The 144179-nt window shown below is 48.0% G+C and overlaps 1 protein-coding gene across 1 annotated transcript; it reads right to left on the reverse strand.

Annotated features, from left to right (window-relative positions):
* Positions 1-15324: 15324 nt before the first annotated feature.
* Positions 15325-113210, reverse strand: znf296 (zinc finger protein 296). The gene is made up of 4 exons (XM_063063479.1): positions 112989-113210; positions 93648-93914; positions 44619-45439; positions 15325-20567 (listed from the first exon to the last, which is right to left on the reverse strand). The coding sequence occupies exons 1-4, from the start codon at positions 113038-113040 to the stop codon at positions 19752-19754; spliced, it is 1956 nt and encodes a 651-aa protein (XP_062919549.1). The 5' UTR covers positions 113041-113210; the 3' UTR covers positions 15325-19751.
* Between the last annotated feature and the right edge of the window lie 30969 nt (positions 113211-144179).

The raw sequence follows: 144179 nt of genomic DNA on the forward strand, positions 1-144179 counted from the left end.
GGGTGTGGGACGTGGGTGTGGGACGTGGGTGTGGGTGTGGGTGTGTGGGTGTGGGACGTGGGTGTGGGTGTGGGACGTGGGTGTGGGTGTGGGTGTGGGTGTGGGTGTGGGTGTGGGACGTGGGTGTGGGACGTGGGTGTGGGTGTGGGTGTGGGTGTGGGACGTGGGTGTGGGACGTGGGTGTGTGTGTGGGACGTGGGTGTGGGACGTGGGTGTGGGTGTGGGTGTGGGTGTGGGTGTGGGACGTGGGTGTGGGCAGGGGAGGAGGGACTCTGGTGGAAGATGGAAAGCCCTCCCCATCGCCTGTGCACTGCCTGAGACCAGTGGCTGACGGTCTCTGGGGCTGCATCTTGCCATGTTGATGCTCTTGGCAGCTGTACAGACTGGATCTGGGCACTGTGCCACAGCGACCTGTCAGCTATAATTAGCAAGCTGTTCCATTTCCAAGTAGAAATTACCTTACATCTGTTCCCGACCTGCAGAGCAGGGAGGCTGAGGAGCAGTTGCGTAGAGAGCTGCTCTCCCCTACGCAGCCTGACTGGGGTGGGGCGTGGGGCGCGGAGTGCAGGAAGGAGGGTCACGGCTAATGCCTGGGCAGGCAGGAGACGCGGGGAAGGCTTGGATAGACTGGACGTGCAGAGAATGTTTCCTGAGAGAGAACCTTCTCAGAATGTGACGTCCCTTTAGAACGGAGGTTAGGAGGAATTTCTTCAGCCAGGGGGTGTTGAATCTGAGGAATTCACTGCCACGCACGGCTGTGGAGTCAAGTCACCGAGGTGTTTAAAGTGGAGGCTGACATGTTCTTGATTAATTGAGGCAAGGTTACAGGGAGAAGGCAGGAGAGAGGGATAATAAATCAACCAAGATTGAACTCCAGAGCAGACGTGATGGGCTGAATGGCCTCGTTCTGCTCTTCTGGTCTGATGGGTTGCGAGCATAGGCGGGTGTGTTGTGTTAGTGATGGTATTGGTAGCTCCGAGGCTGGAGGTGGGTTTTGGGGATCGCCACAGCCACGGACCGGCTCAGTCTGTACACCAGAACAAGCTGGGCAGTCACAGCCCCAGGGGATAAACCCAGGTCGTGTCACGGGACCAAGTCATTGTGGTAAGTGCGGGTGGTCAGGGACACCATCTGTCAGTCCTACAGGCGGACAGTGGCACAGTGCATTCACAGTACAGTCAGCCGGCGATACAGCTGGCTAGTGGTACAACCGGTCAGTGAGACAGAAACGTGTATGGTTGGTGTCTGATACAGCTGTTCAGTGAAACGGTCAGACAGTGATAGTCAGCAATACAGTCGGCCAGTGTTAGACTTGGCCGGAGTAACGGGTGATCTGAGCAACATTTGGTCAGTGTTACAGGCCAGCGGCCAGCTCCACCACAGACAAATATAAAGGTTTATTGAGAATGCCTACAAGAAAATGAATCTCAGGGTTGTATATGGTGATAATAAATTTACTTCGAACTTCGAACCCTCTTCACCATTGAGCATATCTTCAGAAAATGTTGCCACAGGAAGGCAGCATCTATCATTACGGACCCCCACCATTGGGGACATGCCCCCTTCTCATTGTTACCATCAGGAAGGAGGTACAGAAGCCTGGAGACAATGATTCAGGAAAAGCTTCTTCCCCTCTGCCATCAGATTTCTGAATGGACATTGAACCCACTTTTTGCACTAATATTTTGAAGTTCTTTTTGTAACTGATAGTATTGTTTATGTCTGACACTTCAAAACAACACACTTCACAGCATACGTCAGTGATAATGAAGCTGGCCCTGCTCAGTGTAACAGTTCGTCAGTCATATGGTCAGCCAGTAATATACAGTACTGTGCAAAAGTCTTAGCCACTTTTACAGATAGTTAGGGAGTCTAACAACTTTGCACAGTACTGCAGTAATTTGGGGTGTTGCACTGTAACCCCCCTCCGCACAAAAAAAAACAAATTTCATGACATGTGAGTGACGATAAACCTGATTCTGATATGGGTCTCTATTGTGGACTGAGAGTGGGAAGAGGGCAGGGAGAGGGGAATCATGGTTGGGAAAAAGAGGAAGGGAGAGGAGAGGGAGCGGGAAGCACCGGAGAGACATTCTGTAATGATCAATAAATTAATTGTTTGGAATCAAACAACCTCACCTGGTATTTACCAGGATGCTGCCTGGTTCAGAGAGTATGCATTATGATCAGAGATTAAGGGAGCTAGGGCTTTACTCTTTGGAGAGAAGGAGGATGAGAGGAGACATGATAGAGGTGTACAAGATAATAAGAGGAATAGATAGAGTGGATAGCCAGCGCCTCTTCCCCAGGGCACCACTGCTCAATACAAGAGGACATGGCTTTAAGGTAAGGGGTGGGAAGTTCAAGGGGGATATTAGAGGAAGGTTTTTTACTCAGAGAGTGGTTGGTGTGTGGAATGCACTGCCTGAGTCAGTGGTGGAGGCAGATACACTCGTGAAGTTTAAGAGACTACTAGACAGGTATATGGAGGAATCTAAGGTGGGGGGTTATATGGGAGGCAGGGTTTGAGGGTCGGCACAACATTGTGGGCCAAAGGGCCTGCACTGTGCTGTACTATTCTATGTCTATATGTATCTCAGGGCCGGGTGTGTCTGCACCCCGGCACCTGGCACTCCTTCTCTGCCACCTGTCCCACACCCCTCCTGTGGCACTCCACCCTCACCAGTCTCAACATCCTTTGTTCCCGGCCTGCTCGCTGCTCATTTTGACAAATACAGTACTGTGCAAATGTCTTAGACACCCTAGATATATATATATGGAAAATACTTTAGTGGAAAAGTATTGTAGAGAGCATTGATTCTGTTGATTACCGATGCCATGGGAGGCGGGAGGGCTTTAGGGTATGGATGTTTCTTTCATTCATTCTAGGGGGTTTCTTGTGAAGAGTAAGAATTTCAGGTTGTATACTATATACGTTCTCTGATATTACATAGAACCACTGGAACCATCGTTACTGATCCAATGAGCCCATGTTGCAGGGGGAGCTGTTTATTTATTTAGCAATACAATAGGTCCTTCGCAACCCACAATTGAATCCTTGGCCTAATCATGGGACAATTTACAATGAACATGAGGTATACAAAATTATGAGGGGTATAGATAGTGTAAATGCAAGCAGGTTTTTGCCACTGAGGTTGGGTGGGACTACAACCAGAGGTCATGAGTTAAGGGTTAAAGGGGAAAAGTTTAAGGGCAACATGAGGGAAAACTTCTTCGCTCAGAGGATCATGAGAGTGTGGAACAAGCTGCCAGCACAAGTGGTGCATGTGAGCTCCATTTTAACGTTTGAGAGAAGTTTGGATAGGTATATGGGTGGTAGGGGTACGGAGGGCTATGGTCCCAGGGCAGGTTGATGGGAGTAGGCAGTTTAAATGGTTCAGCATGGACTAGATGGGCTGAAGGGTCTGTTTCTGTGCTGTACTTTCCTATGACTCTGTGACCAATTAACCTACTAACTGGTACATCTTTGGACTGTTGGAGGAAACTGGAGCACCCTGAGGAAACCCACACATTTTAGGGGAGGACGTACAAACTCCTTACGAAGGACGCTGGAAATGAACTACAAGCTCGGACACTCCCAGCGGCACTAACCGCCAGGCCACCATGGTGCTGTCGGTGATCTGCTTTGATGGTACAGACAGCCAGCACTGTCCGTGAAAGCCGAGGACAGGGACAGTTGGTCAGAGGTACAAAAACATGAGGTAGTGAGGAGGCAGTGAAGCCTCTGATGAGGTTCCTCTAGCCTGTCGAGGGCAGCCAGCCTGACCAGCCGTGTTCTGCATTAGGAAGGTTCTTTCTTCTTCTGACCTGAGTGCTTCCTTCCTCAGTCTGGGGTTGGGGGGGGCGTCAGATGTTCAACAGTGCTTGGGAGGGTGGACGACAGAGGAAGACGAGGTGTGTCTCAGATCCCTCGGTGGGGGGAGGGGGGGTAGACGTTGCTCACTGTACCTGACAGCTTGGTGACCCACATGTTGCCTGGGTTGCTGCCGGTCTGGTCAATGCAGACAGTCTGACCCACTGCTCTCAATCTCTTGACCTGCGTAAAGGAGAGAGGTCAAAGCCCCTCAGGTAAACAGGAACATCTGCTTTTCAGAGAGGTTCCTTTCATAGGAGGGGCAGGGCAGGAGGGGGAAGGGTCTTCTTCTGCATAGGGAGCACAAGTGAAACATCTCTACAGGTATACTCGCTGATGAATCACGTGAGTCTCACTCCCATGAGTATAACCCAGATGGCTCGTCGGCCCGAGATGCCTTACGCTGAAGGAGTAATCATTCTGTAGAGTCATTGAACACGACAGCACAGAAACAGGCTCTTCAGCCCATATAGTCCATGCCAATCTATTATTTTGCCTAGTCCCATAGACCTGCATCCAGACCATAGCCCTTCATACCCCTCACATCCATGTAACTTCTCTTAAATGTTGAAATCAACCCCACATCCACCACAGTTCATCCCACACTCCCACTAGAAGAACCTCCCCCTCATGTTCTGCTTAAACATTTAACCTTTCACCCTTAACCTATGACCTCTGGTTGGAGTCTCACCCAACCTCAGTGGAAAAAAACCTGCTTGTATTTAGCCTACCCCTCATAATTTTGTACGCCTCTATCAAATCTCCCCTCATTCTCCTATGCTCCAGCAAATAAAGTTACTCAACCTTTCCCAATAACTCACGCCCAGCAGACAAGGTGAAGGAGAATTCTAAGGACTTCTACAGCTATGTTAAGAGTGAAAGGTTTGCGAAGGACAATCATGGACCCTATACAGATTACAGAGGAGGAGGTGTTTGCTGTCTTGAGGTAAATTAGGGTGGATACGCCCTCAGATCCTGACGAGGTGCTCCCTTGGACCCTGTGGGAGAGAAGTGTGGAAGTTGCAGGGGCCCTAATGGAGATATTTAGTGACAGATGAGGTACCAGGGAATTGGAGGGTAGCTAATGTTGTTCCACTGTTTAAGAAAGGCTCTAGGAATAAACCAGGAAATTATAGGCCGATGAGCCTGACATCAGTAGTGGCGAAGTTACTGGAAGGTATTCTAAGTGACCGGATGTGAATATTTCGATAGTCAGCAAGTTTCTAACCAATCTTGTGGAGTTTTTTGAGGAAGTTACCAGGAAAGTGGATGAAGGCAAAGCAGTGGACTTTAGTAAGGCATTTGACAAAGTCCTGCGTGGCAGTTTGCTCGAGAAGGTTCAGTGGCTCGGCACTCGGGATGAGGTAGTTAATTGGATTAGACATTGGCTTCATGGGAGAAACCAGAGAGTGGTAGTAGATGGTTGCCTCTTTAACTGGAGGCCTGTGACTAGTGGAGTGCTGCAGGAATTGGTGCTGAGTCTGTTGTTTGTCATCTATAGCAATGATCTGGATGATAACGTGGTTAACTGGATCAGCACATTTGCAGATGACACCACAACTGGGGGTGTAGTGGACAGCAATGAAGACTATCAAATCTTGCAGTGGGATCTGGACCATCTGGAAAAATGGACTGAAAAATGGCAGATAGAACTTAATGCAGACAAGTGCGAGGTGTTGCACTTTGGTAGTTCCAGCCAGGGTAGGTCTTACATAATGAACGGTAGGGCACTGAGGAGTGTTGTAGAACAAAGGGATCTGGGAATACAGGTCCTTAATTCATTGAAAGTGGCGTCACAGGTAGATAGGGTCGTAAAGAAAGCTTTTGGCACACTGGCCTTCATAAATCAAAGCATTAAGTACAGGAGTTGGGATGTTCTGTTGAGGTTGTACAAGATGTTGGTGAGTCTTAATTTTGAGCATTGTGTGTAGTTTTGATCACCAACCTACAGGAAAGATGTAAATAAGTTTGAAAGAGCACAGAGAAAATTTACTAGGATGTTGCCAGGACTGGAAGACCTGAGTTACAAGGAAAGATTGAATAAGTTAGAACTTTATTCCCTAGAACGTAGGGAAGATTTGATAGAGGCATACAAAATTATGAGAGGTATAGATACGGTAAATGTAAGCAGGCTATTTCCCACTGAGGTCTGCTGAGACTACATCTAGAGATCATGAGTTAAGGGTGAAAGGTGAAATGCTTAAGGGGAACATGAGGGAAAACATCTTCACTCAGAGGGTGGTGTGAGTGTGGAACAAGTTTCCAGCACATAGAAACATAGAAACATAGAAAATGGGTGCAGGAGTAGGCCATTCGGCCCTTCAAGCCTGCACCACCATTTATTTTGGTCATGGCTGATCATCCAACTCAGAACCCTGCACCAGCCTTCCCTCCATACCCCCTGATCCCCGTAGCCACAAGGGCCATATCTAACTCCCTCTTAAATATAGCCAATGAACTGGCCTCGACTGTTTCCTGTGGCAGAGAATTCCACAGATTCACCACTCTCTGTGTGAAGAAGTTTTTCCTAATCTCCGTCCTAAAGGGCTTCCCCTTTATCCTCAAACTGTGACCCCTAGTTCTGGACTTCCCCAACATCGGGAACAATCTTCCTGCATCTAGCCTGTCCAATCCCTTTAGGATTTTATACGTTTCAATCAGATCCCCCCTCAATCTTCTAAATTCCAACGAGTACAAGCCCAGTTCATCCAGTCTTTCTTCATATGAAAGTCCTGCCATCCCAGGAATCAATCTGGTGAACCTTCTTTGTACTCCCTCTATGGTAAAGATGTTTTTCCTCAGATTAGGGGACCAAAACTGCACACAATACTCCAGGTGTGGTCTCACTCAGGCCTTGTATAACTGCAGTAGTACCTCCCTGCTCCTGTACTCGAATCCTCTCGCCATAAATGCCAGCATACCATTCGCCTTTTTCACTCCCTGCTGTACCTGCACGCCCACTTTCAATGACTGGTGTATAATGACACCCAGGTCTCGTTGCACCTCCCCTTTTCCTAATCGGCCACCATTCAGATAATAATCTGTTTTCCTATTTTTGCCACCAAAGTGGATAACTTCACATTTATCCACATTAAATTGCATCTGCCATGAACTTGCCCACTCACCCAACCTATCCAAGTCACTCTGCTTCCTCTTGGCATCCTCCTCACAGCTAACACTGCCACCCAGCTTCGTGTCATCCGCAAACTTGGAGATGCTGCATTTAATTCTCTCATCCAAGTCATTAATATATATTGTAAGCAACTGGGGTCCCAGCACTGAGCCTTGCGGTACCCCACTAGTCACTGCCTGCCATTCTGAAAAGGTCTCGTTTATTCCCACTCTTTGCTTCCTGTCTGCTAACCAATTCTCTATCCACACCAATACCTTACCCCCAATACCGTGTGCTTTAAGTTTGCACACTAATCTCCTGTGTGGGACCTTGTCAAAAGCCTTTTGAAAATCCAAATATACCACATCCACTGGTTCTCCCCTATCCACTCCACTAGTTACATCCTCAAAAAATTCTATGAGACTCGTCAGACATGATTTTCCTTTCACAAATCCATGCTGACTTTGTCCAATGATTTCACCGCTTTCCAAATGTGCTGTTATCACATTTTTGATAACTGACTCCAGCAGTTTCCCCACCACCGACGTTAGGCTAACCGGTCTATAATTCCCCGGTATCTATCCTTTTTTAAAAAGTGGGGTTACATTAGCCACCCTCCAATCCTCAGGAACTAGTCCAGAATCTAACATGGGGTGGATATGATTTTAATTTCAACACTTAATATAAGTTTGGATAGATTTGAGTTTATTAGAAGGATTACAGGGATTTCTGGAATGAAGGGCTTGTTTGATGCAGGTTGGTTACCAGTGATACAGTCAGAAACATGTGAATTGATTATGGGGAACAAGGACATGGCAGACTAATTGAATAACTACTTTGGTTCTGTCTTCACTAAGGACAAAAATAATCTTCCGGAAATAGTAGGGGACAGAGGGTCTAGTGAGATGGAGGAACTGAGGGAAATACATGTTAGTAGGGAAGTGGTGTTAGGTAAATTGAAGGGATTAAAGGCAGATAAATCCCCAGGGCCAGATGGTCTGCATCCTAGAGTGCTTAAGGAAGTAGCCCAAGAAATAGTGGATGCATTAGTGATAATTTTTCGAAACTTTAGATTCTGGATTAGTTCCTGAGGATTGGAGGGTGGTTAATGTAATCCTGCTTTTTAAAAAAGGAGGGAGAGAGAAACCAGGGAATTATAGACCAGTTAGCCTAACATCGGTGGTGGGGAAAATGCTAGAGTCAGTTATCAAAGATTATCAAAGGTGCTGAGGAAGAGGATTTCTTGGAATGTATGCGGGATGGTTTTTTGAACCAACATAGAAATATAGAAACATAGAAAATAGGTGCAGGAGTAGGCCATTCGGGCCTTCGAGCCTGCACCGCCATTTATTATGATCATGGCTGATCATCCAACTCAGAACCCCGCCCCAGCCTTCCCTCCATACCCCCTGACCCCCGTAGCCACAAGGGCCATATCTAACTCCCTCTTAAATATAGCCAATGAACTGGCCTCAACTGTTTCCTGTGGCAGAGAATTCCACAGATTCACCACTCTCTGTGTGAAGAAGTTTTTCCTAATCTCTGTCCTAAAAGGCTTCCCCTCTATCCTCAAACTGTGGCCCCTCGTTCTGGACTTCCCCAACATCGGGAACAATCTTCCTGCATCTAGCCTGTCCAATCCCTTTAGGATCTTATACGTTTCAATCAGATCCCCCCTCGATCTTCTAAATTCCAGAGAGTACAAGCCCAGTTCATCCAGTCTTTCTTCATATGAAAGTCCTGCCATCCCAGGAATCAATCTGGTGAACCTTCTTTGTACTCCCTCTAAGGCAAGGATGTCTTTCCTCAGATTAGGGGACCAAAACTGCACACAATACTCCAGGTGTGGTCTCACCAAGGCCTTGTACAACTGCAGTAGTACCTCCCTGCTCCTGTACTCGAATCCTCTCACTATAAATGCCAGCATACCATTCGCCTTTTTCACCGCCTGCTGTACCTGCATGCCCACTTTCAATGACTGGTGTATAATGACACCCAGGTCACGTTGCACCTCCCCTTTTCCTAATCGGCCACCATTCAGATAATAATCTGTTTTCCTATTTTTGCCACCAAAGTGGATAACTTCACATTTATGGTCTGCATCCTAGAGTGCTTAAGGAAGTAGCCCAAAAAATAGTGGATGCATTAGTGATAATTTTTCAAAACTCGTTAGATTCTGGACTAGTTCCTGAGGATTGGAGGGTGGCTAATGTAACTCCACTTTTTAAAAAAGGAGGGAGAGAGAAACCGGGGAATTATAGACCGGTTAGCCTAACGTCGGTGGTGGGGAAACTGCTGGAGTCAGTTATCAAGGATGTGATAACAGCACATTTGGAAAGCGGTGAAATCATCGGACAAAGTCAGCATGGATTTGTGAAAGGAAAATCATGTCTGACGAATCTCATAGAATTTTTTGAGGATGTAACTAGTAGAGTGGATAGGGGAGAACCAGTGGATGTGGTATATTTGGATTTTCAAAAGGCTTTTGACAAGGTCCCACACAGGAGATTAGTGTGCAAACTTAAAGCACACGGTATTGGGGGTAAGGTATTGGTGTGGGTGGAGAATTGGTTAGCAGACAGGAAGCAAAGAGTGGGAATAAACGGGACCTTTTCAGAATGGCAGGCGGTGACTAGTGGGGTACCGCAAGGCTCAGTGCTGGGACCCCAGTTGTTTACAATATATATTAATGACTTGGATGAGGGAACTAAATGCAGCATCTCCAAGTTTGCGGATGACACGAAGCTGGGTGGCAGTGTTAGCTGTGAGGAGGATGCTAAGAGGATGCAGGGTGACTTGGATAGGTTGGGTGAGTGGGCAAATTCATGGCAGATGCAATTAAATGTGGATAAATGTGAAGTTATCCACTTTGGTGGCAAAAATAGGAAAACAGATTATTATCTGAATGGTGGCCAATTAGGAAAAGGGGAGGTGCAACGAGACCTGGGTGTCATTATACACCAGTCATTGAAAGTGGGCATGCAGGTACAGCAGGAGGTGAAAAAGGCGAATGGTATGCTGGCATTTATAGCGAGAGGATTCGAGTACAGGAGCAGGGAGGTACTACTGCAGTTGTACAAGGCCTTGGTGAGACTACACCTGGAGTATTGTGTGCAGTTTTGGTCCCCTAATCTGAGGAAAGACATCCTTGCCTTAGAGGGATTACAAAGAAGGTTCACCAGATTGATTCATATGAAGAAAGACTGGATGAACTGGGCTTGTACTCGTTGGAATTTAGAAGATTGAGGGGGGATCTGATTGAAACGTATAAGATCCTAAAGGGATTGGACAGGCTAGATGCAGGAAGATTGTTCCCGATGTTGGGGAAGTCCAGAACGAGGGGCCAGAGTTTGAGGATAGAGGGGAAGCCTTTTAGGACCGAGATTCGGAAAAACTTCTTCACACAGAGAGTGGTGAATCTGTGGAATTCTCTGCCACAGGAAACAGTTGAGGCCAGTTCGTTGGCTATATTTAAGAGGGAGTTAGATATGGCCCTTGTGGCTACGGGGGTCAGGGGGTATGGAGGGAAGGCTGGGGCGGGGTTCTGAGTTGGATGATCAGCCATGATCATAATAAATGGCGGTGCAGGCTCGAAGGGCCGAATGGCCTACTCCTGCACCTATTTTTTTTCTATGTAAGATGTGATAACAGCACATTTGGAAAGCGGTGAAATCATCGGACAAAGTCAGCATGGATTTGTGAAAGGAAAATCATGTCTGATGAATCTCAGAATTTTTTGAGGATGTAACTAGTAGAGTGGATAGGGGAGAACTAGTGGATGTGGTATATTTCGATTTTCAAAAGGCTTTTGACAAGGTCCCACACAGGAGATTAGTGTGCAAACTTAAAGCACACGGTATTGGGGGTAAGGTATTGATGTGGATAGAGAATTGGTTGGTAGACAGGAAACAAAGAGTGGGAATAAACGGGACCTTTTCAAAATGGCAGGCAGTGACTAGTGGGGTACCACAAGGCTCAGTGCTGGGACCCTAGTTGTTTACAATATATATTAATGACTTGGATGAGAGAATTAAATGCAGCATCTCCAAGTTTGCAGATGACACGAAGCTGGGCGGCAGTGTTAGCTGTGAGGAGGATGCTAAGAGGATGCAGAGTGATTTGGATAGGTTGGGTGAGTGGGCAAGTTCATGGCAGATGCAATTTAATGTGGATAAATGTGAAGTTATCCACTTTGGTGGCAAAACTAGGAAAACAGATTATTATCTGAATGGTGGCCGATTAGGAAAAGGGGAGGTGCAACGAGACCTGGTGTCATTATACACCAGTCACTGAAAGTGGGCATGCAGGTACAGCAGGCGGTGAAAAAGGCGAATGGTATGCTGGCATTTATAGCAAGAGGATTCGAGTACAGGAGCAGGGAGGTACTACTGCAGTTGTACACGGCCTTGGTGAGACCACACCTGGAGTATTGTGTGCAGTTTTGGTCCCCTAATCTGAGGAAAGACATCCTTGCCATAGAGGGAGTACAAAGGAGGTTCACCAGATTGATTCCTGGGATGGCAGGACTTTCATATGATGAAAGACTGGATCGACTAGGCTTATACTCGTTGGAATTTAGAAGATTGAGGGAGGATCTCATTGAAACGTATAAGATCCTAAAGTGATTGGACAGGTTAGATGCAGGAAGATTGTTCCCGATGTTGGGGAAGTCCAGAACGAGGGGTCACAGTTTGAGGATAAAGGGGAAGCCCTTTAGGACCGAGATTAGGAAAAACTTCTTCACACAGAGAGTGGTGAATCTGTGGAATTCTCTGCCACAGGAAACAGTTGAGGCCAGTTCATTGGCTATATTTAAGAGGGAGTTAGATATGGCCCTTGTGGCTAAAGGGATCAGGGGGTATGAAGGGAAGGCTGGTGCAGGGTTCTGAGTTGGATGATCAGCCATGATCGTGCTGAATGGCGGTGCAGGCTCGAAGGGCCGAATGGCCTACTCCTGCACCTATTTTCTATGTTTCTGTGATAGAGTAAATTTACTGACTAAAACATTGAAGTAGTGATGATTCACAAAGGGCTCCTTCTGCCCCCTTCCTTTCTCATCCTGAAGAAGGATCTCGATCTGAAACATCGGCTGTTTGTTCCCTCCCCCGCCCCATAGATGCTGCCTGATCTGCTGAGTTTCTCCAGCATTGTTCGTGTGTGTGTGTGTGTTGGTTGCTCTGGATTTCCAGCATATAACTTTCTTCATACTTGCTTCTATAATCACCCGCTTGTCTGTAAGTGTCCAGCCGATTTTCAGTGACCTGTAGTATAGCTGGTTCTTTATTTCGTTAGTTTCTGAGGCTGTGTTATGGCAGCATACATCAAGACTACCCTTGTTGTCTCATAGACTGCTCTTATCATAGACAATTGGCTTATGTCCAGGTTTCAGTATAACAGGTGTCCATGAGGCAGGGTTTGTGTTGGAGTGGGTTACTTATAGTTAGAGTCCTGCAGAAGGGTCTCGACCAAAACGTTGACTGTTCACTTGTTTCTATAGATGCCCCCTGACCTCTAGATACGTAATTCACAAAGGTTGATATGCAGGCACAGCATATTACCTTTCTCGTCCCCCAATAGTCCACTGTTCAATCCTATCATATTCCTCCTTCTTCAGCCCTTTACCTCTTCCACCAATCATTCCCCAGCTTCTTACTTCCCCCTCCCCCACCCATCTGGCCTCACCTATCAACTGCCAGCTTGTACTCCTTCACCCAGCACCCCCCCCAACCCACCTTCTTAGCCTGGCTTCTCCTCCCTTACTCTCCAGTCCTGAAGACGGGTCTTGGACCAAAACATCAACTGTTTATTCCTCTCCTCACTCTCTGCAGACATACACAAAGCAGAAGAAAAACCCCGACAAATGAACGACAGGGAAAAGGTTTGAACCCCAAAGTCCAAACCAAGACAGATAAGGAAATGGTCTAAGAATTTAATGCAGACAAGTGTGAGGTGTTGTACTTTGGGATGACAAACCAGGGTCAGACTTGCATGGTGCACGGTCAGGCATTGAGGACTGTGGCAGGATGGCAAGATTTGAGAATAAGTTGAAAGTGGCGTCACAGGTAAATAGGGTCATAAAGAAAGCTTTTGGCACATTGGCCATAAATAAAAGTATCAGGTACAGGAGTTGGGATGTTATGTTCAAGTTGTATAAGATGTTGGTGAGTGGGAATCTGGAGTATTTTGTGCAGTTCTGGTCACCTAGCTACAGGAAAGATTGAAAGAGTACAGAGAAAATTTACAAGGATGTTGCTGGGACTTGAGGGCCTGAGTTGTAGGGAAAGGTTAAATAGGTTACATTGTCCATTTAGAACCGAGATGAGGAGGCATTTCTTCAGCCAGAGCGTGGTGAATCTGTGGAATTTGTTGCCACAGGCGGCTGTGGAGGCCAAGGCATGGAGTGTATTTAAGGAAGAGATTGATATGTTCTTGAATAGTAAGGGGATAAAGAATTATGATAAGTAGGCAGAAGAATGGGGTTATAAAAATCAGCCATGGTTGAATAGTGGAGAAGACTTGTTGGGCCATTCTTCTCCTACATCTATGGCCTCATGGAATCTGATCCCAGACTAGTTTCACAGTTTCCCTGTGGGTAACTGGTTGATGCAGGTCAACAGAACATCGTGAGGTGGGGCTAATCTTAACGCTCCATCCCCTGGCTGATCTGCTTTTGAGAAACAGGCCCTGCCCTCATTGTCAGAGACATCATTGACCAGGAAGGGGCTTCCCAATCCAGCAGAAGACCTCCCATCCAAGGCAACTTCCAACATTTCCTTAGTGGCTGCAGAACTGGTCAACTAAGTAATCACTGTTCTCCATGCTGAAATGCCGCAGTGTTTTGGCCATAAAGGAGTAGCTCCGTGGTATGACGATAAACAGATCACTCTGCTTTAGGCCCCTCAGAATGGGAATGGGCCTAGTCCTGTGCTTCTCCGTTCTCAGTGAGTGATGGAATCCGTATACAAAATCCACAAAGTAGGCATCAACCCCACCCCCATGCTTTAATAAAGATTGGTGTATGTTATGGAGAGTGCAGCAGTTTGTTATATGCTACAACGGGATTTGCAGAGCTGGACTGAGAAGTGGCAGATTGAGTTCAATCCAAATAAGTGTGAAGTGCTTCACTTCGGAAGATCAAACTTCCAAGCCTCTTAGCAGTGTGGAGGAGCAGAGAAATCTTGGGCCCATGTCTATAAATCTGTCAAAATTGTCACAGAAGTGGATAGGCTGGTTAAGAAGTTGTATGATGTAATGGCCTTCATTAATTAGGGGACTGAGTTCAAGAGCTGCTCTATAAAACCACACTTCATTTCTGGTCACCTCATTACAGGAAGGACACAGAAACTTTAGATGGGGTGCACGGGGATTTACCAGAATGCTACCTGGATTAGAGAGGATAGTTCAAAATTCAAAGTAAATTTATTATCGAAGTAGCAATACGTCACCATATACAACCCTGAGATTCATTTTCTTGTGGGCATACTCAATAAATCTATAGAATAATAACCTTAACAGAATCAACGAAAGATCACACCAACGTGGGCTTTTAGCCAGAGTGTTGAAAACAACTAACTGTGTAAATACAAAAAGAAACAATAATAATAATAAATAAATAAGCAATAAATATCAAGAACACGAGAAGAAGAAATGAATGGGAGATTGGGTGAGCTGGGGCTTTTCTCTTCGGGGCGAAGGGGGATAGGAAGTGACTTGATAGAGCTGTGTAAGATGATAAGAGGCATAGATTGATTGACTGATCAGCCAGATACTTTTCCCCATGGCAGAAACGGCTGATATGAGAGGATATTAAGGTGATTGGATGGAATCATGTCAGAGGTAGAGTGGTTGCTGTGTGGACCTCTACCAGGTGTCATGGTCGAGGCAGATACAGTAGGGACATTTAACAGACTCATAGACAGGCACATGGATGATTGAAAAATGGAGTTATGTGGGAGGGAAGGGTTAGATTGACCTTGGAGTAGGTTAAAAGACCAGCACAACGTTGTGAGCTGTACTGTGCTTTAAATTTGTGGCTAACAGAATTGTAAGTGTTCAACAAATCAACAATCTTTATGATTCTTCTCAGCCCCTTTGTTAAGTAATTCAACATAGGTACTGTATATTCCCATCACATATGGGAGGGGTGGCTGTGACAAATCCCTTCTGAACTACCAAATCCACGAGCCTTTTGACTAACATTTTAGTAAATAACTTTAATAATATTGAGCCGCACCAAGTCCAGCTCCTTCAGTTTTTCTGCCGATGAGGAACTCGCTGACGGGGGTAGGCCTGCAGTTCGTTAAGTTCTTCATGTCCAGCAGGATCTTGTGATCGTAAAATAAAAATATGTTTAATAGTAATCAGCTGCCAATCATCCAGCAATCTTGCTTTCTCCACCTCGTCAAATTTTGGAATAAGGGTTGTCTAGCTATTTTACATTGGGGTGGGCATTTAACCCAAGAAGCAAACACATTGGTCGTTAGGAAAAGGATCACAAGGCAATCACACTCTCCAAAGCATCCATTTTTAATTCAGGTACAGGAAATTCAGCTTTATAAAATCCATTAAAAACATTACTTTTATTTTCAAAACTTGGGTTAGAGTATTTTTACAAAATACCTTCCCTGTAAATCAAAACCTCTTTTCAGTGTTGTCATAGGATTGTTTTTCTTTCTTGGCAAGGCGTCAACCACTTAATCCATCTTTTTGGACAGTACTTCACCCAAAGAATTTCCCTAGTGCCGACCACCACCTCAGGATGCCCTAACGCACTTAACGTGCAGTGAAGAGCTTCTGCGATGCAGCCAATGTGTGCACAGCAAGATCCCACTGCATCTGGTCTCTTTGAACGAACCCTCCCTCCTCCTTGATCGAAATAACATTTGAGGGGTCTTTTACGTCCGCCGAGGAGGGCAGACGGGGCCTTGGTTTAATGTCCCGTCCCAAAGACAGCTCCTTCTGAGACTGCGGAGCTCCCTCGTGATGGAAGCAGGGTGCGTTGGCCTGGATGGTGCAGTCTTCAAGAAAGGGGAAGGAGCGGTGGGGTGAGGGAGGGGCGGGGCAGTGACTTCCAGCTTCTCAGAACCGGAGGTTGTCCGATAAATGGATATGAGGACTTTGGGATACATCCTGAGTTCCAGATAGGTAGGCAGTGGTGTGTGTGTGTGTGTGTGTGTGTGTGTGTGTGTGTGAGTGAGAGAGTGAGTGTGTGTGAGTGAGAGAGTGTGTGTGTGTGTGTGTGTGTGTGTGTGTGTGTGTGTGTGTGTGTCTGTGTTTCCTCTGCAACGCACCCCTTCCAGTTCATCCGGTGACAACACTGTTATGTCCTACCCAGCCCTTTGGACCCTCACCCTCTCCTAGCCTCCTCACCCAGAAAGAATCCCCTACCAAACATTAACTCAAGATAAACCCTGTTACCCAGAACAAATACCCCACATAGCGATACAATAAAATAGGTCAGTGCTACCTGGCAAGAGATTGTACAGTTTAACTGCTATTTTAGATGCCCTGAAACATGCCAGTTTTTTAAAAAAGTTCACAAGATCAGACAATACCACATTCAATGCATTCTCCAACTCTTATCCCCTGATTTGCCTCCTCCTTTCCATTGCAAACTGTGTTTGACACAGATTTAAATCCACCCTGGTTATCACAGAGACATTGAAAATAGAAAAGGGCAAAGGTCATATAAAACTCTCACCCTACCCCTGGCTGAAGATCCCGGGCACTACGCGGCTTTGCTGCCATGTACAAAACACACATGTTCTAAAAATATTAATAAAACGAGGGGGAGGAGTGAGATCTGATCTCTGAATGCCACCAACAACCCCTGTACGGAACTGGAGCCTCATCTGTCATCTTCAACCCAGCTCCATGGCTCTCACAGGTTCACGTCACCATATTTCCAAGGCGAAGCCAAGAGCATCTCACTTCACCCATAAAGGGCCCTGGCCATAAGGAGTTAGTGGGGGGGGGGGTTGGTGGGAGCGACTCCACAGACTGAGAGAATGAGGCCTACAGGCTCAAGGCTCGCTTGTCCCTTCCCTTGCAGACGCAGGGCCTGTTTCTTCCCTCCCTCTCCCCCAGGTCCTACATCAGCCTTTTGACCCAACAGGCCTGAGGCCTGGCCCCTTCCCACAGCCTCTCACACTGCTCATTCCCACCACCCCTCTCCCCAGTCCTAATGATACCTCAGGCTCGGTGCATCCCCACAGGCTCAAGGTTTGTGTTTCCATTCCCCCAGCAGAACCAAGGCCTGTTCACCACTCCTTCATGCCCAAGGCCAAATGATCACCCTCTCGGGCCTAGTGCTGGGGTTGGAGGGGGCTGGGTATTGAAGCTGAAATGATCGAGGCTTCGCACGTCTGGAAAACGGCAGGCTGTTCCTCTCTGTTGGGTATTTTACACCCATGTTACTTTCCTTCCTTCGAGCCAAGGAATCCTTCTCCAGACCCTCATCCTCAATCAGTACGTGAACATCCAGCAGCAACCACGGAAAGCTTCAGGAAGTCCTGAGGTTATGGAAGTGCAGGCCTCCATTCACAAGCCCAGTGAAGGCCAAACGACCCACAACTTCTGGGGAAGTGGGTTGGAAGGGTCCCAAAAATCCCCTACCCATATCTGAAGGAGGTGCTTCCTGAGTATTGCTCCCTGAGCAGCCTGGTTATAATCTTGCATCACTCTGCAATTCAGCAGACTGTCCGTCACAGATAAGGAGAGATTCCACAAATAAAAACTGAGGCACAAGACCGGCAGTTCAGTCCAACAGTTCAAAGTAACAGGTGCCACTCTAAGCAGAATTAACAGTGGCGTAATTTCCGCCTCTGCAGACTTGCCAACAACACCTCTCACTGTGATAGTGTGCCCTCAGCCTCCGCCGTCCTCACCTCCTTTACTTGGAGTGTTTCAAACCAATTTTTGGAAACTTTAGAACTGTCATTTGGTTTCAGGAGTGTCTTGGGGAGGGAGGCAAAGGATTAAGGGCAGAATTCCCGAGTTCAAGGCCTACCATCGTAGGCCTTCGCAGTGGCATTAGGAATACCTGAATTGTCCCAACCCCCCAGCAGATGTTTAAAGTCACCACCTCCTCCCTAAATTACTGTGGAGTCCTTCGGAATAGAAAATTTATCTCTAGTGCTGGTCTATGAACATAATGATCATAACGTACAAAAATGTCCTTTCAAACGTAGCATTGCTATTCGGAATGATAATTGAGTTCAGGTCATCCATTGGCTGTGGAGAGAAGGGGACAGGGTCACCCTGATGTGGGGTAGGAAGAAGGGGTGAGAACTCTAGGCATTTGGGGTAATATCACGGAGTCAGTCCACTTCAAACCTGACAAAAGTGCTGCCACTAGGGAGGGGTGGGGAAAGAGTACTATCCACCTATTGCCAAAAAGGGTAAACTAAGGGAATGCCTATAAAATCATATGACATAGGAGGAGAATTAGTCTGCATTCAGCCCATCCGGCCCGCTGAGCATGGCTTATTTATTGTCCCTCTCAACCCCATTCCTGGCATGCTTTCCAAAGTCCATAAAACCCAGAGCTCGGTAAAGCCGACAGGGCTCACCCACGTCCACTTTTGTCTATCTTTCAATCCTCTTAAGGCACTTCCTTTGAGTTTCTTTGCCCCTCTTCTTCTTGCCCTGCCCTGAGTTATTGGGAAATGAAGGGTCGTTAATTTCAGGACAAGCTTCCCTTCCCCGCCCCCGCCGCTACCACCCTGCCAAACCCGTCGACTGTGCAGGAGAATGCACACTGTTGGCTGGCTGACATGGACAATGTGCCCCCCTCTGGCCACTTAGTTGGTCATCTAGCTCTTTCTCCAAAAGTTTTCTGCACCACTTCAGCACCAAGTGGCAAACCCTGTCTCCGGTGTCTGTTTCTAAAATGCAAAGTTATTTCTGGCCCATGAGTCACGTCGTGCATCTTTCACCTTGGACATGAGAGGTCAATTACCCCTGAGCTGCTCATCAACTTTGGCAGAGGGAAAAGAACTTGGGAACTGCATTTCACAGTTGGCCAACTCAACTGAAGCCTCAGTTTTTGGCAGATGCTTCCCAAATGGGAATAGAGGGGGAAACACTTTTCTCCAGAGAGGGTAGAGCCCTCTCCCACAGGGGTGGGATTGAAGACGACAGCGGGGAGGTATAAATCCTAAGAGATAAGGAAAGAAAGATACAGGCTAAAGAGAATTTTGGTCTGCTGGGCTGAAGGGCCTACTTCTATACTGTACAACTCAATGAGTAGGATTTGGGGATTGAGTTGAGATACACTGAGTAGGAATGGTCTTTTTCTCTGCCTCTCTCTCACACTCTGAAGTTTGGGAAAATAAACCCGGAGTGTTCTGAGAGGTGTGGACAGTAGCAAAGAGAGCTTCAACCGGGGGGGCACAACCTCAGGAATGTAAACCTAGAACCTTTTTGGTCTGTGATGAAAGGGGTATTTCTTCAGGGTCCAAAGACCCTTTGGAATTCTCTCCCTCTTGGGGGGCCATGGATGCCTCAAGCAGAGGTCAGTGGTTACTCAGGTGAGGTGGGGTGTTGGTTGGAATCCTGAGACACTGGGCGGGAAAGGCACAAATCCGCTATGACTTCCTTGGGGGAAGAGAAGGTGGGCTGGGAGGATGGGCAAGGGGGAGGGGAGAGGATGTCTATATGGGGAGGGAGTGTGGACGTGACAAAGGAAAGCTGCACTTGCTGTGGGATTCCTGTGCTCTGCCCCCTCCCCGGGGCACGGCGGGTCGCTCTCCCTGCTGCCCTGCTCTAGTGGAAGGGCTGGGCGTCCTGTAACTGTTCGCCATGCCGTTTCTTGACGTGCTTTTCCAGGGTGCTGTAGATGCTGAAGGGGATGTGGCACGTACGGCAGCGGTAGACCTCCTTTCCCGGCTGGACGTGCGTTTTCATGTGGCGTGTCAGCTTGCTGCTCTGGGTGCAAGCGTAGGGGCAGAGCTCGCAGCGGTACGGCCGCTCACCGGTGTGGCTACGCCGATGCACTGTCAGGTTGCTGGCGTTGCGGAAAACCTTGCCACAGAACTCGCAGGCATTGCGCCGGCGGCCTTCATCCCCGCCTCCGCCACCCAGCCGCTTGGGCGTGCCAGGCCCGCTGTCTGCCGACACGTCCCGGGGCGGGCTGGACGAGCAGGAGCCACCGTTGTTGTCGCCGCCGGAGTTCTCAGAGGCCGGTGAGGCCCGGGGGGCAGGGGACGGGGAGGGAGTGGTGGCGGAAGAGGAGGCGGGAGGAGGGGGAGGGGGAGGCAGGGCGGCCGGCTGCCGGGATGCAGCGCAGTCAGCCAGCCAGCGGGAGTAGAAGTTGAAGCCGGCCTCCTCCGGGCCCGAGCCCGGTTCGGACTTCACGGCGGTACGCAACAGGCTGGATCCCAACGGCGACACTAGTAGACTCTTGGTGTGGTAGCTGAAACCATTGGCCAGGCCTGGGACTGCGGGCTGCTCAGCCTCACCATTGGCCAGCAGCCGCTCCGAGTCCGAGGCCGGCCCGTTGCCCTCGCTGTCCGATGGCTCGGTCGCGTCTTCCGGCCGTGTCTCCTCACCCTGGTCCGGGTCCACCATCATCTCTTTAATCTGTTGGCAGAAACAGAGGTTTCCGTGAGATAATAAGAAATAGGAGTATAATTAGGCCAACATGAGGAAATCTGCAGATGCTGGAATTTCAAGCAACACACACAAAAAATGCTGGTGAACGCAGCAGGCCAGGCAGCATCTCTAGGAAGAGGTGCAGTCGACATTTCATGCCGAGACCCTGACGAAGGGTCTCGGCCCGAAACGTCGACTGTACCTCTTCCTATAGATGCTGCCTGACCTGCTGTGTTCATCGGCATTTTTTGTGAGTATAATTAGGCCATTTGGCCTGTTGACTCTGCTCCACCATTTCATCATGGAAAATCCATTTTCACTCTCAGCCCCAATCTCCTATCTTCTCCCAATATCCTTCATGCCCTGACTAATCAGGAATCATCAGCCTCTGCCTTAAAAAGTACCCAATGACTAGGCTTTCACAGCCCCTGCGGCAACAAATTCCACTAATTCACTTCTCTTTGGCTAAAGAAATTACTCCTCATTTCTTTTCTAAAAGGATACCCCTCTAAGCTGAGGCTGTGTCCTCTGGTTTTAGACTCCCCTCAATGCAGGAGACATTCTCTCCACATCCAAAGGCCTTTCGCCATTCGACAGTTTTCAATGAGATCTCAACTCATTCTTCTGAACTCCAGTGAATAGAGGCCCAGAGACACCAAATGCTCCTCATAATGACAAGCCTTTCAATACTCTCCAACTCGAAATGTTAAAATGTTAAAATCTGAAAGGTTGCTGGAAACCTTTCAGGCCATTGGAGCCTGGCCAACAGCAGCTCCCAGTGATGATAGCCTTTATCTGGCTACCCGAACTGCACCTGCTCCGTAACTGCCGCACTCTTTTGTCAGAGTTTCACAGAACAGAATCAGGTCAATCGGCCTGACACACCCGTGTTGACCAAGGCATCTTTGTAAGTTAAGACTACAAGACACAGGGACAGAATTAGGCCACTCAGCCCATTGAGATGGCTCTGCCACTTCATCACAGCTGATTTGTTATCGTTCTTGACCCTATTCTCTCGACTTCCTGTAACCTTTGACATCCTAACTAATCAAGAACCTATCAAGCTCTTCTTTAAATAGAACCATGTGGTCTGCACAGCCATCTTGTGGTCATAGAAACATAGAAACATAGAAAATAGGTGCAGGAGTAGGCCATTCGGCCCTTCCAGCCTGCACCGCCATTCAGTATGATCATGGCTGATCATCCAACTCAGAACCCTGCCTCAGCCTTCCCTCCATACCCCCGATCCCCGTAGCCACAAGGGCCATATCTAACTCCCTCTTAAATATAGCCAATGAACTGGCCTCAACTGTTTCCTGTGGCAGAGAATTCCACAGATTCACCACTCTCTGTGTGAAGAAGTTTTTCCTAATCTCAGTCCTAAAAGGCTTCCCCTTTATCCTCAAACTGTGACCCCTCGTTCTGGACTTCCCCAACATCGGGAACAATCTTCCTGCATCTAGCCTGTCCAATCCCTTTAGGATTTTATACGTTTCAATCAGATCCCCCCTCAATCTTCTAAATTCCAACGAGTACAAGCCCAGTTCATCCAGTCTTTCTTCATATGAAAGTCCTGCCATCCCAGGAGTCAATCTGGTGAACCTTCTTTGCACTCCCTCTATGGCAAGGATGTCTTTCCTCAGATTAGGGGACCAAAACTGCACACAATACTCCAGGTGTGGTCTCACCAAGGCCTTGTACAACTGCAGTAGTACCTCCCTGCTCCTGTACTCGAATCCTCTCGCTATAAGTGCCAGCATACCATTCGCCTTTTTCACCGCCTGCTGTACCTGCATGCCCACTTTCAACGACTGGTGTATAATGACACCCAGGTCTCGTTGCACCTCCCCTTTTCCTAATCGGCCACCATTCAGATAATAATCTGTTTTCCTATTTTTGCCACCAAAGTGGATAACTTCACATTTATCCACATTAAATTGCATCTGCCATGAATTTGCCCACTCACCCAACCTATCCAAGTCACCCTGCATCCTCTTAGCATCCTCCTCACAGCTAACACTGCCGCCCAGCTTCGTGTCATCTGCAAACTTGGAGATGCTGTATTTAATTCCCTCATCCAAGTCATTAATATATATTGTAAACAACTGGGGTCCCAGCACTGAGCCTTGCGGTACCCCACTAGTCACTGCCTGCCATTCTGAAAAGGTCCCCTAAAGGAAGTCCTGTGCCCCACTTGCTCGTATTTGGCTCATACCCTCTAAGTCTTCCCTGTCCATGTATCTGTCCAAGTGTCTTTTTGTCACGTCAGCCTAAAATTGACTCACAAGAGTCAAACAGGCCATTCAGCCGAACGGTTGCACGCAAACCACAATGCCTTTCTGATGGCTTTGCGGACGAAACGAAGGTAGGTGGAGGGGTAGGTAGTACTGAGGAAGCAATGCGATTGCAGTGGAAGAATGGGCAAAAAGTGGCAAATGGAATACAGCGCTGGGAGATGTATCATAATGCATTTTGGTAAAAGGAACAATAGTGCATACTATCTACTAGTTCCACTAGCCTGCATTTTTTCCGGTATCCCTCTAAACCTCCCCGCTGAACACCAGTGGACAGCAGGCAGAATATTCTCCATCTACTATCACTCTCTGTCTTCTGTAGACGAGTTCAATTCTGAATGCACACAGCCGAGTTTTCATGGATCCACATGGGAACCTCATCAAATGCCTGTCTGAAATCTGTGTACTGTGCAACACATCCACTGCCTTACATTTAGTCATTTCCTTCGTCACCTCCTTGGGAAAAAATCAATCAGTCTCATAAGGCACAGCCCATCCCTCACATAACCATGCTATCTATCTCTAACTACAGTACTCTGCAATAGTCTGAGACACATGCAGTATGTATCACTAGGGGGCCTGAGACTTTTGCACGGTACTGTAGTAATTTTATGTTTTGCACTGTACTACTGCCACACAAAGAACAACATTCATGACACACGTGAGTGATGATAAACCTGATTCTGATATAGGTCTCTACTGTGGACTGAGAGTGGGAAGGGGTCAGGGAGAGGGGAATCATGGTTAGGAAAAGGGGAAGGGAGAGGGGAGGGAGCAGGAAGCACCAGAGAGACATTCTGTAATGATCAATAAACCAATTGTATGGAAACAAATGACCTTGCCTGGTGTCTCAGGACCGGGTGTACCTGCCCCTTACTTGGCACTCTTCCTCTGCCACCTTTCCCACAGTGCTCCACACTCGCCATTCCCAACATCCTTTGCTCCCACCAGATTTAAAAATTGGTTTCTGCTCCACGTTGAATGTTGAAAGGACGAGATAAAGTGGATGCGGAGAGGATGTTTCCTCTGGTGGGGGTATCCAGAACTAGACGGCACAGCCTCAAAATTGAGAGGCAACCCTTTAGAACAGGGGTAAGGAGGAATTTCTTTAGTCAGAGAGTAGTGAACCTGTGGAATGTTCTGCCACAGACTGCGGTGGAGGCCAAGCCCATGGGTATATTTAAGGTGGAAGTTGATAGTTTCCTGATCGGTCAGGGTATCAAAGGATGTGGTGAGAAGGCAGATGTATAAGGTTGAGTGGGATCCGGGATCAGCCATGATGGAATGGTGGAGCACACTCGATGGGCTGAATGGCCTGATTCTGCTCCTATGTCTTATGGCATTGACAAATACAGTACTGTGCAAAAGTCTTCAGGGCCCTAGCTATATATATATGTACCTGAGACCTTTGCACAGTACTGTATCACCAAATGCTTGTAAATCAGGTCCCTCCGAATCCTCTCATTAATTTTCCCACCTCTGATGTAAGCCTCACAGGCCTATAATTTCCAGGATTATCCCTATTCCCTTTCTTGAACAGCATTTACCATCCTCCAATTGCCCCGGTCCCAGACCAGGGAGGAAGCAAAGGTCACTGTCAACACCCTAGCAATCTCTTCCCTCACTTCCTGTAATAACTGGGGTGTATCCCGTCTAGCCCCAGGGACTGATCTGTCATACTGCTTTTCAGAAACTGCCACACCGCCTCTATCTTAACCTTGACATGCTCCAGCACATTAGACTGTTCTATGCTGACCTCACATTTGTCAAAGTCCTTCTCCTTGGCCAACACTGAACAGACTATTCATTAAAGTCCTCCCCACCCTCCAGGCACACACTTACCCCTTTATCCCTCATTGGTCCTATCAAACAACTGATTGTGGACATCAGAAAGGGTAAGATGAGGGGGGGGGGGAACACAAAGCAGTTCTCATCGAGGGATCAGAAGTGGAAAGGGTGAGCAATTTCAAGTTCCTGGTTATCAACATCTCTATGGATCTATCCTGGACCCAACCTCTCAAGAGGGCTACAAAGAAAACATGACAGCAGCTATACTTCATTAAGAATTTGAAAAGATTTGTTATGTCACCAAAAACATTCAAAAATTTCAACAGAAGTACTAGAAACATAGAAACCCCACAGCACAATACAGGCCCTTCGGCCCACAAAGCTGTGCCGAACATGTCCCTACCTTAGAACTACCCAGGCTTTACCCATAGCCCTCGATTTTTCTAAGCTCCATGCATCCATCCAGGAGTCTCTTAGAAGACCCCATCGTTTCCATCTCCATCGCCATCACCAGCAGCCCATTCCACAGACTCACCACTCACTGTGTAAAAAACAAGGACACAACCCACCCAGCCAACACACTTTTCGTCCCTCTTCCCTCCGGGAGAAGGCTCAGGAGCTTGAAGACTCGTACGGCCAGATTTGGGAACAGCTTCTTTCCAACTGTGATAAGACTTCTGAAGGGATCCTGACCCGGATCTGGGCCGTACCCTCCAAATATCCGGACCTGCCTCTCGGTTTTTTTTTGCACTACCTTACTTTCCCTTTTCCATTTTCTATTTATGATTTATAATTTAATTTAAATTTTTTATATTTGCTATCGATTTGTAATCCAGGGAGCACGAAGCGCAGTATCAAATATCGCTGTGATGATTGTACACTCTATTATCAATTGTTTGGCGACAATAAAGTAAAGTAAAGTAAAAGTAATGCTATATTCTGCCATCATATTTGATCTACCAAAATAAACCACCTCACATTTATCTGGGTTTAACTCCATCTGCCACTTCTCAGCCCAGTTTCGCATCCTATCAATGTCCCACTGTAACCTCTGACAGCCCTCCACACTATCCACAACACCCCCAACCTTTGTGTCATCAGCAAATTTACTAACCCATCCCTCCACTTCCTCATCCAGGTCATTTATAAAAATCACAAAGAGTAGGGGTTCCAGAACAGATCCCTGAGGCACATCACTGGTCACCAACCTCCATGCAGAATATGATCCATCTACAACCACTCTTTGCCTTGTGTGAGCAAGCCAGGTCTGGATCCACAAAGCAATGTGCCCTTGGATCCCATGCCTCCTTACTTTCTCAATAAGCCTTGCATGGGGTACCTTGTCAAATGCCTTGCTGAAATCCATATACACTACATCTACTGCTCTACCTTCATCAATGTGTTTAGTCACATTCTCAAAAAATTTAATCAGGCTCGTAAGGCACGACATGCCTTTGACAAAGCCATGCTGACTATTCCTAATCATATTATGCCTCTCCAAATGTTCACAAGTCCTGCCTCTCAGGATCTTCTCCATCAACTTACCAACCACTGAAGTAAGACTCACTGGTCTATAATTTCCTGGGCTATCCCGACTCCCTTTCTTGAATAAGGGAACAACATCCACAACCCTCCAATCCTCCAGAACCTCTCCCGTCCTCATTGATGATGCAAAGATCATTGCCAGAGGCTCAGCAATCTCCTCCCTCACTTCCCACAGTAGCCTGGGGTACATCCCGTATGGTCCCGGTGCCTTATCCAACTTGTTGCTTCCCAAAAGCTCCAGCACATCCTCTTCTTTTAATATCGACATGCTCAAGTTTTTCAGTCCACTGCAAATCATCCCTACAATCATCAAGATCCTTTTCCGTAATGAATACTGAAGCAAAGTATTGATTAAGTAACTGCTATCTCCCCCGGTTCCATACACACTTTTCCACTGTCATACTTGATGAGTCCCATTCTCTCATGTCTTATCCTGTTGCTCTTAACATACTTGTAGAATGCCTTGGGGTTTTCCTTAATCCTGTCCGCCAAGGCCTTCTCATGACCCCTTCTGGCTCCCCTGATTTCATTCTTAAACTCCTTCCTGCTAGCCTTATAATCTTCTAGATCTTTATCATTACCTAGTTTTTTGAGCCTTTCCATAAGCTCTTCTTTTCTTCTTGACTAGATTTTCAACAGCCTTTGTGCACCACAATTCCAGTACCCTACCATCCTTTCCCTGTCTCATTGGAATGTATCTACACAGAACCCCATGCAAATATCCCCTGAACATATGCCACATTTCTTCTGTACGTTTCCCTGAGAACATCTGTTTCCGATTTCTAGCGCCTCTTCCTCAGGGCACCACTGCTCAATACAAGAGGACATGGCTTTAAGGTAAGGGGTGGGAAGTTCAAGGGGGATATTAGAGGAAGGTTTTTTACTCAGAGAGTGGTTGGTGCGTGGAATGCACTGCCTGAGTCAGTGGTGGAGGCAGATACACTAGTGAAATTTAAGAGACTACTAGACAGGTATATGGAGGAATTTAAGGTGGGGGGTTATATCGGAGGCAGGGTTTAAGGGTCTTCACAGCATTGTGGGCCGAAGGGCCTGTACTGTACTAATCTATGTTCTAATTTATGCTTCCAAGTTACTGCCTGATAGCCTCATTGTTCCCCTTACTCCAATTAAACGTTTCCCTAACTCGTCTGTTCCTATCCCTCTCCAATGCTATGGTAAAGGAGATAGAATTGTGATCACTATCTCCTAAATGCTCTCCCACTGAGAGACCTGACACCTGACCAGGTTAATTTCCCAATACCAGATCAAGTACAGCCTCTCCCCTTGTTGGCTTATGTACATATTGTGTCAAGAAACCTTCCTGAACACACCTTACAAACTCTACCCCATCTAAACCTTCACTCTAGGGAGATGCCAGTCGATATTTGGGAAATTAATATCTCCCACCACGATGACCCTGTTATTATTACACCTTTCCAGAATCTGTCTCCCTATCTGCTCCTCGATGTTCCTGTTACTATTGGGTTGTCTATAAAAAACACCCAGTAGAGTTATTGATCCCTTCCTATTCCTAACTTCCAGCCACAGAGACGTTGTAGACAACCCCTCCATGACTTCCTCCTTTTCTGCAGCCGAGACACTGTCTCTGATCAGCAGTGCTATGCCCCCACCTCTTTGCCTCCCTCCCTGTCCTTTCTGAAACATCTATGGAGAGCATTCTAATTGGCTGTATCATCGTCTGGTACGGGGTGGGGGGGGGGCAACGGCACAGGATCAAAGTAAGCTGCACGGTTGTAAACAGTCGGCTCCACCACGAGCACGAGCACTGGTCTCCACAGTGTGCAGCGTGTCTCCAAGGAGCGATGCCCCCCGCCACCAGATTTCTGAATGGACGTTGAACCCATGAACCACCTCACCACTTCTCTATTTCTATTTTTGCCCTACTTATTTAACTTTTTTATTGAACTAAATTAATACACACACAGACACGCACACACAAACTGTAATTCAGGAGTTTTTCTATTATTATGATTGCACTGTACTGCTGTCACAAAGGTGACGACATGCCGGTGATATAAAAACTGATTGTGATTGACTCTCATCCTCCTCCTGTTCCACACGTATATGCAGAAACCCTTGCAGGTGTGTTTTCCTTAACGCTACTCACCAAGGATTTCTCATTTCTCATGCCTCTTCCACCTCTCTTCTTCAGCACCTTCCTGGCTACTTTATAACTCTCAGGGCCCTTTGCTCCCTAAACCTTCAAACATGTCTTCTTCTTTCGCTTGACCAAATGTTCCACCTTTCTTGTCAATTATAGGTTCTTTACCCTACCGTCCATTCCTGCTTCACTGGGACAATCCTATCCTGAACCCAAGCAATGGCTCCCTAAAACAACTTCCACAATGGAATTTCACTACGGAAATGCATTTCCATAGTGTATTTCACTAAGAACATCCATTCCCAATTTACGATCCCAACTTCCTCCCAAATACCATTTTAATCTCTCAGTGGGAGAGCATTTTGGAGATAGTGATCACAACTCTATCTCCTTCACCATAGCATTGGAGAAGGATAGGAACAGACAAGTTAAGGAAACGTTTAATTGGAGTAACAGAAATATAAGGCTATCAGGCCAGGAACTTGGAAGCATAAATTGGAAACAGATGTTCTCAGGGAAATGTACCGAAGAAATATGGCAAATGTTCAGGGGATATTTGTGTGGAGATCTGCATAGGTACGTTCCAATGAGACAAGGAGAGGATGGTAAGGTACAGGAACCGTGGTGTACAAAGGCTGTTGTAAATCTAGACAAGAAGAAAAGAAGAGCTTATGAAAGGTACAAAAAGCTAGGTAATGGTAGAAAACTAGAAGATTATAAGGCTAGCAGCAAAGAGCTCAGGAAATAAATTAGGAAAGCCAGAAGGGGTCATTGAAAGGCCTTGGCAGACAGGATTAAGGAAAACCCCAAGGCATTCTACAAGGATATTAAGAGCAAGAGTATAATATGTGAGAGAGAAGGACCAATCAAGTGTGACAGTGGAAATGTGTGTATGGAACCGGACGAGATAGCAGAGGTACTTAATGAGTACATTGCTTCAGTATTCACTATGGAAAAGGATCTTGGTGATTGTAGGGATGACTTACAGCGGACTGAAAAGCCGGAGCATGTAGATATTAAGAAAGAGGATGTACAGAAGCTTTTGGAAAGCATCAAGTTGGATAAGTCACCAGGACCGGACGAGATGTTCCCCAGGCTACTGAGGGAGGTGAGGGAGGAGATTGCTGAGCCTCTGGCAATGATCTTTGCATCATCAATGGGGATGGAAGAGGTTCTGGAGGATTAGAGGGTTGCGGATGTTGTTCCTTTATTCAAGAAAGGGAGTAGAGATAGCCCAGGAAATTATAGCCCAGTGAGTCTTACCTCAATGGTTGGTATGTTGATGGAGAAGATCCTGAGAGGCAGGATTTATGAACATTTGGAGAGGTATAATATGTTTAGGTATGGGTTTGTCAAGGGCAGGTTGCGCCTTACGAGCCTAATTGAATTTTTTGAGGATATGACTAAACACATTGATAAAGTTAGAGCAGTAGATGTAGTGTATATGGATTTCACAAGGCATTTGATGAGGTACCCCATGCAAGTTTTTTTGAGAAAGTAAGGAGGCATGGGATCCAAGAGGTCCTTGCTTTGTGGATCCAGAACTGGCTTGCCCACAGAAGGGAAAGAGTGGTTGCAGATGGGTCAGATGGAGGTTGGTGACCAGTGGTGTGCCTCAGGGATCTGTTCCGGGACCCCTACTCTTTGTGAATTTTATAAACAACCTGCATGAAAAAGTGGAGGAATGGGTTAGTAAATTTGCTGATGACACAAAGGTTGGAGGTGTTGTGGATAGTATGGAGGGCTGTCAGAGGTCACATCGGGACATTGATAGGATGCAAAAATGGGCTGAGATGTGGCAGATGGAGTTCAACCCAGATAAGTGTGAGATGATTCATTTTGGTAGGTCAAATATGATGGCGGAATATAGTATTAATGGTAAGACTCTTGGCAGTGTGGAAAAGCAGAGGGATCTTGGGGTCCGAGTCCATAGGACACTCAAGGCTGCTACGCAGGTTGACTCTGTGGTTAAGAAGACATACGGTGTATTGGCCTTCATCAATCGTGGGATTGAGTTTAGGAGCCGAGAGGTAATGTTGCAGCTATATAGGACCCTGGTCAGACCCCACTTGGAGTACTGTGCTCAGTTCTGGTCACCTCACTACAGGAAGGATGTGGAAGCCATAGAAAGGGTGCAGAGGAGATTTACAATGATGTTGCCTGGATTGGGGAGCATGCCTTATGAGAATAGATTGAGTGAACTCGGCCTTTTCTCCTTGGAGCGACGGAGGATGAGAGGTGACCTGATAGAGGTGTATAAGATGATGAGAGGCATTGATCATGTGGATAGTCAGAGGCTTTTTCCCAGAGCTGAAATGGCTAGCACGAGAAGACACAGTTTTAAGGTGCTTGGAAGTAGGTACAGAGGAGCTATCAGGGGTAAGTTTTTTACGCAGAGAGTGGTGAGTGTGTGGAATGGGCTGCCGGCGACGGTCGTGGAGGCGGATACAATAGGGTCTTTTAAGAGACTCCTGGACAGGTACATGGAGCTCAGAGAAACAGAAGGCTATGGGCAACTCTAGGTAACTTCACAGGTAAAGACACGTTCGGCACAGCTTTGTGGGCTGAACGGCCTGTATTGTGCTGTAGGTTTTCTATGTTTCTATGTTTCTAATTAGTCACCTTCCCCAATTAAGTACTTTCTGATACTGCTTGTCACTGTCCGAGACTATGGATGGTATTTGAGTGGTTAGCACAACTAGCGACCCGGGTTTCAATTCTCTCCGTTATTTGCAAGGAGTTTGTATGTTCTCCCCATGACCGCCTGGGTTTCCTCCAGGAGATCCCGTTTCCTCCCATAGTCCAAAGACGCACCAGCTGAGGGGGTTAATTGGTCATTGTAAATTGTCCTGTGATTCGGCTAGGATTAAAACAGACACAGCTTGGAGGGCTGGAAGGGAATATTCTGTTCTGTATTATAAAAATAAATAGATAGATGGCAGATAGAGAGAGAGATGGAGATAGAGAGAATGAGAGGAGAGAAAGAAAGAGAGAAAGAGAAAGAGAGACAGGAAGGAAAGAGGGGAAGTAGGAGGGAAGAAGGGTGTTGGTGTTTGGTGGTCACCATCTCTGAAATGCTCACCCGCCAATAAACCTGCCACCTGACCGGCTTCACTTCCTGGCACTAGATCCAGTGTGGCCTCTCCTCTAGGCAGATTGTCCGTGCATCGTGCCAGGAATCCTTCTGGGACACACCGAACAAATTCTGCCCCATCTAAATGTTTTGCTGTAAGCTGGTGCCAATCAGTATTAAGGAAGTTGAAGAGACTGCTGAGCCTCCTGCAGTATTTTGAGTGTGTCGGTTGAAGGCAACCCTGCTATATTTTCACCTTTCCAAAATTTGCCTACTTATCTGCTCCTCATTGTCCCTGTTGCTATTGGAGGGTCTATTGAAAACTCCCAATTGAGTGATTGCTCCGTTTCCTGTTTCTGACTCAGTAGACTACGCTCTCTATCTGCAGCTGTGATACCTTCTCCCCTCAGGCCGTGAGGCTACCGAGCACTCCGCCACCACCCAAGCCTCATCACGTATGAAGCCCCAGTAGCATTATTCTGTTCACTTTTTAACGTGTCACAAATGGATCTTATTATTTGTGATAATATTACTTTATGTGTTGGGCTCGTCAGTGATATTATCTGTGTTGTGCAGCATGTTCTATGTAGAGGTATACATGAGTACATTTGAAATGACAATAAACAAAATTGAATTTGTGTATGCAACATTCCTAGTAAATCTCTCAGTCGCCTTACAGTACTGGGGAGCTGGGTTCAATTCCCACCGCTGCCTGTAAGGAGTTTGATCGTTCTCCCTGTGATCCGGCCGGTTTCCTCCAGGTGCTCCGGTTTCCTCCCACAATCCATAGAATAATAACCACAACAGAATAACCACACCAACATGGGCGTTCAACCAGAATGCAGAAGACACCAAGCTGATCAATTATAAACAGAAAGAAATAATAAATAACTAAATAAACAAGCAAATAAATTAATAAACAAATAAGCAATAAATATTGAGAACATGAGATGAAGAGTCTTTGAAAGTGAGTCCATTAGTTGTGGGAATGGTTCAGTGTTGTGGTGAGTGAAGTTATCCACACTGGTTCAGGAGCCTGATGGTTGTGGGATAATAACTGTTCCTGAACCTGGTGGTGTGGGACCTGAGGCTCATTGTGGTGAGTGAAGTTATCCACACTGGTTCAGGAGCCTGATGGTTGTGGGGTAATAACTGTTCCTGAACCTGGTGGTGTGGGACCTGAGGCTCATTGTGGTGAGTGAAGTTATCCACACTGGTTCAGGAGCCTGATGGTTGTGGGGTAATAACTGTTCCTGAACCTGGTGGTGTGGGACCTGAGGCTCATTGTGGTGAGTGAAGTTATCCACACTGGTTCAGGAGCCTGATGGTTGTGGGGTAATAACTGTTCCTGAACCTGGTGGTGTGGGACCTGAGGCTCCTGCACTTTTTGACTGTTTCTGTGCCGAATGACGCTATAAGTCCATGGAAAGTCCAATTAGACAACAGTACTGCCCAGTTGGCCTTGTGAGGGTGGGTCAATTTGAGGATGGGCACATGAACTGATCAACAGTGAGACACGCACATATAAAAAGTATTCACCGCCCCCCCCACCCCCCGGAAGTTAATAATACAAAATAATTGATTGCATAAGAATTCACCCCTATAATATGACACACCAATTTATCACTGGTGTAGCAATTGGTTTTAGAAGTCACAAAATTGGTTAAATGGAGATCTGTTTTTGGAGACTTGTGTGCAGTCAAGGTGTTTCGATTGATTGTAGTAAAAATATACATATCTGGAAAGTCCAACTGCTGGTGAGTCAGTATTCTGGAAAAAACTACATCATGAAGACAAAAGAACACGCCAAGCAAATCTGTGAAAAGGTTATTGAAAAGCACAAGTCAGGAGATGGATACAAGAAAATTTCCAAGTCACCGAAAATCCCTTGGAGAACAGTTAAGTCAATCATCAAGCAATGGAAAGAATATGGCACAGCTGTAAATCTGCCTCGAGCAGGCCGGCCTCAAAAACTGAGTGACCATGCAAGTGAGGACTAGTGAGGGAGGACACCGAGAGACCGATGACAACTCTGGAGGGGTTACAAGCTTCAGTGGCTGAGATGGGAGAGACTGCACATACAACAGTCTGCATGGGTGCTTCTTTATGGGAGAGTGACAAAGAGAAAGCCACTGTAGAAAAAAAAACTCACATGAAGTTTGCCAGGAGCCATGTAGGAGACTCTGTGTCAGCTGGAAGATGGTTCTATGGTCTGATGAAACCAAAATTGAACTTTTCGGCCATCAGACTAAACACTAAGTTTGGCATAAACCAAACACCGCGTATTATCAAAAACACACCATCCTTGCTGTGAAGCATGGTGGTGGCTGCATCATGCTGTGGGGATGCTTGTGAAGGTAGAGGGTAAAATGAATGCAGCAAAATACAGGGAAATTCTGGAGGAAAACCTGATGCAATCTGCAAGAGAACAGTGACTTGGGAGATTTGTTTTCCAGCAAGGCAATGACCCCATGCATAATGCCAAAGCTAGACAGGAATCTCTTAAATAAAACCATGTCCTGGAGTGGCCAAGTTGGAGTCCAGACCTCAATCCAATTGTGAATTTGTTGTTGGACTTGGAAAAGGCTGTTGATTCACGATTCCCATGCAGTCTGACAGAGCTTGAGCAGTTTTGTAAAGAAGAATGGGGAAAAATTGTAGTGTCCAGATGTGCAAAGCTGATAGAGACCTATCCACACAGACTCAAGGCTGTAATTGCTACCAAAGGAGCATCTACTAAATACTGACTTGAAGGGGATGAATACTTATACAATTACTTTGTGCTTTATATTTGTAATTAATTTAGATCACTCTGTTTTCACTTTAGCACAGAAGAATCTTTTTCTGTTGATCAGTGTCAAAAAAGCCAAATTAAACCTTTTGGCTGACTGTGCCCTCGCCTCTGTACTTTCCTCCCTCCATCCCTCCCCCGTACCTCCCTCCATCCCTCCCCCCGTCTCTCCCCCCATCCCTTCCCCTGTCTCTCCCCCCATTCCTCCCTCCGTACCTCCCTCCATCCCTCCCCCGTACCTCCCTCCATCCCTCCCCCGTCTCTCCCTCCATCCCTTCCCCTGTCTCTCCCCCCATTCCTCCCTCCGTACCTCCCTCCATCCCTCCCCCGTACCTCCCTCCATCCCTCCCCCGTCTCTCCCCCATCCCTCCCCCCCGTACCTCCCTCCATCCCTTCCCCCATCTCTTCCCCATCCCTCTCCCCGTACCTCCATCCATCCCTCCCCCCGTCTCTTCCCGCATCCCTCCCCTGTCTCTCCCTCCATCCCTCCCCCCGTCTCTCCCTCCATCCCTTCCCCTGTCTCTCCCCCCATTCCTCCCTCCGTACCTCCCTCCATCCCTCCCCCGTACCTCCCTCCATCCCTCCCCGTCTCTTCCCCCATCCCTCCCCCGTACCTCCCTCCATCCCTCCCCGTCTCTTCCCCCATCCCTCCCCCGTACCTCCCTCCATCCCTCCCCCGTACCTCCCTCCATCCCTCCCCCGTCTCTCCCCCCATCCCTCCCCGTACCTCCCTCCATCCCTCCCATCTCTTCCCGCATCCCTCCCCCGTACCTCCCTCCATCCCTCCCCGTCTCTCCCCCGTACCTTCCCCTGTCTCTCCCCCCATTCCTCCCTCCGTACCTCCCTCCATCCCTCCCCGTCTCTCCCCCCATCCCTCCTCCTGTACCTCCCTCCATCCCTCCCCGTCTCTCCCCCGTACCTTCCCCTGTCTCTCCCCCCATTCCTCCCTCCGTACCTCCCTCCATCCCTTCCCCTGTCTCTCCCCCCATTCCTCCCTCCATACCTCCCTCCATCCCTCCCCCGTACCTCCCTCCATCCCTCCCCGTCTCTTCCCCCATCCCTCCCCCCGTACCTCCCTCCATCCCTCCCCCGTCTCTCCCTCCATCCCTCCCCCGTACCTCCCTCCATCCCTCCCCCGTCTCTTCCCCCATCCCTCCCCCCGTACCTCCCTCCATCCCTCCCCTGTCTCTCCCTATAAGATGCCAGTGAAGTCTGCAGCTACCATAATAGCCACATTGTGAAGTAACTGTCTGCTCCCCTGTGCAATATCACAGGACAGGACATTAATCATGCTACACAAACAGAAGGCTCATCAGTCAGGAAGAGAATAACCGTTAATATTAGACTGTGAGATATAGGAGCAGAATTAGCCCATTTGGCCCATTGAGTCTGTGCTGTCATTTCATCATGGCTGATTCATGTTCCCTCTCAGCCTCAGTCTCCTGCCTTCTCCCCATATCCCTTCATGCCCTGACCAATCAAGAATCTATCAACCTCTGCCTTAAATATACATAGAGACTTGGCCTCCACAGCAATGAATTCCACAGATCCACCATCCTCTGGCTAAAGAAATTCCTCCTCACCTCTGTTCTAAAAGGACGCCCCTCTGCTCAGACGCTGTGTCCTCAGGGCCTAGACTACCCCCAACCATAGAAAATCTCTTCTCTCTATCGAGGCCTTTCACTAATCAATAGGTGTCAATTAGGTCACCCTCTCATTCTTCTAAATTCCAGTGAATAGAGGCCAAGAGCCAATACTCTTCAAATGACAAGCCATTCAATCCTGGAATCATTTTTGTGAACCTCCTTTGAACACTCTCCAGTTTCACAAAGCCTTTCTAAGATATAGGGCCCAAGCCCACTCACAGTATTGTAAGTAAGGGCTCACCAGTGCTTTATAAAGTCTCAACATTACATCCTTGCTTTTATATTCTAATCCTCTTGAAAAAAATGAATGCTAACATGGCATATTTTTTGCCTGCTGAAACCTCGTGGATCAGGTTGGGTATTCTGTACCAAGGAGGAATTCAGCACAGTCTGAGGAACAAAAGCTCCCAGCTTCCGTTTACCATCTCCATGATCACCCAAGCTTCTAATGAAGGTGCTTCTATTCCTTGGTAAAACTGCAGGTAATTTCCCTGGGGCAGAGTAGGCTGACCCAAGACATCACTTGGTGATTCCCCTCTTGGCCCAGCCATTGGGTCTCTCTTCCACCCATCCAAGATATCTACCAGGAGTACTGCATGTGCAGGGCCCTTAGCTTTATCAATGACCCCACCCATCTGCCCCACAATTTCCCATCCCCCCCCCAACAGGAGGCACCTTAGCATTAGGACAAAGACTGTTAGAATGGGAAACAGCTTCCTCCCCCAGACTACTGAAATCCCTGCCGTCTCATCATGTATATACTGTATATACAGTAGCAATATACTGTTTACTTGTGTCGTAAATGCACCTTATTAACTTGCGAATTTATTTGTGGTAATATTACTGTATGTGTTATGCCTGTGTGTGTGAGTTATATGTAACATGTTGTACACCTTTGGTCTGGAGGAATATTTGGTGGTATACAATCCCAATGAAGGGGCCCGGCCCGAAACGTTGATTGTTTAATCTTTCCCATAGATGCTGCTCGGCCTGCCGGCTTCCCCCTGCATTCTGTCCGTGTTGCTATGTACATATGGTTCCTTGAGGTTGTTATAGCCGGGGGTGGTAATGGCAACAAGCTCCCACTACCTATTAAATGGTGTATGTCTCAAATAGCCTCTGACAGCCAAGTCCAGCTCCTGGCCTTCACGTGAGGCTTAGCTACTAAGCCCAGCAGAACCATTTCTACTGACAGGAGAAGGGGCAAATGTGGGTTACTGGCACCTTAAAACTGGTCACTTCAGGCAGATGAGGCTCATCAGCTGTGGTTGGCAGCTCAGCTGGAAGGAAAACTCTGACCTCAAACCTCCGCTGCCTTGTGGCTATACCCAACTCATGGGGAAGGTTTTGGGAGTAAACCCCGAGGGAAAGATCCAGAGCCGGACACCTGCACTCAATGCTGACTGGCAACTCCTGCGATGCTGCTGGTGCCATTTGGCATTGGTCTGTGCTGTTCCTTTGCTACACGGGCATCCGCTTGCTCTCCATATCGTACTGCCCAAGCTTGCGTGTCTAGACAGCTGGGATGCAACATCCACGGTCAACCTTGAGTGACGGAAGCCTCAGATACATGTATACGATTGAAGTGACAATAAGCTTAAACTTGGACTTGCGTATACAGTACTGCTGGTAAACATCTCGGATGGGTGGAAGAGACCTCAATGGCTAGGCTTGGACTCAATATCCTCTCCAAGTCAGAACCACTGCTGAACGTGAAATATTTTCAGCCAACTACGTCTACATAAATCAGACACCTTCTTCCCACTATCCTGGGCCAAAGGGAACAGCATCCAGGAAGACAGCTGTATAGAGCGGGAGTCCGAGTAGAGGGAGTCAGAGTACGAGGGCATTGACTCAATGGGGCTTCAATGATAATGGATCAAGACGAAGTAAGTTACTTGTGAAAAATAGGATAAGGAAGCTTATCTGCGAGGCCAGTGTTCTGTACTGGGCCAGGTTAGGGAACTGGAGATGCAGCTCAATGACCTTCATCTGGTCAGGGACAATGAGGAGGTGATAGATTGGAGCTATAGGCAAGTAGTCACACTGGGGCCTTGGGAGACAGATAATTGGGTAACAATCAGGTGAGGGAAGAGCAAGAGTCAGATACTAGAGGCTGTCCCTCTTAACAATAAGTACTCCTGCTTGAGTACTGTTGGGGGTGGGGGGAAATGACCTACCTGAGGGAAGCAACAGTGGTCGCGCCTCTGGCACAGAGTCTGGCCCTGTGGCTCAGAAGGGTAGGGAAAGGAAGAGGTTGGCAGCAGTGATAGGGGACTCTATAGTTTGGGGGTCAGACGGGTGATTCTGTGGACACAGGAAAGAAACACAGATGGTAGTTTGCCTCCCAGCTGCCAGGGTCCGGGATGTTTCTGATCGCGTCCACGATATCCTGAAGTGGGAAGGAGAACAGCCAGAGGTTGTGGTACATATTGATACCAATGACAAAGGTAGGAAAAGGGAGGAGATCCTGAAAGCAGACTACAGGGAGTTGGGAAAGAAGCTGAGAAGCAGAACCACAAGGGTAAAAATCCCGGGATTACTGCCTGTGCCACGTGACAGTGAGTATGGGAACAGAGTGAGGTGGAGGATAAATGCGTGGCTGAGGGATTGGAGCAGGGGGCAGGGATTCAAATTTCTGGATCATTGGGACCTCTTTTGGGGCAGGCGTGACCTGTACAAAAAGGACGGGTTGCACTCGAGTCCGAGGGGGACCAATATCCTGGCGGGGAGGTTTGCTAAGGCTACTGGGGAGAGTTTAAACTAGAATTGCTGGGGGGTGGGAATCGAACTGAAGAGACGGAGGAAGGAATGGTTGGCTCACAAATAGAGAAAGCTTGTAGACAGTGTGAGAGGAAGGATAGACATGTGATAGAGAAGGGACACGCTCAGACTGATGGTTTGAGATGTGTCTATTTTAATGCAAGGAGTGTCATGAACAAAGTGGACGAGCTTAAAGCGTGGATCAGTACTTGGAGCTATGATGTTGTGGCCATTACGCAGACTTGGATGCTCAGGGGCAGGAATGGCTACTTAGAGTGCCAGGCTTCAGATGTTTCAGAAAGGACAGCCGGGGGGGGATGCAAAAGAGGTGGGGGTGTGGCACTGTTGATCAGAGATAGAGTCACAGCTGCAAAAAAGGAGGAAGTCATGGAGGGGTTGTCTACTGAGTCTCTACGGGTGGAAGTTAGAAACAGGAAGGGGTCAATAACCACCCAATAGTAACAGGGACATCAAGGAGCAGATAGGGAGACAGATTCTGGAACGGTGCAATAATAACGGGGTTGTCGTGATGGGAGATTTTAGTTATCCCAGTACCGATTGGTATCTTTCTGGAGTGAGGAGTTTAGATGGGGTGGAGTTTGTTAGGTGTGTTCAGGAAGGTTTCCTGACTAAAAGAGAAGAGGCTGTACTTGATCTGGTATTGGGAAATGAACCTGGTCAGGTGTCAGATTTCACAGTGGGAGAGCATTTTGGAGATAGTGATCACAGTTCTATCTACTTTAGCATAGCATTGGAGACGGATAGGAACAGACAAATTAGGAAAACGCTTAATTGGAGTAAGGGAAAATTTGAAGCTATCAGGCAGGAACTTGGAAGCATAAATTGGGAAGAAATGTTCTCAGGGAACTGTATAGCAGAAATGTGGCAAATGTTCAGGGGATATTTGCGTGGAGTTCTGCATAGGTATGTTCCAATGAGACAGGGAAAGGATGGTAGGATATAGGAACCATGATGTACAAAGGCTGTTGAAAATCTAGTCAAGAAGAAAAGCTTACGAAAGGTTCAAAAAACTAGATACTGATAGATAGCTAGAAAATTATAAGGCTAGCAGGAAAGAGCTTAAGAATGAAACTAGGAGAGCCAGAAAGGGGCCATGAGAAGGCCTTGGCAAGCAGGATTAAGGAAAATCCCAAGGTATTCTACCAGTATGTGAAGAGCAAGAGGATAAGACGTGAGAGAATAGGACTAATCAAGTGTGACAGTGGAAAAGTGTGTATGGAACTAGAATAGGTAGCGGAGGTACTTAATGAATACTTTGCTTCAATATTCACCATGGAAAAGGACCATGGTGATTGTAGGGATGAGTTAGAGCAGACTGAAAAGCTTGAGCATATAGTCATTAAGAAAGAGGATGTGCTGGAGCTTTTGGAAAGCATCAAGTTGGATAAACTACTGGGACCGGATGGGATGTACCCCAGGCTACTGTGGGAGGCAAGGGAGGAGATTGCTGAGCCTCTGGTGATGATCTTTGCATCATCAATGGGGACGGGAGAGGTTCTGGAGGATTGGAGGGTTGAGGGTGTTGTTCCCTTATTCAAGAAAGGGAGTAGAGATAGCCCAGGAAATTATAGCCCAGTGAGTCTTACCTCAATGGTTGGTATGTTGATGGAGAAGATCCTGAGAGGCAGAATTTATGAACGTTTGGAGAGGCATAATCTGATTAGGGATAGTCAGCATAGCTTTGTCAAAGGCAGGTTGTACCTTACCAGCCTGATTGAATTTTTTGAGGATGTGACTAAACACATTGATGAAGGTAGAGCAGTAGATGTAGTGTATATGGATTTCAGCAAGGCATTTGATAAGGTACCCCATGCAAGGCTTATTGAGAAAGTAAGGAGGCATGGGATCCAAGGTGACCTTGCAGTATTGGCTTGCCCACAAAAGGCAAAGGCAAAGATATGAGAGGATCATGGGACAGGAGGCCTAGGGAGAAAGAAAAGTGGCGGGGGCGGGGAGCCCAGAGGATGGGCAAGGGATATAGTCAGAGGGACAGAGGGAGAAAAAGGAGAGAGAGAAAAAGAATGCGTGTATATAAATAAATAAATAATGGATGGGGTACGAGGGGGAGGTGGGGCATTAGCGGAAGTTTGAGAAGTCAATGTTCATGCCATCAGCTTGGAGGCTACTCAGACGGAATATAAGGTGTCATGCCACCAGGTTTCTCCCTAGGCCTTCTGTCCCATGATCCTCTCGTATCCCTTTTGCCTATCACCTGTCCAGCTCTTGGCTCCATCCCTCCCTCTCCTGTCTTCTCCTATCATTTTGGATCTCCCCCTCCCCTTCCCACTTTCAAATCTCTTACTAGCTCTTCCTTCAGTTAGTCCTGACGAAGGGTCTTGGCCCGAAACATCGACTGTACCTCTTCCTAGAGATGCTGCCTGGCCTGCTGCATTCACCAGCAACTTTTATGTGTGTTGCTTGAAATTCCAGCATCTGCAGATTTCCTCGTGTTTGCTGGCAGAATATAGTATTAATGGTAAGACTCTTGGCAGTGTGGAGGATCAGAGGGATCTTGGGGTCCAAGTCCATCGGACACTCAAAGCTGCTGTGCAGGTTGACTCTGTGGTTGAGAAGGCATACGGTGTATTGGCTTTCATCAACCGTGGGATTGAGTTCAAGAGCTGAGAGGTAATGTTGCAGCTATATAAGACGCTGGTCAGACCCCACTTGGAGTACTGTGCTCAGTTCTGGTCACCTCACTACAGGAAGGATGTGGAAACCATAGAAAGGGTGCAGAGGAGATTTACAAGGATGTTGCCTGGATTGGGGAGCATGCCTTATGAGAATAGGTTGAGTGAACTCAGCCTTTTCTCGGAGTGAAAGAGGATGAGAGGTGACCTGATAGAGGTGTATAAGATGATGAGAGGCATTGATTGTGTGGATAGCCAGAGGTTTCTCCCCAGGGCTGAAATGGCTGACACGAGAGGTGACAGTTTTAAGGTGCTTGGAAGTAGGCACAGAGGAGATGTCAGGGGTAAGATTTTTACGCAGAGAGTGGTGAGTGTGTAGAATGGGCTGCCAGTGATAATGGTGGAGGCGGATACAATAGGGTCTTTTAACAGACTTTTGGATAGGTATATGGAGCTTAAAAAATAGAGGTCTATGGGTAACCCTAGGTAATTTCTAAAGCGCATGTTCTGGACAGCATTTTGGGCCAAAGGGCCTGTATTATGCTGTAGGTTTTCTATTTTTCTAACCAGAATGCAGAGGACAACAAACTGTGCAGATGCAAATATAAATAAATAGCAATAAGTAATGAGAACATGAGATAATGAGATAAAGAGTCCTTAAAGTCAGATCATTGGTTGTGGGAACATCTCAATGGATGGGCAGGTGAATGTGGTTATCCCCATTTGTCACTAGCCTGATGGTTGAGAGGTAGTAACTATTCTTAAAATGTGGTGGTGCTTGTCCTGAGGCTCTTGTTCCTTCTACTGATGGCAGCAGCGAGAAAAGAACATGGTCTGGGTGATGGGGATCTCTGATGATGGATGCTGCTTTCCTGTGACAACATTTCATGTAGAGGTGCTCAGTGGCTGGGGATGCTGGGCCGAAACCACTACCTTTTGTTGGCTTTTCCATTCAAAAGTATTGGGTCTTCCCATTCCAGGATGTGATGCAGTCAGTCGATACAGTCTCCACTACACATCTTTAGAAGTTTGTCAAAGTTTTTGATGTCACACCAAATCTCCGTGGACTCCTAAGAAAGAAGAGACTATACTTGAGAGAAGGAGGAATTTCTTCAGTTAAGAGTGTTGAATCGGTGGAATTTGTTGCCTTGGATGACATTGGAAGCCAAGTCATTGGTCTCTTAGACAGTCATATGCAAATACAGACAATGTATGATAGGTCACTAAAGAGAATCACAAGATTCTACAGATATTCTGTGGAGAGCATTCTACCGAGCTGCGTAACTGTCTAGTATGGCGGGGTGGGGGGGGGGCGGCTACTACACAGGATTGGAATAAGCTGCAGAAAGCTGTAAACTCAGTCAGCTCTGTCATGGGTACTAGCCTCCCCAGCATCCAGGACATCTTCAAGGAGTAATGCCTCAAATAAGGTGGCGTCCATTATTAAGGACCCCCATCACCCAGGACATGCCCTCTTCTCATTGCTACCATCAGGGAGGAGGTACAGAAGCCTGATGATTCTTCCCCTTTGCTGATTTCTGAATAGACACTGAATCCATGAACACTCATCATCATCATCAGCTGCCGTGCCCAGTTTGAGCTTTGACTGCCATGGCCCACACACTCCTGTTTCGGGTCAAGTGTACCAATTCATTGGTGTTCATTTCCAGTTCTCTGGCTGCTGTCTCCATCATCATTTATCTTTTGTCTTCCTCTTGCTTTCTTCCCTTCAATCTTCCCCATAATTTCCGTGCATTCCAACTCTTCTTTCCTAATCACATGTCCAATGACCTTACATTGCCTTTTCATGATCTCATACATTATCTCTCTTTTTGTGTTTGCTCTGTTCATGACATCCTCGTTAGATATTCATTTCGTCCATGATATTCTTTGCATCCTCCTCAAAAACCACATCTCTGCTGCTTCAATTCGTTTCATGTTACTAGATATTGTCCAACATTCTAAGCCATATAACATAACTGGATAAACGTAATATTTCAGTACTCTGAGGTGGGTTGTCATGCCTAGTTTAGTATTGTCAGTATACTCTTCATTCTCGTAAAGATGTCTTTTGCCATCCCCATTCTTCTTTTGATGTCCAAGTCACACCTGCCATCTGATGTCACCCTGCTTCCTAAGTAGCAAAAGTTCTGTACTTGTTTTATGTCTTCCCCGTTTATTCTCAGCCTGCAGATAGGATTCTCCTTCTTTTTGGATATCACCATACATTCTGTCTTTTTGCAATTGATAGACTCATTTTTGCACTATCTTCAACAACTATATCAATTAAATTTTGTAGTTTTTCCTCCGTACTTGCAATTAACGCAGTGTCATCTGCATATCTGAAATTATTGATGTTTTCACTGCCAACTTTGATTCCCAAGATGTATCTTATTTTTTGTAATATTGTTTCACTGTACACATTAAATAAATCAGGGGAGAAAACACACCCTTGTCTAACGCCGCTCTTGATTTTCATAAACTGACTCACTACTCCATCTATTCTTACAGCGGCAGTTCGTTCCCAGTACAGATTTCTATGAAATTCCATGAACACTACCTCACTACTTTAGATTTCTGCTTTTACACTACTTATTTAACTGTTTAATATATATGCATACTTACTGTAATTCACAGATATTTTTCTATTATGATGTACTGCTGTCGCAAAGACAACAAAGTGATTCTGATTGTGGATAGGGATATGGTGAGTGTGTGCAATGCACTGCTGGGGTAGGAGCAGAAATTGACTGGTTAGAATCAGAATCAGGTTTATTATCACTGGCATATGTTGTGAAAGGTCTTGGTTGGTAAAGGTAAAGGAATGGAGGGCGGTTGAAAGAGTCTGGGGAGAACAAGTTCAGAAAAAATTCACGATGATTAAATGGCAGAAAATACTCGATGGGTTGGATGGCTTAATTCTGCTGTTGTGTCTTATAGCTTTACAGTACCTGTTCACATGACAGTAAACAAGTTTAATTTGTTTTTTATTTAGAGGCAGGGCTTGGACTAGACCCTCCCAGACCTTCGAACCGCGCTGCTCAGCAATCGCTGCTTTAACCCTTGCCCAGGGATTCCCATCCGTTGTTATAGCATGGCCCAACACCATTAAGCAGGTTGGCAACCCCTGCCCCAGCTTAATCACAGAACCATTTGAAATGAACAACTAACCGGCTAACTGTTACGTCTTTCAGAGGAAACTGGAGCACCCGGAGCGAACTCACACATTCCACATGGAGAATATACAAACACGTTACAGACGACGCCGGGATTGAACACCAAACTCCGATGCCCTGAGCTGCAATAGAGGCGCGCTGTCATTGTTACGCTACCGTCGGTGCCCTGACGTATGTTCAAAGCACTCACCTTCAAGCTGAACTCGTCCTGGCTGCTGAGGGGTGAGGTGACGCTGGGGTTCTGCTGCCCTCCGCGTTCGTCCGTGTACCTCCGCCGGTGAGACGCCTGCTCTCGGGCGGCCCTGCCACCGAGCATGCCCGTGGTGGGCGGCCAGCCGTTGAAGAGGCCAGCATGGGTCTTCATATGCCTCTTCAGCTTGCTGGACTGGCTGCAGGCATGCTCGCAGAAGGGGCAGCGGTAGGGCTTCTCGCCCGTGTGGCTTCGCCGGTGCACCACCAGGTTGCTGGGAAACTTGAAGGTCTTGCCGCAGAACTCACAGTCCTTGCTCCGGCCGTGTGGCGAGTGCTGCCGGCCGGTCCCCGAGGACGAGTGGCCGGCTGGCACGGCCGGCAAGCGGTGCTGGTGGCTCCGGCGGGACGGCCCAGCTCCCCCCACTAGGGTCCGCAGCCGGCGGGAGAACTCCACCGGCGGCCGCCGTCCCTGGGCTGGCGAGGGTGCCGTCTCCTCTGAGCCACTGTCACTCTGGTCGGGCAGCCGGTGGAGGGGCGGAGCAAAGAGCAGGGAGCCCGTCACCGCCGCTGGCGAGCGGACCCGGAAGGGGGTCTCTCGGGCGCGGGGCCCCTCGGAAGGGCTGCCCTCCTGGGACCGGGGGGACAGGGAGCCGGCGGGGTTGTCAGTGCTGGATGGTGGTGGCAAGGGGGACTCGGCGTGGTCCAGCTCGAGGAAGATGTGGAGGCCATGGTTGTACTGGGCGTGTTGAAGCAAGAGCCAGGCGCTGGGGAAGGGTTCCTTGCAGGAGGTGCAGATGTAGCAGACGGGCTCCACCTCATCTGTGGGCAGAAAAAGAAACAAGCGTAGGTTAGAAAACCATTGCCTATCAAACACACAGCCTGGAGCCCACCATCACCAAAGACTTGACATTGGGAACAGTTTGCACTGACTATATGGGCCGAATGCTCTGTTTCTATGCCTGTATGATGAAGACCATAAGACATGGGAGCAGAATTAGGCCACTTCCTATCCACGTCCACTCCAAGAGCTGACTTTCAATATTCAGGAGGTTTCAATGAGATCCCCCTCATCTCTCTAAACACCAGTGAGTCGAGCCCCAGAGCCTTCAAAAGCCAGCAAGCCATGCTAGCATCTCCTCTTAAAGAGGTCCAGTATGTCAACAGACATTGCAACAAACTTTTACACTTTTGCCAAGAGTCAGACCACACTTGGAGTATTGTGGGCACTTCTGGGCCCCTTATCTAAGAAAAGGTGTGGGTGTGCAGGCCTCGGACAGGGTCCAGAGGAGGTTCGTGAGAATGATCCTGGAAATGGAAGGGTTAATGTACGAGGAGTGTTTGTTGGCTTTAGGCCTGTATTCACTGGAGTTTAGAAGCATGATGAAGTGTGGGGCTGGGGGGGGGGGGGGGAAGATTCTCATTAAAACCGGCAAATATTGAAAGGCCTAGATAGAGTGGACATGGAGAGGATTTTTGCTATAGCAGGGGAGTCTAGGACCAGTGGGTACAGCCTCAGACTACAAGGTTGTCCCATTAGAGCAGAGAAGGAGGAATTTCTTTAAAAGAGGGAGGTGAATCTGTGGAATTCATTGCCACAGATAGCTGGCAACCAAGTTAGGGGGCAAATTTAAAGTGGGGGTTGATAGGCGCTTGATTAGTCATGGCATGGAAGGGTACAGGGAGAAGGCAGGAGATTGAAAATAAATCAGTCATGATGGAATAGGAGCGCAGACTTGATGGGCCCACTGGCCTAATTCTGCTCCAACACTTTATGGTCTTAAATGCAGTGTAGAAAGTATCTTCTGCCCAGCCACAAATCCTTCTCAATGTTATTTGTTCAGCCTCCATACATGCAGATCTAAGTTACATAGAAATATAGAAAACCTACAGCATAATACAGGCCCTTCGGCCCACAAAGCTGTGTCAAACATGTCCCTACCTTAGAACTACCTGGGCTTTACCCATAGCCCTCTATTTTTCTAAGCTCTATGTAGCCATCCAGGAGTCTCTTCAAAGACCCTATCGTTTCCACCTCCACCACCACCGCTGGTAGCCCATTTCACGCACTCACCACTCTCTGCGTAAAAAAACTTATCCCTGACATCTCCTCTGTACCTACTTCCAAGCACCTTAAAACTGTGCCCTCTCATGCTAGCCATTTCAGCCCTGGGGAAAAGCCTCTGACTACCCACATGATCAATGCCTCTCATTACCTTGTACACCTCTATTAAGTCACCTCTCATCCTCCTGTTTTCGTAAGGCATGCTCCCCAATCCAGGCAACATCCTTGTAAATCTCCTCTGCACCCTTTCTATGGTTTCCACGTCCTTCCTATAGTGAGGCGACCAGAATTGAGCAGAGTACTCCAAGTGGGGTCTGACCATGGTCCCATATAGCTGCAACATTACCTCTCGGCTCTTAAGCTCAATCCCACGATTGATGAAGGCCAATGCACCGCACGCCTTCTTAACCACAGAGTCAACCTGCGTAGCAGCTTGGAGTGTCCTATGGACATGGACCCCAAGATCCCTCTGATCCTCCACGCTGCCAGGAGTCTTACCATTAATACTATATTCTGCCATCATATTTGACCTACCAAAATGAACCACCTCACACTTACCTGGGTTGAACTCCATCTGCCACTTCTCAGCCCAGTTTCGCATCCTATCAATGTCCCACTGTAACCTCTGACAGCCGTCCACACTATCCACAATACCCCCAAACTTGGTGTCATCAGCATATTTACTAACCCATCCCTCCACTTCCTCATCCAGGTCATTTATAAAAATCAAAAAGAGTAGGGGTCCCAGAACAGATCCCTGAGGCACACCACTGGTCACCGACCTCCATGCAGAATATGACCCGTCTACAACCACTCTGACCCTGTGGGCAAGCCAGTTCTGGATCCACAAAGCAATGTCCCCTTGGATCCCATGTCTCCTTACTTTCTCAATAAGTCTTGCATGGGGTACCTTATCAAATGCCTTGCTGAAATCCATCTACACTACATCTACTGCGCTTCCTTCATCAATGTGTTTAGTCACAACCTCAAAAAATTCAGTCAGGCTTGTAAGGCATGACCTTCCTTTGACAAACCCTTGCTGACTATTCCTAATCATATTATGCCTCTCCAAATGTTCATAAATCCTGCCTCTCAGAATCTCCTCCATCAACTTACCAACCACTGAAGTAAGACTCACTGGTCTGTAATTTCCTGGGCTATCTCTACTCCCTTTCTTGAATAAGGGAACAACATCTGCAACCCTCCAATCCTCCAGAACCTCTCCCATCCCCATTGATGATGCAAAGATCATTGCTAGAGGCTCAGCAATCTCGTCCCTCACCTCCCACAGTAGCCTGGGGTCCATCCTGTCCGGTCCCGGTGATTTATCCAACTTGATGCTTTCCAAAAGCTCCAGCACATCCTCTTCCTTAATATCTATATGCTCAACCTTTTCAGTTCACCGCAAGTCATCCCTACAATCGCCAAGATCCTTTTCCGTAGTGAATACTGAAACAAAGTACTCATTAAGTACCTCCGCTATTTCCTCCTGTTCCATACACACTTTTCCACTGTCACATTTGATTGGTCCTATTCTCTCACGTCTTATCCTCTTGCTCTTCACATACTTGTAGAATGCCTTGGTGTTTCCCCTAATCCTGACACCAAGGCCTTCTCATGGCCCCTTCTGGCTCTCCTAATTTCATTCTTAAGCTCCTTCCTGCTAGCCTTATAATTTTCTAGATTCATATCATTACCTAGTTTTTTGAACCTTTCATAAGCTCTTCTCTTCTTCTCGACTAGATTTACAACAGCCTTTGTACACCACAGATCTTGTACCTACCATCCTTTCCCTGTCTCATTGGAACGTACCTACTCAGAACCCCACGCAAATATCCCCTGAACATTTGCCACATTTCTTGGGTATGTTTCCCTGGGAACATCTGTTCCCAACTGATGCTTTTAAGTTCCTGCCTGATAGCCTCATAGTTCCCCTTACTCCAATTAAACATTTCCTTAACTTGTCTGTTCCTATCCCTTTCCAATACTATGGTAAAGCAGATAGAATTGTAATCACTATCTCCAAAATGCTCTCCCACTGAGAGACCCGACACCTGACCATGCTCATTTCCCAATACCAGATCAACTACAGCCTCTCTTCTTATAGGCTACATATTGTGTCAAGAAACCTTCCTGAACACATCTAACAAACTCCACCCCATCTAAACCCCTCCCTCTAGGGAGATGCCAATCGATATTTTTCCTGTTTCATTCCTGTAGAATTAGATAGCATGCCTGCAGGGTTGGTGCTTTGTTCAGGGTGTCAGATGTGGGAATCCTGGGAGACTTCCAGCCTCCCTGATGGCCACATCTGTGCCAGGTGCACCGAGATGCGGCTCCTCAGAGACCGTGTTAGGGATCTGGAGCTGCAGCTTGATGACCTACTGCTTATCAGGGAAAGTGAAGAGGTGATAGACAGGAGCTACAGGGAGATAGTCATCCCTAGGCTACAGGGGTCAGAAAACTGGGTGACTGTCAGGAGAGGGAAGGGAAATGCCCAGACAGTGGAGAGCACACCTGTGGCTGTCCCCCTCAGCAACAAATATCTTGTTCTGGATGCTGTTGAGGGGGATGACCTGACAGGGGACTCCCACGGTGACCGGATCTCTGGCACTGAGCCTGGCGCTGTTGTGCAGGAGAGGAGGAGGGAGAAGAGAAATGCGGTAGTCATAGGGGATTCCATAGTCAGGGGAATGGACAGGAGATTCTGTGAGTCTGATAGAGATACCTGCATGGTGTGTTGCCTCCCAGGTGCCAGGGTACGGGATGTCTCGGATCGGGTCCTGAATATTCTGAAGGGGGAGGGTGAGCAGCCAATTGTCTTGGTACATGTTGGTACCAATGACATAGATAGGACAAAGGAGGAGGTCCTGAAGAGAGATTTCTGGGAGTTAGGAAGGAAGCTGAGAAGCAGGACCTCCAGGGTAGTAATCTCAGGATTGCTACCTGTGCCACGTGCTAGCGAGGGCAAGAATAGTAGGATCAGGCAGATGAATGCGTGGCTGAGAGACTGGTGCAGGGGACAGGGCTTCAGATTCTTAGATAATTGGGATCTCTTCTGGGGGAAGTATGACCTGTTCAAAAAGGACAGGTTACACCTGAATCCGAAGGGGACCAATATCCTGGCGGGAAAGTTTAATAGAGCTGTTAGGGAGGGTTTAAACTAATTTGGCAGGGGGATGGGAACCGGAATGATAGAGCAGAGGAAGGGGAAAACAGAAATAAATCTAAGATAGTGAGCAGTAAAGATGTCAGGAAAGACAGGTAGGTGATGGGGCAAATTTGTAGCCATTGGGATGAGTTGCAGTGCAATAAAGTTGCAGTGGAATCAAAGCGAAAAGTACCAAATACTGGTTTTAAGGTGTTATACTTAAATGCACGCAGCATAAGGAATAAGGTGGATGATCTTGTCGTACAGCTACAGATTGGCAGGTATGATACTGTGGCCATCACTGAGACGTGGCTAAAGGATGCATGTCTCTGGGAGCTGAACATCCAAGGATACACGGTGTATCGGAAGGATAGGAAGGTAGGCAGAGGGGGAGGCGTGGCTTTATTGGTAAGAAATGATATTAAATCATTAGAAAGAGGTGATATAGGATCGGAAGGTGCAGAATCTTTATGGGTTGAACTGCGAAATCGCAGGGGTAAAAGGACCCTGATGGCAGTTATTTATAGGCCTCCAAACAGCTGCAGGAATGTGGACTACAAATTACAACAGGAAATAGAAAAGGCTTGTCAGAAGGGCAGTGTTATGATAATTGTGGAGGATTTTAACATGCGAGTGGATTGGGAAAATCAGGTCGGCACTGGATCTCAAGAGAGAGAATTTGTAGAATGTCTGCGAGTTGACTTTTTAGAACAGCTTGTTGTTGAGTCCACTGGGGGATCGGCTGTACTGGATTGGGTATTGTGTAATGAACCGGAGGTGATTAGAGAGATTGAGGTGAAGGAACCCTTAGGAGGCAGTGATCATAACATGATTGAGTTTACTGTGAAATTTGAAAAAGAGAAGGCGAAATCTGATGTGTCGGTATTTCAGTGGAGTAAAGGAAATTACAGTGGCATGAGAGAGGAACTGGCCAAAGTTGACTGGAAAGGGACACTGGCAGGAAAGACGGCAGAGCAGCAGTGGCTGGAGTTTATGTGAGAAGTGAGGAAGGTGCAAGACAGGTATATTCCAAAAAAGAAGAAATTTTCGAATGGGAAAAGGATGCAACCATGGTTGACAAGAGAAGTCAAACCCAAAGTTAAAGCAAAGGAGAGGGCATACAAGGAAGCAAAAATTAGTGGGAAGACAGAGGATTGGGAAGTCTTTAAAACCTTACAAAAGGAAACCAAGAAGGTCATTAAGAGGGAAAAGATTAACTATGAAAGGAAGCTGGCAAATAATATCAAAGAGGATACTAAAAGCTTTTTCAAGTATATAAAGAGTAAAAGACAGGTGAGAGTAGATATAGGACCGATAGAAAATGATGCTGGAGAAATTGTAATGGGAGATAAGGAGATGGTGGAGGAACTGAACGAGTATTTTGCATCAGTCTTCACTGAGGAAGACATCAGCAGCATACCGGACACTCAAGGGTGGCAGGGAAGAGAAGTGTGCGCAGTCACAATTACGACACAGAAAGTACTCAGGAAGCTGAATAGTCTAAGGGTAGATAAATCTCCTGGACCAGATGGAATGCACCCTCGTGTTCTGAAGGAAGTAGCTGTGGAGATTGCGGCGGCATTAGCGACGATCTTTCAAACGTCGATAGATTCTGGCATGGTTCCGGAGGACTGGAAGATTGCAAATGTCACTCCGCTATTTAAGAAGGGGGCAAGGAAGCAAAAAGGAAATTATAGACCTGTTAGCTTGACATTGGTGGTTGGGAAGTTGTTGGAGTCGATTGTCAAGGATGAGGTTACAGAGTACCTAGAGGCATATGACAAGATAGACAGAACTCAGCATGGATTCCTTAAAGGAAAATCCTGCCCGACAAACCTATTACAATTTTTTGAGGAAATTACCAGTAGGCTAGACAAGGGAGATGCAGTGGATGTTGTATATTTGGATTTTCAGAAGGCCTTTGACAAGGTGCCACACATGAGGCTACTTAACAAGATAAGAGCTCATGAAATTACGGGAAAGTTACATACGTGGATAGAGCGTTGGCGATTGGCAGGAAACAGAGAGTGGGAATAAAGGGATCCTATTCTGGTTGGCTGCCGGTTACCAGTGGTGTTCCACAGGGGTCCATGTTGGGGCCGATCCTTTTTACATTGTACATCAATGATTTGGATTATGGAACAGATGGCTTTGTGGCTAAGTTTGCTGACGATACGAAGATAGGTGGAGGGGCCGGTAGTGCTGAGGAAACGGGGAGTCTGCAGAGAGACTTGGATAGATTGGAAGAATGGGCAAAGAAGTGGCAAATGAAATACAATGTTGGAAAGTGTATGGTTATGCACTTTGGCAGAAGAAAGAAACGGGCAGACTATTATTTAAATGGGGAAAGAATTCAAAGTTCTGAGATGCAACGGGACTTGGGAGTCCTCGTACAGGATACCCTTAAGGTTAACCTCCAGGTTGAGTCGGTAGTGAAGAAGGTGAATGCAATGTTGGCATTCATTTCTAGAGGAATAGAATATAGGAGCAGGGATGTGATGTTGAGGCTCTATAAGGCGCTGGTGAGACCTCACTTGGAGTACTGTGGGCAGTTTTGGTCTCCTTATTTAAGAAAGGATGTGCTGACGTTGGAGAGGGTACAGAGAAGATTCACTAGAATGATTCTGGGAATGAGAGGGTTAACATATGAGGAACGTTTGTCCGCTCTTGGACTGTATTCCTTGGAGTTTAGAAGAGTGAGGGGAGACCTCATAGAAATATTTCGAATGTCGAAAGGCATGGACAGAGTGGATGTGGCAAAGTTGTTTCCCATGATGGGGGAGTCTAGTACGAGAGGGCATGACTTAAGGATTGAAGGGCGCCCATTCAGAACAGAAATGCGAAGAAATTTTTTTTAGTCAGAGGGTGGTGAATCTATGGAATTTGTTGCCACGGACAGCAGTGGAGGCCAAGTCATTGGGTGTATTTAAGGCAGAGATTGATAGGTATCTGAGTAGCCAGGGCATCAAAGGCTATGGTGAGAAGGTGGGGGAGTGGGACTAAATGGGAGAATGGATCTGCTCATGATAAAATGGCGGAGCAGACCCGATGGGCCGAATGGCCGACTTCTGCTCCTTTGTCTTATGGTCTTATGATATTTGAGAAATTAAACTCTCCCACCACAGCAACCCTGTTATTATTACTCCTTTCCAGAATCTGTCTCCCTATCTGTTCCTCGATGTCCCTGTTACTATTGGGTGGTCTATAAAAAACACCCAGTAGATTTATTGCCACCTTCCTATTCCTAACTTCCAGCCACAGAGACTCCGTAGACAACCCCTCCATGACTTCCTGCTTTTTTGCAGCCGTGACACTCTCTCTGATTAACAGTGCCATGCCCCCACCTCTTTTGCCTCCCTCCCTGTCCTTTCTGAAATATCTAAAGCCTGGCACTTGAAGTTGCTGATTTATGCCACACCTTGTGTCACCACTATAGTGTGGGCACCTCTGGACAACGTCCACTATTATGTCCCACCCCTTGATCACAAACCAAACAAGCTCAAGTTAATTTTTTTCCCCACTTATGATTCAGGATAACTCCTGCTAAACTTCCACGTTAATTACCTTTTTAAATCAGAATCTGAAGCCTGTCGGTCAGAGTCGACCATGAATAATGCATCTTAGCTTTCTAGATATGCAAGCCATATATAACCATATAACCATATAACAATTACAGCATGGAAACAGGCCATCTCGGCCTTTTTAATCCGTGCTGAACTCTTACTCTCACCTAGTCCCACCGACCTGCACTCAGCCCATAACCCTCCATTCCTTTCCTGTCCATATATCTATCCAATTTAACTTTAAATGACAACATCGAACCTGCCTCAACCACTTCTGCTGGAAGCTCGTTCCACACAGCCACCACTCTCTGAGTAAAGAAGTTCCCCCTCATGTTACCCCTAAACTTTTGCCCTTTAACTCTGAACTCATGTCCTCTTGTTCGAATCTTCCCCACTCTCAATGGAAAAAGCCTATCCACGTCAACTCTATCTATCCCTCTCATAATTTTAAACACCTCTATCAAGTCCCTCCTCAACCTTCTGCGTTCCAAAGAATAAAGACCCAACTTGTTCAACCTTTCTCTGTAACTTAGGAGATGAAACCCAGGCAACATTCTAGTAAATCTTCTCTGTACTCTCTCTATTTTGTTGACATCTTTCCTATAATTCGGTGACCAGAACTGTACACAATACTCCAAATTTGGCCTCACCAATGCCTTGTCCAATTTCAACATGACATCGCAGCGCAATACAACATGGAGAGCAAGCTGTTGCCCATGTAGCAAGCTCCCCCTCTCCACGCATCTGATGAACCCAAAGGAACAGCAGAGACCGATACAGTTTGGTACCAGCAGTGTCGCAGGAGTTGCCAGTCAGCGTTGAACTCAACTTAGGGACACTAGCTACGGACTTTTCCCTCAGAGTTTACTCCCACAGCCTTCCCCGAGAGTGGTATATCTGCAAGCTAGTCGAGGGTTGAGATCAGTTCTTCCTTCTCCATCTGAGCTGCCAATCACGGCTGATGAGCCCCGTCTGCCCGAAGCAAAGGTTTTAAGGCGCCAGTAATCCGCCTTTGCCCCTCCTGTCAGTAGAATTGGTTCAACTGGGCATAGTAGCGAAGCCACACATGAAGGCGAGGAGCCGGACTTGGTTGTCAGAGGTTATTTGAGTCACACGTCATTGTTTAATAGGTCATGGGAGCTTGTCCCCATTACCAACCCTGCCTATAACAACCTTAAGAAACCCTTAATCAGAATCAGGTATATTATACCAATGTATAAGTATTGTTTAATTAATAAATTAGTTGATAAGATACACTGTATAAATATTATACTAACTAATTAGGGAAGTAGTCACGAATCGCTCTATGGAATTTCTACAGATGTACTGTTGAAACTATCCTGAATGGTTACATTGTAGGTTTTTGTAAATAAAACCGTTAACAACTCCTTTATTATCAACCAAACACAAAAGTAAAATAAAACTTCACATCATTACATCATCACGTCAGAGCAGCCTCTTAAAGTGAACCCCAACTCACTTTAAGTGAGCTATGGAAGTTTCTACCCATTACATTACATCGCCCTACAAGCTCACGGCCTGATATACCAGTTCTGACGTTCAGGGGTGCAAGTGGTGGCAGCCTGCTCCATTGCAGACAGCCCTCCCCACCACTGACAGCAGCTACAGGAGACACCACCTCAAGAAGGCAGCATCTGATAAGGATGCCCGGCCATGCAATCTTCTCGCTGCTACTGGAGCAGGCCACCCGGCCCCTCATACTTGTCCCGTCACATGGACAATCAATGCTGGCTGCAACTTCTCTTCTGCATCAGTTCCCCATCATCCTCAATTCTCCAATCCTCCAAGTATTTATAAAGATCAGAAATGAGCTTTATTTGTCACGAGTACATCAAGTCATACAGTGAAATGTGTCGTTTGCATCAATAACCAATGCAGTCCGAGCTTGTGCTGGCTTGAGTGGTGTCACAGCAATAATCATGCACTTAACGTCAACGTCAGTAAGACCAAATAATTAATTGTGGGCTTCAGAAAGGGTAAAGCCAGGGAACACACAGACAGCAGTTCCCATTCAAGGATCAGAAGTGGAAAGAGTGAGCAGTTTCAAGTTTCTGAGTGTCAATACCTCTGAAGATGTAACCTGGGCTCAATTTATTGACGCGGCTACAAAACGGTGGCTATGTTTCATTAGGAGTTTGAGGAGAATTGGTATGTCACCAAAGATACTCACAAATTTGTACAGATGTACTGTGCAGAATATTCTAACTGGCTGCATCACTGTCCAGTATTGGGGGCGGAGGGGGGAGCTACAAGATCGAAACAAGCTGCAGAGAGTTGTAATCTCAGTCAGCTCCATCATGGGCACTAGCTTCCGGGAGCGATGCCTCAAAAAGGCGGCATCCGTCATTAAGGACCACTCCCCCATCACCCAGGACATGCCCTCTCCTCATTGCTACCATAGGGAAGGAGGTACAGAAGCCTGAAGGCACACACTCCACCATTCAGGAACAGCTTCTTCCCCTCTGCCTGCACCATTTCTTTATTTTCATCCCCCTCCCCATCCCTATCTGTCCGGCTGCATTCTCCTCAGCTCCAATGTGTATTCTTCCCTGTTAACCCGAGAGTGAGGAGATGTTTATGCATATATCCAAATGTAGGGTTCTCAGTAATACTCATCGTAATGTTAATTGTTAAGGCTGACAAAATGGCTTCTCTGTACTGTTACGGGGTTCTCTGTAGCAGCATGTTTGGGTTATAATTAGTGATAACGGGACTTGTATTCATTTGCTAGCCAATGGAAGTCATGTTATTCTATCTGTATGTGCAGGAACTGGGGGAGAAGTGCGGGTTTTTGGTGGAGGAGAAGAGGTCGGATGTGAGTCAAGCGCTCTGGTAGATCACTGGGAGTGACCCCAGCCGAGAGTCGACGGAGTTCGAAGGAGATCGAGGGGAGGAAAGGATACCGAATTTCATGAGCTCCAACTAATTATTTGTGCACAGAACTGACAAAATTTACTGATTTGGCGCCTTTATTTTATTTGTTTCCACTAACCCATCACCGAGAAATAATTATAAAGTGTGATCATTTACTTGCCTATCGTGTACCAACTAATACTTTATGTCGTGGGCTTGTACCTGGATGCCATCACACAGTAGCCACACCAATGCGATTACAGAGTTGGCGGGGTCAACGCCAGTTCACCACAGACGCGGGACGAACGGGAGTCAAGTGAGGCATAGCCGCTACACAAAGATTCTTCTGAGAATACGGCGTTCCCACCCGGGTGCTGCAATTTTCTCCCACATTCCAAAGATGTACCCCGGTCAGTAGGTGAATTGGTCATTGTAAATTGTCTCGTGATTAGATGAGGAGTAAATTGGAGGATTGCTGGGTGGCGTATCTCAATGAGACGGAAGGGCCTAGTCTGTGCGGTATCTCAATAAATAACATAAATGTGTCAAGATTCCAGTGCCCCAGTCTCCAGAATTTAAACTCACAACGTTTCGACTCTCAGCCAAGAGAGCATGGCCCAATGAGGCATGACAGGCCCCACGTTAATCACAACAAAGTAAACTTGCAACAAGAGGAAGTACTTTCACAGGAAGTGAATGCAGGTGTAAAATATTAATAGTTATATCAAATACTATAATCAGGCAAACAGCAAATATTATTCCCTCAGCAACTCCTTTACACAACACTCTGTACGTCCCAGGCAGTTTTAAGAAAGTGACTTTCAAAACCCAGAACAAGAGAGGTAACAGAGCAAATGACAGGTCATTCCAGCCAGAATCTGGCTTTATGCTTCACTGAAAGGGGATAAGGTTCCCAGAGTTCAGGTACGGATGGCTGTAGGCCAGAGCTATTGGCCAGTGACTAACCTTACAGTCCTGGTGACCACTCTCTCTACCCTACAAATGGCCTCTGTCAATTCTCTGCACATGTCAAGGTCCACATCCCAACCTGGGTGGGGGGGTGGGGGAGCGGTTAGGAGTTGTAATATATTTTGTTCCAGGTCCTCACACCAAACAGGCTGCAGAGCGGCTGCCTCACAGCACCAGAGGCCTGGGGGTTCGATCCCTCCTCTGCATGTGTGTGCGATTTGTAAAATCACATCCCAGAGTACTGAGTACAGAATCTAGTCCCATCGATCTGCACCCAGACCATATCCCTCCATATCTTCCCATGTACCTATTCTTATATTAATCTGCTTCATCCCATCGACCCGCACCCAGACCATATCCTCCTACCCCCCATGTACCTATTCCTATATTAATATTTCTTGTCCCATCGACCTGCACCCAGACCATATCCCTCCTACCCCCCATGTACCTATTCCTATATTAATCTGTCTTGTCCCATCACCCACACCCAGAACATATCCCTCCTACCCCCCATGTACCTATTCCTATATTAATCTGTCTTGTCCCATCACCCACACCCAGACCATATCCCTCCTACCCCCCATGTACCTATTCCTATATTAATATTCCTTGTCCCATTGACCCACACCTAGAACATATCCCTCCTACCCCCATGTACCTATTCCTATATTAATATTCCTTGTCCCATTGACCCACATCCAGACCATATCCCTCCTACCCCCCATGTACCTATTCCTATATTAATATTCCTTGTCCCATTGACCCACACCCAGACCATATCTCTCCTACCCCCCATGTACCTATTCCTATATTAATATTCCTTGTCTCATCACCCACACCCAGACCATATCCCTCCTACCCCCCATGTACCTATTCCTATATTAATATTCCTTGTCCCATCGAACTGCACCCAGACCATATCCCTCCTACCCCCCATGTACCTATTCCTATATTAATATTCCTTGTCCCATCGACCTGCACCCAGACCATATCCCTCCTACCCCCCATGTACCTATTCCTATATTAATATTCCTTGTCCCATCGACCTGCACCCAGACCATATCCCCTCCATACCTCTCCCACCCATTTGCCCATCACACTTCCCTTAAGCCTTGAATTCGAACTTACATCCAGCACTTCCACCTGGCAGATCATGCCACACTCACACAACCCTCTGAGTGAAGAAGTTTCCCCTCATGTCCCCTTAAATATTTCACCTTTCACCCTTAACCCAAGACTTCTAGTTCTAGTCACACTCAATCTCAGTGGAAAAAGCCTGCTTGCCCTATCTATAACCCTCAGACCTCGAAGGCGACCACAACCTTGTTGCAGGATTTAGAGGCTTTCGTGCTTCAATGACCCCAAGAGCAATGCTGGCTGCAGTCGGGGCCTTGTGCTTTGGCTCTTGGTAGGGTCACCCGTGTCAAACCGGTCCTCCAGGTTCAGGGGGTCAGCTCAGAGCTAGCAACCCTGACTAGTCAAAGAAGTTTTTTTATGGAAACAGCAATGAAGAATCCTCCTATACAGAGACAGAGGACCTTCTCTGCTGCCCTAAACGCCAGTGGTGTAACATGCAGTAACTAACTAACTATACCCCTCAGAATCTGGTGGAATTGATGGGAATGTGAGGACGAGCTGGTCACAGTTGGTGAAAGAATGTGTATTCTCTGGATTTGGCAGAAACGGCCTCCTCCCATGTCACAAAGGAACCATGGTAAACAGAGTCGACCTGCTAAACCTGCTCTTGGCACTTCAACAGCTCTGCGCGGGATTTTTCCCAGAATCCTCCACCAACCATATGTACACACAGTGGCTCACTGCATAATGCAAATATCTAATCAGCCGATCATGTGGCAAGAACTCCATGCATAAAAGCATGCAGCTGTGGTCAAGAGGTTCAGCTATTCAAACATCAGAATGGAGAAACAACGTAATCTCAGTGACTTTGACTGTGGAATGATTTTGGTGCCAGATGGGGTGGTTAGAGTATCTCAGAAACTGCTGATCTCCTTGGATCTTCATACACAGCAGTCTCTAGAGTTTACAGAGAATGGTTGTGAGAGAAAAAAAAAATTCAGTAGGTGACAGTTCTGTGGGCAAAAGATGCCCTATTAATGAGAGAGGTGAGAGGATTGCCAGACTGGTTCAAGCTGACTGGAAGGCAACAGCAACTGAAATAACCCTGCATTACAACAGTGGTGTGCAGAAGAGCATTCTGAATGCGCAACATGTCGAGCTTGAAGTGGATGGGCTACAGCAGCAGAAGATCACACTGGGCTCCACTCCTGTACCTAATAAAATGATCACTGCACGCATGCGTGTGTGTGTGTGTGTGTGTCTGTCTGTCTGTGTGTGTGTGTCTGTGTGTGTGTCTGTGTGTGTGTGTGTGTGTGTGTGTGTGTGTGTGTGTATACATCAGAGTATTGAGTACAGGAGTTGGAATTTTATGTTGAAGTTATATAAGATGGTGAGGCCAAATTTGGAGAATTGAACAAGTTAGGTCTTTATTCCCTGGAGTGTAGAAGATTGAGAGGAGATCTGATAGAGGTATACAAAATTATGAGGGTTATCGAGAAGGTAAATGAAACAGGCTTTTTCTACTAAGATTGGGTGAGATTAGAACAAGAGGACATGGGTTAGAAGTGAAAGGAGTAAGAGGAACCTGAGGGGGAACTTCTTTGCTCAGAGGGTGGTGAGAGTGTGGAACGAGCTGCCTGTGGAAGTGGTGCATGCAGGATTGATTGCAACATTTAAGAGAAGCTTCGATAAGTTTGGATGGGAGGGATAGGGAGGGCTATGGTCCAGGTGTGGGTCGTTGGGACTAGGGAGAAGTTTGGATGAGTACATGGATGGAAGGGGTATGGAGGGCTATGGTCCAGGTGTGGGTCGTTGGGACTAGGGAGAAGTTTGGATGAGTACATGGATGGAAGGGGTATGGAGGGCTGTGGTCCAGGATGTATCGATGGGACCAAGTAGAATAGCAGTTCGGAACGGAATAGATGGGCCAAAGGGCTGGAATGTTCTATGACTCTAAATGATTCTGATCAGAACGTAGGTTTTGGTTGAATTCTCAACAACACAAAACTTGATAGAGTGAAGAGGATTGACTATGGATACCGTGGGAGCCGGACAAACTTGATAGCTGGATGAAGGTGGTGTGACTGGAATGTGTGAGGGTATGAAGTCTGTGGAGTAGGATATTGAGTTGGAAAGTATGGAAACAGACCTCTCTGCCCAACCGCTCCATGCTTTCCAAAATAGATTACCAATGTAAACTTAGAAGTAAAGTTATCAGTAATTGCTACACCTGCACATTCACCTCCTCCCTCACCTCCATTCAGGGCCCCAAGCAGTCTTTGCAAGTGAGCCAGTCTGCTGGAATCACCCCTTGTGCCTGGTGCTCCCACTGTGCCCTCCTCTACATTAGTGAGACCTAATATAAACTGGAGTCCGCTTTGCTGAGCACCTCTGCACCATCCACCACAAGTGGGACTTCCCAGTGGACAAAGATTTTAATTCTCATTCCCATTCTGACATGTCGGTCCACAGCCTCCTCATGCCAAGATGAGGTTGCCTTCAGGGTGGAGGAACAACACCTTATATTCGATCATATATTCCACCACCATTCTCTCTTTTATTCTCCACTCTGACCTTTTACTTCTCACCTGCCTATTACTCCCCCTGGGTCCTCTCCTCCTTCCCTTTCTCCTGTGGTGCACTCTCCTCTCCTGTCAGACTCCTTCCTCTCCAGCCCGTGACCTTTCCCTCCCACCTATCCTCCTCCCCCTCCCCCCACCTTTTTTATTCTGGCATCTTCCCCCCTTCTCCCCATAACCTTTCACAACCTGACCAATAAAGAGCCTACAAACCTTTGCCTTCGATACACCCAGTGACCTGGCCTCTCCAGCCACGAATTCCACAGATTCACCACCCTGTGGCTAAATCAATTCCTTCTCATCTCTTTTTAAATGGACGTCCCTCTGTTTTGATGCCCCGTCCTTTGCTTTCCTTCTCCTCCACCAAAGGAAGCATCCTCTTCACAACCTCAACCAGCCCTGTTGGGTTACCTTGATCCAAGCTCTCGGTTGCCGGACTGGATATTTTATATGCCCTGGTATCGAGTTTGATTTGAGAATCTTCCATGAGGGGCTTTAAGAATGTCTCACAAGCACAATTTCAGTGTTGTTGTGTGAGCTTCACAGTTAGCTCACAGCCCCTACATTAGAAGGTTATAGTTTTAAGCCCAATACAAGACACAAAATGCACAGGGTTATGTATTGCACTGTACTGCTGCCGCAATAATGACAAATTTCATAAGTGAAGATAAACCAGATTCTGATATGGGTCTCTACTGTGGACTGAGAGTGGGAAGGGGGCAGGGAGAGGGGAATCATGGTTGGGAAAAGGGGAAGGGAGAGGGGAGGGAGCAGGAAGCACCAGAGAGACATTCTGTAATGATCAATAAACCAATTACTGGAATGAGATGACCCTGCCTGGTGTCTCAGGGCTGGCTGTGTCTGCACCCACGCTACCCTCTGCCCCTTGGCACTCCCTCTCTGCCACCTGTTCCACACCCCTCCCGTGACACTCCACTCTCACCATTCCCAACATTCTCTGTTCCTGCCAGATTTACAAATTTGCTTTCTGCTCTAAGTTGACAAATACAGTACTGTGTAAAAGTCTTGGGCACCCTAGCTATATGTAAGTGCCAAAGACTACTTAATTCAACCCCTTGAACGCGTCTGCCATCGAGTTTGATCACAGCTAATCTGTCACTTAAACTTGTCTTGTGTCTGTACTCCCTAGGCTATCAAAATACTGGCAATTGCACTTGTGAGATTGTCAAGCGGTTGTCACGCAGTACTGAGGGAGTACTACATGGTAAACTGTCTTCAGGAGTACCTGGAAGGTAAGATGAAGCTTCAGCTATGAGCACTCTTGCCTTGGACATCCCATCTCAAGTGCCACCTGTGAGATGTGAGCACAAAACAACACTGACACAAAAACTAGTGTCACTGAGTGTGATCGGCTGGTCAGCCAGCACGGGTGAGGGTGAGGGTGAGGGTGAGGGAGAGGGTGAGGGAGGGGGAGAGGGTGAGGGTGAGGGGTGAGGGGAGAGGGTGAGGGTGAGGGTGAGGGTGAGGGTGAGGGTGAGGGTGAGGGAGAGGGTGAGGGTGAGGGTGAGGGGTGAGGGTGAGGGTGAGGGTGAGGGTGAGGGTGAGGGTGAGGGTGAGGGGAGAAACACAAACACCCTGCCTTTTCAATCTATCTACATCTCACATTTCCGGCTTCAACTTCACCAAGAATCGCTGGTCGATCCAATCAGGGAGGGGAGAGGGTGAGGGTGAAGGTGAGGGTGAGGGAGGGGGAGAGGGTGAGGGTGAGGGGAGAGGGTGAGGGGGAGAGGGTGAGGGTGAGGTAGGGGGTGAGGGGGAGAGGGTGAGGGTGAGGGTGAGGGTGAGGGGGAGGGTGAAGGTGAGGGGGAGGGTGAAGGGTGAGGGGGAGAGGGTGAGTGTAGAGGGTGAGGTTGAGGGGAGAGGGTGAGGGTGAGGGTGAGGGAGGGGGAGAGGGTGAGGGGAGAGGGGTGAGTGTGAGAGGGGGAGGGGAGAGGGTGAGGGTGAGGGAGGGGGATAGGGTGAGAGTGAGGGGAGAGGGTGAGGGTGGGGGTGGGGGTGAGGGTGAGAGGGGGTGGGGAGAGGGTGAGGGTGGGGGTGAGGGTGAGGGTGAGGGTGAGGGTGAGGGTGAGGGTGACGGTGAGTGTGAGGGAGAGGGAGAGGGAGAGGGAGAGGGAGAAAGAAAAAAGAATTATTTCCTCTAGTGGTGGATGTGTAGCATAGAGCCCAGGACTGAGATTGGGGGAGAAAGGGAAATAGCTTTATTAGGTATCACCTGTACCCAATAAAGCGGCCACTGAGTGCATATTCATGGTCTTCTGGTCATCCACTTCAAGGTTCGATGTGTTGTGCATTCATCAATGCTCCTCTGCACACCACTGTTGTAACACCGGGTTATTTGAGTTACTGTCACCTTCCCGTCAGCTTGAACCAGTCAGCCCTTTCTCCTCTGTCCTCTCTCATTAACAAGGTGTTTTTGCCCACAGTTTCTGAAATACTCAAACCACCCTGTCTGGCACCAACAGTCATTTCATGATCAAAGACACATAGATCACATGTCTTCCCCCATTCTGATGTTTGGTCTGAATCTCTTGACCGTGTCTCTATGCTTTTAAGCACTGAGTTGTTGCCACATGATTGTCTGATTAGATATTTGCATTAACAGCAGGTGCAGAGGGGTACCTGATAAAGTGGCCGCTCTGTGTGCATCTTCCAGTGGTGGAGGGGGGGGGTTGAAGGACAGAGACCAGCACAGGAAACGTGTCAGCACGAGAGTCAGGAACGGAAGGGGTTATCAGAGTCACCAGTAGCAGGGGAGGGTGGGTCATTCTCGCTCAAACACTGACAAGGCTGGAAGGCTGAATGCTTGTCTAGTGCAATGGATTACGATACCGGGCGTCCATGAGCGGTGGGATGGAGTCTGTGAGCTGGACGTCCCCCGATCCCATGTTGGCATTTGCAAGATTCTGTTGTGAAATGAGCACCATTTCTTCCCTTGGCCCGGCCCGCTGCCTGCTGCCCGCTGCCCGCTGCCCGCTGCCAACACACACTACAGAGCAACATACACAAAGTGCTGAAGGTCAGACAGCATCTGCGGAGAGAAACAGAAAGTTGACGTTTCAAGCCGAGACCCTTCATCAGGCCAGGGAGGAGAAGGGCAGAAGCAACAATGGGGGGGCGGGGAAGGAGTACAAGCCGGCAGGTGAGGGAGGGGGGCATGAAGTAAGCGGCTGAGAAGGAATAGGTGGAAGAGGTGCGGGCTGAAGTAATCTGATAGGAGAGCAGAGTGGACCACTGGAGAAAGGCGGGGAGGAAGGACACTATGGGAAGGTGACGGCAGGTGAGGAGAGAAGGGGTAAGAGGGGATCCAGAATGGGGAATGGAAAAAGTGAAGGTGCTGGGAGGAGGAATTAACTGTAGGTTAAAGAAATCGACATTTATGCATCAAGTTGGAGGATACCCAGACAGAATATGAGTGGTAGATAGTCACAGGCACATCTAATGTTTCTGCCAGCTGATAATGACACAGGAGGAGGCTGTCTGGCCCTTCTACACCCTGCCAGCCCCAAGCCTTCACTCTCAGGTGCTCCAACCCCCGCTCCCCCCAATGGACAGATTAGCTACTGATCTTGAAACCTGACACAATTTAGCGAAGCAAAGATCTTGTTCCCCACCACAACCTGTTCCTGTACAGGTCCTCCCCCGGTTTACAGACATATATGTGGGTACGTTTGTACAATCCAGCATGTGGGAGACCAGTGAGGAGCCTCTGCTTGTTGCTGCGGGCAACTTCAGCCGGGTGGGAAGTCTCTGCAGCTGGATCATTGCCTCGTGCAGAACTTCCAGACATTGCGCAGATGCTGGAAATCTTGAGCAACACTCACAAGATACAGGAGGAACTCAACAGATCGGGAGGTTAATCTTTTGGGCCAAGATCCTTCATCGGGTCTGATTTCCCTCCATAGAAGCTGCCTAACATACTGAATTCCTCCAGAATTTTGTGTGCATGTTTCTCAAGACTTAGTTAGATGCTGTGGTTGAAAAGCTGGAGGGCAAAACTACACGGTAAAAAGGGAGAGTTTATGGGGTATGTGCAGGAAGTGTTTCTTTTTTGCACATACAGACAGTGGCAGGTGCCAGGAACGCACTCCCAGGATGTTAGTGGAAGCAAGTACAATGATGGCACTTCAGGGGCAGTCCTGAACAGGAAGGGAATGGATAGAAATGGATCATATGCAGACTGATGGGATTGATTTCATTTGACATCATGGTCAACACAAGTATCATGGGCTGAAAGACACGTTCCTGTGCTGCACTGCTACAAAGAAACAGAAACCTACAGCACAATACAGGCCCTTCAGCCCACAATGCTGTGCTGAACATGTACTGACTTCAGAAATTACCTAGGGTTACCCATAGCCCTCTACTTTCCTAAGCTCCATGTACCGATCCAAAAGTCTGTTAAAAGACCCTATCGTATCCGCCTCCACCACCATTGCCGTCAGCCCATTCTATGCATTCACCACTCTCTGAGTAAAACACTTATCCCTGACATCACCTCTGTACCTACTTCCAAGCACCTTAAAACTGTCACCTCTCGTGTCAGCCATTTCAGCCCTGGGGATAAACCTCCGACTATCGACATGATCAATGCCTCACATTATCTTATACACCTCTATCAGGCCATCTCCCATCCTCCGTCGTTCCAAGGAGAAAAGGCCAAGTTTACTCAACCTAGTCATGCATGCTAAGGCATGCTCCCCAATCCAGGCAACATCCTTGTAAATCTCCTCTGCACCCTTTCTATGGCTTCTACATCCTTCCTGTAGTGAGGCAACCAGAACTGAGCACAGTACTCCATGTGGGGTCTGACCAGGATCCTATATAGCTGTAACATTACCTCTCGGCTCTTAAACGCAATCCAAGGTGATGAAGGCCAATGCACCATATGCCTTGTTAACCACAGAGTCAACCTGTACAGCAGCTTTCACTGTCCTATGGACTAGGACCCCAAGATCCCTCTGATCCTCCACACTGCCAAGAGTCTTACCATTAATACTATGTTCTGCCATCATATTTGACCTACCAAAATGAACAACTTCACACTTATCTGGGTTGGACTCCATTTGCCACTTCTCAGCCCAGTTTTGCATCCTATCAATGTCCCGCTGTAACCTCTGACAGCCCTCCACACTATCCATAACACCCCCAACCTTTGTGTCATCAGCAAATTTACTCACCCATCCCTCCACTTCCTCATCCAGGTCATTTATAAAAATCACAAAGAGAAGGAGTCCCAGAACAGATCCCTGAGGCACACCACTGGTCACCGACCTCCATGCAGAATATGACCTGTCTACAACCACTCTTTGCCTTTTGTGGGCAAGCCAATACTGGATCCAAAAGCAAGGTCCCCTTCTATCCCATGCCTCCTTACTTTCTCCATAAGCCTTGCATGGGGTACCTTATCAAATGCCTTGCTGAAATCCATCTACACTACATCTACTGCTCTACCCTCATCAATGTGTTTATGCACATCCTCAAAAAATTCAATCAGGCTCGTAAGGCACGACCTGACTTTGACAAAGCCATGCTGACTATTCCTAATCATATTATACCTCTCCAAATGTTCATAAATCCTGCCTCTCAGGATCTTCTTCATTAACTTACCAACCACTGAAGTAAGACTCACTAGTCTATAATTTCCTGGGCTATCTCTACTCCCTTTCTTGAATAAGGGAACAACATCTGCAACCCTCCAATCCTCCAGAATCTCTCCCATCCCCATTGATGATGCAAGGATAATTAACGGAGGCTCAGCAATCTTCTTCCTTTCCTCCCACAGTAGCCTGAGGTATATCTCGTCTGGTCCCAGAGACTTATCCAACTTGGTGCTTTTCAAAAGCTCCAGCACATCCTCTTTCTTAATGTCTATATGCTCAAGCTTTTCAGTCCACTGTAAATCATCTCTACAATCGCCAAGGTCCTTTTAGACAGTGAATACTGAAGCAAAGTATTCATTAAGTACCTCCACTGCCTACTCCAGTTCCATACACACTTTTCCACTGTCACACTTGATTGGTCCTATTGTCTCATGTCTTATCCTCTTTCTCTTCACATACTTGTAGAATGCCTTGGGGTTTTCCTTAATCCTGCTCGCCAAGGCCTTCCCATGGCTCCTTCTGGCTCTCTTAATTTCATTCCTAAACTCCTTCCTGCTAGCCTTATAATTTTCTAGATCTCTATCATTACCTAGTTTTTTTGAACCTTTCGTAAGCTTTTCTTTTCTTCTTGACTAGATTTTCAACAGCCTTTGTTTCCTATACCTTACCATCCTTTCTCTGTCTCATTGGAACGAACCTATGCAGAATGCCACATAAATATCCCCTGAACATTTGCCACATTTCTGCCGTACGTTTCCCTGAGAACATCTGTTCCCAATTTATACTTCCAATTTCCTGCATGATAGCTTCATATTTCCCCTTACTCCAAATAAACACTTTCCTAACTTGTCTGCTCCTATCCCTCTCCAACGCTATAATAAAGAAGATAGAATTGTGATCACTATCTCCAAAATGCTCTCCCACTGAGAGACCTGACACCTGACTAGGTTCACATCCTAATACCAGATCAAGTACAGTCTTTTGTCTTGTAGGCTTATCTAGATATTGTGTCAGGAAACCTTCCTGAACACACCTAACAAACTCCACCCCATCTAAACCCCTTGCCCTAGGGAGATTCTAATCCATATTGGGGAAATTAAAATCTCCCATCACGCCAACCCTGTTATTATTGCTCCTTTCCAGAATCTGTCTCCCTATCTGCTCCTTGATGTCCCTGTTACTATTGGGTGGTCTTTAAAAAACACCCAGTAGAGTTACTGACCCCTTCCTATTCCTAACTTCCACCCACAGAGACTCTGTAGACAACCCCTCCATGACTTCCTCCTTTTCTGTAGCTGAGACACTATCCCTAATCAGCATGCTACACACCCCTCCCCGTCCTTTCTGAAACATCTGAAGCCTGGCACTCGAAGTAACCATTCCTGTTCCTGAGCCATTCAAGTCTCTGTAATGGCCACAACATCATAGCTCCAAGAACTGATCGATGCTCTAAGCTCATCGACTTTGTTCATGATACTCCTTGCATTAAAATACACATCTCAAGCTACCAGTCAGAGCGCATCCCTTCTTTATTACATGCCTATCTCCCTCTCACACTGCCTACAAGCTTTCTCTATTTATCAACCAACTGTCCCTCCTCCGTCTCTTCAGTTCGGTTTCCACCCCCCCAGCAATTCTAGTTTAAACTCTCCCCAATAGCCTTAGAAAACCTCCCTGCCAGGATATTGGTCCCTCTCAGATTCAAGTACAACCCATCCTTTTTGTACAAGTCACTCCTGCCCCAAAGGAGGTCCCAATGATCCAGAAATTTGAATCCCTGCCCCCTGCTCCAATCCCTCAGCCACGCATTTATCCTCCACTTCACTCTATTCCCATACTCACTGTCACGTGGCACAGGCAGCAATCCTGAGATTACTACCTTTGTGGTTCTACTTCTCAGCTTCTTTCCTAACTCCCTGTAGTCTGTTTTCAGGACCTCTTCCCTTTTCCTCCCTATGTCGTTGGTACCTATATGTACCACGATCTCTGGTTGTTCACCTTCCCACATCAGGATATCATGGACGCAATCAGAAACTTCCCAGATCCTGGCACCTGGGAGGCAAACTACCATCCGTGTTTCTTTCCTGTGTCCACAGAATCGCCTGTCTGACCCCCTAACTATAGAGTCCCCTATCACTGCTGCCATCCTCTTCCTTTCCCTATCCTTCTGAGCCACAGGGCCAGACTCTATTGCGGCCACTGTTGCTTCCTCCAGGTAGGTCAACCCTTCCAACAGTACTCAAGCTGAAGTACTTATTGTCAAGGGTACAGCCACAGGGGTCTCTCCAGTATCTGACTCTTGCCCTTCTCTCTCCTGACTGTTACCCATTTACCTGTGTCCCAAGGCCCCGGTGTGACTACCTGCCTATAGCTCCTCTCTATCACCTCCTCACTCTCCCTGACCAGACGAAGGTCATCGAGCTGCATCTCCAGTTCCCTAACACGGTCCCTGAGGAGCTGCAGCTCTATGTACCTGGTGCAGATGTGGCCATCCAGGAGGCTGGGAGTCTCCCGGACATCCCACATCTGACACCCAGTACAGAATACCGGTCTCACAGACATACTTCCTATTCCTATTCTTCACAAGTAACTTACCTCGCCTCCACCCATTAACGCTGAGGCCCTGTTGAGCCAAAGCCCTCCTACTCTGACTCCCTCTACTCGAATGCCCGCTCTATAAAGTTGTCTTCTTTTTAAATTCTTCTTGACGGTCTAACTCACTGATGTCCACACACCTGCTCAGTCATGCCTCGATCAAACCGCTGAAGAAAAAATGCTCTCCTTTTAAATTCTTCCCAGTGGTCTAACTCGCTGAGGTCCACTTTAAACCAAGACTTGAACAAGGCTTTAAACCAGGTTCTTAGAGCTTGCTGTGAGCCAACCTTGTGTGTGTGTTTCCGAAACAAGGGCAACACGCATTGGGCACCTCAAAGAATTGGAGAGACACCCATCAACATTGTCCCTGCAAAATCTTCCAAATTCATTGGCAAGATAAGTGAACCACGAACATTTATTTAGTTATTTTATTTAGAGATCTAGCGCAGGACAGGCTCTTCTGGCCCTACAAGCCCCACAGCCCAACCACCCACCAATTTAACCCTAGCCCAATCACAGGACAATTTACAGACACCAATTAACCTACTAACCGGTACGCCTTTGGACTGTGGGAGGAAACCAAACTACCCGGAGGAAACCCACATGGCTATATTTCATTAGGAGTTTGAGAAGATTTGGTATTGTCACCAAAAACATTCAAAAATTTCTACAGATATACCGTGGAGAGCATTCTGACAGGCTGCGTCACTGTCTGGTATGGGGGCATTGGGGGGCGGGGGGGCTTCTGCACAGGACTGAAATTACCTGCAGAGAGTTGTAAACTTTGGCAGCTCGTCATGGGCACTAGCCTCCGTAATATCTAGAACACCTTCAAGGAGTGATGCTTCAGAAAGGCAGCATCCATCATTAAGGACTCTCATCACCCAGGTCATGCCCTCTTCTCATTGCTACCATTAGGAAAGAGGTACAGAAGCCTAAAGACACAGCTTGTTGATTCAGGAACAGCTTCTTCCCCTCTGGCATCTGAGTTCTGAATGGACATTAAACCCATGAACACTATCTCATTAGTTTTTATTTCTATTTTTGCACTACTTAATTAATTTAACTATTTAATATATACAAATTTACTGTAATTCAGGTACTCTATTATTATGTATTGCATTGTACTTCTGCCACAAAGTCAATAAATTTCACGACATATGCCAGTAATATTAAACCAGATACTAATTCTGAACCCCACGCTCATGGGAAAAACACACAAGCTTTCTTAGAGAGGACGCTGGAATTGAGCTCCGAACTCTGGCGCCCCAAGCAGTAACAGCGTTGTGCTAACTGTTACGCTACTGTGGCACCCATAGAACAATTCGGCGCAGGAACAGGTCCTTCGGCCCACTATGTTGCAGGGGTCAAATCAAACTGATCCTTTCTACCTACATAATAAATTTGCCGATGACACAACTATTATTGGCATAATCTCAGAGGGTGATGAGGAGGCGCACAGTAGAGAGACAGATCAGCTGGTTAAGTGGTGTCTCAACATCAGCCTTGTACTCAATGGCTAGTAAGACAAAGGAATCAATTGTTGGCTTCAGGAAGGGAAAATGAAGAGATTTCATCTTGATACAATTATAAAGAAGGCATGAAGATGCTATATTTCATTAGGAGTTTGGGGAGATTTGGTATGTCACCAAAGACCCTAATAATTTTTTTTAGATCTACTGTGGAGGGCATTCTAACTGGCTGCAACACCGTATGGTATGGGTGGGGGCCACTGCACAGGGTCGAAGTAATCTGCAGAGAGTTGTAAACTCAATCAGCCCCATCATGGGCACTAGCCTCCCCAGCAAACAGGACATCTTCAGAAGGTGTTGCCTCAAGAAAGAGGCTTCCATCATTAAAGACCCTCACCACCCAGGGCATACCCTTTTCTCATTATTACCATCAGGGAGGAGGTGTAGGAGGTTGAAGGCACAAACTCAATATTTTGGGAACAGCTTCTTCCCCTCCACCATCAGGCTTCTGAACAGTCCATGAATCCATGAATATTCCGTTACTATAGTGCAATCTTATTGCATGACCTTTAAACTATAGTAATTAAACATAGAAATGTTTTATATGTGCCCCTTCCACCACCAATATCATCTCCCCAGGCCCAGCTCCCTCACTTGGTTCCTTGCTCCACTTTCCTCTCTTATCAGATTCCACCATCTTCAGCCCTTTGATACTTCCAGCCATCATCTCCCTATTCCCATTCTCACCCCTCTTCACCAGGATCCAGCCATCACCTGCCAGCCTTGCTTCACCCCTTCCCCTCGCCTCATTATACCTGCTGTGTCCTCTCTATCTTTCAGTCCTGGTGAAGGTTGGCCACCTGAAATGTTGACTGTCTATTTTCCTCCACAGACGCTGCCTGACACACAGAGCCTCCTCCAGGAGCTTGTTATTTTTTTTTACACAGTCTACTTGGCTTATTATTCACATTAGTGATTCGCACCAGATTTCCTTCATTATCTAAATTGAATTCCTTAGTCACTGTGTTCGGATTGGCACTGCTGTCTCCAAGTCAACAGTCCAAGCTTGAAGAATGCAAACAAAACCTGCAGATACTGGACATATGAAATAAATCCAAAAACTCTGCAAATACTCAGCAGGTCAGTCAGCAGCCATGGAGAGAGAATGAGGGGGGCTGTCCGGCACAGTCCTCACTGATTTCATTTGAGGAGGAAAAAGAATGCATTTACTGTATGTTTTGATGTAGAAATGACAAATAAAGCTAATCTTTAAGTGCTGGACATTTTTTGTATGATGACACTAAGGAAAATGATCAGAAGACAGAGTAAGTTCTGATGTTAAACATGAAATACAGTCAGTGGCTACTTTATTCGATACTTCCTATACCTAATAAAGTGGCCACTGAGTGTATGTTCATGGTCTTCTGCTGCTGTAGCCCATCCACTTGAAGGTTCAATGTGTTGTGTGTCAGAGATGCTCTTCTGCACACCACTGTTCCAACATTTGGTTATCTACATTACTGTCACCTTCCCGGTCAGCTTAAACCAGTCTCTCCACTTTCCTCTGGCCTCTCTCATTACCAAGGTGTTTTCGTCCACAGAACTACCACTCACCAGATGATTTTTATTTTGTTTCTCACACCATTTTCTGTAAGCTCTAGAGCCATGTGTGAAAACCTCAGAAGATCAGCAGTTTCTGAGATACTTAAACCATACCATCTGGCACCAACAATCATTCATAGTCAAAGTCACTTAGGTTATATTTCCTTCCCATTCTGATGTTTGGTCTGAACAACTGAACCTCTTGACCATGTCCACATGCTTTTTATGCATTGAGTTGCTGCCATGTGATTGGTTGATTAGATATTTGCATTAATAAGCAGGTGTACCTAATTAAGTGACTACTGAGTGTAGATTACTCTAGTTCATCCTTACCATTGATTACAACATAAAAATTACAGCTCCTACTTGGTATTATATGATATTTGCTTCCCTGGAAGCCTTTACCCACTGTTGATTTTCATCCCGTACTTTTAATGATGCATTAGGAGCCATTTGGCCTGTCAAATCCATGCTGACCCCCCCCCCCATGAGGGCAATACTGGTTGTTGACTCACTCTCTCCTCTGATACATCCCCATACCATTCCAACAGCGAGGATGCCCAGGCTAGAAGTCAGCCTTAAACTGGTAAGAGTGCAGTGAAGATTTGCCAGGAAACAAGGGCCCGAGAGGTTGGGGAGCCTGGGACTTCATTGATATTACTGAGGGCTGATCTTACTGAGGTATATAAAATCATGAGGGGCACAGATAGGGTGAAACTACTCAATCTTTTTCCCCAGGGAAGGAAATTCAAAAAAAAAACTAGAGGGCATAGGTTTAAGGTTGCTGTTCCTTTCCGTACCTTGTGGTGTGCGGGCAGCGACTTTGCTGTTTCCTTCACATTTTCTTGGTCTGTTTTTTATGAGGCTGAGTTGCTAGCTTAACACTCAACCCAGCAGAGATGGAACGTGTGCAAGGAGCTGGCCGATTCGAAGCTGGGACCACTTGCCTGGAAGCCCACTACACCAGCGGCCAGCATGGGTTTAAGGTGAACTACTTAAAAGATACAATACGAGATGTTGCCGATGATCTGCATTCTGTGGATTGCAGACAATAGCTCTCTACTCATCTCACACTCGTGATATTTATTTATTTATTTTTATTTCATTCATTCTGTACTTGCACAGTTTGTTGTCTTCTGCACTCTGGTTGAACGTCCGAGCTGGACTGGCTTTCATTGATCCTGTTATGGTTATGATTCTATAGGTTTATTAAGTACACCTGCATCTCAGGGTTGTATATGGATGGGGTTGGTGTGGGATCTCTCTGAAACCTACCGAATATTGAAATGCCTAGATAAAGTGCACGTGGGGAGGATGTTACCTCTAGTGGGGAGTCCAGGACCAAGACGGCAAGCCTCAGAATAGAGGGACGTTCATTTAGAAGAGAGAGGAGCAGGAATTCCTTTAGCCAGAGGGTGGAGAATTTGAGGAATTCATTGCCACAGACAGTTGTTACAGTTGTGGAGGCCAAGTCATTAGGTATATTAAAAACAGAGATTGATAGGGTTTTGATTAGTCAGGGCATCAAAGGTTATGGGGAAGAGGCAGGGGCGTGGGATTGAGAGGTGTATTAGATCAGCCATGACTCAAGCGGACTCACTGGACCAAATTCTGCTCCTAGGTCTTATGGTCTTATAGTCCAAGTTGCCTTTACTCCTAATTTTGCTGCACAGTCCCAGGCTTGAACTATGGATCTGGATTATGAGTTTGAATCCCGTTGCAGGAGTTGGTAAATTTAAGTCAAAAGTTAAATACAAAATGGACAGTAACTACAGAACGAACAGGCTGTTGCCAAAATTTTTTTTTAAAGGTGGTTCACTGAGGTTTTCCAGAGAAGAAAACTTGCTGTCCTTACCTGAGCTGGTCCAAGTCAATCCCTGGAATTACCATCAGGGAGGAGGCACAGGGCCTCTGCAGGCCCACATTCAGGAAAGGCTTCTTCCCATCCGCCATCCACTTTCTGAATGGACCATGAACACTACCTTCACCTTTCCACTACTTGTTGATTTTTGATACTTCTTCTTGTAACATAGTAATTTTCTGCAGCTTGTTGGAACCGTTTCTACTGACAGGAGAAGGGGCAAAGGCGAGTTACTGACGCCTTAAAACCAGTCGCTTTGGGCAGATGGGGTTTGTCAGTCATGGTTGGCAGTTCATCTAGGAGAAGGGATACTCTGAGCTCAAACCTCTGCTGCCTTGCGGCTACACCCACTCATAGGGAAGGTTTCAGGAGTAAACCCTGAGGGAAAAGTCCAGAGGTGGAGTCCCCAAGGCAGTCCTAAATTGAGTTTAATGTTGACTGGCAACTCTTGCAACACTTTAGGTGCCAAACTGTATCAGTCTGTGCTGTTCCTCTGGGTTCATCAGCTTGTTACATGGGCACCAGCTCGCTCTCCAAATCGTACCGCCCTGGCTTCTATATCTAGACAGCTAGATGCAACATCCACGGTCGACCCTGAACTACGGAAGCCTACTATTTCTGACATGTACATCAGAACATACATTGAAACGTCTTGTTTGAGTCAACAACCAACACAGTCCAAGGTTGTGCCATGGTCCACATCTGCTGCCAAGCACCAACATAGCATGCCCACAACTTACTAACCCTCATCTGTGTGTCTTTGGACTGTGGGAGGAAACAGGAGCACCCGCAGGAAGCAAATGCAGTCACAGGGAGATCGTACAACTCCTTACAGCAGGAACTGATCAGAAACCAGTACATGGCATAGGTCTAGACTTGAGTAGTAGCTTGGGTACTGACTGCACTGATTGGAGCACTGTGGGCTCGATTATCATTATCACACTGCACAGAAACACCCACTCCTGCCTTTCCCCTCAGCTCTCCCCAGATGCACACTGCTCTCCTGGAGGCTGGAGGCATCTTACAGTGGAACAGTCACAGGGACTATGTACGAACTCCACACAGACAGCACCCGAGGTCGGAATTGAACCCGGATCTCTGGTGCTGTGAGACAGCAGTACTACCCGCTGTGCCACTGAGCTACATTCATTGAAAACTGGGGCCTGGATGAAACGAAGTGTTGGGGGATAATACCTGGCCAGGGCAGCTGGAGACCTTCTTTGAACTTCACTGCACCACCATTCTAAGAGACCCTCTGACAGAGAACATGGCAGAAGAATCACAGACGACTGGAGCCCCTTCAGCCCACTGGGTCCATGCTTGCCCTGTAGACAGGGATCTGGCATTAAATATTCCCCCTTCACCTTTTAACACCAGCAATGGGCAGCAAGACAGCGTAGTGGTGAGCACAACGCTTCACAGCACAGGCAACCCAGGTTCAATTCCCGTCTCTGCCCGTAAGGAGTTTGTACGTTCTCCCTGTGACCGCGGTGGGTTTCCTCCGGGTGCTCTGGTTTCCTCCCACAGTGCAAAGTCATACTGGTTGGTAAAATAACTGGTCATTGTAAATTGTCTCGTGATTAGGCCAGGATTAAATCTGGGCGTGGCTTGAACTGCCAGTAATCCCCCAGTTTAATCAGAGACAATTTACAATCACCAGTTAACATACCAACCAGTATGTCTGACCCTTCCAGCCTTATTCTATGCTGTTTCTCAGCAATAAAAAAACATTCCCCCCTCCAACAGCACATATTAGTGAATCTCCTTGTACTTCTCAGGAAGGGTGACAGGGCCCTGGAGAGTGTTGTAGAGAAAAGAGAGAGCTAGGGATACAAGTCAATGGTTCCTTGAAGGTGGAGACACAGTTAGACAGGGTGATGAAGGAGGTGTTTTACACGCATGGCTTCAGCAGTCAAGGTGCTGAGTACAGGAGTTGGAATGACGTTACAACTGTTGAGTAGACCATGTTTGTGTGTAGTTCTGATCACCCAGCGATAGGAAGGATGTTATTAAGCTGGAAAGGGTGTCAAAAAGATTTACAAAATTATTACTGAATCTGGGGGGCTTGAGGTACAAGGAGAAACTGAATAAGCTGGGGCCTGTCTCCCTGGAGCATCAGGAATTGACAAGTGACTTTCCAGGAGTTTATAAAACCATGAGGGGTGTAGATCAGATGAACAATGCTTCCCAGGGGACAGAAGTCTCAAACCAGAGGGAATAGGTTTAAGGTGAGAAGAGAAAGATTTAAAATGGACCCAAGGGACAACTATTTGAGAGCTGATGAGCTGCCAGAGGAAGTGGTAGAGTTGGGTCCAATTGTAATGTTTAAAATACATTTAGAGAGATCAGAATCCGATTTAATATCACCAACATATGTCGTGAAATTTGTTGTCTTTGTGGCAGCAGTATAATAATAGAGAAAAACTGAATCACAATAAATATATATAAGTAAATTAAGTAATAGTGCAGAAAAAAGTAGTGAGGTAGTGTTCATGGGTTTAATGTCCATTCCGAAACTGGATGGCAGCGGAGAGGAAACTGTTCCTGAATCATTGAGTGTGTGTCTTCAGGCTCCTGTACCTCCTCCCTGACAGTAGCAATGAGAAGAGGGCATGACCTGGGTGATGGGATCCTTAATTATGGATGCCACCTTTTTGAAGCATCGCTCCTTGAAGATGTCCTGGATGCTGTGGAGGCTGGTGCCCATGATGGAGCTGACTGAGTTCATAACTTTCTGCAGCTTATTTCCGATCCTGTGCAGTGGCCCCACTCATACCAGACTGTGAGGCAGCTAGTTAAAATGCTGTCCGCCGTTATCTGCAGAAATTAGCTAGAGTCTTTGGTGACAAACCAAATTTCCTCAAACTCCTAGTGAAATATAGCCGCTGTCTTGCCTTCTTTATAACTGCATCGATGTGTTGGGTCCAGGTTAGATCCTCAGAGATGTCGACACCCAGGAACTTGAAAACTGATAGGAAAAGGTTTAGACTCTAAAAGGCTTAGACACTACTTAATTTAACTAGTTCCCAACCTGGGGGTCCATGGACCCCTCAGTTGATGGTAACAATGGTTGGGAACTCCTGGTTTACAAACACAGTCAAGTGGGATGGTCTCAGACCAGCAACTTTACCTGCATGAACGTTAAGTGTGTCACGGCAGCATTGCGGTTAGCACAACATGTTACAGCGCCAGTGATAGAAAGGTCAGCGTGTAATTCCAACCGCTGTCTCTAAGGAGTTTGTACGTTCTCCCCATGACTGCGTGGGTGTCCTCCGAGTGCTCTGGTTTCCTCCTGCAGGCCAGAGACGTGCAGTGAATCTAAGGAATTTATGGCTGTGGAAGTCTGGTTATTGGGCATATTAAAGCAGAGGTTGATAATATCGTGATTAAGGCATGACAGATTATGGAGAGAAGACAGGAGAATGGGGTTGAGAGGGATAATAAATCAGCCACAATGGAATAGCAGAGCAGACTTGATGGGCCAAATGGCCAAATTCTGCTCCTACAATTTGTGATCTTATGGGTTAGTAAGTTGTGGGCACGCTATGTTGGCACAGAAACACTGTTACCACTCCTCAACCATCAGGCTCTTGAAAGAAAGGGGATAACTTCACCCTGGTCATGCTCTATTCTTGCTCTTGTCATCAGGAAGGAGGCACAGGAGCCTCAGAACACACACCACCAGGTTCAGGAACAGTTATTATCCCTCAACCATTGGCCTCTTGAACCAAAGGTTATAACCTCACTCAAATTCACTTGCCCCATCACTGAAATGTTCCCACAACCGATGGAGTCACTGTCTGGTATGGAGGGGCACAGGACCGAAAGAAGCTGCAAAAGGTTGTAAATCTAGCCAACTCCATCTTGGGCACTAGTCTGCAAAGTACCCAGGACATCTTTAGGGAGTGGTATCTCAAAAAGGCAGCGTCCATTATTAAAGACCTCCAGCAGCCAGGGCTGCCCTTTTCTCACTGTTACCATCAAGCAGGAAATACAGACGCCTGAAGACACACACTCAGTGATTCAGGAACAGTTTCTTCCCCTCTGCCATCCGATTCTGAATGGACATTGAAGCTTTGGACACTACTTCACTTTTTTTTAATATACAGTATTTCTGTTTTTGCACATTTTTAAAAATCTAATCAATATACATAATTGATTTACTTGTTTGTTTATTGTTTTCTCCCTCTCTCTGCTAGACTATGTATTGCATGGAACTGCTGCTGCTAAGTTAACAAATTTCATGTCACATGCCGGTGATAATAAACCTGATTCTGATTCTGAAGGACTCTTCATCTCATGTTCTCCATATTTATTGCTTATTTATTTATTATTTCTTTCTTTCTGTATTTGTACAGTTTTTTGTTTTGCACACTGGTTAAATGCCCAAGTTGGTACAGTCTTTCATTGATTCCATTATGGATTTATTGAGTATGCACCCAAAAAAATTAAGCTCAGGGATGTATATGGTGACATATATGTATTTTGATAATAAATTTACTTTGAACTTGTGGGCTGCCTCGGCATGTCATCGGACTGTGTTGGGTGTCGATGCAAAGGATGCATTTCACTGTATGTTTCAACTGTATGAGAACAAGCCTCTCTAACTCTAACTCTACGACAGCTGATGATTTGTGAACTGCCCGCAAAGCAAAAACAGGGAATATTACAGAGCTCGATTACACTCACGTCGGCTGAGGGTTCTGTCGCTCAGGCTGGGGTAGAATATTAGAAAGATCTCCGGCCAAGATTATCGGTGTCCTACTACAAAATGAGGCTCTGGGCAAGGACATTGGGACTGGGTGTTCAGCTTCCTGTATACAGCATACCCAGTCCCTGTACCTTGGCAGTGGTAGTGGGGGGGGCGGGGGTTATCAAGTGTACAATTTGTTGTTTTTCTCTTTCAGAAGCACTCGATAGCCTTGACTCAGGTGCAGTTTTCCAACCTGCAATGCTCTCAGGGTTTTAAGGGTAAGGACGTTACTCTTGCACCCCTCCCTTCTCCACCCCGAGGGAACTCTGACAAGATGATTTCAGAGGGAGTCCACCAAATGAATATTCAACAAATAATTAACCAGACTAATTAAAAAATGCAAATTTCTCCCCCCCCCCATGAACTGAAATCCTCATGCACTCCCCGAATGTTAATTTGAGCAAACAGAGGATCCCACAGGGAACTATCCCAGGATTCAGAGCAAGCAGGAATATTAATGAACAGACAATACTTTGGGGATTTGGAGACATATGTTAATATGCAAATTAACAAAAAGCTTGACTGAGAGCTTCAGTTTGCACAGTGGAGTCGCTCTGGGCCTGTGCAGTGTGAGATTACATCTAGGCCGGTAACCAAGGGCAACCACCATGGCGTGTAACCCAAGACTGGCCGTGGGATGCCAAATCAAGATTTTCCACCCCTTCCCTTGTGCTTTAGGAACAGTGGGCTTGTTTTGCCAGGCAGGGAAGTGTTGATCATAGGCAGGATATCTGGCTGTGGGCGCCATCATAATTCATGAAATGGACCCTGTTCTTTAGAGTCCAAATTCATGTAAGGGGCGGTTTAGTGGACAGCATCTAACCACTGCTGTGTGGCTGAACTTGGCTGGTAGGGAGAGGGGAAACTGAACCTCATTGGTCACCTCCTTCACCAATTTAGCCTAGGCTAACATACGTTCAGTGGCCACTTTGTTAGGTAACTGCAAATATCTAATCAGCCAATCATGTGGCAGCAACTCAATGCATCAAAGCATGCAGACATGGTCAAGAGATTCAGTTGTTGTACAGACCAAATATCAGAATGTGATCTAAGTGACTTTGATGGTGGAATGATGGTTGGTGCCAGATGGGATGGTTTGAGTACCTCAGAAACAGCTGATCTCCTGGGGTTTTCATTCACAGCTGTCATGGAGGAGAACATCCATACTTCTTACAAACCACAGTGGGAAAAGAACCCACGCTGTTGCTGGGGCTGTGAAGCATTGAGCTAACCACTACACCATCTGCATTGGCCATCTCTAATTGTGACCACCTCCCCAAGATGAGAAGGTAGTTAAAAGTCACCTCCATTTAGGTTCAGACGTCATCTACAGGCCACACCAGGTAAAGACAGCACCTCTCCCCTCTCTAAAAGACATTATGGGGGTTTAACACCTTTTAAATTCTTATTTGCTGAACAGAGTTGCACCTAGGAATCCATGGTGGAATTTAAAACCAGAGCCTCTACCCTAGGCCTCAGCAGTGTAACAAGAGGGCCTCTGCTGCCCACGGTCAGCAAGATTTTGAACCGAATCAAGCTGTCCCTTAAATAAGGAAGTGAGTTGATAGGTCACAATGAATATCAATCAGAAAACTAAGGTAAATCATCACAAAACCCTGTATTAAATAAACAGAACTGAATTTCTAAAGCTCCTTTCACATCTCTTTTGTGTCCCGCCCCGCTAAGGGTGCTCTAGAGCTGACGCTGCAGATTGTAATGGGAAATTGGGGAGTTAATTTTGAACGTCGCAATATTCCGCTGTCAGTAAGGGTGGACATTACTGGCATTGAGGTGTTAGGTATGTCTGAGCCTTAGGGCATGCAACAGGCTGCAGTGTCACCCAACAACCCACCTACTTAACCCTAGTCGAATCACAGGACAGCTTACAGTGACTAATTAACCAACTGGTTTGTCTTTGGACCGTGGGAGGAGGCCGAATCACCTGGAGGAACGACAGTGGCTGTATTTCATTTGAAAAGATTTGGTACGTCACCAAAAGCATTAAAAAATTTCGACAGATGTACCGTGGAGAGCATCCTAACTGGTTGTACCACTGCCCAGTATGGTGGGGGGCCACCGCACAGGATGAAAGTAGCTGCAGGGCATTGTAAGCTCAGTCAGCTCCAACATGGCATGAGCCTCTCCAGCATCCAGCTTTCAAGGAGTGGTACTTCAGAGAGGTGATGTCGGTCATTAACGACCCCGGTCACATAGCTCATGCCTTCTTCACTTTGTCACCATCAGGGAGGTTTACGGAGCCTGAAGGCACACACTCAGTGATTCAGGAACAGCTCCTTCCCTCTGCCCTCCGACTTCTGAATGGACATTGAACCCATGAATAGCACCTCACCACTTTTTTATTTCTATCTTTGCACTACTTATTTAATTTAACTTTTTAAAATGTATTTAATTAATTTATCTATTTAATTATACTCAATTCATGGTTTTTTCTACATCATGTATTGGCATTGTACTGCAACAAGTCAACAAATCTCATGACATATGCCAGTAATATTACAGTTGACTCTGATCCTGTAGTCTTATAGCAGCAGTGCCTTACGGTCCTGCCTGTACACTTGAATGTGGGGCACTGCCCGTCACCACATCCCAGACATGCAGGTTCATTGTGCATTGCAACTTTCCTCCCCCACCACACCCCCAGCGTGTAGGTGAGGGGCAAGAGGCAGGTGATCAGAATCAAAATTAGGTTCTATATCACTGGCATATGTCGTGAAATTTGTAATCTTTGCACCAGTTTTACAATGCAATTCATGATAATAGGAAAAATGTGAATTACAGTAGGTATGTATATATATTAAATAGTTAAATTAAAGAAGCATTGCAAAAGTAGAAATAAAAAGGTAGTGAGGTAGTTTTCATGGGTTCAATCTATCTACGGGTTTGTCTATCCATGGCCTCCTCTACTGTAAAGATGAAGCCACATTCAGGTTGGAAGAACAACACCTTATATTCCGTCTGGGTAGCCTCCAGCCTGATGGCATGAACATTGACTTCTCTAACTTCCGCTAATGCCCCACCTCCTCTTCATACCCCATCCGTTATTTATATACACACATCCTTTTTCTCTCTCTCCTTTTTCTCCCTCTGTCCCTCTGACTATACCCCTTGCCCATCCTCTGGTTCCCCCCCACCCCTTGTCTTTCTTCCCGGACCTCCCGTCCCATGATCCTCTCATATCCCCTTTGCCAATCACCTGTCCAGCTCTTGGCTCCATCCCTCCCCCTCCTGTCTTCTCCTATCATTTCAGATCTCCCCCTCCCCCTCCCACTTTCAAATCTCTTACTAGCTCTTCCTTCAGTTAGTCCTGATGAAGGGTCTCGGCCTGAAACGTCGACTGTACCTCTTCCTAGAGATGCTGCCTGGCCTGCTGCGTTCACCAGCAACTTTGATGTGTGTTTCATGGGTTCAATGTCCATTTAGGAATCAGAAGCTGTTCTGAATCGTTGAGTCTGTGCCTTCAGGCTCCCGTGCCTCCTCCCCATCAGTAACAATGAGAAGAGGACATGTCCTTGGTGATGGGGGCACTTAATGTTGGATATCACCTTTCTGAGGCATAGTTCCTTGAATATGTCCTGGATGCTGAGGAGGCCAGTGTCCATGATGGAGCTGACAGAGTTTACAACTCCGTGCTACTTGCTTTGATCCTTTACAGTATCCCCCTCCTCCTTACTGGATGACGATGGGAGTATGGGAGGAATGTTTCAATAAGTTGTAGGGGGCTGTGGACCCACTGAGGTAAAGGGCCTGTAACCACTCTGTACAGGTTTAGAAGCACAAAGAACTCCTCACACCCTGCGGGCTTTTAATACCCCCACAGAAAGCACCCAATTACCCCATTAATACCCCTCATATAGAACAGTGCGCTTTCCCCTGGTCCTCAAGTGGGTTCAGACCAGCAGTTTCCTGAAGGCAAGGTGACAACACTGCCCACTGGCAGTCACCAAACAAATGGGGGTTCCTGCACAGCTTGGGGGTTCAGCAGGGGTCCAGAGTGAGGAGCCTCGTTTTCTCACTGGCAGAAGGAAGAGCATTCAGGCCTTTGTGTTTCGCAAGAAGCACACGAACGCGTACAGTCCTGCCCTTCAGAGTCTTGGCACACACACACACGTCTCTCAGTGCCCGCCCTCGAATGAGGCTTCTTCTAGTAAACCTGTTCAGTTTTATCTCGCAGTCTGCCCTGGCCCAGCTCCAGGAGCCCTAAGGTTAAAGGCGTGTCGGCCAGGGACCGGTTCGGACAGGTTTGTCTCAGCCAGGAAAACCCACAAGGAAACCAGTGCCAATGTTCCTGGCAACGTCACTTCGAGAGGCACCCCAGGGCCTTGGCGCCTAGGAGGGGCCCTCAGAGAACAAACACCCACCTCACCTCCTGTATCTCTCTCTCTCTCTCTCACTCACACACACACACACAGGGCCATGGGCCGACAGGGAAGGAGAACTTCGTGAGCCAATTCCAACACGTACTCTCTTATTCTTCCTTTCTAACCTCAAGCACTTCCCTCCCCAAAAACAACCACCATCACCGGTGAGCCCAACAGCCTGTTACTATGGTGATCACTGGCCTTCTCCTGAGGAAGCAGTGATCAGCCCAACGAGGGTTAATGAGGCTGGCAGCTCAAGGGAAAAGCAGAAGTTTTCTTTCTGCAGATGTGCAATTTGAATATGCACTTCCTCCTTTAGGCTAAAGGGTTTTTTTTTCTCCTCTCTCTCTCCCTCTCTCTCTCTCCAATACACACACTCTGTTTTGTTTTTCTCGGTCCCAGAGCAACCATAGGCCACTGGCCAACCAACTGTGCAAAAGAACGGAGGGTGCAGATGTAGTCAGGAGATTGAATCTGCTGGCAAGCCGAGGAGGAGGGGGCTGCATCAGAAAGGGGGTGGCGATGGTGGGAGAGAGTTGGCCACGCACCCACCTAAAGGTGTTGGGTACAGGAGAGGTTGAGGCGGGGAAGAGGAGGCTGGAGGTAGATACACAGAAGAGTCCCACAGGAAAAGGAGTCACAATACTAGACCTCGTGACAGACCAAGGCAGCTGAAAAACCTGCATTTCTATGGCGCCTTGCATGTCCGTTTATTGACGAGGGTGCTACAGCTAAAGTTCTATGAAGCTGATGGATGAAAGGGGCACAGGCAGTTAGGGAGGACAAGGGGTGAGCTCGTCTCTCTCCCCCACTTCCCTCCAAGGAGAGGTAACCGCTTGCCTTCCCTCTACCTCCACTAAATTGCTGTAAGATCGCTATTATATAGAGGACACCCCAGAGTAAAATATTTCAGTATTATCCCCTCTCCCCATGTTGTCAACTGCCCTGAATTCTGAAATCCACCCCCGCCCCCGCAACTAAACCTCTTGGCCTTTCTCTCTTCCATTTAAAGGGCTCCTTAAGAACCAACTCCATTGGCTGAGCTTTGGGTTGCCTGCACTATGATCCGTGACCCATTAGCTCTCTGGTGAAGCTAGGAGCCAGACAAATGCAAGTTGTCAGTACGGAGGAACTGAGGTTAAACGGAGGCACCCCCCCACCCCGGACTCAGTTTCAGATCATGAGGGTGCAGGCAGGAGAGAATTTTATTCCGGTGGAATTAATGGTCCACTTGAGAAGGCAGGTGTGATGAAAGTTGAGGCATGGGGAGCCCTTTCCCTGCATCCACTCTTCCCCCTTCCTCCCAACTGCCTCCTTGATTCTCAACTGGACCCAACTCCAATTTGTGGAGATTCTCCCCCTCCCCCCACTACATTCACTGGACAGGAGCGGGGCCAGGTGGGTGGAGAGACCCCCTCCCCACCAGTCGAAGAACACTGAAGTGATCGGGGATGTTTGGTCTGAAAGTATTCAAGGTCTTGACCAGAATTGTTTTTGGCACATTTTCCCACAGAAGCGGTTTGCCATTATAAACACAAAATACTCTGCAGAGGCTGGGGTCAAAGCAACACTCACAACACGCTGGAGGAACTCAAGTGTTGTGGATGCTTAGCCATTGCCTTCCTCTGGGCAGCGTCTTTACAAGACGGGTGACCCCAGCCCTTATCAATGCTCTTCAAAGGCTGTCTGCCTGGCATCGGTGGTCCCATTACCAGGATTGTGATGTGCACCAGCGGCTCATACAACCATCCACCACCTGCTCCCTTGACTTCATGTGACTCTGATCGGTAGGCTAAGCAGGTGCTATTCCTTGCCTAAGGGTGACCTGCAGGCTAGCAGAGGGAAGGAGCCTTTGGCAGAGAGGTATCTCCACCCCACCAACACAAAAGTGTAGAGGGCTTTAAAACTGGCAAGGTTAGTAGAGAAGAAATTTGGTTTGGGGGATGGGGGAGAGAGCAAGACAGAGATCGATACACCATTGGACATGACATGAACTGAGAGACAAGGAGCCACTGTGGGGAAAATGGCACCAAGATACATTAACGAAGAAGATAAAATCTGCAGACGCTGGGAATCCGAGCAACACACACAAAATGCTGAAGGATCTCAGCAGGCCGGGCAGCATCTACGAAAAAGAGCGCAGTTGACATTTTGGGCCGAGACCCTTCAGGGCTGAAATGTCCACGCACTTTTTTCCAGGAATGCCACCTGGCCTGTTGCGTTCTTCCAGAATTTTGTGTGTACCAAGACACAGTGGCTGCAGTCCTTACTGAATGACAGAATCTGAGGGATGAATACACTCCTCCGGCTTTGATTTATGATCTTAATGGGACCGGCAACACAAGTCAGTCTCAAATAACTCCAGAAAAGGACACAGTTCATAAACTCATGCTTATATTGCACAGGAACAGGCCCTTCAGCCCATCAAAGCCATGCCAACCACCAGGCACTCATTTACACTAGTTATATTTGGTTCATATTCATATTCCCTCCCTCCACCGATTCTACTCCTCAACCACACACTAGGAGCAACTAACCTACCGAGCCGCCTGCCATTGAAATGTGGGAGGAAACTGGAGTGCGGCGGGGGAATACAATGACAGGGAGAGGGTGAAAACTCCATGCACAGTGACCGGGAGATCATGCAATCTCACACAGAGACAGCACCGGAGACTCGGCAGCTAACCTGGATCGCCACGGCAGCGGGGCCAGTGGCCACACAAGCTACGCTGACCCTCAGAGATTCACCAGACTAAACGGAGAGACGCAGACCCTTTGGCCCATCGTGTCATTATGGGAAGGGGGCAGGGAGAGGGGAATCATGGCTGGGAAAAGGGGAAGGGCGAGGGGAGGGAGCACGAAGCAGCAGGGAGACAGTCTGTAATGGGTTGTTCACAATTGAACGACCTTGCCTGGTATCTGAGGGCTGGGTGTGCCTGCACCTGTGCCATTCTCCACACTCCCCACCCCCAGCATCTGTCCCACAGCCCTCCCGTGGTGCTCCCACTGCACCCTTCCCAACGTCCTTTGCTTCCATAAGACTTCTGCAGAGTACTGTGTTTCTCAATCTGGAGACTCTCCGCTCCAGATTGAGAAACACAGTACTCTGCAGAAGTCTTAGGCACCCTAGTTATATACTATACATGTGTCTTAGACTTTTGCACAATACTGCATTTGTTTGTTTGGAAATACAACATGGTCATAGGCCTTCCTGGGCCAGTGAGGCCATACCAGTTGATTAAACCTACGTAACCAATTAAACGACTAAACGGTGCACCTTTGGTCTGCAGGAGGAAACCAGAGCACCCAGAGGAAACCTCTGTGATCACAGGGAGAACGTACAAGAATTTCTTACAGTCAGCGGGAGGAACAGAACCCAGGTTACCGGTGCTGTAATAGTCTTACCCTAACCACTACACAGAGGTGCCGCCCTACAGTGAGGGGTTTGGGCGCACTCAGCAGCCGAACCTCTCACTGGTGCCTGCCCCTAACCCTAAAGCCATCGTCTTCCCTCCATCTATACCTGCACCTCCCCCTCAAGTCTGCTGGCTCCCCTGGATTGAAATTCTCACCATGGTTTCCAAAACCCTCTGCAGCATCCCTATCTCATAACCTCCTGTGGCCCCACCTACCTCGGACAGCTGGGATTGTCCTAGCTCATCCTAGAGCATAAGACCGTAAGCCATAGGAGCAGAATTAGGCCATTTGGCCCAGCGAGTCTGCTCTGCCATTCAATCACGGCTGATCCTTTTGCCTTTCCCCTCCTCAGCCCCACCTCCCGGTCTTCTCCCTGACATCCCTAAAAAGACAATTGACCTTAGGAGAGGGGCGAAGGAGGGACATCAGCCAATCATGAGGCAGCAACTCAAAGCATAAAAGCATGCTGACATGGTCAAGAAGTTCAGTTGTTGTTCAGACCAAGTGTCAAAATGGGGAAGAAATGTGATCATGGTGACTTTGACTGTGAAATGATTGTTGGTACCTACAGGGCAGATTAAGCTTCTCAGAAACTGCTGTTCTCCTGGGATTTTCACTCACAACAGTCTCTAGAGTTTACAGAGAACGGTGCGAAAAACAAAAAAACATCCAGTGAGCACCAGTCCGTGGGGGAAAGTGCTCTGTTAATGAGAAAGTTCAGAAGAGAATGGCCAGACCGGTTCAAGCTGACAGGAAGGCGACAGTAACTCAAATAATCACTCATTACAACAGTGGTGTGCAGAAGAGCATCTCCAGACGTACAACACGTCAAATCTTGAAATGGTTGGGCTACAGCAGCAGAAGATCACGAACATACAGAAATGCACTCAGTGGCCACTTTATTAGGTACCTTTTGCATATAATAACCTCCCCCCCTTTACAAAAGGCATGTCCTCTAGGGGTACCACAAACTTGTCATGGGATTAGGAGGCTTATGTGACTCAATAACCCAGAGAGCTACGTTGGCTGGAGTTAGGGCCTTGTGCTTTGCTCCTGATAGGATCAACCATGCCAAACAGGTCAAAGGGTAGAGGTCAAACTGAGAGTGATCCACCGGTCCACCAGCATCAGGGACTGATCAGGGATCAGGTATAAAACCCATAATTACAAATGGTGTTCATAAAGCCTTAATGGGTCAGTGGGGCAGTGGGTAAAATGACTGCTGTAAATTGACCCTTGTGTGCGGGGGAGAGGAGTGTTAAAAATGTAAATTTTTAACTAAATTTGGGAGTCTGGGAATGTGTGGAGAATAAGTCAGCATCAGTGTAAATAAGTGCAGCAGGGGGCATGTGGAGGAGATTCATAAGGTATTGTTTTGCCTTGTCATACCTCACTGCACTATGTAATGATCTGATCTATATGAAAAGTATGCAGGACAAGCTTGTCACTGTGACAATAACAAACCAATACTTCACTGAAGATATCACATCACTGCTTGAGCAGGGGTTCCCAACCTGGGGTCCACGGACCCCTCGGTAAAAAACGGGTAAGACTATGTGGCATAAAAAAGGTTGGGATCCCCTGACTTAAAGGGAGTTCCCAACTGTGGGCCAGTCCAACTTGCCAACTAACGAGTGAGGAAAAGGAAAGTTACGTCACATCTGGAGTTTCTCCAGTTAGCGGACGATTTCTCTCCACACCTCTCTGACGTAGTGGGGAACCGCGTACAAGACAAGTTACAGCAGTGGTTTGCCATTGCCTTCTGCCGGGTGAGTTTTCAAAGAGATCACCAGCTCGTAACCCAGCATGGATGGAAAGCGCGCAGGGGAGCCGGCTGGATTCGAACCCGGGACCTGTTGTCCCAAAGTCCGGCGCTGATGCCACTACGCCACCAGCCGGGTCAATGAGTGAGACAGATACTAAATCACGTTGCAGGAACCAGTCTCCCCTCCACAGACTCTGTCTACACTTCTCACTGTCTCAGGAAGGCAGCCAGCAGAATCACAGACCACACCCAGGCTGGATATTCTCTCTTCCCCCCGCCCCTCACATCAGGCAGAAGATACAAAAGTCTGAAATACCGCCAGGCTTTAGGGCAGCTTCTCCCCCACTGTTACCGAGTCTTGGACAGAGCTCTTGTACAAGACTGACTTTTAGCCTCACAGTCTACCTGGCAATGACCTTGCACCTTATTGCTTACCTGCACTGCACTTTCTCTGGAGCTGTTACACTTTATTCTGCACTCTGTTATCGTTTTACCTTGTTCTACCTCAGTGCACTGTGTGGTTTCCTCTGGATGCTCTGGTTTCCTCCCACAGTCCAAAGACTTTCAAATTAGTCAGTGTTAGTAAGTTGTGGGCGAGCTACGTTGGTGCTGGAATCACAGCGACACTTGTGAGCTCTCCACAGCACGTCCTTGGGCTCTGTTAGTCATTGATACAAATGACATATTTCACTGTATACTTCGATATACATGCAACAGACGAAGCTAATCTGGAAGAAATTATTCTCCATCGCAGAGGGATATGTTAGCAGAGGATGTGGGTCTAAAGTGAGGAGTGGAGGTCATAGAGTCATAGATAAGTGCAGCACAAAAACAGGCCCTTTGGCCCATCTAGTCCATGGCAAACCACTTCGACTGCTTGCTTTCATCCAACTGCACTTGGATCATATCCCTCCATACCCCTTCCCATCCGTGTACCCAGCCCCGCCATCACCCCGCAACGGATGGAGCGCTCCCTCGGCAGTCGGCCCGATCTGCGGAGTCTCTGCCAGCCGCATCGCCGCCTTGACTGCGTCCACGCGGCTCTCGTATCTTCTCCCATGCCTTCCGGGCCGGCTTACAACGATGAGAAGGGCTCGTCTCTGGGGGAACCCCAGTACGGACGTGACCCGGCCAGCGGCGGCATCTTCTCCAGCGACTACAAACGGTAACGAACAGCGACCAACCACAAAATATAATAAAGCAGTTAAAGGGAAAGCCAAGGTGGCCACCGTGCTACGGGTGAAGTCGAAGCGCGGCGCCGAGGTTGCGGAGGCCCCGCCTATGCTTGGCCTAAGGCCGCGGGTGTCTCTGTGTGCCAGGGCCGGGCTTCGGCTCCCTCTGGGCCGGAGAGAGGCCTCTCCAGTGTCCGGGCGGAGACAGACTGCCGCCGGACAAGCCCGAACTCGAGCAGAAGGCTACATCAATTCCTCATTAATGAAGTTTTATGTGTCATTTTAATTTTTCGTATTTGTATCAAGTAAACCTGTGTAGCACGACCTTAAGTTGGCCTAAGGGGTGTGGTCGACCCTGCCCTTGTGATTCGCCCCAGGTCCAGCTGACCCGGCTGGTAGCACCTGGTAAGGGTCCCTTGCTCAGGGTTACGAGTGATGGCCTACGGCGGAGCCAGCAGGAGACTGGCGGGGAAGGCAGAAGAGCTACGACCTTGGAAGACAATGGTTGCTTTGCAAGCAGACGATCTACCGAGAAGAGAGGTGGTGATCTCTTTAAACTCACCTGGCAGAAGGCAAAAGCAAACCACTGCTGTAACCTGCCAAGTACGTGATTTCCCAAAATGTCAGTCTCAATAAGGATCAAAACAATGACGTTAACGCAGCCACGAATAACAGTAGAGGAGTCGCGTCCGGCAACGGTAGGAATGAGACTACCAGGGTCATCATCAAGCGAAAACTTCATGTCAGGATAGCTACGTGGAATATTAGACCTCTTCTTACACGAGGTAAACTAGAAAATGTTGTTATGGAAATGAAAAGACTGAAGATGAACATACTCGGACTATGTGAAATGAGATGGACGGGGGGGGGTGGCTCAAAAGGGATGACGGATACCAACTGATCTATTCAGGAGGAAGTGAACGTAAGCATGGAGTTGGAATTTTGGTAGACAAGGAAACAGCAAGAACTATCAAAGGCAGTGTATCCATTAAGAGTGATGATGATTAAAATCTCAGCTAAACCATTTGACATTAACGTCATACAGGCCTATATGCCAACCACAGACTATGACGATGATGAAGTCGATATGGTCTATGGAGAAGTTAAAAAGCTAATGAAAAAGACTAAAAACAACGAAGTAACTGTGATTCTTGGTGATTTTAATACCAAAGTTGGCAGCGTAGGAGAAGTTTTGACTGTAGGACCCTTCGGACTTGGGGAAAGAAATGACCGCGGAGAAAGACTGGTTGAATTTGCAAAAACTAACAAACTAGTGATTGCAAACACCTGGTACAGTCTGCCAAAACGGAGACTGTACACGTGCACCAGTCCTGATGGCTCAGTAAAAAACCAAGCTGACTATATTTTAGTACCCAATCGGTTCAGGAATGGAGTGAAGCAGGTGAAAACGTACCCTGGTGCTGACTATTATACAGATCACAACCCTGGGGTATTGGACATGAGTGTGCGTTTGAAGAAGGTGAGAAAGGCCAAACCATCAAATAAGAAAGACCTTGATTTACGCATTACCGATGAAGCAAAAAAGATCAAATATTTGGTCAAAACAGAGACTGGATTTTCGGTCTTAGATAACGGGAGTAGCAACATGGCAGTGGAGAACATCTGGGAAGAGTTTAAAACAACAGTAACAGAAATTGCGGAAAAGACTTTGGGTTGTCGGAAAAAGAGCAAAAGACATAAGCCTTGGTTCAGCGATGAGTTGAGAAAGTTAAGTGAAGAATGAAGAAAGGCAAAACATCAGGATAATGAACGCTACAAAGCCCTACACCGCTTGATTCAAAGAAAGTGCAAGGAAGTGAAGAGAATTGGATGAGTGAGCAGTGCGAAGAAATTGAGCAGTATGAACCAAGTCATGATTATAGAGGCCTTCACCAGAAGGTAAAGGGTATGATGAAATTAAAGAGGACCGTGCCATCAACTGGGTGTATCGAGTACAGTGCTGGTAATCCATGCTATGAAAAAGAAGAGATCATGGACAGATGGGTTGAGTACATCTCGGAATTATTTGAAGACAGCAGGATTGAGGATTTACCAGAATTAAATCAAATGACTAATCAACCTAAAATATTGATGTCAGAGATGGAAAGTTCGATTCGGAGTCTAAAAGTCAGAAAGGCAGCCGGTGAAGATAAGATTCCTACTGAAATTCTGAAATCGCTTGGTCCGAAGGGAAAAACGAATCTTTTAGTGATATTAAACAACAGTTATATGACAGGAAATCTTCCGGAGGACTTTCTCAAATCAGTATTTATCGCCTTACCAAAAAGCCAAGGATGATAAAATGTAACGAACACAGGATGATAAGCATAATGTCTCACTGCGTCAAGCTACTGTTGAAAATAGTGTTCGGCAGAATGAAAGGAACAATCAGGAATGAAATTGGAGAAACACAATTTGGTTTTTGTAAAGTCTCAGGAATAAGGGAAGGAATATTCGCGTTGAGAAACATCATGGAGAGATGCTTTGAGGCGCAAAAGACCATCTACTTATGCTTTATTGACTATGAAAAGGCTTTTGATAAAGTAAGACAGGAGAAAGTAATAGAGGTGCTGAACAAGTACGATCTGGGATGGGAGAATGCGCAGATAATAAGGAACTTGTATTGGAAACAGAAAGCGGCGGTCAGGGTAGAAAATGAGCTATCACCATGGGCATGTATTAAACGAGGCGTAAGGCGAGGCTGTGTTGGATCGCCAGATTTGTTCAACCTCTACGGAGAATGGATTTTTCGGGAATGTGACCATCAGGAGACAGGTATTCCAATCGGAGGCCAGAAGGTAGATAACATCAGATAAGTGGACGATACCGCTTTGTTAGCCGACAGCGAATGAGAACTGCAAATTATGCTGAATAAACTGAACAAGAAAAGCCTTGACTAAAACTAAAAATCAACCCTAAGAAAACAAAATCGATGGTGGTAAGCAAACCAAACACTAAAGACTCATTCATGATGGTATCGTTACAAGTGAAGGGACAAGACATTGAACAGGTGCGAAAGTTTGAATATCTTGGCAGTTGTCTGACAGATGATGGGAGATGTGAGTTGAGATCAGAAGGAGAATAGGTATGGCTTAGACCCAGTTCATGAAGCTAAAAGATCTACTACGCAATCGGAAGGTAGACATCCAAAGTAGAATCCGCTTCCTTGAGTGTTACGTATGGTCAGTGCTGAGGTCTGGATCAGAAACATGGACCCTGAAGAAGGATGACATGAAACAAATTAATGCTTTTGAAATGGTGTGCTATCAACGAATGTTGAAGATTAGCTGGGTAGAGAAAGTTTCAAATGAAAGGGTTTTGTCCGAAGTTGATAGACCATGGATGTTGCTGGAGAAGATTATGAAGTTAAAAGTTGCTTATTGTGGACACGTTATGCGGAGAGATAACATCTTGTTGGACTTGCTATATGGAAAGGTGGAGGGAAGGAAAGGAAGAGGAAGGCAAGGAACAACGTGGCTGGACAACATCAAGGATTGGTCCAAGCTGGACGAGACTAGGGATGCTCTGGACAAGTGTCGGGACAGAGCGGCGTGGAGGGAAATCGTCCGCCAACTGGAAATTCCACATGCGACCTAATGACGATCCATGTACCTATCCAAACTTCTCTTAAACATTAAAATTGAGCTCGCACACATCACTTGTGCTGGAAGCTCATTCCACACTCTGAATGAAAAGGTTTCCCCTCATGTTCCCCTTAAAGTTTTCATCTTTCACCATTTAACTTATGACCTCTGATCGCAGTCCCACCCAACCTCAGTGGAAAAAGCCTGCTTGCGTTTACCCTACCTATACCCCTCATGATCTTTTGTGCCTCTATCATATCTCAGAGGTTTAGAGGGAGTCTTTGGAAGAATAGTTGGGCCTGAAGGGAAGGGTGGGGGGGTGATGGGGGCAGAGAGCCTCATAACGTTTACCACCGCCAATTAGCCCACTGACCCTGCTCATGGCTGAAATACGGAAAGCCGACAGCTCACAGGGAGAGCATACAAACCCCACACAGACAGACGGCGCTGACTGTCAGGTCACTGGTGCTGGAAGGCAGCAGCACTACCTGCCGCAGTCACAGGGCAAAAAGTGAAAAGAGTAGTACTTGCCTCCAGTGGGGGCTCCTCCTCCCACAACGTCCGACACGCCCAGTGGCTGCACGTCCCCCCGTTGGGCCAGCGGGGAGTGCGGACCCCCGTGGGGGGCTCCCCGGAGACGGGCCGGCCAGGTGCAATCACTCCGCTTGTGCTCGATGAAGTCGAGGATATGGCAGAGCTGGAAGCTTCGCCCGCACTGGCCGCAGGTCAGCAGGTCCGGGCTGGGGGCGGTGGCCGGCCGCGAGGGCACCGGCAGCTCCTCCATCTTCTCGTCCTCACCTGTGAGGAAAGGTGGCACAGACCCCGTCACTGGCTGCACTCCACTCTCATCCCCAGCCCCCTGCCTCATTGTCCCTTTCCAAACCTCCTCCACACATGACCCCCTCCTCCAGCCCCCATTCCTTTCCTCCCCACTTACCTCAAGCACACCCCTCCCCACACCTTCTCTCCCGTCCCTTCAACAACCCCTATCCTCCCCTCTCTGTCCCTCAGCCCTCCCTGTACACATTCTCCTCCCTGCACCCTCCCCTCAATTCCCCACCCCTTCCTCTGCCTCCTCTCCACGTCGCACAAGAGGGTAAGAAAACTGTACACAGCAAGATCCCGGGCACCGGGTGAGGTGGGGTGCTGTGTGTGGGGGAATCCATAACCTCTGTGGCTAGTGTGGTGCGTGGGACATTTTTATGTCTCTGCTTTGACCTCTCAACCGTCAGGCACGAAGATCAGAAGTCAGGGCCGTATGAGGCTCCTTGGGGTCTTTGTCAAACGGGGCTTGAAGCCCCACCTCTGGGTACTGCGGTGGGAGCTGAACCTGCCTATGCCACATCGCTACGTTGAGAGACAGATAGTAATCAGCGAGTCGGTTTATTATTGTCACGCATGCTGAGGTACGGTGAAAACGTTTGTTTTACGAGCCATCCATAAAGATCACATCAGTAAAATCAAGAACAGAATGCAGAATAAAGTGTTACATTTTCAGAGGAACCGCAGTGCAGCTGGGCGAGGTCCATGAGAAGGTAGAGCGTGAGGTCAAGAGTCACCTGATCATTATAGGGAACCATTCAATAGTCCCATATCAGTGGGGTGGGCGTCATCCTGGAGCCCGGTGGGGCCTGCTTTCAGACATTCCTGTTTTCTGCCCCATGGCAGGGTGGATGTGTGTCACTACCAACGGAGGTGTAAGGCACCCCTTCCCTCTACTAGCCTGCAGGTCACTCTGGGCAGGGTGTAGCACCTGCTCAGCCCCCCGATCGTGGTCAGGCAAAGCCACGGGAGCAGATGGTGGATGGCCGTAAGAGCAGCCAGTGTATCTCACAAGTCCTGGTTATGCCCCCACTGACACCAGGCAGACAACCTCTGAAGAGTATTGATAATGGCTGGGGTCACTCTCTTGTAAAGACGCAGCCCAGAGAAGGCAATGGCAAACCACTTCTGTAGAAAAATTTGCCAAGAGCAATCACAGATTTGGAAAGACCACGATCGCCCACATCATAATGATGGGAGAGACGAGAGAATACCTGGGTTTGGCGGGGTCTTTGATGAGGCTGACTTCTTTACTGAGGCAGTGAGAAGTACAGACAGGGCCCATGGTGAGGAGGGTGGAGCCCATGATGTGTCCATAGCACTACAGTTTTTCAGGGTCTGAGGCACAGCAGTGTTGTATCCAGACAGGATCCTTTCCGGAAGGCATCTCTACAAATTGGTGAAGGTCAATGGGGTCATGGCAAATCTCTGGGTTGGGGGGGGCGGGGTCTTTGATGCACTGGCAGCAAGATGTGCAGACAGAACCCATTGCCTGTAACATTTGGTATCTGAGTCAGCACTGTCAAGGATCTGCCTTCTGCTCAGCCTTCCCCCGCCCACCCGTTCACTTCTATTCCTTGTTGGGATCCATTCCCCTGTTTCTGCTCAGACACTGGACAGATTCAGGCCCCAGGACAGTCCCATCGACCCAAGCTCAAAATGACCAGCACCCCTGAATCAAAGCACACCCCTTGGTCCAATCTCCACAAGACATTTGAAACTAATCAGTAAACTCCAAGACCTGGGCCTCCATACCCCCAGTGCAATTAGATCCTGGATTTTCTCACTTGTTGACTCCAGTCAATTCAGACTGGCAAAAACATCTCCTCCACAGTCTCCACGAGCACAGGAGCACCACAGGGATGTGTACTTAGCCTCCTGCTCTATTCGCTTTACACCTGTGACTGTGTGGCCAAACACCATATACAAGTTTGCTGATGACACCGCTGTTGTGGGTGGTGATGAATCAGCCCACTGGAGGGAGATTGAAAACTCGGCTGAGGGGTGTAATAACAACAACCTCTCACTCAATGTCAATGAGACCAGGGAACTGACTGCGGACTTCAGTAGAGGGAAACCAGAGGTCCATGAGCCAGTCCTCATCAGAGGATCAGAGGTGGAGAGGGTCAGTAACTTTAAATTCCGGGTGTCACTATCTCAGAGGAGCTGTCCTGGACCCGTCATATAAATGTAATTGCAAAGAAAGCACGCCAGTGCCTCTACTCCTCAGGAATCTGTGGAGATTTAGCATGTCATCAAAAAGCTTGGCAAACTTCTATAGATGTGTGGTGGAAAGTGTATTGACTGGCTGAATTACAGCCTGGTGTGGGAAGAGTGCCTTTCAGTGGAAAATCCTACAAAAGGTAGTGAATGTGGGCCCAGTACATCACGGGTAAAACCTCCCAACCACTGAGCACGTCGACATGTACTGGATTGTAGAAAAGCAGCATCCATCATCAAAGATCCTCACCACCCAGGCCACCAGGCCATGCTCTTGTCTCACTGTTGCCATCAGGCAGAAGGTACGGGAGCCTCAGGACAAACGCCACCAGGTTCAGGAACAGTTACTAACCCTCAACCATCAGGCTCTTGAACAAAAGGGGAAAGCTATACTCATTTAAGGACTCTGTTATATTGTTACTTCATGTTTGTTATTTATTTATATTTGCATTTGCAGTTTATTTACACTTTACCGTTCCTGATGTTTACAGTTTACAGTTACTGCTCTGTAAATCTGCTAAGTATGCCTGCAGGAAAAGAATCTCAGGGTTGTATGTGGTGACATGTATGAACTCTGATAATAAATTTTACTTCGAACTTTGACACCACTTTCCCAAAAAATCTCCCAAAAATATTGAAATCTGTATTCTAAGAGCCAAATACTAAACACCCAGCCATTAGATTTCTGAACGGTCCACAAACCCACAACATTACCTCACTACTTTTTACTCTTTTTGCCCTATTTATTTATTAATCTGAGCAGTACAGTCGCATACCAGTTAGTGTAATGGTATTTATTGTGATATGGCATGGAACAGGCCCTTCTTCCAGCCACACCACCCAGTAATGCTCCGATTTAATCCTAGCCTAATCACAGGAGAACTTACAATGACCAATTAACCCACCAACTGGTACATCTTCTCGCTGCCTTAACAGGGATAGAGTTCCTCTCGTCCTCACCTACCATGAGTCTTCACATTCAACACATCATCCTCCGCTACTGCCAAATTCAACAGGATCCTAACATCAGACACATTTTTACCTTTCTCCCACTGTCCAATTTCCGCAAGGATCGCTCACTCGCTGATTACCTTGTCGATTCGTCCCTCCAAACTCATCTCTCTGCTTGTACATATCCCTGCAAACGACCATAATGCTATGGCTGCCCATTCACCTGCTTCCTTACCATCTTTCAAAGCCCCAGACAGTCCTTCCAGATGAGGCAATACTTCAACTGGGAATCTATTAGGGACGACTACCGTATCCTGCACTCCCATTGCAGACTCATCTACACTGGTGAGACCTGACGCAGACTGGGGACTGCTTTGTTGAGCACCTCTGCTCCACCCACCAAGAGCAGAATTTCCCTGTGGCCAAGCGTTTTAATTCTTATCTGCATTCCCATTCTAACATGTCAGTCCACGGCCTCCTCTTTCGCCAGGATGAGGCCACCCTCAGCGTGAAGGAGCAACACCTTATACTCTGGGTGATCTTCAACCTGGTGGCATGAATATCGATGTCTCCTTTTCATTACAATTATTTCCCTCCCCCTTCTCTGTTCTTCTGTTCCTCACTCTCACCTGGCTATCACCTCTCCCCCGGTTCCCCTCCTACCCTTTCTCCCATGGTCCACTCTCCTCTCACCCCACCTTTTTTTTTAATTTTGGCATCTTCCCCCTTCCTCCTCAGTCCGGAAGAAGGGTCTCGGCCCAAAACATCGTCTCTACTCTTTTCCATAGATGCTGGCTGACCTGGATTCTCCAGCATTTTTTATGTGTTGCTCTGGATTTCCAGTATGTTGCAATATGTAACTTTTTTAAGTAACTATAAATTACAATAAGCAATATATATATGAAATAAATAAGTGGAGCAAAAATAGAGTGAAAAAAGAAAAAAAGGATTAAAAATAGTGAGGATGCGTACATGAGTTCATTGCCCATTCAGAAATCTGATAATCTGAAATCTGAAGTGTCTGTTCCTAAAACATCGAGTTGCAGATAATAAACCTGTTTCTGATTCTGATCGTGTAATCAGTGCCTGCGTCTGTGTTCCATCTTCGAGCAGGAACCTCACTTTCCTATCTCGGCTGGCCCCCACTCCCTCCCAGTTTCCAGCTTCATCAATCCCCTCCCCACTAGAGGCAATTAAACCTTTTCCCCCAGACATTTCCAGCACACCACCAGCTCTAGGGAGGCTGCAAAGGACACCAGGAACAATAAACCTCACTACAGTGGGACACACGGAGAGCTGGAGGAACTCAGCAGGTCAGGCAGCATCTCTGGAAATAAACAGACAGTCGATGTTTCAGGCCAAGACCCTTCTTCAGGACTGGAAAAGCAGGGGGCAGACGCCAGAATAAAAAGGTGTGGGGGGGGGAGGGAGGAGACTAGCTGGAAGGTGATGGGTGAAGCCAGGTTGGGGGGGCGGGGGTAAAGGGCTGGAGAAGAAGCAATCTGATAGGAGAGGAGAGTGGATCATGGGAGAAAGGGAAGGCGGAGAAGACCCCGGGGAATGTGATAGGCAGGTGAGAAGTGAAAGGTCAGAGTGGGGAATAGAGAAAGCAGGGGGGTGGGGGGGGGATTTGTTTCCTGGAAGAAGAAATCAATACTTATGCCATCAGGTTGGAGGTTAGCCAGATCAAATACAAGGTGTTGCTCCTCCACCATGAGGGTAGCCTCATCTTGTCAGAGGAGGCGGCCATGGACCAACACGTCGGAATGGGAATGGGGATTAAAATGGTGGGTGCCTGAAATGCGCTTGCGGAGATGGTGATGTGGGCAGACACGATGGCGGTGTGCGGCGAATGTAGGGCGAAGGACATTATGTGGGCAGGTTAGGGCAGCAGTTAGTCCAGCACGTTATAGCACCAGACAGCCCCGATCAGAAGCAATGATTCCTAACGCTGTCAGTATGGTATTTGTGCACTTCCCCCCCCATGAGTGTGCAGGTTCCCTCAGGGTGTTCTATGCAGTCCGACCCTACGTCCCCGTCCAGAGAGGTGGAAATGGGTACGGCTGGCCAACAGGGCTCTGGTGAAGCTATACAGACCAATTCCCTGTACTGTGGATGCAGAAATGTTGATGAACTCCAACAATACCATCAACTTTGGACAAGGGAGATGACAGGTCATCAATCCCCTATGCTCTACTGGGAGCCAAGGGCCCAAGTGCGTAAGTCACAAACACACACACACACACAACCATCAGCTCCCCTTTGACCCTTCTGCCATTTATCTACACCAGGACAGCTGTGAACGTCTTTGGGATGTGAGAGTGGAAAATGGTTTGAGGGAGGATGTACAAACTAGACACATCGCCAGGGATCGGGATTGAACCTGGGTTGCTGGAACCGTGAGACTGAGCCAAACCCGACCCCCACCCCCCACCACTATAGGCAGGATCTCAGATGGTGATGAGAGGGCGTACAGGAGTGAGATAAATCAGCTGTTTGATTAGTGTCACAGCAACAACCTTGCAATGTCAGTAAGACAAGAGATTTGATTGTGATCTCCAGAAAGAGTAAGACAAGGGAACACACACCAGTCCTCACTGAGAGATCAGAAGTGGAAAGGGTGAGCAATTTCAAGTTCCTGGTGTCAACATCTCTGAGGACCTGTCCTGATCCCAAAATATCAATGAAGCTACAAAGAAGGCATGACAGCAGCTACATTTCATGAAGAGTTTGAGGAGATTTGGTATGTCACCAAAAACACTCAAAATTTTCCACAGATGTACCATGGAGAGCATTCTAATTGGCTGCATCGCTGGTATGGTGGGGGGGGGGGCTATTGCAGAGGATTGAAATAAGCTGCAGAGTTGTAAACTTAGTCATCTGCATCAGGAGTACTAGCCTCCATAGTATCTGGCACATCTTCAAGCAGCGGTGCCTCAGGAAGGTGGTGTCTGTCATTGAGGACCCCCACCACCCAGGACGTGCCCTCTTCACATTGCTACCATCAGGAAGCAGGTACAGGAGCCTGAAGGCACACACTTAATACGATTCAGGAACAGCTTCTTCCCCTCTGTTATCAGATTTCTGAATAGACACTGAACCCCTGAACACTACCTCACTACTTTTTTTTTGTTTTTGCATGACTATTCTTAATTTTTCTATTTAACATACATACATATACTTATTGTAATTCATTCATTTATGTTTTTCCTCTATTTACCATGTGTTGGATTGGACTGCCGCTGCAAAGTTAACTAATTTCACGTCATATGCTGGTGATATTAAACCTAATTCTGATTCTTTATAAACCCCCCGTTAGGGTGTATCTACAACACTACATTCAACCCTGTGCTACCTGGCTTTGGAAATTACCTCTTGCAGGAGTCATCAGTTGCTACAGAGATTGGGGTTCTTCTCACAATGGAGAGGGTTTAGGGAGGGGGTGGAGTGTGCTCAAAAATCACGAGGACCTTTGAGCAGGTGAACCCAAACAACTGATCATCGACTATGGGAGGAAGAAACCAGACAGGTCCATGGGCTGGACCTCACTCAGGGATCAAGGTGGAAAAGGGTGAGAAGCTTTAAATTCCTTGGTGTTATCATAACAGAGAGTCTGTCCTGGAACCATCATAAAGAAGGCAGGGCAGCACCTCAGAAAATCACCTAAAACTCTGACAAACTTCTATAGATACACAGTGGAGAGTGTCTTGACTGGTTGCATCACAGCCTACTGTGGAAATACAATATCCAGGAATGGAAAAGACTACAGAGAGTGGTAGATGTAAGCTTCATCCGTCACAGGAAAAGCCCTCCCCGCCATTGAGCATATCGAAACAGAGCACTGCCGCAAGGAAGGAGAATCCATTATCAATCACCCTACCATCCAGGCCACGCCCTCTTCTCACTATGACTATCGAGCAGGAGGTGCAGGAGCCTCAGGTCCCACACCACCAGGTTCAGGAACAGTTATTACCCCACAACCATCAGGCTCCTGAACCAGTGTGGATAACTTCACTCACCACAATGAGCCTCAGGTCCCACACCACTAGGTTCAGGAACAGTTATTACCCCTCAACCATCAGGCTCCTGAACCAGTGTGGATAACTTCACTCACCACAATTAGCCTCAGGTCCCACACCACCAGGTTCAGGAACAGTTATTACCCCACAACCATCAGGCTCCTGAACCAGTGTGGATAACTTCACTCACCACAATGAGCCTCAGGTCCCACACCACTAGGTTCAGGAACAGTTATTACCCCTCAACCATCAGGCTCCTGAACCAGTGTGGATAACATCACTCACCACAATGAGCCTCAGGTCCCACACCACCAGGTTCAGGAACAGTTATTACCCCTCAACCATCAGGCTCCTGAACCAGTGTGGATAACTTCACTCACCACAATGAGCCTCAGGTCCCACACCACCAGGTTCAGGAACAGTTATTACCCCACAACCATCAGGCTCCTGAACCAGTGTGGATAACTTCACTCACCACAATGAGCCTCAGGTCCCACACCACCAGGTTCAGGAACAGTTATTACCCCACAACCATCAGGCTCCTGAACCAGTGTGGATAACTTCACTCACCACAATGAGCCTCAGGTCCCACACCACTAGGTTCAGGAACAGTTATTACCCCTCAACCATCAGGCTCCTGAACCAGTGTGGATAACTTCACTCACCACAATGAGCCTCCGGGCCCACACCACCAGGTTCAGGAACAGTTATTACCCCACAACCATCAGGCTCCTGAACCAGTGTGGATAACTTCACTCACCACAATGAGCCTCCGGGCCCACACCACCAGGTTCAGGAACAGTTATTACCCCACAACCATCAGGCTCCTGAACCAGTGTGGATAACTTCACTCACCACAATGAGCCTCAGGTCCCACACCACTAGGTTCAGGAACAGTTATTACCCCACAACCATCAGGCTCCTGAACCAGTGTGGATAACATCACTCACCACAATGAGCCTCAGGTCCCACACCACCAGGTTCAGGAACAGTTATTACCCCTCAACCATCAGGCTCCTGAACCAGTGTGGATAACTTCACTCACCACAATGAGCCTCAGGTCCCACACCACCAGGTTCAGGAACAGTTATTACCCCACAACCATCAGGCTCCTGAGCCAGTGTGGATAACTTCACTCACCACAATGAGCCTCAGGTCCCACACCACCAGGTTCAGGAATAGTTATTACCCCACAACCATCAGGCTCCTGAACCAGTGTGGATAACTTCACTCACCACAATGAGCCTCAGGTCCCACACCACCAGGTTCAGGAACAGTTGTTACCCCACAACTATCAGGCTACTGAACCAGTGTGGATAACTTCACTCACCACAATGAGCCTCAGGTCCCACACCACCAGGTTCAGGAGCAGTTATTACCGCACAACCATCAGGCTCCTGAACCAGTGTGGATAACTTCACTCACCACAATGAGCCTCAGGTCCCACACCACCAGGTTCAGGAACAGTTATTACCCCACAACCATCAGGCTCCTGAACCAGTGTGGATAACTTCACTCACCACAATGAGCCTCAGGTCCCACACCACTAGGTTCAGGAACAGTTATTACCCCTCAACCATCAGGCTCCTGAACCAGTGTGGATAACTTCACTCACCACAATGAGCCTCCGGGCCCACACCACCAGGTTCAGGAACAGTTATTACCCCACAACCATCAGGCTCCTGAACCAGTGTGGATAACTTCACTCACCACAATGAGCCTCCGGGCCCACACCACCAGGTTCAGGAACAGTTATTACCCCACAACCATCAGGCTCCTGAACCAGTGTGGATAACTTCACTCACCACAATGAGCCTCAGGTCCCACACCACTAGGTTCAGGAACAGTTATTACCCCACAACCATCAGGCTCCTGAACCAGTGTGGATAACATCACTCACCACAATGAGCCTCAGGTCCCACACCACCAGGTTCAGGAACAGTTATTACCCCTCAACCATCAGGCTCCTGAACCAGTGTGGATAACTTCACTCACCACAATGAGCCTCAGGTCCCACACCACCAGGTTCAGGAACAGTTATTACCCCACAACCATCAGGCTCCTGAGCCAGTGTGGATAACTTCACTCACCACAATGAGCCTCAGGTCCCACACCACCAGGTTCAGGAATAGTTATTACCCCACAACCATCAGGCTCCTGAACCAGTGTGGATAACTTCACTCACCACAATGAGCCTCAGGTCCCACACCACCAGGTTCAGGAACAGTTGTTACCCCACAACTATCAGGCTACTGAACCAGTGTGGATAACTTCACTCACCACAATGAGCCTCAGGTCCCACACCACCAGGTTCAGGAGCAGTTATTACCGCACAACCATCAGGCTCCTGAACCAGTGTGGATAACTTCACTCACCACAATGAGCCTCAGGTCCCACACCACCAGGTTCAGGAACAGTTATTACCCCACAACCATCAGGCTCCTGAACCAGTGTGGATAACTTCACTCACCACAATGAGCCTCAGGTCCCACACCACCAGGTTCAGGAACAGTTATTACCCCACAACCATCAGGCTCCTGAACCAGTGTGGATAACTTCACTCACCACAATGAGCCTCAGGTCCCACACCACCAGGTTCAGGAATAGTTATTACCCCACAACCATCAGGCTCCTGAACCAGTGTGAATAACTTCACTCACCACAATGAGCCTCAGGTCCCACACCACCAGGTTCAGGAACAGTTGTTACCCCACAACTATCAGGCTCCTGAACCAGTGTGGATAACTTCACTCACCACAATGAGCCTCAGGTCCCACACCACCAGGTTCAGGAACTGTTATTACCCCACAACCATCAGGCTCCTGAACCAGTGTGGATAACTTCACTCGCCACAATGAGCTTCAGGTCCCACACCACCAGGTTCAGGAACAGTTATTACCCCACAACCATCAGGCTCCTGAACCAGTGTGGATAACTTCACTCGCCACAATGAGCCTCAGGTCCCACACCACCAGGTTCAGGAATAGTTATTACCCCACAACCAACAGGCTCCTGAACCAGTGTGGATAACTTCACTCACCACAATGAGCCTCAGGTCCCACACCACCAGGTTCAGGAACAGTTGTTACCCCACAACCATCAGGCTCCTGAACCAGTGTGGATAACTTCACTCACCACAATGAGCCTCAGGTCCCACACCACCAGGTTCAGGAACAGTTATTACCCCACAACCATCAGGCTCCTGAACCAGTGTGGATAACTTCACTCACCACAATGAGCCTCAGGTCCCACACCACCAGGTTCAGGAACAGTTATTACCCCACAACCATCAGGCTCCTGAACCAGTGTGGATAACTTCACTCACCACAATGAGCCTCAGGTCCCACACCACCAGGTTCAGGAACAGTTGTTACCCCACAACCATCAGGCTCCTGAACCAGTGTGAATAACTTCACTCACCACAATGAGCCTCAGGTCCCACACCACCAGGTTCAGGAACAGTTGTTACCCCACAACTATCAGGCTCCTGAACCAGTGTGGATAACTTCACTCACCACAATGAGCCTCAGGTCCCACACCACCAGGTTCAGGAACTGTTATTACCCCACAACCATCAGGCTCCTGAACCAGTGTGGATAACTTCACTCGCCACAATGAGCTTCAGGTCCCACACCACCAGGTTCAGGAACAGTTATTACCCCACAACCATCAGGCTCCTGAACCAGTGTGGATAACTTCACTCGCCACAATGAGCCTCAGGTCCCACACCACCAGGTTCAGGAATAGTTATTACCCCACAACCATCAGGCTCCTGAACCAGTGTGGATAACTTCACTCACCACAATGAGCCTCAGGTCCCACACCACCAGGTTCAGGAACTGTTGTTACCCCACAACCATCAGGCTCCTGAACCAGTGTGGATAACTTCACTCACCACAACACTGAACTGTTCTCACAACCTATGGACTCACTTTCAAGGACTCTATAACTTATGTCTTTAATATTAATAAATAATAATATTATTTTTTAAAATTTGCACAATTTACATTATTTGCACATTGGTTGTTTGTCAGTCTCTATGTACAGATTTTCATAAACTCTGCTGTATTTCTCTTTATCTCTGTGAAGGCCTGCAAAACCATGAACCTCAGGTAGTATAAGGTAACATATACGTACTTTGAGAGTAAGTTTACTTTGCAATAGAGTTGTGTAGGAACATTGGTGAATCTCTGCATTTCTCATCCCCAGAGAGCTATGGAGGAAAGATTTGCTTTATTTGTCACAAGCTTAGTGAAACGTACAGTGAAATGCATCGTTTGTGTCAACGACCAACACAGTCCGAGGATGTGCTGGGAGCAGCCCACAGTATCACTACGTCTCTAGCGCCAACCAATGTACTCCTTAAGGTGTGCGTTGCTTCTAGTGCACAAAGGAATTTAAAATGCGCACAAAAGGTTGTCACCCTCCACCTCGTTGGCATACTAAGTATATTTCATGATCGTACACAACCACATTTCCTTTTCTGGTTGACAACGTGGAGTTTGCGATGATTTGTCCGCAGATTTTAGAAATGGCTCATTTATACTGTTTTTATTGAAGAAATTATTCAATGTTGTCGTCAACGGGCAAAATATTGCACAGTGCAAGATTTTTATGCACTCTGGTCATTACAAATTAGAGGGAACATTGGCACCAACATGCCCATGACTCGCTAACGCTAACCCGTACGTCTTTTGAATGTGGCATGAAACTGGAGCACCCTAAGGAAATCTACATGGTGACGGGGAGAGCGTACAAACTCCTTACAGAGGGTGGTGGGAGTTGAACCTGATCACTGTGGCAGTAAAGTCGTACACTGGCTGCACTGCTATCAGGTTGTCCTTCAATATCTGAAGAGGGGGTAGACATGGTTTTAAAAGCTGAGGGAATTGAGAGCTGCAGAGAACTAGGACAGAGGAGAGGCCCGAGGAAGGGCAGGCATGGTTGTTTTGAATAGTAGGGTATACCTGAGGGGCCAAATGGCCTGCTTCGGCAACTATTTCCTCACATTTACATGTAATTGAATGGATTTAAGGCAATTGTACAAAAAAAGGAATGGAGCAAAATTGTTCTTTTTTAAATAGAGCACAGCCAGTTCTAGAATTAGGTGTACACAATGTTAACAGGCATAATTCAAGTGGAAAGCGAAAGATCTTTTTCCCAGGGCAGAAAAGGCTAATACAAAGGGGCATAACTTTAAGGTGATCGGAGGAAAGTATCAGGGGGATGTCAGAGGCAAGCTTTTTCACACAGACAGCGGTGGGTGTGTGAAATGTGACGCCTGATAGAGGCAGGTACGCTCGGGACTTCGAAGAATCTCTCAGATGGGCACAAGGGTGATAGAAGAATATGTGGGAGGGAAGGGTTACATTAATTTTAGCGTCGGTGAAATCAATTGTGGGCTGAAGGAGTTGTACACTGCTGTAATGTTCTATATGCTGCTTCAAGATGCCGCACAAGGAGGGTTAACAGGAATTTTTAAAGCTGAATAAAACCTCGAAGGAGAAAAAGAGTATCAGGATTGAGAGGATGGGGCTGATTGGAAAGACCTTTGAAAGAACTAGCACTTTTACAATGGGTTGAATGGTCTTATGTTACCCTGGACCCCGGTTCTATGGGATTACATCCACACAGATGCCTCACTCCGCACCCTTAGGCCCCCAGGCCATCTGAGGCTGTGCCTGAAGACGCAGGGATTCAATAATCCGGGCCTTTGTCCCCCGAGGAGCCGCCAACGATTAGAATCCAGAATACACCACAACACACGGGCATCAGGTGAATGGCCCCAGGCCATGCTTTAGTCAAAACGTCCTGGGGGACGATTACCAAGCCACATCTGCCCACCTTCGTGTGTGGACAAGGTCTGCAAATGGGACAGGTGTGAGGGAGTGGGGGTGGAGAGAGTGAAAAGGGGGGGGAAGAGAGCGAGGGAGGTGGGGGAGAGAGCCAGGGAGAGGGGAGAGGGGAGGTGGGGGAGACAGATGGGGAGAGGGGGCAATGGGTGAATGGGGTCCTCACTTTTTGAAGATGTCCTTGATGCTGAGAAGGCTACCTGCTCTGCAAGATGCAAAGCACTCCAACTTTTACAGCGCCAAATAAACAATAGTTATGGAGAAGCAGAACACAGGGGTGGGAGGAAAGGCCATTCTGTCTTTCAGGACCGTTCTACACCTCAATACAGATATGGCTGTGCTTCCCTCACTTGAACCTCTTAATATCTGTGTGTGAACCTCAGGACTCACACCACCAGGTTCCGGAATTGCTATAACCTCTCAGCAATCTTGAACCAAAGGGGATAATGTCACTCCACTCCACTGAAATGTTCCAACAGCCTATGGACTCACTTTCAAGAACTCCTCATCTCATTTTCTCAATTTCATTGCTTATTTATTTATTATTTCCTTTTTTTTCCTCCTACTTGCAGTTTGTTGGTTTTGATGTTCGACATGTAGACTGGTTGTTTGCCCACCCTGAATTTATGAATTTTTGAATTTTTTGTACTTTATAATTTATCGATTAAATGTACTAAGCATCTTGGCCTCTATGGTCCTGTGTCTCTCAGCCATCACCACCCTCTAACGGAAGTGATGTCTTACCTCTCGCTCCTTATCCTGTACTGCAGGACTGTGTACACAGATCACCCACTCAGTACAGAGCCCACGCACCAACCAACACCCAACACACCTCACTGTGGGGCACTGGAAGCCCCGCCAGTCCCTTTGTCGGACTTGTCCCCTCCAAACCACCACCTCATATTTATTGCAGGAGCAGGCTCCTTCCAATCACCCCGCTGAGGCATTAACCCCACTCCCCTCCCTACAGATGCTGACTGCCCTGCTGAGATTTCTTAATTAACTTCATTTACACTCAGTGGCCACTTTATTAGGTACATCTGCTCATTAAATGCAAATTAATCAGCCATTCACGTGTCAGGAACTCAAGGCACAAAAGCGCGCAGACGTGGTCAAGAGGTTCAGTTACTGTTCAGACCGAACATCAGAATGGGGGAAGAAATGTGACCTCAGTGACTTTGACCGTGAAATGATTGTTGGTGACAGGCGGAGTATCTCAGAAACTGCTGATCTCCTGGGATTTTTCTGCACAACAGTCTCTGGAGTTTACAGAGAACGGTGTGAAAAACAAAAAGCATCCAGCAAGTGGCAGTTCTGTGGATGAAAATGCCTTGTTAATGACAGAGATCAGAGGAGAATGGCCAAACTGGTTCAGGCTGACAGGAAGGTACCAATAACTCAAATAACCACACGTTACAACATTGGTGTACATTAAACCATCTCTGCTGCACAGCACACCCAGGCTTGAAGTGGATGCGTTACAGCAAAGACCACACCACTCCTGTGCTCGGTGGCCACGGAGTGTGCAGTTATATAACACTTCTGAACTGCAGAGAGTTGAGCACACAGCTCAGCACATCATGGAAAGCAGCCTCTCCTCCATGCATTCTGCCTCAAAGACCCACCAACCCCAGATATTCTCTCTTCTCCCCCTCCCATCGGGCAGAAGATAAAGAAAAGCCTGAAAGCACATCCCACCAGGCTGAAGGACAGCTTCTACCCCTCTGTTGTAAGATTAATGCCCGTACATTAAGATGAATGCTTGACCTGGCGATCTACTGTGTCATGACTTGTACCCTTACTGTTTACCTGCTCTGCACTTTCTCTGGAGTTGTTACACATTACTCTGAATTACACCTTCTACTACCTCAATGCACTGTGTAATGAACAGTACACAGGACAAGCTTTTCACTCTATCTCAGTACTTGTGACAATAACAGACCAATTCCAATTCCACCCTCAGACTTGGCTGCAATGGATAGTCCCTCTGCCCCCTTCCTCCCAGCTGGTGAACCTTCATTGTCACACAGAGAGGAGAGAGCTCTACCCACTCGCTGCTCCAGCATCTGCTAGGTACGGTACAGCCCAACACACATTCCTACAGTCGCCGCCATCATTATGTGCTGCGATCATGGTCCATGATTGTTCTTGGCACATTTTTCTACAGAAGTGGTTTGTCACTGCCTTCTTCTGGGCAGTGTCTTTACCAGCTGGGTGACCCCAGCCATTATCAATACTCTTCAGAGATTGTCTGCCTGGGGTCAATGATCGTATAACCGGGACTTGCGATATGCACCACCTGCTCATATGACCATCCACCACCTGTTCCCCATGGATTCACATGATCCCGATCGGGGGGTGGTTAGCCTTGCCCAAGGCTAGCGGAGAGAAGGAGCGCCTTGCACCTCCTTTAGTAGAGACGTATCTCCACCTGGTCATTCCTACAGTACTTTCCCTGATCATAAGACTTGGCTGCCAGTTAATTGTTTCTTGAGGTTTACACACTGCCTTAAGTCAGGGATACATCTGCTAACTTGTGCACAACGAGGTGCTAATGAACAGACAAGATCTTCTTTCCGCCGGGGAAGAGCTCCCTCCTGCCAGGAGTCTTGGACACACCCGTCCGAGAGGACAAACAAGACCTCATCCAAAGGGTCTCACTTCCAGCTGGGAGAGTCAGCCTAAGTCTCTCTCGGACAGCCTTGGGCCGTCTGCCCCAGTCCCACCCCACCCCCACCCTTAACAGCCCAGAACCCTAGAATATGGTTGACGTTAAAGATTAGCTTTGTGTGTCACATCCTTATGAAAAATACAGTGCCAAGTATTGTTCGCATCGAATTAAATCATTTGGGGCAAGCCACAAGTGTCGCCATGTTTCTGGCACCCACAGCTCACCAACCCATCCGGTATGTGGGAGGAAACCCATGTGGTCACAGGAAGAGTGTACAAACTCCTAACAGAGAGCGGTGGGAATCGAACCACGGTCGGTGATCGCTGGCACTATGAAATAACTACACTAACCGCTACGCTACCGTGCTGCCCACCCAGCTACCTCAGGGGCTCCTAACCTTTTTTATGCCATGGATCAATACCAGTAAGGTACTGTCTGCGGAGCCCATGTTGGGAACCCCTGTGGCTTAGGCCAAGATCTCTGAGGGGAGGCAGCATTGTTAGGGAAGGGGGTGGAACAGAAAGATTTAGGGGTACAAGGTTCGAGGGTGGGGAAGATGGGGAGAATATCATTGTGAGGCATCTCCCACTTTCTCTTCCCCCCCCATCCTCCTCCCCAAAAACGTCGCCTCCCCTTGTAGTTCTTCGCCAATGGGCATCTGTCTGGGCTTCTTCAGTCCCTTACCTCACCTCCAAGCTCTGGCACCCCTCTGCTCACCCAACAAAAAAATGCCCCCTGAACTTCTTTATTCTTATAGTCAACTTGAATTATTTGAATTGAAATAATCCCACCCCCACCACCAGAACAATTGTTTAAATCCGAGCATAATATACAAAATGCTGGAGGAACTCGGTAGGTCAGGCAGCATCTATGGCGGGGAATAAACGGTTGGCGGCTTGGATCAGACCCCTCATCAGTACTCACATTACAGTAGTTTAAAGTGGAGCAGCACGGTAGTGTATTCGTTAGCACAGCACTTCACAGTATCAGAGACCCGGGTTCAATTCCCGCCCTTGCTTGTAAGTAGTTTGTACGTTCTCCCCACGAGTGAGATGGGGACAAACCCACTGCATGAGTTTCCTCCGGGTGCTCCAGTTTCCTCCCACAGTCCAAAGACAGTCCCGGTTAATGGTAGGGTAACTGGTCATTGTAAATTGTCTCATGATTAGGCACGGTTAGAGGATTGCTGGGTGGCGCAGCAGAAAGGGCCAGAAGGGCCTATTCCACACCGTATATAAATATACGAAGAAGTTTATTCTAATACACATACAGTGTCACCCAGTGGGCACCTTATTAGGCCCACCTGCTCGTTAATGCAAATACCTAGTCAACCAATCATGAGGTAGCACCTCAGTGCATAAAAGCATGCAGACATGGTCAAGAGATTCAGTTGTTCAGACCAAACATCAGAATGGGGGAAGAAATGTGAGTGTAGTGACTTTGACTGTGGAATGATTGTTGGTGTCAGACAGGACGGTTTGAGTATATCAGGAACTGCTGGTCTCCTGGGATTTTCATACAAACATTCTCTAGAGCTTACAAAGAATGGTGCGGAAAAAAAAACAAGCGAGCTGCTGTTCTGTGGGTGAAAATGCCTTGAGAGGTCAGAGGAGAATGGCCAGACTGGTTCAAGCTGGCAGGAAGGTGACAGTAACTCAAATAACCACGTGTTACAACAGTGGTGTGTGGAAGAGCATCTCTGAATGCACATGTTCAGTCTCGAAGTGGACGGGCTACTGCAGCAGCAGATCACAAGCAAACACTCAGCGGCCACTTTATTAGGTACAGGAAGTACTGAGTGTTATCAAGGTTGGCACATATCACCATATATTACTTTCAGATTGTTTTTCTTACTGGTACTTGCAAGAAAAATAAATACTTTATAATCTTCATTAGATTTAATTTCCCCCATTGTTGAGTTTGTCCAGCATTGTGTGTATGTGTGTGTGTGTGTTGCTTAAGATTTCCAGCATCTGCAGAATCTCTTGAGTTTAAATCCAAGGCAGGCTGCTGGATATCTCCGTGAGAGGGTATGGAATTGATTGACAGGTCACATGACGTAACATGTTGGGTCAAGTGTCCTGATTGGGCGAGGTGCTCGAGGTCTAGATGCCACCTCCAATCTTAATATCTTTTATTACAGTGTTATAAAGGCACAGAATCACACAGCAAGGCCCAATCGAACGGCAGCTACTGTGTGGCATTGACCAACTCCCTCTCCCCCCAGTCAAAAGGCTAAAGGTCACACCGGTGACAACCCCCTGCATTTGCCTGGCGCCTTCACGGAGGCAGCATCCACCCGGGGCTGATTCAGTCAAATATCACTCCAGACGGTTAGGTGAATCCTGGCACCACAGCGCCCTAAGGTCTCGCCGAAATCTTCCACCCCACATCTCCCCACCAACTTGGGCCGCCAGCTCTACAGTCACCCCACGCAACTCCTGACCCGCTGCCCCGGTCCGGGCTTCCCTGCCCAGAGCCCCAGCTTTCCCCTCCATCCCCAGCTTCTCGTCAGGCCTCCGGGAAGGGGGGAGCATTGAGGGGAAGTAGGGGAGAACTCCGGAGTGTGAGCACACTCTCGCCTGCCGGGGAGGGGTGGGCAGCGTCTGCCACCGCTGGGTACCAACACATCTGGCCCCCAGTGCTGCAAGTGAGACAGAGAGGACCCCTGGATCCCATGTGTGGGACTGACACTGTTCAACACGGCCGGGAGGGGAGGTCGAGCCAGACGCCAAACTGGGGTCGGCTCCACAATGGGCATCGGCAAAGCGTTCATTCCCCCCTCCCTCCCTCCCTCCCGTCCTAGGAGCCACAAGCTCCCCTGCCCCTGCCCCCCCCCCCCACACTTCGCCACACGAGTTAAGAGTCGCTCTCTGACAATTAGCTGCAACCTTTCTCATTTTGACTTGAGTATTTTTTTGCGCGCGGCTGCCTTATTGACAGTCATTACGTTATTCTCTAACTGAAAACGTGTGGTTTGCGAACTGAAATCCCCCCTTTCTTTCTCTGTGCCCAACGACAAAAAAAACAGTCAGGCGAGGGATCCGACCCCGCTGAAGCTGAACGCCGTGCACCAGTTTCTCTGCGAAGCTCGTTTCTCCAACCTGCTCTTGCGGCTCAGAGCGCTGGCGGGGCGGAGAGGGTTAAAACACGCACTAGACCTGTTTATCCGCACATTTCGCTTCCCTCGCTCTCCTCCAGTCCGTTTCTTTTCGCTTCTGCCCCAGATTCTTTAACTCTGTCCCCTCCGGCCAATAGTTCGGCCACAGGATCCCGGCATCTCGCAAATTGGACCCTTTCTCGCCGCCTCCCCGCTCGGGGCTGAGTTAATACTCACGGCTCAGTTCGCTGCGGTGCTGCGGTTTGCTGCCTTGTTTGCGGCGGGACATGGTGGGGCGGCGGGGGCTGTGAAACCCCCACCCCGGTGCCCGGCACTGTTCCTCCCCGGCCGCCCCCTCCTCCTCCTCCTCCTCCAAGTCCGCCCGCCTCTCGCAGATCCGGGCAGAGACTGCCCCGCACTCGGCCGCTCCGCTTAGACACACCGACACCGAGGGACAAGTTCAAGGCGGGGAGAGAGAGAGAGAGAGAGGGAGGGGGGAGGAGACAGAGAGAGAGAGGGGAGGAGACAGGGAGGGAGGGGAGGAGAGAAGGCAGGGCAGAGAGAGAGGGAGGGGGGGAAGCGGGAAGGGTAGGGGAGGAAGGGAAGGAATGAGGGGGGAGGGTGGGTGAGAAGGGGCAGAGAGAGGGAAGGGGAAGGAACAAGTGAGAGGGGACAGGGAGAAGGGAGTGGGAAAGAGGCAAGGAGGGAGGGGTGAGGGAGGAGGGGGAGCAGGGACTGGGAAAAAGGGAAGTGTGGAGGGAGGGGTAAGGGGGAGCAGGGACAGGGGAAAGGGGAGTAGGAAGGAGAGAGAGGGAGGTAAGCGGGGGAAGGAGGGTGGGCAAGTTGGAAGGAGGGGAGAGGGATGGGAGAGGGTGACTGGAACAGAGGGAAAGAAAGTTGAGGGAGGGGAATGGGAAAGTGGAGATGGATGAAGAGTGAGGGGGTTGGAGTGAAAGCTGGAAGTGGGTCTGTGAGGGCGGAGAGAGAGGGGACTGGAGAGAGAGATGGTGGCGGTGGGAATGGAGGAGAGAGGGTGAAGGAATGGGTTGAGTGAGGAGGGACACATGAGGAAGGAATGATGAAATGATGGAGAAAACTTGATGGGCCAATTGCCTAATTCTGCCCTCATATCTGGTGGTCTTATGATATTCTACGACTTCCTAGCTCCAGTGACTCAGGTTTGGATTCTGCTTTGGACACTGGCACACGGATAGTTGGCCTTCGACCCCACAGTGAACTCACAGAGATCTGCAGACCCGAGGATCTGGCCAGTGGTCCCCGACTTCCCGGTGACCCTTGGGCCTCGGTCCACGGCATTAACCACAGGGCCTGCCGGTTACAGAACACCAGGCCTCAAGCTCCAGACTCTACTCCCATGACTGTGTGGCTAGGCATAGCTCAAATGCCATCGATAAATTTGCTGACAACGCAGCTATTGTCGGCAGGACTTGCGATGGTGGCAAGAAGGCACAGAGGAGTGTTGCAGTACATACCTTTCACCCAACATCACCAAGACCAAAGAAGGGGTAAGACGAGGGAAGATGCACCAGTCCTCATCGAGGGATGAGAAGTGGAAAGAGTCAGCAATTTCAAGTTCCAGGATACAATTAAAAAGAAGGCACGATAGTGGCTATATTTCATTAGGAGTTTGAGGAGATTTGGTATGTCACCAAAGACGCTTGCAAATTCTATAGTTGTATCTTGGAAAGCATTCTAGCTGGCTGTTTCACTGCCTGGCATGGGGGTGGGGGCACCACACAGGATCGAAATAAGTTGCAGGAAGTTATGAACTCAGTCAGCTCCATCATGGGCACTAGCCTCCCCAGCATCCACGACATCTTCAAGGAGCGATGCCTCAAAGAGGCAGCATCCATCATTAGGACCCCATCACCCAGGCCATGCCTTGTTCTCATTGTTACCGATAGGAAAGAGGTACAGGAGCCTGAAAACACACGCTCAGTGATTCAGGAACGGCTTCTTCCCCTCTGCCATCCGATTCCTGAATGGACACTGAACCATGAACACCACCTCACTGCTTTCTTTCTCTTTTTGTACTGCTTATTTACAACTAATTACTTAAATTAACTTTTTACAAAAAAAAGTCATTTTATTACATATTGCAATGTACTGCTGCCTCATAACAGCAAGTTTTACGACAAAAGCCAGTGAGATTAATTCTGATTCTGGCAACAGAACACCGAAAACTAGGTCTGGAACTCTGGTCTCACCCATCGGCAACCTGAGCGTCATGGGAGCTCATTCCTTCTGCCCACGTGCAAAGTAACAACAACCTGTGGGTTAACAAGGGTCAATGGAGGTTAAACAAGCAAGTAGAGGGATGAAAGGAAAGGGCGAACAAAAGCAACAGAAGAAAAAGGTTGAACAAGAACAGGGAAAGAAAGACAGTGGAAATTCACAATAGAAACATGGAGAAAAGAGGAGGGGAGCAGGATAGACTAGAGGGGCTGAATGGCCTTTGGTTGTAATTGAAAGTCAGTCAGAACCTCGTTGTAGGGTTTGGAGGCTTGCGTGCCTCAATGACCCGGAGAGCTATGCTGGCTGGAGTCAGGACTCTCCTCCTTGGTTTGTGGTAAGGTCATCTATTCCAAATAGGTCAGAGGGTAGAAGCCAGACTAAAAGTGGTCCACCGGTCCTCCAGGTTCAGGGGTTCAGCTCAAGGCTAACAACTCTGGCTGGTAAGTCAAAACATCAATGAAGAATTCTTCTACATCTGAGTGTGACAGTATTCCTGAGTCTCCACCTGGGACTTGCGTGACTGACAGTGGTGAAAACTGAGAGGAAGCTACTGACACGATGAAGGAAGCCCTGAACACCACCAGAGATGGACGACCTTCAATGCTGCACTGAACAGGCAGTAAGTAAGTATTTGAAAACTCCCCTGTATTTTCCCCAGATGCTTTTCTGTGGGCTGTCCATTAACACAGATCCAAAAATTGAACATAATCTGAAAAAACCTTATTGAATACAGAGGACAATGTTTACTACACAAACTAAAGAATATAAATTTTTTTAAAGAGATTTCTTTAATTTGTTACATATACATTGAAACATACCAACAAAGTCCAAGGGTGTGCTGGGGGGCAGCCTGCAAGTGTCACCATGCTTCTGGCACTAACATAGCATCCCCACAATTTACTAACCCTTTTATATATTGGTGAGACCCGACGCAGACTGGGAGACCGCTTTGCTGAACATCTACGCTCTGTCCGCCAGAGAAAGCAGGATCTCTCAGTGGCCACACATTTTAATTCCACATCCCATTCCCATTCTGACATGTCTATCCACGGCCTCCTCTACTGTAAAGATGAAGCCACACTCAGGTTGGAGGAACAACACCTTATATTCCGTCTGAGTAGCCCCCAACCTGATGGCATGAACATCGACTTCTCTAACTTCCGCTAAGGCCCCACCTCCCCCTCGTACCCCATCTGTTACTCATTTTTATGCACACATTCTTTCTCTCACTCTCCTTTTTCTCCCTCTGTCCCTCTGAATATACCTCTTGCCCATCCTCTGGGTCACCCCCCCCATCTTTCTCCCTAGGCCTCCTGTCCCATGATCCTCTCGTATCCCCTTTTGCCTATCACCTGTCCAGCTCTCGGCTCTATCCCTCCCCCTCCTGTCTTCTCCTATCATTTTGCATCTCCCCCTCCCCCTCCAGCTTTCAAATCCCTTACTCACTCTTCCTTCAGTTAGTCCTGACGAAGGGTCCCGGCCTGAAACGTCGACTGCGCCTCTTCCTATAGATGCTGCCTGGCCTGCTGCGTTCACCAGCAACTTTGATGTGTGTTGATCATACATCTTTGGACTGTGGAAGGAAACCGGAGCACCCGCAGAAAATCCACACGGTCCTCAGGGAGAAGGTATAAACTTCTTACAGACAGTACTGACCTATGGAACTCAGTCCATTGTCTCGAAATAAGTTTTGTATGTATTTAGAACACCATATTATTGCATGTGGATAGACTGACTTGGACATAAGTACTAGTCGGTCTGCAGAAAACAAAAAAATAGGTGGAATTGTGGACACTTTATTAGGTACAAGAGTGGAACCCAGTGTGATCTTCTGCTGCTGTGGCCCATCCACTTCAAGGTTGACGTGTTGTGTGTTCACAGACGCTCTTCGCTCCACCAGTTTTGTAACGTGTGGTTATTTGAGTTACTGTTGTCTTCCTGTCAGCTTGAACCAGTCTGGCCTTTCTCTTCTGACCTCTCTCGTTAATCAGATATTTTCGCTCACAGAATGCCGCACACTGGGTGTTTTTTGTTTCTTGTACCATTCTCTGTAAACTCTAGACGCTATTGTGTATGAAAATCTCAGGAGATCAGCAGTTCCGGAGATACTCAAATCACCCCTTCTGGCACCAACAATTATTCCACGGTCAAAGTCACTTAGATCACATTTCTTCCCCCATTCTGATGTTTGGGCCAAGCAACATCTGAGTCGCTTGGCCATGCCTGCATGCTTTTATGTATTGAGTCGCTGTTAAAGAATTGGCTGATTAGGTATTGCATTAATGAGCAGGTGTAACTAATAAAGTAGCCACTGAGTGTGTAGTTAATGGTAGTACCCTTAAAAGCATTAATGTACAGAGAAATTTAGGAGTCAAGGTGTTCCCTGAAACACAGGTAAAACGAAAAACAGGAGATTCTGCAGCGCATTAGTCCAGTTCAAAGTAACAGTTATTATCAAAGTGCATCTATATCACCATGTACACCCTGAGATTTTTTTTCCTGCGGGCATACTCAGCAAATCCATAGGGTTGTAACTGGATCAATGAAAGATCAACCAGAGTGCAGAAGACAACAAACTGTGCAGATGGAAATATTAATAATTAATAAATAAATAAATAAATAAATAGATAGATAGATAGATAGATAGCTAGGCAAGAAGTTGAAAATGAGTCCACTGGTTGTGACGTTTCAGTGAGAGGGTGAGTGAATCTGAGTGAACATCTCCTTTTGTTCAAGAACCTAATTGCTGAGGGGTCGTAACCGTTCTTGAACCTGGTGGTGAGAGTCCTGAGGCCCTTGTACCTTCTACCTGAGGGCAGCAACGGGAAGAGAGCATGGTCTGGGTGGTGGGGATGTCTGATGATAGTTGCTGCTTTCCCACAACAGCATTTCATGTGAAATGAGCTCAATGGTTGGGAGAGCTTTACCCATGATGAACGGGGCTAAATGCACTACTTTTTGTAAGATTTTCCATTCAAGGGCATTGGTGTTCTCGTACCAGCCCATGATGGAGCCAATCAATGTACTCTCCAAGACAAATCTATAGAAGTTTGTCAAAGTTTTAGATGTCATGCCAAATCTGCACGATCTCCTCAGGAAGTAAAGGAGCTGACATGCTTTCTTTGCAATTGCACTTGTGTGCTGGGCCTAGGTCAGGTCCTCTGAAATAACACCTAGGAATTTAAAGTTGATGACCATTTCCACTTCAAATCCCCCAGTGAGGACTGGCTCATGGACCGCTGGTTTCCTTCTCCTACAGTCTATAATTAATTAATTCCCTGGTCTTGTTAATATTGAGTACAAGGTTATTGTTACGGCACCAGTCAGCCAGATTTTCAGTCTCCCTCCTATGTGCTGATTCATCACCACCTTTGGTTCAGCCAGCAACAGTGATATCATCAGCAAACTTGAATATGTCGTTGGAGCTGTGCTTAGCCACAGTCACAGGTGAAGTGAGTAGTGCAGGCGTGAAGCACACAGCCTTGTGGTGCACCTGTGCCGATGGAGATTGGAGGCGGTATTGTTGCCAATCCGAACTGACTATGATCTGAAAGTGAGGATATTGAGGATCCAATTGCACAAGGAAGTAATGGAGGCCAAGGTCTGAGAGCTTATTTATTAGTTTTGAGGGGATGATGGTGTTGAATGCTGAGCTGTAGTCAATGGAGCACATCCTGATGTATGTATCTTTGCTGTCCAGATGTCCCAGTGCTGAGTGAAGAGCCAAGGAAATGGCATCTGCTGTGGACCTGTTGCTCCAGTAGACAAATTGGAGCAGATCCAAGTTGCTTCTCAAGCAGGAGTTGATATGTTTCATTACCAGCTTCATCAGTGTGGATGCAAGTGCTACTGGATGATAGTAATTGAGGGAGGCCACCTCACTCTTCCTGGGAAGTGGTATATTTGAAGCTGTATATAACTTTATTCAGGCTAAACGTGTATGCAGTTTTGATCGCTCTGTTACAGGAAGGATCTGCAGGTTTCAGCGAGGGTGCAGATGAGGTTTACTAGATGCTGATTTGATTCAAGGCTACCATTATGTCTGAGGCCTCTGTTGGTCAGGATTGACCACGGACGTTGCGTCCTAGCTGTCTAGATACGCAAGCCAGGGCAGTACGATATGGAGAGCAAGCTGTTGCCCGTGTAGCAGACTCCCCCTCTCCATGTTTCTGTTGAACCCAAAGGAAAGGCAATGACTGATATGGTTTGGTACCAGCGACATCACAGGACTTGCCAGTCTGCACGTAGGACTGCCTAAGGGACCCCAGCTCCAGATTTATCCCTCAGGGTTTAATCCCGAAGCCTTGCCTGTGAGTCGGTATAGCAGCAGGGCAGTGGAGATTTGAGATCATAGCTTTCCTTCCCCTAGATGAATGACCAATCATGACCGGCAAGCCCCATCTGCCCAAAGCAACTGGTTTCAATGTGCCAGTAACCTGCCTTTGCCCCTTCTCCTGTCAGTAGAAATGGTTCTACTGGGTTTAGTAGCTCAGCCACACATGAAGGCCAGGAGCTGGACTTGGTCATCAGAGGCTGTTTAAGGTGCACACCATTGTGAGCATGAATAGGTAGTGGAAGCTTGTCCCCATTACCACCCCCTGACTATAACAACATTAAGGAACCATTGATATGAGGTTGGATAAATTGGGTTGTTTTTGCTGGAGTTGGTGGAGACCAAAAGGAGATCCGACTGAAATTTATAAAACTCTGAGAGGCATAGAGAGGGCAGGCAAAGGCTCTTTGTCCAGGGTGGAGATGTCAGACACTAGAGGGTCTTTTTTTTAAGGTGGAAGTTTTTTTGCACAAGGGTGGTGCTAGAAGCAGATGATGTTCAAATGGCTTTTAGCTTGCCACATGAATATGCAGGGTATGGAGGGAATTTAAGGTGATTTGGTATGTCACTTAAAACACTGGCAAATTTCTACAGATGCACCCTGGAGAGCATTCGAATTGGCTGTATCAGGTGTTGGTGGTGGGGGGGGGCAGGGGGGTGCTATTGCACAGAAACGAAATAAGCTGCAGAGAGTTGTAAACTTACTCATCTCCATCATGGGTACCAGTCCCAAAGGTACCCAGGTCACCTTCAAGGAGCAAGGACTCAAAAAGGCGGTACAGCATCCATCATTAAGGATGCCCATCACATAGGATATAACCTCTTCTCATTGCTACCATTCGGGAGGAGGTACAGGAGCCTGAAGACACACACACAATGATTCAGGTACAGCCTCTTCCCTCTGCCATCCGATTTCTGAATGGCCATTGAGCCCATCAACACTAACTCACTACTTTTTTTATTTCTGTTTTTGACTAATTATTTAATTTAACTGTTTAATTTATATACTTACTGTAATTCTTGGTTTTTCTTTACTATTATGTATTCCATTATACTGCGGTCTCAAAGTCAACAAATTTCACAACATATGCCAGTGATATTAAACCTGATTCTGATTATGATATAAATTATTTAACATATTTTTTAAATTTATTGTCATACAGTATGGAGTAGGCTTTTCTGGCCCTTTGAGCCATGCTACCCAGCAGTCCCCCGATTTAATTCTACCTAATCACGGGAGAAGTTACAATGACCAATTAACCTGCCAACCAGTTCGTCTTTGGACTGTGGGAGGAAACTGGAGCACCCGGAGGAAACCCACGCAGTCATGGGGTGAATGTCCAGACTCCTTACAGGCAGCAGTGGGAATTGAACCCGGTTTGTCTGTATTGTAAAGTGTTATGCTAAGCACTACACTATCCAGGAGAAATAAGCAGTTTGGCCTTGTGCCCAGAACAGATACGGTAGAGCAAGGATGTGTCCCTGTAGTTCCTGTACTGCACTGTTCTATGTTCCCTGTCAGGGGGCAAGACTCCAACTCGTGCACTGTGCTTGGGAATCCGCTCCAATAGTTGTCGGTGGTTGACTTTATTGTCACCTGCCCAAGTACTTATATGTACAGGTCCAATGAAAAACTTCTTGCAGCAGCATCTCAGGCACACAGGATCAGATAAGCAGCTTTCACAAGAAAAGCATAAATTATACCCAAGGAAGAACTCAACTAGAACTAAAAAAGAATGAGAAAATCCTTTCTAGTACAGTGATCAAAGTGGTCATAGCGTTGGAGTGAAGAGGTCTGTGCAGTTCGGTTTAAGAACCGAATGGTTGAAGGGAAGTATCTGTTCTTGGCCATGAGGGTTGTGTGACCTTTGTCAAAGGGACGTTGGGAGGTGATGGCCATTGTGACCACATGTAAACTGCTAGAGGAACTCAGGGAGTCAGGCAGCAGTAAGACCATAAGATATCAGAGCAGAATTAGGCTATTTGGCCCATCAAGTCTGCTCTGCCATTTCATCATGGCTGATGCATTTCCCTCTCGGCCCCAGTCTCCCACCGCCTTCCTCTATTCTTTCATGTCCCGACTAGCAAGAATCTATTAACCTCTGCCTTAAATATACCCAATGACTCAGCCACCTGTGGCAATGAATTCCACAGATTCACCACTGTCTGGCTGAAGAGATTCCTCTTCATCTTCATTCTAAATGTACATCCCTCTATTCTGAAACTGTGTCCTCTCGTATTAGACACCCCCAACATAGAAAACTCTTGGTTTTAGGTTAAGGCACTTACAGTATCAGGACCGGAAGGTAGTTGGGGAGATGGCCGGAATAAGGAGGTGGGGGAGGAGTAAGAGCTGGCAGGTGATGGGCGGACCCAGGTGAGGAGGAGCGTTAGATGGTGGGGGGAGAATGGGAATAGACACAGAGGCTAAGGTGATGGGTGGATCCAGGTGAGGAGGAGCGTTAGATGGGGGGGGGGTGGAGAATGGGAATAGACACAGAGGCTGAGGTGATGGGCGGATCCAGGTGAGGAGGAGCGTTAGATGGTGGGGGGAGAATGGGAATAGACACAGAGGCTGAGGTGATGGGCGGATCCAGGTGAGGAGGAGCATTAGATGGTGGGGGGAGAATGGGAATAGACACAGAGGCTGAGGTGATGGGCGGATCCAGGTGAGGAGGAGCATTAGATGGGGGGGGGGTGGAGAATGGGAATAGACACAGAGGCTGAGGTGATGGGCGGATCCAGGTGAGGAGGAGCGTTAGATGGCGGGGGGGGGGGAGAATGGGAATAGACACAGAGGCTGGGAGGTGATGGGTGGCAGTGACAAAGGGCTGAAGATGGTGGATCTGACGGGAGAGGAAGGTGGAGCATGGAACCAAGTAAGGGAGGTGGGAAGGAGACCCAGTGAAAGAAGTGTGTGGATGATAGGCCAATGGAATGTGGTAGAGGAAGGGGAAGAAGCTGGGGAATGGGAGCTGGGGTGGGTGTAGGAGGAACGGGCTAGATCAGGAGGAGAGAGAGAAGGGACAGAGGAGGAGTAGGTTACCAGAAGCTGGAGAGCTCAACTTTCACACCATCAGTTCGCAGCCCACCTTGAGAGAATGCGAGGGGCTGTTCCTCTGCTCTGTGCTCATCATCACTCTGACAGTGAGGGAAGTCAAGGACAGATAGGGAACGCAGAGGAGAATTAAGATAGTTGGCTACTGGGAACTCCAGAAGGCCGAAACAGACAGAGCGCAGGTGGTCAGCCAAGCTGTGTAGAGCAGGACTGAAGGGCACATGGAGGAGGAGAATGGAGATAGCATTAATGGTAGAGAGGTGATGGGTGGGGGCAACAAAGGGTTGAAGATAGGGGGATGATTGGAGGAAAGTAAAGTGGGGGATATCAGATGTAAGTTCTTTACACATGGATGCCAGGGATAGTGGCAGAGGCAGATACATTAAGAGCATTTAAGAACGCACTGCCAGGGCTGGTGGTAGGCAGATGCAGTGGGGGAATTTAAGAAACTCTTCGAGAAGAACATGGATGACAGAATAATGGAGGGCTATGTGGAGGGAGGGGTTTGATTGATCTTAGAGTAGGTTAAAATTTCAGCACAACAGCACGGGTCAAAGGGCATCGACTGGTCCATATACAGTATTGATGCACTTACCCTGAAAGATAAAATTTATATCAGTTGGGTGAACAGGAAAGTGTTAATCTATTTCTTGTTCAACTTGGAAGCATTGTGTCCTTTTAATTGAATAGTTAGTACACTGAACGAGGCCATTTGACCCATCAGACCTATACTAGCCCTCAGCCAGAGTAATTCTTCAGCTGTGCTTTGTAACTTTCCAAATTTTTCTCCATGATATATCTATCCGGTTCCTGGTTAAGCAAATTACACTAAATGCTGTTCATTAGACCATAGGACATAGGAGCAGAATTAGCCCATTTGGAACATCGAGACAGCTTAGCCATTCCACCATGACTGATATATTATCCCTCTCTACCCCTTTTTCCTGCTTTCTCCCCATAACCTTTGACACCCTGACTAATCAAGAACCTCTCAATGTCTGCTTTAAATATACCCAAGCTACCTGTGACAATGAATTCCAGAAACTCACTACCCTCTGGCTAAAGAAATTCCTTCTCATTTCAGCAGGGCTTCCCAACTGTTTTTATACCATGGACACCCCCCCCCTTACCATTAACTGAGTACCCCCCCACCATCAACTTTTTTATACCATGGACCCCCCCACCATTAACTGAGTACCCCCCCACCATTAACTTTTTTATACCATGGACCCCCCCCACCATTAACATTTTTATACCATGGACCCCCGCCCACCATTAACTGAGTACCCCCCCACCATTAACTTTTTTATACCATGGACCCCCGCCCACCATTAACTGATTACCCCCCCACCATTAACTTTTTTATACCATGGACCCCCCTGCCATTAACTGAGTACCCCCCCACCATTAACTTTTTTATACCATGGACCCCCCCTGCCATTAACTGAGTACCCCCCCACCATTAACTTTTTTATACCATGGACCCCCCTGCCATTAACTGAGTACCCCCCCACCATTAACTTTTTTATACCATGGACCCCCCCCTGCCATTAACTGAGTACCCCAGGGTGTGAACCCTGTTCTGAAAGGACATCTTTCTATTCTGAAGCTGTGCCCTCTGGTCCAAGACTTCCCCAATTAAATTCTGATATGTTAACGCCCAGGGATTTAAGTCTGCTGACTCTCTCCATCATTGATCCCCACAAAGTAGACTGGTACATCTTCACACCTATTACCATACTGAAGCCAACGATTAGCTCCCGAGTTTTTGCTGACGTTGTGTTAGTGGCACCACTCAAGCTGGTGTCCTGTCTCACTTCAGTAAACTGACCTGTCACCGTGTGATAATCCAACCAACAACGATGGTAATCATCATTGTTCTGTGCCGTGTCGTATGACGTGGGTGATCATGGGCTATCCATGACTATGATTGCTTTTGGCTAATTTTTCTTCAGAAATGGTTTGTCATTGCCTTCTTTTGGGCAGTGTCTTTACAAGACGGGTGACCCCAGCCATTATCAATGCTCTTCAGGGATTGTCTGCCCGGCATCAGCAGTCGCATAACCAGAACTTGTGATCTGCACCGGCTGCTCATACGACCATCCACCACCTGCTCCCATGGCTTCACATGACCCTGACTGGCGGTGGGCGGGGGGGGCGGGGGGGGCGGGGGGCGGCTAGGCAGGTGATACACCTTTCCCAAGGGTGACCTGCAGGCCAGCAGAGGGAAGGAGCACCTTACACTTCCTCTGGATATCCACTGCACCATCCAAACAACAATAATGTCATCAGTAAATTTGAAGAAGGCGTTGGAGCTGTGCTTCACCATTCAGTCATACATGTACTGACAGAACAAAGCAGGAGGCTGAGCAGGGTGCACCTGTGTTGATGGTCAGCGAGGAGGAAATGTTGGTCTGCTGATGAGGTTGAGTTCTCTGCAGTTCCTTGAAATCATCGGCAGAGCAGCTTAGCACTTAACATCAATAAGACCAAGAAATTGAGTGTACATTTCGGGAAGAAGTTAGGAGAACGCCCACCAGTCTTCATCAAGGGATGGGCAGTGGAAAGGGTGAGTGGCTTCAGTTCCTGCAGGTCAATATCTCTGAAGACCCATCCTCGGCCCGACATACTGATGTTATTATGAAGAAAGCACACCAGAAGCTACATTTCATCAGGAGTTTGAGGAGAATTGGTACATCACCAAAGGCACTCACAAATTTCTGTGCAGATGTACCGTGGAGAGCATTCTAACTGGTTGCATCAACGATCGGTCCAGTGCACAGCTGTCGAGGGTTGTAGACTCAGCTCCATCACGGGTGCTAGCCTTCCCACCACCGAGGTAACCTTGACAAGGTGTTGCCTCATGAAAGTGGCATCCGTTATTAATGACCCTTGCCATCCAAGACATGCCATCTTCTCATTACTATCATCAGGGAGGAGGTACAGGAGCCTGAAGACCCCCATTCAACATTTTAGGAACAGTTTCTTCCCCTCCACCATCAGATTTTTGAACAGACCCATAAACCTGTGAATACTACCTCACTTCCTGCTCTCTTTTCTGCAATGCTTTATTTTCATGTATATCTTATACCATCTTCAACGTCATGCACCATAATGCTGCCACTAATCAACAAATTTCCCAGCAACACACAAAATGCTGGAGGAACTTGCCTCTATGGAAGAGAATAGAGAGTCAGAGTAGAGAGTAGAGACTAGAGAGTGGCACTTCAGGCTGAGACCCTTCATCTTTGCCATCGCCTCCCAGCTTCTCACTTCACCCTCCTCCCCCAGCTACCTATCTGCCCCCTCATCTAATTTAACCAATCATCTACCAGCTTGTACTCCTCCCACCTTCTGACTCTGCCTTCTTCCTTCTTCCTCTCCAGTCCTGAAGAAGGGTCTCAGCCCAAGACATCGACTGTGATCCCCTTTCCATAGGTGCTGCCTGACCTGCCGAGTTCCTCCACCATTCTGGGTATTTGTTCCTCTGGAGTTCCAGCACCTGTAGATTTTCTCATGTTTGTGAAATTTCCCAGCATCCATACAAAACAGTAAACCAGATTCTGATCCCGGTCCTTTGATCTGCGCCACCCAGCCACCCCTGATAAAATATAGCCCAATCACAGGACTATTTACAATGACCAAATAACCTACTATGTCTTTGGAAACTGGAGCACCCGGAGGAAACCCATGCGATCACAGGGAGAGCGTACAAACTCCTTACTGGCAGCAACGGGATTGAACCCGGGTTGCTGGTACTGTAAAGCGCTGTGTTAACCACTACCCCACCGTGCCACTGTACTGAGCCACGATGCATCCTCCTCCTGTACCACTCCAGGTATCACAGTATTCAGACTGGGAGATACTTCACCTTTCCTTCAATGTCACTGGTTCAAAATCTTGGAAATCCCTCCCCAGCAACCCTGGGGTCACCTTTCTCCATAAACACTGTAAGGTGCCCACTGACACCTCTACTAGCAGCATCTAGATCTTATAAGAACAGTAAAAAATTAACAGAGCAACACACACAAAATGCTGGAGGAACTCAGTAGGTCAGGCAGATCCCACGGAAATGAATAAACACCCGCCCTTCACCAAAGCACTCATCCCTGTGGGTATCCTCTACCCGATGTTCCTATTTGCCCTCTCCACCTCCCCTATTTGGTTCTGTGCCTCACCTTCCTGTCCTATCAGATTGCACCAGCTGTAGCCCCTGTCACCTCACCTCCCGTTCTCTGTCACTATTCCCATGCCTGTCTATCACTCCTCCTCACCTAGATCCACCCATCACCTCCCAGACTCAGGCATCATCTCTTCCTTCTCTCTCTGTTGATCACTCCTCTTCACCTGAATCCACCCATCACCTCCCAGTCTCAGCCATTACTCCCGCTCTGTCTTTTCCACCTGCCTATCGCCCCTCCTCACCTGGATCCAACCATTACCTCCCAGTGCACAGTCCAGTGCCAACGTGGAAGCTTTCATGGCCATGGGCGGGCTGAAGTGGTCGGAAGGAAACCTTTCAAGTAGAGGACACTATTGTTGTCATAACGGGGGGCGTTGGTGGCAGACCCAGGTGCAAGACACAGACACTGAAGTACTAGGAACAGGACCTGGAGTGTAAAGAAAGCAAGGGAAGAGGGGAAGAATGGACACTGGACATTGACACAGGCCCTGGACGAGACTAGGATACAGGGCCTGGGCTAGGACATTGACAAGAAACATGGAACCCAGACAAGGAACTAGGAACAAGGAGCCTGGACTAGTGACTCAGAACTCCGAAACCAGAGTCTGGACAAGGACCCGGTCTAGGCTAGGACTCTGGACTAGGATCTTGGCAAGGACAGGACATGTCTACAGAACAGGACATGGAACTCCTGCACAGGACGAGGCACATGGACAGGACGAGAACACAAAGCCTTGACTTGGACAGATCAAGGTTCTTGGAGGTGGCTTGGACAGGACAAAATTCTTGGATGTGGCTTGGACAGGACAAGAGACTCCTGGACAGGACGAGGGAACCCCAGCACAGGACAAGGGAACCCCAGCACCCGGCTGGGTGGACAGGACGAGAACACGAAGGCTTGACTTGGTTGAGGGAGACAGGAACGCAGAGCCTTGGTCTTAGGAGACAGGAACACAGAGCCAGGACCCCTCCTTGGGAACAGGATGCAGGGCCGGGACTCATACACAGAACACAGAGAGACAGTTCCCAACAGAAGGTAGCAGCAAATGGCCGGACCTACCTAGCGATGGCGTGGACACAGAGACAGTTCCCAACACAAGGTAGCGGCAAACGGCCGGACCTACCTAGTGAAGGCGTGGACACAGAGACAGTTCCAAACAATGATAGACAGTTCCTTATCTAGACACAGCAAGGCTCTGGTCTTGCTCCGGCGGTAGAACTTGACAGTGATACAGGCGAGGACGCAGGCAAGGCTTCAGGAGGAAGGTGAAGGGAAAGGAAGGGAACAGTCCAGCCCAAAATGCGAATCAGGTGCCTCAATTAGAGCATCGAACAGAACAAGGGAAAACCGGAAAACCTGGAATAAGGAACATGGACTGGACTGTGAACCGGAATGCTGACTTTACGGACTGGACCATGACAATTGTGTATTTCATATTTGAGTAATATTGTAAATATGTTGTTGATAAAGCATTCTCTGTCTAAATAATTACGAGTTGTATGTAAAAATACATGAGTTCCATATGTTACCATTTGATACATGAATACCTCACCTAAAATAAACTCGGTTAGGCCCACATTCCTGGACTCCTGTGTCTTCCTTTGAATTGTCCATGACTCATGACTGTGTAGGTCTGATCTTAGACGCCCTTTGTGGATCCGGGGGTGGCGAGGGAGCACCTCTGGTGAGGGGGCTTGTCTTGTCCGTTCCAGGGCAGCTCACTCACCTTTGCTCCCCACCAGACTCTCAGCTCTGACCTGCGGCTCCAAGTAGCCGTCTGCATGCGACAATGGCCATGCTCGGGTACACCACCTTGACGGGTGTGCTGAACCACATGAGGGTAGCTGGCGAATCTCATTCCCCAGCATACAACCTGAGCTCTGGTGGACTGGGCAGATGAGATCTACAGTGAAACCAACAACCGGGAAGGTGGTGCTGAAATGCTCCGTGGAGAGCGAGGGACATGGCAAGACACAGGAGGTGTCACGGTCATCCACTGCAACCAAGGAAGGCCCCAGTTTTATGGCACTTGTTCACACCACTGGACCCCAACTTCTGAGATCGCGAGAGTGGAACTGTCCCAGTGTGCCAGATTTTCCACTTTAAAAACTCTCCTGCATAGGTTTCCTGTCATGGTCAGACGTGACGGACAATCACCATACAGGAACAATGATGGACCATTCAGAAATCTGATGGCAGAAGGGAAGAAGCTTCTCTTGAAACACTGAGCATGGGTCATCAGTTCCCTGCGCGAGAAGAGGGGAAACGTGCAAACTCCACACAGACAGCATTGAACGCAGAACTCTGCTTGGACTCACACAGCAGAGGAACAGGCGTACAGTCCACAATCTCCGTGAACCCGTGGTCTGGCCCTCCAGAGCCCATATGGACGGTACAGTGCACACCATTCTGCACAGTATCAGAAAAAGCTTGTAGGGGTTTGGTAAGCACAACCAGGTCCCTCACCAGCTGAGGCATGCCCTCAACTTGTTACTAGCATTGGGGAGGAGGTACAGGAGCCCAAAGACCCATGCTCAACCATAAGAGCTTAAAACCAGCATTTTAGTAACAGACTGTTCATCTCCACCATCAGATTTCTGAACGGTCCATGAACATTTTGCTTTCTTTTGACACTATCAATCCAGTCATAGTCATACTTCATTGATCCCGAGGGAAATTGGTTTTCATTACAGTTGCACCATAAATAATTAAATAGTAATATGTAAATTATGCCAGGAAGTAAGTCCAGGACCAGCCTATTGGCTCAGGGTGTCTGACCCTCCAAGGGAGGAGTTGTAAAGTTTGACGGCCACAGGCAGGAATGACTTCGTATGACACTCTGTTGCATCTCGGAGGAATGAGTCTCTGGCTGAATGTACTCCTGTGCCCACCCAGTACATTATGTAGTGGATGGGAGACATTGTCCAAGATGGCATGCAACTTGGACAGCATCCTCTTTTCAGACACCACCGTGAGAGAGTCCAGTTCCATCCCCACAACATCACTGGCCTTATGAATGAGTTTGTTGATCCTGTTGGTGTCTGCTACCCTCAGCCTGCTGCTCCAGCACACAACAGCAAACGCTATCGCACTGGCCACCACAGACTCGTAGAACATCCTCAGGATCGTCCGATAGATGTTGAAGGACCTCAGTCTCCTCAGGAAATAGAGATGGCTCTGACCCTTCTTGTAGACAGCCTCAGTGTTCTTTGACCAGTCCAGTTTATTGTCAATTCGTATCCCCAGGTATTTGTAATCCTCCACCATGACCACACTGACCCCCTGGATGGAAACAGGGGTCACTGGTACCTTAGCCCTCCTCAGGTCTACCACCAGCTCCTTAGTCTTTTTCACATTAAGCTGCAGATAATACTGCTCACACCATGTGACAAAATTTCCTACCGTAGCCCTGTACTCAGCCTCATCTCCCTTGCTGATGCATCTAACTATGGCAGAGTCATCCGAAAACTTCTGAAGATGACAAGACTCTGTGCAGTAGTTGAAGTCCGAGGTGTAAATGGTGAGAGAAAGGGAGACAAGACAGTCTCCTGTGGAGCCCCAGTGCTGCTGATCACTCTGTCAGACACACAGTGTTGCAAGCACACGTACTGTGTTCTGCCAGTCGGGTAATCAAGAATTCATGACACCAGGAAAGCATCCACCTGCATCGCTGTCAGCTTCTCCCCCAACAGAGAAGGGTGGATGGTGTTGAATGCACTGGGGAAGTCAAAAAAACATGACCCTCACAGTGCTCGCTGCCTTGTCCAGGTGGGCGTAGACACGGTTCAGCAGGTAGACGATGGCATCCTCAACTCCTAGTCGGGGCTGGTAGGCGAACTGGAGGGGATCTAAGTGTGGCCTGACCATAGGCCGGAGCAGCTCCAGAACAAGTCTCTCCAGGGTCTTCATGATGTGGGAGGTCAATGCCACCGGTCTGTAGTCATTGAGGTCGCTGGGGCGCGGCGTCTTCGGCACAGGGACGAGGCAGGACGTCTTCCACAGTACAGGAACCCTCCAGAGCCTCAGGCTCAGGTTGAATACATGGCGAAGTACTCCACATAGCTGAGGGGCACAGGCTTTGAGCACCCTGGTACTGACACCATCCGGTCCTGCAGCCTTGCTTGGGTTGAGACATTTCAGCTGTCTTCTCACCTGTTCAGCTGTGAAGCCCACCGTGGTGGTTTCGTGTTGGGAAGGGGTATAGTCATGAGAGCAGGGTGGGGGACTGTGAGGAGGAGTAGGAGGGGAGAGTGGAATATGTGATGGTTGGGGGTCGACAACAGATGGCTCATGTGGGGGATGGGCAGGGGTCACAATGTCAAATCTGTTAAAGAACAGGTTAAGTTCGTTGGCCCTGTCCACACTGCCTTCAGCTCCTCTGTTGCTAGTTTGCCGGAACCCAGTGATGGTCCTCATCCCCCTCCAGACCTCTCTCATGTTGTTCTGCTGGAGTTTCAGCTCAAGCTTCCTCCTGTACCTGTCTTTAGCCTCCCTGATCCTGGCTTTCAGGTCCCTCTGTATTGCCCTCAGCTCCTCCCTATTTCCATCTCTAAACGCCCTCTTTTTAGTGTTCAGGATGTCCTTAATGTCCTTTGTCACCCATGGCTTGTTATTTGAATAACAAAGGACAGTTCTTGTCGGAACATTGCAGTCCACACAGAAGTTGATGTAATCAGTGATGCACTCTGTGAGCCCAACAATATCCTCTCCATGTGGCTCACAGAGTGCCTGCCAGTCTGTCACCTCAAAACAACCCTGGAGCGCCTCATAAGCCTCCTCCGACCATTTCCTCACTGTCCTCGAGGTTGCAGGTTTACTCTTCACCAGAGGCACGTAGCAGGTTTAATTAATTGGTTTATGTATTGGTTTATTTATTTATATACACTTTTGGGTGGTGGGGTGGAGATACATCTCTACCAAATGAGGTGCAGGGTGCTCCTTCCCTTCGCTAGATCACTCTGGGCAAGGTGTAGCACCTGCTTAGCCCCCGATCAGGGTCACGTGAAGCCATGGGACCAGGTGGTGGATGGTCAGTTCATATCACAATCCTGGTTATGTGACCACTGACACCAGGCAGACAATCTCTGAAGAGTATTGCTAATGGCTGGGGTCACCTGTCTTGTAAAGACACTGCCCAGAAGAAGGCATTGGCAAACCACTTCTGTAGAAAAATTTGCCACGAGCAGTCATGGCCATGGGAAGACCATTATCGCCCATGTCATACGGCATGGCACACAATGATGATGATTCATCAATTTATCTATCTATTTATTCTTATTGTAACTTTTAGAATTCATTTTATATATTTCACCAAATTACTATATATATTGCCACAATACAACAAATTTCGCAGCATATTGTATGTCATTGACAATAAATCTGATTCTGATTCTGACTCATCTTCAAGAGAACTACAGCCTTGTTGTAGGGTTTGGAGAGCAGCGTGCCTCGATGACCCAGAGAGCTATGTTGGCTGGAGTCAGGGCTTTATGCTTTGGATCTTAGTACGGTCACCCACGCCCAACAGGTCAAAGGGTAGAGACCAGACTCAGAGTGATCCATCAGTCCTCCAGGAGTGGAGGTTCAGCTCAGGGCTAACAACCCTGACTGGCCAAACAGAACTGTTACGGAAACAGCAATGAAGAATCCTTCTACATCTGAGCGAGATGCTATTCCTGAGTCTCCAGCTGGAATCTGCATGACTGACAGTAGTGGAAACTGAGAGGAAGCTACTGACACGATAAAGGAAGCCCTGAGCACCATCAGAGTTGGAGTAGGTGATCCCGACTCAGGATTGAACCTGGGTTCCTGGAGGTAGGAGGCATCAGTACTACCTCTCTGCCAGCGTCGGGAGTAAACGGAACAAAAATTTCACATTAAGTCTGACGATTGGGGAAAGTGATCCAAAGATCGCTCAAAGGAGGAGAAGGAGGTGGGTATGTTGTGGGAAGGAATTCCGGGTTTTGGGAATCCACCCGGACCCAGGAAACGGAGGCCACGGTCTCCAGTGGTGAAATAAAGAGGGGGGAGATTAGTGTACTGGGGAAATCTGAAACCAATTAAGCAGTTTGTGCATAATGGTGTTCCTTAAATGACATGGCTAGAGAAAAATTTGCATACCAATAGCACCTTTCACAAGTTCTAGCAGTTACAACTGTCAAAATGTTCTTTAAGTGTGGTCACTGTTGTTACAGATTTATGTTCAAAGTACAAAGTAAACTTATTATCAAAGTACATATATGTCTCCAGATAAACCCTGGAATAATTTTTCTTGTGGCCATATTCTGCAAATCAATACAATAGAGCAGGATCAACTAAAGATCAAACGTAGTGCAGAAGACAACAAACAGTGCAAATATAAATACAAATAAAGAGCAATAAATAACAAGAATAGGAGATAATGAGATAACAAGTCCTTAAAGTGAGATCGTCGGTTGTGGGAACATCTCAATGATGGGGCGTGAGTGTAGATATCCCATTTTATTCAAGAGTATGATGGTTGAGGGGTAGTAACTGTTCCTGAACCTGGTGGTGTGAGTCTGGAGGTTCTTGTACCTTCTACCTGACAACAGACACTAGACAATAGGTGTAGGAGTAGGCCATTCAGCCCCTCGAGCCAGCACCGCCATTCACTATGATCATGGCTGATCATCTACAATCAGTGTCCAGTTCCTGCCTTCTCCCCATAACCTTTGATTCCGCTATCTTTAAGAGCTCTATCCATCTCTTTCTTGAAAGCATCCAGAGACTTGGCCTCCACAGCCTTCTGGGGCAGAGCATTCCATATATCCACCAGTCTCTGGGTGAAAAAGTTTTTCCTCAACTCCGTTCTAAATGACCTACCCCTAATTCTTAAACTGTGGCCTCTGGTTCTGGACTCACCAATCAGTGGGAACATGTTTCCTGCCTCCAGCGTGTCCAATCCCTTAATATGTTTCAATAAGATCCCCTCTCAGCCTCTAAATTCCAGAGTATACAAATCCAGTCGTTCAAATCTTTCAACATATGACAGTCCCGCCATCCCGGGAATTAACTTTGTGAACCTACGCTGCACTCCTTCAATAGCAAGAATGTCCTTCCTCAAATTTGGAGACCAAAACTGCACACGGTACTCCAGGTGTGGTCTCACCAGGGCCCTGTACAGCTGCAGAAGGACCTCTTTGCTCTTATACTCCACTCCCCTTGTTATGAAGGCCAGCATGCCATTAGCTTTCTTCACTGCCTGCTGTACTTGCATGCTTGCTTTCAGTGACTGATGTAGAAGAACACCTAGATCTCGTTGTGCTTCCCCTTTTCCAAACTTGACTCCATTTAGATAATAATCTGCCTTCCCGTTCTTACCACCAAAGTGGATAACCTCACATTTATCCACATTAAACTGCATCTGCCCACTCACTCAGCCTGTCCAAGTCACCTGCATTCTCATAACATCCTCCTCCCATTTCACCCTGCCACCCAGCTTTTTGTCATCAGCAAATTTGCTAATGTTACTTTTAATTCCCTCATTGAAATCATTAATATATATTGTAAACAGCTGCGGTCCCAGCACTGAACCCTGCGGTACCCCACTGGTTACCACCTGCCATTCTGAAAGGGACCCGTTAATCGCTACTCTTTGTTTTCTGTCAACCAGCCAATTTTCAATCCATGTCAGTACTCTGCCCCCAATACTGTGTGCCCTAATTTTGCCCACTAATCTCCTATGTGGGACTTTATCAAAGGGTTTCTGAAAGTCCAGGTACACTACATCCACTGGCTCTCCCTTGTCTATTTTCATATTTACATCCTCAAAAATTTCCAGAAGATCAGTCAAGCACGATTTCCCCTTCGTAAATCCCGGCTGACGGCAGCAGGGAGAAGAGAGCACGGTCTGGGTGGTGGGGATCTCTGACGATGGATGCAGCTTTTTTACAAGAGCGTTTCATGTCAATGAGGTCAATGGTTGGGAGGGCTCTAGTGGTAGAAACAGAGTCATAGACCACTACAGCCCTTCAGCCCATCTAGTCGGATTAGTCCCAAAGCCTTTCCCCATGAGTGGGTACAGCAGCAAAACAACGGAGGTCTGAGATCAGAGCTTTCCTTCTCCTGGATGAGCTACCAAAAGTGGCAGACAAGCCCCATCTGCCTGAAGCAACTGGTTTTATGCTGCCAGTAAAATGCCTTTTTACCCTTCCCCTGTCAGTGGAAACAGTTCTGTTGGGCTTGGTGGCTAAGTCTCACGTGAAGGCCAGGAACTGGACTTGGTTGTCAGAGGTGCATGCGATTGGCAACACTTAATTCAGTAGTGGGAGCTTGTCCCCATTACCACCACCACCACACTATTACAAAGTCAAAGAATGTTAGTGTGCTGTAATCCCGAGCAACACTGGAGGAACTCAGCAGGTCAGGCAGCATCTATGGAGGAGAGTAAACAGTCATGGTTTCAGGTCAAGACCCTTCATCAGGACTGGGAATGAACCAGGATCAGGTTTATAATCACCGGCATGTGAGGTGAAGTTTGTTAACTTTGGTTTAGAAGCCGGAATAAGGAGGACTGAGGGAAAGAGTTCAAGCTGGCAGGTGATAGGTGAAACCAGCTGAAGAGGGAAGTTGAGTGGGGAGGAAGGGGATGAAGGACGAAGGAGGAAGGAATAAGTGGAGGAGATCAAGGGCTGAAGAAGAAGGAATGGATAGGAGAGGAGAGTGGGCCATGGGAGAAAGAGTAGGAGGAGGGAAAGCAGTGGGAGGTGGAGGGAAGGCGAAGAGAAGAGAGGGGAACGGAAAAAGAAAGAAGGGGGAGTGGAAGAAATTGTTGGACATTAGAGAATGCTGTTTTTTATTCACTGTTAAAGAAATGGTGTACATTTCTGTAGCATCATTCACATCCCTTTCAGAATATTCCGGAACACACCATGGGTCATAGTATATATATTTACAGAGTAGCGATTGCAGCAATCTGTGCAGACTGGAAGTAATATCTCTCCCTCACTAACAATCAAAACGAGCTCATCTCAGGGGTCTGTGCCTTGCCCGCTGTTCTACTCTCTCTAGACTCATCACTGCATGGCTAGGCACAGTCCAAATGCCATCTATAAACTTGCTGATGATACGACCATTGTTGGTAGAATCTCAGGTGAAGATGAGAGGGTGTATAGCAGAGAGATATACCAAGTGCCACAGTGCTGTCACAGCAACCTTGCACTCAATGTCAGTGAGACCAAAGAGCTGATTGTGGACTTTTGGAAGGGTAGGATGAGGGATCATGTACCAATCCACATAGAGGGATCAGAAGTAGAGAGAGCAAGCAACTTCAGGTTCCTAAGTGCCAACATCTCTGAGGGTCTGACCTGCTCCCAACATATTGGTGCAAGTGGAAAGAAGACAAGAGAGCAGCTGTATTTCACCAGGAGTTTGAGGAGATCTGGTATGATGCATAAAATGCTCGGAAACTTCTACAGATGCACTGAGGAGAGCACTTTGACTCGCTGCATCACCATCTGGTCTGGGGAGGGGGCAGTTGCACAGGATTTAAAGAAGCAAAATAAACTTACAGGATTCATCAAAGGTACGAGCTGCTGTAGTATCAATGACATCTACATGGAGCCTCGTCTCAGTAAGCCAATGTACATCGCTAAAGACATCCTTCACCTAGGACCTACACTCTTCTCATTACGACTATCAGGGAGGAGGTACAGGAGCCTGAAGGCACACACTCAATGATTCAGGAACAGCTTCTTCCCCTCCGGCATCCGATTTCTGAATGGACATTGAACACGTGAACACAACATCACTTTTTCAAAATGTCTGTTTTTGCACAACTTTTCTTAACTCAGTTATTTAATATATGTACATATATACACAAACACATTACAAATTATTCATTAATTTATTTCCCATATTTATTATGTATTCCATTGTACTGCTGCTGCTAAGTTAACAAATTTCACAACATATGCTGATAGTATTAAATTGGATACTGATTCTGCTGGAGAGTCAACGGTCAGTCCAATGTCGCAGGTGATGTTGATCAGATCTTAGGTTGTTTGTGATGTTTTGCAGAGATAACATTAGCTGCCAGGATTGTGGAGTATTGTTAGAACATTTCAAACTCTATTCATAGGATTTCACCTGGGAAAGAGTGGACTTCCTATCTGACAGTGAGACACTCACTCAACTGTCCCTCAGACAGTGCGACACTCCGTCAGTACTGTCCCTCTGACAGTGTGAGACTCCCTCAGTACTGTCCCTCTGACAGTGTGAAACTCCCTCAGTACTGTCCCTCTGACAGTGTGAAACTCCCTCAGTACTGTCCCTCTGACAGTGTGAGACTCCCTCAGTACTGTCCCTCTGACAGTGTGAGACTCCCTCAGTTCTGTCCCTCTGACAGTGTGAAACTCCCTCAGTACTGTCCCTCTGACAGTGTGAAACTCCCTCAGTACTGTCCCTCTGACAGTGAGACACTTCCTCAGTACTGTCCCTCTGACAGTGAGACACTTCCTCAGTACTGTCCCTCTGACAGTGTGAGACTCCCTCAGTACTGTCCCTCTGACAGTGTGAAACTCCCTCAGTACTGTCCCTCTGACAGTGTGAGACTCCCTCAGTACTGTCCCTCTGACAGTGTGAAACTCCCTCAGTACTGTCCCTCTGACAGTGTGAAACTCCCTCAGTACTGTCCCTCTGACAGTGTGAGACTCCCTCAGTACTGTCCCTCTGACAGTGTGAGACTCCCTCAGTTCTGTCCCTCTGAAAGTGAGACACTCCCTCAGGACTGTTCCTCTGACAGTGTGAAACTCCCTCAGTACTGTCCTTCTGACAGTGAGACACTTCCTCAGTACTGTCTCTCTGACAGTGTGAGACTCCCTCAGTACTGTCCCTCTGACAGTGAGACACTTCCTCAGTACTGTCTCTCTGACAGTGTGAGACTCCCTCAGTACTGTCCCTCTGACAGTGTGAAACTCCCTCAGTACTGTCCCTCTGACAGTGTGAAACTCCCTCAGTACTGTCCCTCTGACAGTGTGAGACTCCCTCAGTACTGTCCCTCTGACAGTGTGAGACTCCCTCAGTTCTGTCCCTCTGACAGTGTGAAACTCCCTCAGTACTGTCCCTCTGACAGTGTGAAACTCCCTCAGTACTGTCCCTCTGACAGTGAGACACTTCCTCAGTACTGTCCCTCTGACAGTGAGACACTTCCTCAGTACTGTCCCTCTGACAGTGTGAGACTCCCTCAGTACTGTCCCTCTGACAGTGTGAAACTCCCTCAGTACTGTCCCTCTGACAGTGTGAGACTCCCTCAGTACTGTCCCTCTGACAGTGTGAAACTCCCTCAGTACTGTCCCTCTGACAGTGTGAAACTCCCTCAGTACTGTCCCTCTGACAGTGTGAGACTCCCTCAGTACTGTCCCTCTGACAGTGTGAGACTCCCTCAGTTCTGTCCCTCTGAAAGTGAGACACTCCCTCAGGACTGTTCCTCTGACAGTGTGAAACTCCCTCAGTACTGTCCTTCTGACAGTGAGACACTTCCTCAGTACTGTCTCTCTGACAGTGTGAGACTCCCTCAGTACTGTCCCTCTGACAGTGAGACACTTCCTCAGTACTGTCTCTCTGACAGTGTGAGACTCCCTCAGTACTGTCCCTCTGGCAGTGTGAAACTCCCTCAGTACTGTCCCTCTGACAGCGAGACACTCCCTCAGTACTGTCCTTCTGACAGTGAGACACTCCCTCAGTATTGTCCCTCTGACAGTGTGACACTCCCTCAGTACTGTGCTTCTGACAGTGAGACACTCCCTCAGTATTTTTGCTCTGACAGTGTGACACTCCCTCAGTACTGTCCCTCTGACAGTGAGACACTCCCTCAGTACTGTTCCTCCGACAGTGAGACACTCCCTCAGTACTGTCCCTCTGACAGTGTGACACTCCCTCAGTACTGTCCCTCTGACAGTGTGACACTCCCTCAGTACTGTCCCTCCGACTGTGTGACTCTCCCTCAGTACTGTCCCTCCGACAGTGTGACGGCCCCTCAGTACTGTCCCTCTGACTGTGTGACTCTCCCTCAGTCCTGTCCCTTTGACAGTGAGAAACTCCCTCTGTACTGTCCCACTGACAGTGTGATGCTCCCTCGGTACAGTCCCTCTGACAGCGAGGCACCCCCTCGATACAGTCCCTCTGACAGGGACACTCCCTCAGTACCGCACCTCTGAGAGTGTGACACTCCCTCAGTATTGTCCCTCTCACAGTGTGACACTCCCTTAGTAATGTCCCTCTGACAGTGTGACACTCCCTCAGTACTCTCCCTCCAACAGTGGCACGGTCCGTCAGTACTGTCCATCCGAGGCTGAGACAATCCCTCAGTATTGTCCCTCCGAAAGTTAACCATTCCCTCAGTACAGTCCCTCTGACAGTGAGGCACTCGCTCAGTACTGTCCCTCCGACAGTGAGACACTCCCTCACTACTGTCCCTCCAACAGTGGGATACACCCTCAGTACTGTCCCTCTGATAGTCTGCACTCACTCAGTACTGTCCCTCTGACAGGGAGACACGCTCTCAGTAATGAGCCTCTGACAGTGAGACACTCCCTCGGGAATGTCCCTCTGACTGTGAGACTCTCCGCCTGTACTCTCCCTCTGACAGTGTAATATTCCCTCAGTACTGTCCCTCTGACAGTGAGATACTCCCTCACTACTGTCCCTCTGACAGGGAGACACTCCCTCACTACTGTCCCTCTGACAGTGTGACACTACTTCAGTACAGTCCATCTGACGGTGTTACACTCCCTCAGCAATGTCCCTCTGACAGTGTGGTACTCCCTCAGTACTGACCCTCTGACAGTCTGACACTCCCTCAGTCCGGTCCCTCTGACAGTGAGACATTCTCTCAGTACAGTCCCTCTGACAGTGAGACGCTCCCTCAGTACTGACCCTCTGACAGTGACAGTCCCTCAGTAAGGTCCCTCTGACAGTGTGACACTCCTTCAGTACTGGCTCCCTGACTGTGAGGCACTCCCTCAGTACTGTCCCTCCGACTGTGTGACTCTCCCTCAGTACTGTCCCTCCGACAGTGTGACGGCCCCTCAGTACTGTCCCTCTGACTGTGTGACTCTCCCTCAGTCCTGTCCCTTTGACAGTGAGAAACTCCCTCTGTACTGTCCCACTGACAGTGTGATGCTCCCTCGGTACAGTCCCTCTGACGGCGAGGCACCCCCTCGATACAGTCCCTCTGACAGGGACACTCCCCAAGTACCACACCTCTGAGAGTGTGACACTCCCTCAGTATTGTCCCTCTCACAGTGTGACACTCCCTTAGTAATGTCCCTCTGACAGTGTGACACTCCCTCAGTACTCTCCCTCCAACAGTGGCACGGTCCGTCAGTAATGTCCATCCGAGGCTGAGACAATCCCTCAGTACTGTCCCTCCGAAAGTTAACCATTCCCTCAGTACAGTCCCTCTGACAGTGAGGCACTCGCTCAGTACTGTCCCTCCGACAGTGAGACACTCCCTCACTACTGTCCCTCCAACAGTGGGATACACCCTCAGTACTGTCCCTCTGACAGTCTGCACTCACTCAGTACTGTCCCTCTGACAGGGAGACACGCTCTCAGTAATGAGCCTCTGACAGTGAGACACTCCCTCGGGAATGTCCCTCTGACTGTGAGACTCTCCGCCTGTACTCTCCCTCTGACAGTGTAATATTCCCTCAGTACTGTCCCTCTGACAGTGAGATACTCCCTCACTACTGTCCCTCTGACAGGGAGACACTCCCTCACTACTGTCCCTCTGACAGTGTGACACTACTTCAGTACAGTCCATCTGACGGTGTTACACTCCCTCAGCAATGTCCCTCTGACAGTGTGGTACTCCCTCAGTACTGACCCTCTGACAGTCTGACACTCCCTCAGTCCGGTCCCTCTGACAGTGAGACATTCTCTCAGTACAGTCCCTCTGACAGTGAGACGCTCCCTCAGTACTGACCCTCTGACAGTGACAGTCCCTCAGTAAGGTCCCTCTGACAGTGTGACACTCCTTCAGTACTGGCTCCCTGACTGTGAGGCACTCCCTCAGTACTGTCCGTCTGACAGTGAGACACTCCCTGAATACTGTCCCTCTGACAGTGTGACACTACTTCAGTACAGTCCATCTGACGGTGTTACACTCCCTCAGCAATGTCCCTCTGACAGTGTGGTACTCCCTCAGTACTGACCCTCTGACAGTCTGACACTCCCTCAGTCCGGTCCCTCTGACAGTGAGACATTCTCTCAGTACAGTCCCTCTGACAGTGAGACGCTCCCTCAGTACTGACCCTCTGACAGTGACAGTCCCTCAGTAAGGTCCCTCTGACAGTGTGACACTCCTTCAGTACTGGCTCCCTGACTGTGAGGCACTCCCTCAGTACTGTCCGTCTGACAGTGAGACACTCCCTGAATACTGTCCCTCTGACAGTGAGACACTCCCTCATTACCTTCCCTCTGACTGTGTGAAATTCCTCAGTTCTGTCCCTCCGACAATGAGAGTCTCCCTCAGTACTGTCCCTCTGACAGTGAGACACTCCCTTAGTACTGTCCCTCTGACAGTCTGCACTCACTCAGTGCTGTCCCTCTGACAGAGAGACACGCTCTCAGTAATGACCCTCTGACAGTGAGACTGTCCACCAGTACTCTCCCTCTGACAGTGTGACACTTCTTCAGTACTGTCCCTTTGATAGTGAGAAGCTCGCTCAGTTCTGTCCCTCAGACTGTGTGACACTCCGTTAGTACTGTCCCTCCGACAGTGAGGCACTCCCTCAGTACAGTCACACTGATATTGAGACACTCCCTCAGTACGATCCCTCTGACAGTGAGACACTCCCTCTGTACTGTCCCTCTCACGGTGAGACACTCACTCAGTACGGTCCCACTGACAGTGTGTAATTCCCTCAGTGCAATCCCTCCGACTGTGAGACACTCTTTCAGTACTGTCCCTCTGACAGTGAGATACTCCCTCGGTACTCTCCTTCTGACAGTGAGACACTCGCTCGGTACGGTCCCTCCGACAGAGAGACGATCCCTCTTTACTGTGCCTCTGACAGTGTGACATTCCCTCAGTACTGTCCCTCCGACAGCGTGACACTCCCAACGTACTGTCCCTCTGACAGTGTGACACTCCCTCAGTACTGTACCTCTGACAGTGAAACACTCCCTCAGTACTGTCCCTCTGACAGCGTGACACTCCCAACGTACTGTCCCTCTGACAGTGTGACACTCCCTCAGTACTGTCCCTCTGACAGTGAGACACTCACTCAGTGCTGTCCCTCTGACAAGGAGACACGCTCTCAGTAATGACCCTCTGACAGTGAGACTGTCCACCAGTACTCTCCCTCTGACAGTGTGACACTCCCTCAGTACTGTTCCTCTGACAGTTTGACACTCCCTCGGGAATGTCCCTCTCACAGTGAGACTCTCCGCCTGTACTCTCCTTCTGACAGTGTAACATTCCCTCAGTACCGTCCCTCTGACAGTGAGACACTCCCTCAGTACCGTCCCTCTGACGGTGTGACAGTCCCTCCGTACCATTCCTCTGAGAGTGAGACACTCCCTCACTACTGTCCCTCTGAAAGTGTGACACTCGGTCAGTACTGTCCCTCTGACAGTGTGACACTCCCCCAGTACTCTCCTCCTGACATTGAGACACTCCCTCGGTACGGTCCTTCCGACAGTGAGACGCTCCCTCTGTACCGTCCCTCTGACAGTGTGACACTCCCTCAGTACTGCCGCTCTGACAGTGTTGTACTCCCTCAGTACTGTCCCTCTGACGGTGTTTCACTCCCTCAGTACAGTCCCGCTGACAGTGAGACACTCCCAACATACTGTCCCTCTGACAATGAGACACTCCCTCAGCACCGTCCCTCTGACATCTGACACTCACTCAGTACTGTCCCGCTGACAGTGTGACACTCCCTCAGCACCGTCCCTCTGACATCTGACACTCACTCAGTACTGTCCCGCTGACAGTGTGACACTCCCTTAGTACTGTCCCTCTGACAAGTCTGCACTCAATCAGTACTGTCCCTCTGACAGAGAGACACGCTCTCAGTAATGACCCTCTGACAGTGAGACTGTCCACCAGTACTCTCCCTCCGACAGTGAGACACTCCCTCAGTACTGTCCCTCTGACAGTGTGACACTCCCTTAGTAATGTCCCTCTGACAGTGTGACACTCCCTCAGGACTGTCCCTCTGACAGTGAGACACTCCCTCAGTACTGTCCATCAGACAGCGTGACACTCCCTCAGTACTGTCCCTCCGACAGTGTGACACTCCCTCAGTACTGTCCGTCTGACAGTGTGACACTCCCTCAGTACTGTCTGTCTGACAGTGTGCACTCACTCAGTAATGTCCCTCTGACAGTGAGGTACTCCCTCAGTTCCGTCCCTCTAACAGTGTGACTCTCCCCCAGTACTGTCCTTTTCAAGGCGTTTAGTCCACCTTTGGTCCCCACCTGGCACTCAGCTCTCACCTTTGGCTCCCCGTAGCTGTTTGCATGCGACAGCGGCCACACCACGGGCAATGGCTTCGACAAGCCGGCAAAACCAGGTGAGGGTAGCCGACGGGTCTCAAACCTTAAGTGAGATAGGGAGTTGTCTATCCCAGCATGTGAAGACAGACTCCGGTGGATTGAGTGGACGAGACCAATGGAAGGTCCAACGGTCAAGAAAGCGGTCTCTACAAGCGTCGAGGAACGTGTAGAGCAGGAAAAGATACAGAAGACGTCCTGGTCATCCACTGCGCCTAGTCCCATCTCACGCCGTCTCGACTCTGTCTTGCCACTGGATCCAGATGGGAATTGGGAAGAGAGAGTGAGGCTGATGCTGCCCAAATCTCCCTCACTTAAATCCAAGTCACGCGCTAGTCTCGACACCACCAATAATGGTGTCGAGGTCCTCATCGATGTTGACGATGTACGAACACACACTGTCCATTTGACAGTGTGACACTCCCTCAGTACTGCCCCTCCCGCAGTGTAATGCTCCCTCAGTTCTGTCCCTCTGACAGTGAGATACTCCCTCAGTACTGTCCATCGGACAGTGAGACACTCCCCCAGTACTGTCCCTCCGAAAGTGTGACGGTCCCACAGTACTGTCCATCCGACAGTAAGACACTCCCTCAATACTCTCCAATCGACAGTTTGGCACAACCTCAGTCCTGTCCCTCTGACAGTGAGACACTCCCTCAGTCCTGTCCCTCTGACAGTGAGGCACTCCCTCAGTACTGTCCCTCTGACAGTGAGGCACTCCCTCAGTACTGTCCATCGGACAGTGAGATATTCCCTACGTATTAACCCTCTGACAATGTGACATTCCATCAGTATCGTCCCTCTGACAGTGTGACACTGCCCCAGTACCGTCCTTCTGACAGTGTGACACTCCCTCAGTACCTCTCCCTGACAGTGTGACACTCCCTCAGTACCATCCATCTGACAGTGAGACGCTCTCTCAGTACTGTCCCTCTGACAGTGAGACACTCCCTCAGTACCGTCCATCTGACGGTGTGATATTCCCTCAGTGCTGTCCCTCCGACTGTGAGACACTCCCTCAGCACTGTCCTTCTGACAGTGTGACACTCCCTCAGTACTGTGCATCTGACAGTGAG

The sequence above is a fragment of the Mobula hypostoma genome, chromosome 12 (assembly GCF_963921235.1).
Source record: "Mobula hypostoma chromosome 12, sMobHyp1.1, whole genome shotgun sequence".
In the NCBI taxonomy this organism is placed as follows: Eukaryota; Metazoa; Chordata; class Chondrichthyes; order Myliobatiformes; family Myliobatidae; genus Mobula; species Mobula hypostoma.

Coding starts and splice junctions, on each gene's coding strand:
- znf296 (XM_063063479.1), bottom strand. CDS start 113,040: ATGTCCCGCCGCAAACAAGGCAGCAAACCGCAGCACCGCAGCGAACTG. Junction 93,915..112,988: donor GCACCGCAGCGAACTGAGCC/GTGAGTATTAAC, acceptor CTTTCCTCACAG/GTGAGGACGAGAAGATGGAG. Junction 20,568..44,618: donor AGGACGAGTTCAGCTTGAAG/GTGAGTGCTTTG, acceptor TTCTGCCAACAG/ATTAAAGAGATGATGGTGGA.